The 121,073-nt window shown below is 50.0% G+C and overlaps 7 protein-coding genes, 1 long non-coding RNA gene and 2 other non-coding genes across 25 annotated transcripts in view; 7 read left to right on the top strand and 3 right to left on the bottom strand.

Annotated features, from left to right (window-relative positions):
- PLCB2 (phospholipase C beta 2) overlaps positions 1-1,941 on the bottom strand; it is a 19,280-nt gene extending 17,339 nt beyond the window's left edge. The window contains exons 1-2 of one of the 4 annotated variants that reach the window (XM_064485740.1): positions 1,598-1,931; positions 1-107 (exon numbers count right to left, since the gene is read on the bottom strand). The exon at positions 1-107 is cut by the window's left edge and continues 1,611 nt beyond it. Coding sequence is in view for 2 of the 4 variants with exons in the window: in XM_064485739.1 (XP_064341809.1) it covers positions 1,598-1,681 (84 nt within the window). In the remaining 2 variants the exon portion in view is untranslated. Of the gene's footprint in view, positions 108-1,597 lie in introns of all 4 variants that reach the window. The other 3 variants (XR_010380881.1, XM_064485739.1, XM_031453308.2) reach the window with 3 other exon arrangements.
- Positions 1,942-5,728: 3,787 nt separating this feature from the next.
- On the bottom strand, positions 5,729-5,802 carry TRNAI-UAU (transfer RNA isoleucine (anticodon UAU)). Its single transcript has one exon. It is a non-coding gene; the product is annotated as a tRNA-Ile (tRNA).
- A 2,723-nt stretch (positions 5,803-8,525) lies between these two features.
- Positions 8,526-8,598, top strand: TRNAF-AAA (transfer RNA phenylalanine (anticodon AAA)). The gene has a single exon. It is a non-coding gene; the product is annotated as a tRNA-Phe (tRNA).
- A 5,935-nt stretch (positions 8,599-14,533) lies between these two features.
- On the top strand, positions 14,534-17,770 carry INAFM2 (InaF motif containing 2). Its single transcript, XM_064485738.1, has 2 exons — positions 14,534-16,023; positions 17,471-17,770. The coding sequence occupies exon 1, from the start codon at positions 15,113-15,115 to the stop codon at positions 15,575-15,577; it is 465 nt and encodes a 154-aa protein (XP_064341808.1). The 5' UTR covers positions 14,534-15,112; the 3' UTR covers positions 15,578-16,023; positions 17,471-17,770.
- A 4,723-nt stretch (positions 17,771-22,493) lies between these two features.
- CCDC9B (coiled-coil domain containing 9B) lies at positions 22,494-56,563 on the bottom strand. Of its 5 annotated transcripts, none has more exons than XM_064485735.1 (11): positions 56,484-56,563; positions 30,457-30,570; positions 30,077-30,184; positions 29,329-29,484; positions 29,112-29,237; positions 28,252-28,451; positions 27,896-27,957; positions 27,262-27,315; positions 27,063-27,162; positions 26,352-26,394; positions 22,494-26,269 (listed from the first exon to the last, which is right to left on the bottom strand). In XM_064485735.1, exons 2-11 carry the CDS (start codon positions 30,544-30,546, stop codon positions 25,724-25,726), a joined length of 1,485 nt encoding a protein of 494 aa, XP_064341805.1. In that variant the 5' UTR covers positions 30,547-30,570; positions 56,484-56,563; the 3' UTR covers positions 22,494-25,723. The 5 variants fall into 5 exon arrangements, with proteins under 5 accessions (XP_064341805.1, XP_064341804.1, XP_010987628.3 ...); XM_064485734.1 differs by having other exon boundaries at positions 56,433-56,510; XM_010989326.3 differs by lacking the exon at positions 56,484-56,563 and adding an exon at positions 31,386-31,505.
- LOC105096909 (pre-mRNA 3' end processing protein WDR33) lies at positions 45,070-45,465 on the top strand (the record flags this gene model as incomplete). Its single annotated transcript, XM_031453306.2, is given in 3 exon segments — positions 45,070-45,138; positions 45,140-45,392; positions 45,395-45,465. Coding segments are annotated over 3 exon segments (393 nt in total), but the record flags the coding sequence as incomplete, so codon positions are not given.
- DISP2 (dispatched RND transporter family member 2) lies at positions 47,080-61,661 on the top strand. The gene is made up of 8 exons (XM_031453305.2): positions 47,080-47,308; positions 52,233-52,562; positions 52,849-52,878; positions 53,028-53,151; positions 53,423-53,538; positions 53,721-53,848; positions 54,227-54,324; positions 55,605-61,661. Exons 1-8 carry the CDS (start codon positions 47,193-47,195, stop codon positions 58,869-58,871), a joined length of 4,209 nt encoding a protein of 1,402 aa, XP_031309165.2. The 5' UTR covers positions 47,080-47,192; the 3' UTR covers positions 58,872-61,661.
- Positions 61,662-66,142: 4,481 nt separating this feature from the next.
- On the top strand, positions 66,143-81,105 carry KNSTRN (kinetochore localized astrin (SPAG5) binding protein). Of its 9 annotated transcripts, none has more exons than XM_010989325.3 (9): positions 66,143-66,351; positions 66,544-66,638; positions 70,101-70,227; positions 71,027-71,074; positions 71,926-72,031; positions 72,244-72,337; positions 73,538-73,593; positions 74,348-74,422; positions 75,268-75,954. In XM_010989325.3, the coding sequence occupies exons 1-9, from the start codon at positions 66,143-66,145 to the stop codon at positions 75,397-75,399; spliced, it is 942 nt and encodes a 313-aa protein (XP_010987627.1). In that variant the 3' UTR covers positions 75,400-75,954. The 9 variants fall into 9 exon arrangements, with proteins under 9 accessions (XP_010987627.1, XP_064341799.1, XP_064341802.1 ...); XM_064485729.1 differs by having other exon boundaries at positions 74,348-74,470; XM_064485732.1 differs by lacking the exons at positions 73,538-73,593; positions 74,348-74,422; positions 75,268-75,954 and adding exons at positions 76,325-76,398; positions 80,746-81,105.
- A 13,653-nt stretch (positions 81,106-94,758) lies between these two features.
- IVD (isovaleryl-CoA dehydrogenase) lies at positions 94,759-103,890 on the top strand. The gene is made up of 12 exons (XM_064485728.1): positions 94,759-94,953; positions 96,164-96,253; positions 96,491-96,542; positions 97,106-97,275; positions 97,661-97,754; positions 97,947-98,083; positions 99,351-99,447; positions 100,855-100,948; positions 101,435-101,516; positions 102,014-102,118; positions 102,225-102,297; positions 102,933-103,890. Exons 1-12 carry the CDS (start codon positions 94,801-94,803, stop codon positions 103,064-103,066), a joined length of 1,281 nt encoding a protein of 426 aa, XP_064341798.1. The 5' UTR covers positions 94,759-94,800; the 3' UTR covers positions 103,067-103,890.
- A 160-nt stretch (positions 103,891-104,050) lies between these two features.
- LOC135321284 (uncharacterized) lies at positions 104,051-108,069 on the top strand. The gene is made up of 2 exons (XR_010380880.1): positions 104,051-105,357; positions 106,106-108,069. It is a non-coding gene; the product is annotated as an uncharacterized LOC135321284 (long non-coding RNA).
- The last annotated feature ends 13,004 nt before the right edge of the window (positions 108,070-121,073 follow it).

The raw sequence follows: 121,073 nt of genomic DNA, 5'->3' as shown, positions 1-121,073 counted from the left end.
GTCCCTAGACTTGTCTGTTCGCCAAGAGCAAACGGAATGTCTTGAGATGGCTGTTTCCTTCCATGGGTTGTAGGAGAGCTTCTTCCACAGAATACATTGTAAAGGGGCTGTGGGACACAAAATTAAGTAGGGAGTTGATTACTTCCTGTGCATTGTGCTTATCCAATACCTAGGTCATCTACCAACTAGGCTGAAGGCAGTCTGAGAGCAGAGCCCTGTCAGGCAGTTACACGTGACCCCTGACTGGACGATTCCTGCTCGTGGGAGGTAGGATCCAGGACCCTGCAGTGCCCTGCCTTGGGAAGGGCAGCGGGCCAGCCAGGTACACAGATGCTGGCTTGCAGAGAAGGCTACTTCGAACGTCCCCATCCCTAATGACCCTCTGCTCCATCAGGTCACACACATTTCCCAGAGGAACCGAGAGAGGCCACTTCACGTTTCATTCTGAGCTACTTCCCTCATTCTACAGGCTCCTGGGACATAGCTCCACCATGCCACAGTGACCACACCACTCCGGAGGAAGCAGAAAGCATCTCGCCATGGGGCCCCCTCCCCATAGTCATGGCAACCAAATTCCAAATTTCTCAGCCTAGCTGAACCCAGAAGGACTGAGAGCCTTAACTAACAGACCCAGAGCCCCGTCTTCCCCCCTGTAAGGAGGATGAATCAGCCCTAAGGGCCCTTCCTCCCCTATCAGGGCCTTCAGGTTCCCTTCCTGGGACCAGCCGGCTCTGACTCTCACACTGGGCCAGCCCAGCAGCCTCCCCTCCCTGAAGGAGGGGCCCTATATTGTTCTCATTGGTCCAGAAGAATCCCTGGCCTGTGGCAACACACACATTTTCAGGGTCTAGGAGGACCAGAGGCTGGGAAGCAGGCCCCGGTTTGGGAAGGAGCAGACACAGTAGAGATGGAAGTGCAGGGCAAAGCATGGCTTCTCCCTTCCTTGCATACAGGCCGGCATCAGGGAGCCAGGCTGAGAGCAGAGGGCTGAAGCAGAAGTCTATCCGTTCCCTCCCGGTCCCTGGGAGCAAAGCCTCCAGTTCTCACTTGGGGTCCAGGGGCCTTCTGTGGCTGCCCCACAGCAGCTGGGGGAGAGTCGAGCTTCCCTGGGACAGGGCCAGGGCCAAGTGGGAAGCGGTGAAGATTCCAGTTCGGGCATCTCGCTGGGGCAAGAGTGGGCTGTCTGTGCTGGGAGCAGGCACCTGGCTCACCTCTGCTTCTGGCCCTGCTTCAGCTCTGGGGCCACTTTCCTCCCACCACTGCTGAGACCAGGAGCAAGAAACTCTGCTCTTCTTGGGAGCTTTGGCGAAGGACAGACCCAGACCCAAAGAAACTTCCTCCCATGACCACCCAGACAGGCACCCTGTTCCCACATCCAGATACAGAGCCATAGCCCTGGCAGCCCCAGGACATGGGCTCAGGGCACGCACCCTCACCCCTAGCTTTGTTTATCTGGGCAGTTGTGTCAGCTGCCTGGCCAAGCCACCCAGGCACCTGAATCCTGGCAGACTTAAACCAACCTAGACCCCTGGCAAAGCCCCTAGCAGCCATCCCACCACCCCAGCACCCCACCAGCCCTCGGCCCGGCCCCACTCACATCGTCCCATTTGATGAAGCGCTCCCCTTGGCTCAGATAAGCCTTCACCTTTGGGGGCAGCAGGACAGGGTTGAGCAGAGACATGGTGCCAAGTGTCCCTCTTTGGAGAGGCTGGGCAGGCACAGCACCGCGGGCAGGGGGAGGGGCGGAAGGAGGGCGGGCAGGAGAGGAGCCTGACTGGGCTCACATGGCACCCGCCCCGGAGCTGGTCCGGAAGTCTGGGTGCTCTTATAGCCCCTAGGGCACAGTGGCAGGGCGCAGAGCTGAGTGCTTTGGCCAGAGGCCCATCTGCCTTTTAAATCAGCCTCCTCCCGCCCGCCTGCAGTAGGGGTCTGTGGTTGCTGCTCCTGCCCAGGGAGGCCGGGCTCCCCTCCTCAAATCCCCCGCCCCCACCCTGTTTCTCAGCACTTCCTGCTCAGGGCTTCCTTCTCTGTTCAGGACTGAGAGGCAGGTCATGAGGCCTGGTTGCCTTGGAGCGGGAGCCTCTCAGTCCCCGGGGTAGTCAGATGCAGCGATGGGTGGGGACCAGATGGGGTTACTCTTGCCCAAATGGACACTTAGAGGAGAGAGCAAGGAGTTCACCAGGGGAAGTGACCCTGACAGCAGTGGGGCCCAGAGCACAGGGGTCTCTCCCAGAGACAGAAGAGGCTGGGACCACCCTGGAGGTGGGAGCTGAGGGTGGGGCGGGTTCCAGCTGGGATTGTTTTGAATAAGCAAAGTTCACTGAACACTAGACTCCTCTTTCTCAATGCTTCCTCCCCATGAAAATGAGGTGCAAGTGAGGCAATCCCACCCCTCACCCACCACAAGTGACTCCCCCCTCTGCACCTGGCCAAGACCTGAAGCTCACTGGCCAGCCGCCACTCTACACACAACCCCACTCTACAGACAACCGCTTTAGCAACAAGTGCTTTGAGCAACCTTTGGCCACCAGCCCCCCCTGTGCTCTCCTGCCAGGCTCCCCCCTCTGCCCTGCGCTGTGGCCTGGGGGAGAACACTTGGGGACTGGAGGACTACCCGCTTGCTCGCTGGCTCAGAGAGGCCTCAGCTCAGGGTGTTGCCCAGGGTGCAGGGCCCTAATGCTGCCCTGTCCCAGGCCAGGCCCAGGGACTCAGTCACAGCCCAGCTCAGCCCAGCCCACTTCCTCTTGCCTAACCTGCTCTTATCACCCTTCTTAACCCAGCTGGGGGAGCTGGGAGCTCTGCCCAGGACTTCCTTCCCCTCTCAGGGCCTGGCTTTCTGCCCCAGGTCCCACCATGTGCCTTTGTTCCCGCCCCAACACAACAACGGGACCCTCACCCAGGCCCTAGAACTGCCTCTACTGGCCAGTCCCAGCCCAGGCAGGAGGATGGGGCCACTGGAAGCTGGAGCTGAGGGATTCCTAGCGCAAAAATAACACGCAGAAAGACAAGTCTAAGACCATGGGGCTGGAGCCTGAAGTAAGGCCTGACTGAGCCCCTGGAAAGAGTTTGGGAATCTTCCATGCTTCCAATTCTCTGCCCTCAGGACTCATCCTCTCCCCGCTCTCTAAGCCCTGCTGTCTCTCATCTCTCCTCCCCCAGCCCTCCAGCCTTGGGCCCCTCTGGGGGCCCCTCTGGTGTCTCCTGCTGTTCCAACTCCCTCCTTGGGATCAGGTTCCCTCTCTGTCTGTTTGAATGGATTTTGCAAGGGAAATCCCTGCCCCTTTCCAAAGCCCGTGCACCTGTCACCTGCAGCTGCCCCTGCTCCTGCACCCAAGTCGCTCCTTCTTGTCTGCCCTGCAGCCTTGTCTCTACTTTGGGTCTGGAAAGACAGTCCCCTCCCTCTCCTGCAGCATGGGGAGAGGAAGGTACAGGCTCTCCCATTTCACGGGACTGAAGGCACCACAGGGAGGCAGGGGTTTGAGGACTCTTCACTCTTGACTTTTTAATCTCTGAAGGTTGAGGCTCTGAATCCACAGACTAAAAACCTCACCCATCTTTACTAAACCAGAGATGGCACCGCCTGAATCCAGTTCTTGAGATCCCCAAACTGCAGCTTCAGCGGGGCCTGTCCTCTCCTGCCCACATCCTGCAAAGCAGCCCTTAGAATGCAGAACATCCATGCAGCGGGGGAAGACAGGAAAACCTTCATCAAAGAGGGCTTTTTTCCCTTTAAAAATACAGTTAGGTTTTTTAAAATACAGTTAGGTGAACTGACAAAAATACTGTGTAAATAATGGTAGAGTGAATATAGGGAAAATCAGGAGTGTCACACAACACCCAGTCTGGGAAATTGGCTCCTGGGCTGAGCTGAGTAGAGGGCACCTCAGACAGTCCGCCAATCTCACCTCCCCCCACCTCCAGGGGGAAGAGGGTGGAAGGGTGAGGATGCCCCCTGCTGGGCGTACTGGAAAGCACATGCCTCCTGGGGAAAGGCCGGGAATCCGGGGAAAGGCGGGGAATCCTGGGAAAGCAGATCCTCAGGGAAGCCACAGTGGGTCTGTCAGTTGTGAACTGTGGAGATGAGGATGCTGGAGAGTTTGGCACGTACGAGCTTTGGGTCACAGAAGGCAGTGAGAATTACACGCAACGCGGTGCTGGAGCCCCAGAGGCAGGTCTCGAAATCACTTGCTCACTTGGCAGCCTTTTGTGGGGACCTCATGCTTTTTGGTTTCTCAGACTGTTTGTCAGAGAAGTTTAGTGGTGGAAGGTGAACTCAGATCTTCAGGGGACTCAGTTACCAGCCAAGCAAGAGTCAGATTAGGTAGGTTTCTTACCTGATGCCAAGACGTGTCTGATGAAGCAGTGGGGTTCAGGAGTCTGGAGGCCTGTTGTGCATCTTCAGCTAATGGCTAGTTTACTTTTAGAATGAAGAAGGCTCAGATGTTGCATCCTCAAGGTTCTGTTTCCTAGTCTGGCACAGGGAGCCAGACTGGGCTCACTGCTCTATAAGCCCAGACGCTTACTAGCTGGTTTATCTGGTGATGCTTAACTTTCCTGTGCCTCAACTTTCTCACCTATAAAATGGGGATAATTATGCCTCATAGGACATTATAAGAAATAATATAATGGAGGTAAAGTACTCAATACATTATAGTAACTTATGGTGAAAAAGAATATGAAAATGAATATATGTTCATGTATGACTGAAGCATTATGCTGTACACCAGAAACTGACACTTTGTAAACTGACTACACTTAAGTAAAAAAATATATATATAATATATATACAGTACTTAATACAGTGCTTGCATGTGAGCTCAATAGTGTTGTTATTGTTGTTGTTGTTATTATCATTATTACTTGTTAGCAGACACTGAAAGGAGAAATGCAGTTTCTTATTACTTCTTCCTCAGTATATATTGCAATTTTTTCCACAAGAATCTTCACTGACTTGCTCTTTGGATTTTTTTTTTAGCAGTTTGTGTGGATCAGGGGCTGGACCCACCTTCCCAAGGGAGGCTGAGTTAGGGGTGCTCCTGGTTGTAGACTTGAAGCAGGCTGAACTCATGAAGTCATGAGCACAAGGGCTCACATCATGGACAAACACCTCCCACCACCTTCACACCATTACAGCCCCCGCAGCTGATGAGGCGGGTGTGAGAGTGAGGACCAGGAGCTGTCCATGAGTCTGGCTGTATGTCTAGCTGTGGCTCTGGATGCAGCCACCCTCTGCACACTGAGAGCTAAGTGTGAATGGAGGCAGGGACAAGGCTGGTGGCAGGTGCTGAGGTTCTAACTCCTTAGGTTGGAAGGACAGGCAATCAGGAGTTCTCTGCAGAAGCCCAGGAGGAAATCCGTTGCCTGTTCTCCCATGTCAGCCCCTCCTAGAATCACAGAAGGAACCATCTGGGACTTAGAAACAGAAAAGAATCAGTCCCATGTGTGTTTCCCTTTGAAGTGTCATTTTGTATTAAACTTACCTGTAGGCGAAGCTGCGAGAACACTGGATCCCTTCTCAAGAGGCCCAGATTTTCACTTGTATTGTTTGTTTTATGAGGGGGAGGTAATTAGGTTTCTTCATTGACTTCTGCTTGAGGAGGTGCTGGGGATTGAACCCCTGACCTCTTGTATACTGAGCACGCGCTCTACCACTTGAACTATATCCTTCCCCCAGAATTTTTTTTGGTGGCAGAGGTAATTAGGTTTATTTATTTAATTATATTTTTAATGGAGGTACTGGGAATTGAACCTAGGACCTCGTGCATATAAAGCATGTGCTCTACCACTTGAGCTATACCCTCCCCTAAGAAGCCCAGATTTTAGTCTCAACCGGAGCAAAGGTTTGCTATGAGAGCTTGGCAAGTTACCTGAGCTCTCTGATCTGTTAAGCTTTTGATCATTTCCAAGATTCCTTCTGGCTCTAAAAATCTCTTTCCAATCAGAAAGGCCAAACTTGTCACTTTCCTCTGAAAGGTGACAAACCTAAAGATGAGCGTTGAAGATGGCAGGAAAAGGATTGGCTCCTTCCCCTACAGGATGTCCTTGGGTACATTACTCCTTCCATTTTTCTGTCTATGAAACGGACCTGTTTTCATAAGTGTGATGGAAATAAGTTAGGTGATGTCCTTCTCCAGGTGGGCATGGAGCATTGCACATGAGGAATGCCCTCAGAACTGATTGATTGCTTCCATCCTTCTTGCTATCCTGGTCCACCTTTTCACCAGGACCTGGGCAAAGACACAATGAACAAGCCCCTCAACTTCTTGAATCCAGTGAGGACAGGGAATGTATTGGGAAATACAGGTTCCCAAAACATGCTAACCTGCTAACGCAACAGCCTGAACCTCACAAGGTAAAATGAACAGGGCTTAACTGAGATCCGGGCTTGGCTCCAAGTCACCGACTGTACAAGGACAGAGTGGGGAAGTAGCGGCTTAGCAGAAGCATGTGTGAATAAAACTGAGGGGTTTTGCTGACAGCCAGCTCCATATGAGTCAAACGAAAAGGCTGCCAAAAAAGCGGACAGACTCTTAGGCTGCTGAATTAAAGTCGAGTACTGAGCCCAGTGATTCTCCATCTTGATGTCAATCAGAATTGCCTGAGAAGCTCTAGTAACACTGCACATTCCTTGTTGCACCTGGACCCTCTGAATCAGGACCTGGGATGGGTGGGTGGGGAGAGGGGAAGAAGTGAGGAGTTCGGATTTCTAAAGAGCTTCAACCTTGGTTCCAATGTGCAGCCATAGCTCTAGAACCAAGGAAGACTTAGTCCGATTCTCATTCTTGACATGTCAGACCACATCTAATGTACTCAGGGACTTCAGTCTAGTGGGCTTTATTGTGGAGAAATGCACAAGCTGGAGGACATTTGGTTGAGGGTGGCCAGGATGTAGTATACACCTGACACTCTGTGAGGACTGGTACAGGGAACCCCAGCATAGAAGACAGAGGTGGCTGGGAGGTCCACCTTCAAATAGATGAGACTTCACCTGGTTCCCAAAGGTTGGAATCTTAGGTGACTTAGATGACTGTCTTGGGTCAAGTTTCTCATGAAACATTATGAAACTTGCTTGCAGAAAGTTTATCGGAAAGTGCTTTCAGAAACAATACAACCCATCTGAGAGAGTGAAAGAATCAAGACTGAGTAGAAGAAGAAATTAATCAAGGATGCAGTCACAACAAAGGACGCCTCCATGGGGAGCCCGAGGGGATTGTGGTGATCCTTCAGAGCTGGCCCCAACTGAGGCAAGAGGGCTGGACCTTTGAATCCCCCTCATTGACCAGGCAGATTATCCCTCATAAAGTTAGGCAAGACAGCTCCCTTTCGCAGCTGAAGGCAATGCCCAGGGAGAGACTCAGCTGTGAGCCATCAGCAGCCAATGCTCCTGGTAACGTGAGGATAAGCTTCTTGGTCCCAGAGGCAGGATATGGGTAGTACCTCTCCCCACCGCTTTGCTTGGAACTGTTTGCATCATATGGTAAGCACACTCTGCCTGGGAATAGCTCCTCCAGAATTCTGGTGATTGCTTTCTCTGGGAAAGTAAGTAGAATGAACTATAACCCCTACTACTGCAGCTTGCCTTGGTGTCACACTGATATTCAGCCCCACCCCCACCCCGCCACATTATCAGTTCTAAATTCTCTTTTCCTTCGGCTTGTACCTCTCCTAGACTGGGTGGCTTACCTGGTGGGGTGACTCAGGTCCTCATTCTCAAGGAATCTGAGCTCCTAACCTCCATGCTCTTCTGAAACCATGCTGCCAAATTTGTCCACTTATTATTAAAACTGTGCAAGGGAGTACCAAGAGACACCCTAGAGGATCACCTGGGTGCCAAACAAAATCTTCTCTGACCCCATTATGCAGCAGCAGCCCTATCCCTTTCCAAGGATCAGGTTCTGGTACCCCTGTCAGGAGGTGACTTCTTTTTTTTGCCTGCTGGTCTCTTGGCACAAGGAGTCCAAAAGGCTGGAAGCGGCCACACTTAAAGTTTATGGGATTCTTGTTCTGTGCCCTGGTAGAAGTGTTCCACCTCTGGGAGCCAGATTCTCTAAACCCAGAGATCCCAGAACTGTAGGAATAGGAGCCACAAATTCCCCCAAAAGAATCACTGGAAGTGATGGTAAGTGGGATTATTCCTACTTCATCCCTTTGTTTCCTGGGCCTCTGTATCCTACCTGCTGAGCCACAGCACTGCATTATAGTTATTGAATAGGGTACATACTTCATCCTGGAGCATGGTGTCCCATCATCTCTAAAATGGTGCTTCAGCAGCACCTTTGAAAGGCTGTTCTTAAACTCTGTCAGCGCTATTCACCATTGGGTAGCAAAGTATGTGACAGGCCCAGAATATTCTATAACCATGTGCCCAATCTTTTGCTGTAAAGTAGGACTCTTAGTCTGATATAATGTTATGTGAGGTCCCATGTCAGAGACTCAAACACTCTTTAAGCCCTCAGAGAGTGGTGCTGGTTGAGGCCTTTAGCAGGGAAGAGAAAGCCATATCCAGAATACATGCCGATTAGAGGGGAGGGTATAGCTCAGTGGTAAAGCATATGCTTAAAATGCACAAGGTCCTGGGTTCAATCCCCAGCACCTCCATAATAAGTAAATAAAAATAAATACCACCCCCCCAAAAAAGACCAATACATGTTTATTCAAGTCAAGATGAATCATCAGCCCTTCCAGATTAGAAGAGGTGCAGTGCAGTCAACTCATTACCAAGCAGCTTCATTGGCCATCGTTGCTGGCAATGTTGATTTGGCAGCAAGAATGACAAGTTCAGCCTTGGTGAGTAGGAGCCCATTCTACTGGGCCCACCCCTGCCACCATAAACAATATACCTATGTGTAGCTTCCATCTATGCCAAATGGCCGCTTTATTCATGCCTCCATCGTGCCAGCACACGTGTTTGATGATAGAGGCTGGCCAATGTCAGCTAGCCTAGTCATTCTATCTACTTGGTCATTTAGTCTCTCCTCCATGGTGGATGTTTTCTGGTGGGCATTAATATGCAATGTATAGATCTTTACACTTTGTGTCCACTCCCATAGATACATCCACATGCCTCTTCTTGTTCCCAATTTTTCATTATTTCTCTTCCTAGGACTCAAACCAAGTCATCAAGCCATTTGCTATAGGCTTATGGACTCACCTCTAGGCTCTTAGCTGTCATGTACTCAGAAATGTTGCTTCTTTTTTATTATCTCCTTAAGAACGCCATAAGCCTGTACATATTTTGATTTAGGGCCACTCTACGAGGCAGCCACGATGATGATTCAGGTCTCCAGATATCAATGTCAACTCAGACACTGCATGACCTTAAAATGTTTGGCTATTCCGCTTCCCCCACTGTACCATTACCCAAGTAAATGGTCCCTTTTGGGGAAGGAGTAGAAAAGTCATGACTGTATTGCCATAGTATTACAGCAACCTTCCTCCTGGGGACCCAACCTCTCCGTCAGTCAAAAGGTTCTGGATTGAGTGGGTCTGGAAACCAGACAAGGCATTATGAGATTTTATCAGAGCAACCGCCGTCAACCACCTGGTCTCTCATTCTTGATTCCTTTTCCTTGTACAGCTCAGCAATTCTGTGTGTGGTCTGCAGATCCCTGGGGGTCCCTGAGATCATTTCAGGTGTTTCACAAGGTCAGAATATTTTCATAATAATAGTAAGATGTTATTTATCTTTTTAACGGTGTTGATATTTGCACTGATTTTGCAAAAGCAATATTGGATAAAATTTTTGGCACTTTTACAAACCAAGGCAGTGGCAATAAACTGTTCTGGTAGTTCATTGTGAAAAAAAGAAAGGAGAAAGAGAGAAAGAGAAAGAAAGAAAGAAAGAAAGAAAGAAAGAAAGAAAGAAAGAAAGAAAGAAAGAAAGAAAGAAAGAAAGAAAGAAAGAAAGAAAGAAAGAAAGAAAGAAAGAAAGAAAGAAAGAAAGAAAGAAAGAAAGAAAGAAAGAAAGAAAGAGAGGGAGGGAGGAAGGGAGGGAGGGAGGGAGAAAGAGTTTCACTTAAGAATGTCCTTAATGAAGCAATGAAATTTGTTAATCTTTTTTAAATCATGATCCTTAAATACATGTCTTTTTAAATATTCTCTGTAATTAAATGGAAAGTACTGTACTACACACAGAAATATAATGGTTCTTTTGAGGAAAAACACTTACGTGATCAAATTATGAGCTAAACTAGCCACTTTTTTCATGGAACACCATATTCACTTGAAAAAATAACTGACAGATAAACTGTGGTTATTCAGACTTGGTTATCTGGCAGATCTTTTCTCAAATTCAAACCAGGTAAGCCTGTAACTCTGAGGAAAACAACTGATAGCTTTTGCTTCCAATGATACAATTTGAGCTTTCAAATGAAAATTAGAATTTAGGAAACTTGTATGCACTATCTATCATGAGCTTGACAGATTCCCAATACTTAAAAAACTTTTTCTAATGATACTAACAAATATGATTTTCAGTATTGTATAATGAATTATATCAATATTTGAAAGATCTATATAATTCAATGAACCAATATTTTCTAAATGACTGAAGGATGTTACAAAACCACGCATGGGAAGAAGAGTCATTCAGAAAGCAAAGTAGATCAACAGACTTTAATGTGATTGAGTACAAAAAGTTCACTGATGTAGTTTCATAGTCTACATTACAACTGCCATTTAAGAAAATATTGCTAGTTAAGTTTTGGTGTAATATTAAAGAAAAATACCTCAAATTAGCTGGAAAGGCTATTAAAATGCTCCTCTCTTTTCCAACTACATATCAGCATGAGGTCGGATTTTCTTCACATATTTTAACCAAAAACAACATATTGCCAACCAAAGCAGATGTGAGAATCCAGCTGTTGTCTATACAGACACATTTAAGAGACTGGCAAAAATGTAAAAAAGGTACTCTGTGCACTAACTTTTTAAATAAAGTCTAGTAAATTCTCATAATAATAAGCTATTTATATTAGCATACAATGGGATAATTATTTAAGTGAACAGATAAATATTTTACAAATTTCTCAGTCTTATTTCTAACATGGCTGAGACTAATAGATAAAACCCACAGAAACAAAAGCTCTCTGGAGGTATCAGTTTTCAAGGGTGTAAAGTGATCTTGAGAACCACTGATAGAGGCTGAGCAGCACCATTACTGGCTGCCCATCTCGCTTGCCCCAGGGATGCTACACTCGGATGCTACACAATATTACCATCTGCATAGTTCTACTTCAGGACACCCACTGCCACTCCAACTTGCTGCTTATTGCCATAGTTGTGCCAATCTCTAACTTCTATTTTTTCCCCAGTCCTATCATTCCCATTGCTATTAGGGAGCCAGTTCTGCTTTGGCCTCTTGCTGTCAGCCCTGGCCTACAGAGGACAGCCCAAACTGAGCTTCTCATCAATGGATTCCTCTTTGCTTTGACAACCAGAGTATCCTCTGGGCCTTCCTGCAGAACTTACGTGGGTTTCTGGCCTTCTGTAGAATATGCACTAGAGCGTGCCCATTTCTCTGAGCTTTTTGAACCCTCCTCCACCTTCTGCTGTGGTAGTTCTGGCATTTCCATTTCCTTGGTGAGCCATTGCCTTTCTCCTGTCTCCTAGGATCCTTGTCAAGATATTAAGTCCTGTTTCACAGGGAGTGCTCCCATATCAATAAACTCCCCCTCATTCAACTTAATATTCAGCTCCTCCTCGATCCAGCCTATACATCCTCCCTGGCTTCTGCCAGTATGTAACTGGCTACTTCTGCAGCTCCTTGGGGACAGAGCCCTCTTCCTTCCCTAGCGGGCCTTGGCACATCTGGCTGGGTTTTGTTGCAACTTGGCACTATTTATTGGTCATGTAGGCCAAGAGAGAGATGCAGCTTCCTTTGGTGCCTGAGGGCAATTCCCAGGGACAGTGGCAGCTGTGAGCCAACAGCAGCCAACACTCCCAGCAGCTAGAAGAATGTGTTCATCCTGAGGGTGATGTGGGTGGTACCCCAGCATCTGCTCCAGAGGCAAAGTTCAGCTCTGCCTATGAGGCTGAGTAGAGCAGGGATCAGAATCTGATGCCCTAGAGTCAGAAAGACTCAGGTTTGAATTCTATCTAGCTATGTGACCTTGGGCAAGTTCTTGAACTTTTTTTGAGGCAATTTCATCTCTAAAGTAAAGAGAAATAGTAACTACCTGGTAGATTGTTGTGAGACAAATGAGGCAAGAATGTAAGTGCTTAGTATGGTGCCTGGTGCATAATAAAGGTGTGGACGTTACTGCTGTTAGAATTGGTCAGAACTTTTCCAAAGCCTGAAAAGGCTGCCTTAGGGAGCAGACAGTAACACCAACATGGAGGGTCTTTTAGCTGACGCTGGAGAGTGTTCCATGAGGATGTTGTAGGGGAGGGTCTAAAGTCCATGAGGGTATTCACAAAAAGAATCTTTTGGGCCCATTCTGTCCCCAAGCTGCCTAGATTCTCTGTTCTGACTCTGAGTCCAGGAGAGGCACTTAGAGAAGCATATTCACTTTCAGGCCACTAGGGGGCCATTTAGTTGCCTGCAACAGGAATACACTAATGGTTTCTTAATGGCTCAGGCACCAGGGAGATCAGGCTCGATTATATCTGAAAGCATTTTGAGTTCCTAGGGTAAAAGACACTATATAAATACAGATAATAAATAAGTCTTATTGATGACAGGTTAAAAAATCTGGCACTGCTTAGTTTGGAGAAGAACAGGTTGAAAGGAATTGAATAAGGGCTTCAAGTATATATATTCTTTAGTACAAAAAAGAGTGGCATGTTTTCCTGCTCCACTGGGAACCAAGAAGGAAGAAATAAGTTTAATGTACAACAGAAGAAATTCAGAGTGCATTCAAGGAAGTGTTTGGAAGTAGGCTTTGGGCTGGTCTCGCCTGGAATCTTAAAGAATAATTCACCTTGGTATATAGCTGGTATGCTCGGTCCTGCCGGGAGGGCCAGAGAGCAAGGGAGAGAAGAGAGTCCAATATCCAGAGACACTTCAGGGATTTTGACTTAATAGGCCGCCCTGCTAGATGGGCTCTGGCCAATCTGGGATCAAGATGGGAAGAAGTTGTCGTCTTTTCCCTATCAGTCTGCAGAAGGCAAATAAGCACTCCAAACTTTCAATGTCTTTAAAATTTCTCAGAAAGTAAAACCGTGGTCTGTTCTGGAAGTAAGCATCCAGTTGGCCATTGCTAGTCATAGACTCACACCTGAGCCTCATGAATGAGAGTCAGGGGCTGGGTTCTGAGCTTGCAGATCCAGCAACTGATCAGCACACTCAGCTCTGGCAGCCACCTGGCTTCTGTGCAGCTGAGGTGGCAGGGCAGCAGTGTAGGGGTGGGGCTTCTTCATAGGTATGGTGTCTGGAAGCTAAGGGTCCCTGTGGAGAAGGAAGAGAAGTAGAAAAGGCAGAGAGGGTCCTGCCCCACAGAGTCTGAAGCCAAGAGTCAAGAGGTGGGATTTACCCACAGAACTCCATCAGATCCTAGTCCTCTCCCCACCCCCAACATTTGCAGGCACAGTCTCCCACATCCATTGAGATACCCGGGTGGTCCACACACTCAGCTCTGGGAACACAGGAAGTCGAACTCAAGGAGGAGGGAACCAGAAATTCTAGAAAGCCTTATAGAGAGGTAATGGGGAGGAGAGAAAACAGAAGAGAGGAGGGTGGAAGGAGGGAGAAATCATAGGGGAAAGCAGCTGCTCAGAGTCCGAGCTTGCGAGGGGTCATCAGCACCTAAACAAGGCAGGATAAGCCTCACATGGGAAGGGTCAGAGGGGAACAACCGTTCAGGCTCTGAAGCCGAGAGAGGATGGGAGAAGGGAAAAGCTCCTGGAGCCGCTCCACCGGTTCAATGCAGCCTCTTGAATCCGAATCAAGCCCAAACCCAGGAGTCTGAATCCCCCAAATCGGGACCTGGAACCTGTTGCCAACTTCAGGACTAAGGTGGGAGGCGAGTCTGGAGAACCTGCTCAGCACATGTACTGTCCTAAAAGCTCCGGAAGCACCTGGTCTGGGCAGCCTGACTCGGGGCTCTAAGGGGACAGGGAATCAGGAGAGCAGAGAAGCCTAGGCGGGGAGGCGGGGAGGCGGGGGGGGGGGGGGGGGGAGGTGCGGATGCGGTGAACGGTGGGGAAGGGGCACGACCAGCTGTGACTACAGTGCACGCTCCAGGCTCCTTGGCTGCATACGCCAGACAGACGTAAGCCAGGCTCGCTAGGTGTAAAGGGGTCTGGAAGACCCGCCCGGAGGGTACGTGGAGCGGGGCGCGAGCCGATTACACCAACACGAAATCATCCCTACTTCTGGGGGTAAACTGAGGCCTGGGAGCGGAAGCCGCTGCTGCTATACCACCTGTCACTTCGGACAGAGAGGGCATAGAGGGGAGGTGCTAGAGTTGACAGCTCCGCGCTCGGACCGCCCCTCCCCGTCCCCCTTCCAGTTCCGCACTCCGCCCCAAACGCCGCCGTTCCCCTTTTAAAGAAGCGCCCCGGGCTCCCACTCTAGCCGCGCCAGCCCGCGCGGGGCTGCGGCGACGTTGCCCTTTTAAGAGCCAGCCTCCGTTAACTCTCTCTTTACGGGGCGTCCCGGAGGGGCTTACGGCGCCAGCCCGCAGCCCGCCTCCTCCTCGCGCGGCACTTCCGGACCCCGGCGTCGCCCTTTTAAGAGGCAGCCCCCAGCAGCTCTCTCCCCCGCCCCTTGTTGCTGGCGCGCGAGGCGGGGGAGCCCGGCTGGAGCGGAGCGCGCTGTCCGCGAGGCCACAGGAGACCGAGCAGCCGGCGGCCGGGCAGGCGGCGGCGGCGGCGGCGGCGGATGGGGACGCGGAGCCGGGCGGCTGTGGCGGCTGTGGCTGTGGCGGCGGCGGGGAAGCAGCTGACGGGGCGGCGGCGGCGGCGGCGCTGGCGGCGGTGACTGGTCCAGGCCCCGGCGGCAGCTGCAGCGACGCGGTGGCGGGCTGCGGGCTGGCGGCGTGAGGAGCGGCGGCGGAGCGTGGAGCGGCGGGGAACCGAGGGCGCCGGGCCGCCCCTTGTTCTGTCCTCGCAGGCCGCCAGGCCCCCTCCAGCCGGGGCCGTGGAGCACCGGGGCAAAGGCCGGGGTCCCCCCATGAAGGAGCGCGACGCGGCCCCGGCCGAGCGGGGCAAGCCGGCCACCTACACCGGGGACAAGAAGGCGAAGATGGCGGCCAAGACCAACAAGAAGTGGGTCCGGCTCGCCACCGTGTTCGCCTACGTGCTCTCCGTGTCGCTGGCCGCCATCGTGCTCGCCGTCTACTACAGCCTCATCTGGCAGCCGGTGGGCGCCGGGACCTCGGGGGGAGCCGCGGGCCCGCCCCCCAGCGGCTCCAACGCCACTGGCCCGTCCGGGACTTCGGGGGCGGTGGCAGCGGCGGGACCCAACACTACGGGGTCGTCCCGCCGCGAGGCGCCGCGCGACGCGCCCCCACTGCAGGCGGCGCGGCCCGTGCTTCCGGAGCCCTCTGCCGACAGCCCCCTGGCCGGGCCGCTGGAGCAGCCGCAGGGGGCCGAGGAGGACGAGGAGGAAGCAGTGGCGGCGCCCAGGAGTCGTTGAACCCCTCCGAGCCACGGGCGGCCGGAAACCATCCTCCCCAAGCCCGGAGGCAGGACTTTGCAGCCGGACCAGGCGGGGAGCCCGCAGGAGTGACCCCCACGGGAGTGAAAGCCTCCCTTCCCTCGACGATCGCGGCTCGCCCCAGGGGCGAGGGGCCTGCAGCCCGATCTTCAGCCAACAGACCACGATTCTCCGGGGGCTGCTCTCGGGGTTTGGTCTTCCCAGGACCGTGCTGCACCAGGGCCCTGAGCCATAAGGGGGAGGGGGGAGGGGTGGGGAGATCCCAGCGCCGAACCCTTCTGCGCCGCTTGCTCTTCTGTATCCTGTGTGCAGGGGTGACTCGAACTTTCCCCCAAGACTCAGGAGGAGGGAGCTGTAGGGGCTCTTCTTTAATAAGCCGAAGAAGCTCTCGCAAGGAGGAGGGCACCAAAAGTAGTGGAGCTCAGGTATGTCAACCTAGTTGCAGTGGCCACAGATGCATTTAATTTATAGATCCCTGTATATAGTTGTTGACATATGCACTAGAAGCTATAATTACATAGAACTACATGTATCCTCCCACACGCTGGGTAGCTACTGACTGATGGGGGTCAAGCAGGGGCTATTTGCTGGCCCCCAAGTGCAACTAGCCAGAAGGACACAAACACGTTTTCATTACTCACTCTTTCCCCTTTTCCCCCTCCTATCTGAGAGAGATAGGTTTATGACACAAAAGAGTATAATTATTCCTAGACTTGTTGAAAGAACAATGGAAAATCTTTGGAGAAGTAGAAGCAGTTTAAGGAGGGTGGGAGATGTACTGATCGCCTCCTCTTCCCACCCTAGTGCCCCCACCTAAGAGGCTTCCTGTTGCAGCCTAAGTATCTGGATATGGGCCAGGGAAGAAGGAAGGGAAAGAGCAATGCCTCTTGCTTCAATCTTTGGCCTTCTCCTCAGAGTTTTTAGGAAGAGCAAACCTTTTGTAAGTACAGTGGCTCGCAAGTGTTTTATCTTTTTTTCAATATTTTTTTTTCTTCTCTTCAAGATCTTGTCCTGTCCCAGTAATCACCTTCACATTCCCTCTTCCCTGAGCCTATAGTGACAGCGTAGCCCTGTGATTAGGATGAAATCTGTTGTGAAACTAGAGCTTTGAGCACGTCCTCTGGTTTTGAGTTGTCGTAGAACCTGAAAGGCTGAAATGTAGGCTTCAAACTCAGGATTGTGTTTTGATAGACAGATAAGAGACCAGCCATGAGAAGGTTAAATCTTCTTGTCTTTACCTCTCCTAATAAACCTTACGTATATGCAGCCTATAACTTTATTGAGATGAGAAACGTCAAGAGAAATGACATGTGCATACCCAGCTCTGGGGCACCAAGAATTATACATCCTCAATTTGGATTCCATTTCCTTCCACCGCTTGCTTTTAGGCAGTTGAGTGTGGGTAGTGACAAGATATCAAAACCCTTAGTGTTTCCTTTTTGGGAAATGAGGCACTTTAAAAACAACAACAGAAACTTATCCACCTGAGTCCTGAAACAATTTGTCTCTCCAGTTTTCTGGCTTCCACTCTAGTTAACCCTGATCCAAGTTTACAGGACAACAGCCTTGCTTTAAGCCATGTCCTGTTGTGGGCAAGATAATAGCAGCTGAGCTGTCATAGCCTAGGGGCAGGCTGGTAGCACCCCCAAGGTGTCTTGGCTGGAGATTTCTAAGCAGCTGACTTGACTGGTTATTAGGAAGCCTCTGAGGCCTTTTAAAATTTTTGGTGAGGGCTTGGGAGAAGAAACATAAAATGCCACTTTATAACTTCAATAATAGCCTGTAATTTATATTTATTGTGTGGATTTTTAGTCCTATATTTTAATAATTTGTAAATTGATCTCTTATTTCAAGAATCCTTTGAACTTGCAGGAGAACATCTGGGAGTCCAGTCCCCTGTCCCCACCCTGACCCCTGCATTCTGGACTGTTTAATCCACTTTGAGATGGATCAAAGAGTCTAGAGAGACCACTCGTGGGTCCAGCTGCTGGCCTCCTGACTCTCTAAAGCCTTCACTGGAATTGGGACATTAGCTCCAGCTCTAGCTGTGAGCCTGACCAGAGACATTATTTATAATTCAGCCATTTAAGATATACCTGTACTCAAAAAGTCCTGTATATTTTTTAAAAGTTTTATTTTTCAGGTGAACAAAAATACATTCTAAGAACTCTGCGTCAGCCTGTGTAAGTTGATTACTTCTCTTTTCATGCTTCTTGGGGAAGGAGTAGAGGTTGGAAGAGGCAGTGGTCTGAGGTGTGGTGGATAGGTGGTGATGAATAGGTGTAGGAGGAGAAAGCGGTTGCTCTCGTGTTCCCTGTGCCTGGTGGTTTAACCAAATTGATTAGTGAAGGGTGGCAGGAATCCATCTTCGTCAGGAAGCAATCACGGGGTCGGAAGAACAGTGATATCTGGTTCGGCTACCTTTTGCCAACCTTAACAAGGTTGAAAAAATTCTGCTTTTAAAGGACTCTGAGCAGATGCCTGCCTTGCTGAGGAAGCCAAGGGACCCGTAAGCACGCATATTAAGAATTATTATAAACATCGAGCTGTCTGAGGGCTCAGCTGAGGTGAGGATCAGCGCCTGATAGCATCACTGTTCTCACCTTTAAACCGCTGGCCCCTAGAAAGCTCAAGAATACTGGGGGGAGACCAATGGATGCACCTGCAGTGGTCAGACTTGGTCTACAATGAAGGAGGCCAGAGAGCCACAGGGCTCAGAAAAGGTGTAGGTTGCTTTGAAGGTGAGGCTTTTTCTTCCTTAGAGCAAACAGTAAAAGACATGTGGGTGAAAAGCACAAATATAAGGGATTAGTTGTGCTGCAAAATACACGGCAAGCGATTGAGTTCAGCTCATTATTGGACAATGCTGCCCAGTGAGAAGCCAGTGTCGGTGGGGCCCCCTGAGGCCTGCACTTCTTCGGAGCTGATGGGGGGTGGCTGCTGTGCTTTTACATCACCTTGTAGTCTGCAGGGGAGCATGGAAAAAGTCCGCCCTTCTTTTATTTCCCTCTTGAGCCTGCACAATGGCTTTCTGTGAGAGGGCTTGGTAAGGCAGAGCAGAAGGGGAGTGAAAGAAGTTTCCAAGGTTTTTGGAGTCAGCCCCTCCTTTCCATAGACAGTGATATGTGGCTTGTGCAGTTGTACACGGCTTCACACGTTGGGCACATACAGCAGCCTGTGCAGTGGGAGCCTGCTGGCTGATGCAAGGGACGCTGTTCTAGCAGAACAGGGCCCTGTGGCGGGGAGCCGTGGTCAGAATAGCTTTATTTTCAAGGGTTAGAAATGAGCTGCAAAACTGTCCGTCAGGTTTTGAGCCAGGAAAGAGTGATCTGGGCAAAGGGGGATTACTTTCCTTGAAATGTTTTGCACGCGGGACTACCAGGATCATTTCTCAGTGCTTGCTTCTATTAAATGTGACTGTGTGTTTATCCCCCGACAGCCTGAGTTTGAAGAGATAATCCTCTTTTGAAAGTGAGGTTTTGGAGAGTGAGGGGTGAGGAGTTTGCTAAGCCTTTTTGACTGGACTTGTGTGGGTATCATTTCTTTTCCCCATTGTTCTGAGGTGCAAAGAAGTATTTCTCTGAAGTTTCCAACATGAGAAATATTTTTCTTCCTAACAGCTCTAGATTTCTCCACGGTATGAGACCACAGCTTTGGAATTTTTTCTGTCTACCTTGTTTTTCAGTTTTCATTAGGGAATCCTAAGATAATGTGTTCTTTCATTGAGTATTTATATCCTGTTTTGAAATGCTGAGTGGAGAGCATCTACTTGTTTCTACGTGTTTCTTTAAGGGGAACTGAAAGGTCAGGTCCTGAGCTTTAGGGCTGCCACAGCTATTTAAGAGGGGTAATCATTGTCGTCCCCTTCCTGTCCACAGAGAATGGAGGTATTTCTGGAATTGCAATGCGGTAACAAAAGGGCCACAGCTGTACTTCTTGTTGGTTTCCCTCAGTGGAGGGAGGGACCATGTGGCCTCCCTCATTTCCCAGGACCAGCACTAAGCTCAGTGCCTGGCACCCAGGAGCAGGTGCTCAAGCTTGCTGATCATCTGGTTGATCACTGTGTTGGATAGAATCGGCCTTAGTGTCATTGTTGTGTCACTGTCATGATCCGCTTGTGTACCCACATCCATAGCCCATCATCAGGTTCAGAGGAGTGGATTGCTAGATCACAGCTGCACTGGCCATTCTGGCCGCAGTTTCTTTACTATCAAGCTAAGGGACTTGGGCTTGACCTGCCTGTTCTTGCCGGGCGCCAGGAGTCCACAGCTGTATTCCATGTGGTGCTTAACGGAGGCAACACAGAATATGTGACCCATTCATTGTCTCCTTTGTCCTGGCCCTGTGGCCGAATGTCAAGCTATAAAAATATCTGACTTGTCGACAGTTTTTTGGTCACATGTGTTTTACTCGCTGACATAGCCTGCGGGGTTTCTGCTGCCAGAAAACCTGTGTTGTGCTCTTGGTTCCCTTCAGTAGCTAATTTAAAAAATACAAAAACAAAATCTTTTTTATAACCACACACCCAGACTCAACCAGGCTCTCCATCCTTAGTGCAGAAACAGCCATGACTCCCAGGAACACTCTATGCACGTGAGCCACCTGGTCAATTAGGAACACCTGAGCCAAACTAGCTTCCTTGTGCCCCATTCAATTCTATAAACATTTGTTAAGCTACTACTATGGGACAGAAAATTACCATAACATTCTTGCTTTTAAGGAATTTACAGCCGCACCGACAAGAATTTATCCTTGTTACTTCTCTGTTTCCCTAATTACAGTAATCTGTTTTTGCAATAGCTTGTCAGTTAATCAGCAATAAGATTCTAACTTTCCTTAGAATATTTTCCATAAAGCACCACCATTATTTCAAGAACTATTTATTTATTGCCTCCAATGTGCTAAGTTAGCCTCAGAAGTCCCCAAACCAACTCTTCCAAAAAAGCAGTTATGCTGGTTACCAAGGATTTCCTTTTAACTCTACCTTTCTCTGCTACCTCTGTTCAGAGGATGAGTTGGTCTCCTCCCACTCAGTCCTGGGGGCCACTTGTCCCTTCAGCTCCCTGCAAGTAATGTGGCCAGTGTTGAGTTGCAGCAGCCAGTCTCTGAGCTGTAGGCAGCTCACAGTATTACGAGGACCTGAGCTGGGGAGGCAGTGTGATCTCAGGACCCCTGAACTGGAAGACAAGCAGCCTACAAACCCAGTGATGGCCTTGGTTTATTGCCCTTGACCCATCAACTCTCTTTACTCCTAACCAAATAGGAATCCATTAGAGCAAATGGAGCTCATAGATGAGGTAGGGCTCAGAGATCTTAGGAATAGAAGTATAGTGTCTTCACATGAGGTTATTAATATATTTTTAGGAGAATGTCTGTCCCTTTGGGCAAAAATGATGCATGGAAAGAAATGTGAAGGGGCAAGTAGTAGACATGACATCAGTGCCCAGACCATCAGCGTCAGCATCACCTGGGAACTTGTTAGAAATGCCATGGCTTAGGCCCCATCCCGGACCAACTGAATGAGGAATTCAGGAGGGGGAGCTCCGCGTTGTGTTAACTAGGCTTCTAGGTGATTCTCTGCACTAGCCCAGCCTTTTTCTCTGATTCAGTAACTTGGGGTTAGGGTATTTCTGTTTGGACAGATGGTTATCCAAGGTGACTTTTGACCCTCTTTCTTGGTTGAAGCCAGCTGCCCTGCTGGGGGAAGAGGAAACACTGTGTCCCTAGAGTTTAAAAAGGGAAAAAGCCTTCATTGTTGGTTATTTTTGAAGGTTGTAGGAGAGCTTGTCGTGGAGAGCTTGTTAAGAAAGAGGCGGGCCTGAAAGGGTCCTCCCTCCCCCTCCCACAAAGGTACTGGTGTGTTTGCCTCACCTCCTGCCTTGGAGCCTGCTGCTCCTCGAGCCAGTCCTTAAAAGGAGCAGTGGGTGCCACATTTGTTCTTTCTGGTGCCAGGTCTGCGCTATTTCACTTCCCCGGCGTCAAGTGGATGCTTAATGAGAGGCCGTGACGTAGGCCGGCAGACTTGTTGAGAGAAAGCAGCCTCGCTCTGTGCTTTATGTGGGCTTCTCTCACTGCCTTCCCAGCCTCCCCCTCAGGGAGACTATGGTCACCCTGTGCCAGTCCTTCCTCAGAAGCCCTGGTAGCCCTCCCCCAGGAAGTGTTGCTTGTGGGGTCTGTAGACACTGATAAATGACTCAAGAGGCAGAAGTGAAGCGGTGCCTTTAGTTTCTCCTATTCCCTTGGGCGCCCTGCCCGGCTACTTAGTCCCCCAAATAAGAAGATATAGCCAAGTTGGGATTTTTGCCATTTCCTTTGTTCCTGAGATGGGGGTTGCAGTTCCATCTTTTCCTGTTATTCTTGTCCCTGAGGCTAGGGTTTGGGGCTGGAGCTGACTGCTGGATCGGATCTTCCAAACTTAGGCCTTGTCAGACAGCTGGGGATCCTCTGCTTCCAGGGACCCTCAATTACCTGTCCCTTGACCATAAGAAAATAGTCATGCTGCTCCCTTGAGTGATACAACTTTGGGAGGCATGGAGCAAACGCCACAAGGGAGTTTGTTTCTGGGGAGTGAGTTCATGAGATAGCTACTGATGTAAACAAAAAAAAGAGGAAATGCTCTGAGCTGCAAAAGCCAGTGTGCAAAGTCAGGGGGAAATGCTTAGGACATCCTTGTGATCCAGTGTGTGGAAGAGGTCAAAGAACATTCCCTGTAAGAGCAGGGTCACTTCGTGATGCTTTTAACTCAACTAGACTCCCCCAGGGGATTAAAAGCTGCTCACTGTCCTGGAAAGCTGGGTAACCTTTACAACCATCCCTTATTTCCCCGAGAGTGTATGGACCCCAGGGAAGATGAGACTAGAAGGCAATGGAAAAGAGAAAACAAAGTAGACAGAGATCACAAGAAATAGCTACTTCATTTATTCAACAGATATTTACTGAGTGCCTTCTGTGTGCCAGGCTACTGTTAATAGACTGCCTACTGTGTGCCAGGTATAGTTGCATACTCTTATCTTTAATTTTCTCAATAACCCTTCAACATAGGTATTACTAGCTCCATTCTGCAGACAAGAAAACTGAGCCTTTAAAGGTTAAAATTGACTAAAGTCACCCAGCTAACAGATGGCAGACCTAGGATTCAGATTCGGTCTGTTGGATTCTAAGGCCCATGTTTGTTCCACTTTACCACACTGCCTGTCATCCAAAAAATACCTCCCTCACGGTATGGTCTGCTGCTCCCCTCTGTAGGGTGATACAGGCCAGGACAGAGATATGTGCCGGCTCTCTGTGACCCTTTGCACTCTCCTTTGTCAGTTCCTCCAGCTTTGTGCCTGGGACCCTGAAGCCACTTCCCACGAAGAACTTCCCACCTTCGAGGAATAGTTTTCTGTTAGTTGGAGAGGGGAAGGGCATCCAGGAGGAAGGCTCCCAGCCAGGCCTTGAACCAGAGGAGCCAGGAAGAAATGGGCCCGCCTTCCATGGCCCCAAGCTTTGTGGAGGGACGTCTAGCTTCCCTCCTGCTCCTTAGCTGGCTCCATCCCAGAGCAGGAGGGGTGGCCACCATAGCTGCTGGTTTGCTTATCCTGAAATAGGGCTCTCCTCTTTTGAGAAAAGCTCAGTGGTACCTGCCTTGCACTGCAGGTGTCCTGTGCCAGTCTCCATTCTCTCCAGCCCCCACTGACTCACCCCCACATCCCTTTCTCCTAACGTCCCGAAGGGAAAGGAGCCCTATTTCTCCATAGCCCTTCTGCCCAGCTTTCTCTCCTGCTCAGGTCCTATTGTAAGGCCTGAACCAGAGCTCTCCCCAAATTCTACATCCCCAGCCATCGTCACACATGCCTTGGCACACACCCTTTAATGAAGGCACGTCTGTACAGTGGGCAGCATTGGAAGTTGGGGACAGTTTGTGAATCTCAGAATTCAAATTCTGGATCACAGTTACTTGGGAGACATCTGAATTCGAGGGCTGTGCCAGAGCCCACCCTAACCCAGCTCCATCCTTTGGGAGTCATGGGTTCCAGGGCTAATGCCGTGCTCTAAAGCTATATATATGTGACTGGAAGGCAAGAAAAAGGCTTGAGCTTGGAATCTTTCACCCTTGCCTTTTCATGTCTCACATGGGTCTTCTTCCCATAAGCACAGAATGTTTCCAAGCCTTTCAAAAGTCTCGATCCTCTGGTCAATCCCACACCAACCTCTTCCACCCACCTTCACCTCATCCCATTCCCAACCAGCTTTCTCACTCCCCACTACAGGAAGTTGGCACCACCCACTCTTAAGCATCTACTCAGTGCCTCAGCTTCCTACCCAGCTCTGAGGCCAGGAAGCCCCCACCGGGCAGGGGCAGCCTGCCTCCCTCCCCTGCAGAGCCAGCAACCCTTAGAGCCTAGAGCTCTTAGCCCTCCACATATTCTAGTCCAAACCTTTACTGTCAAAGTGTGTCAGGAACCAGCAGCATAGGTGTCACCTGGAGCCTTTAAAATGCAAATTCGAATTACCTCCCCAAAAATGCAAACTCCCAAGTCTACCCCAGACCCCCCCAGTTAGAATCTGCATTAGTCTGCACCTTAATGTGTGAGAAGCACTGCTCTAAACAATCTGATCTGCCCTAAAGACACCCTTTCCTCTTGCCTCCTGAATAGAAGGGTAGAGAGTGGAGCAAGAGCCAGTGAGGAAGCCCAGCCCTCACGCAGCTGAGCCATACTTTATGCCTGACTATGACAGCGGAGAAATCCTGGGAATGTTCTGGACACTTCCTAGAGAACCAGAGAGGCTAGTGAGGCCCAGGGCCCTCAGCAGAGAGGAACAACCACGGCAGGATCAGAGGGAAGCAGTAGGGCCATGTGGGGAGACCCAAGCAGAGGCTTGGGGACAAGGGGCACACTTGATGAGAAAGGGAGGCGCCCCTGCCTTGGTGAGCAGAGATGGGATGGTTCCCTTGGGCTCCTACCACCATCCCCAGCCCCTGTCGGGCACCTCTAGCCAAGAACAGCTCCTGCTGTGCAGCCTGAATCTGCCGGATGACTGGGTTTCTTCCCTCCCTCTTGCTGGCAAAGTCACCATCGCCCACCGGTTGCATTGCTGGTAGTGGGTGCTCAGGAAATGTTTGTTGAATTGAGAGGAAGCCACAGCTTGTGCGGAGTCTGGATAATTCACCAGACGTGGGCCTCAGGGGAGGGACGGGAACGGAGACTAAGTAGGAAAGACAAGTCCTGATGTACTTAGCTGGAGCCGCTGTTTCTGTCTATCAAGTCCCTGCCTGAGTCCTCCCTTTGGCTTGACACAGTGTGGGAGGTGGCGGGAAGAGGAAGTTAGAGATAGCAGGAAACGACCCTGGGCAGCAGGGCTCCCCTCTGCCCCCATTCAGGGTGCACTTGATGTCTGACCTGGGTGTTGGGGAGGAGGTCCCTGACGGTGAGCTCTCCCACCCTGCTGTGGGGAGAGGAAGCTCTCCCTCCCCACTCCACCCCATTTCAGAGAGCAGGCTTTCCAGAGACCCTTACTTTCATAGAGGAGACCTGTCCCCAGCTCTGTCCCTGCCAGCTGTGGCCTCCCTTTCTCTGGGCCTCAGCCTCCTCCTCCCGAAAGGCAGGAGGCTGCCAGCTGATGGTGAGATCCCTGGTTTGGCCATCCTGTGAGTCTGGGACTGTGAGTCACCTGGATGCAAGACAGGGGTGTAGGAAAGGGCCCAGGCCTAGGCTGGCCATGTCAGCTGCTAAGGCTGCCTGGACCTGAGGAGCCAGGAGCTGACAGCCAGAAAGGGAGTCCAGGCCCTGGGGGTGACAGGAGCCAGGCGAGCCAGGTGCTGAGTGCTTCTAAGGCTTGTCTTCTCGCCATAGTGGGGGAGCTTGTGGCCTGGACAGCAGTAGGCTCAAGACAGGGCTTGCCTACCGGGTATGGCGCAGGGATGCACCAAGGCCTATACCTGCAGGTGAGAGCACACATGTGCACAGGGAGGTACCCGTGAGGTGCAGGGGCCAGTTCCTTGCCTTCACAGTGTCATTCCGCCAAACTGCTCAAACGGGGCTGCCACAGCCACCAGCCACCACACCTATTGAACGAAGACTCTTGACAGCATCTTCCCTCCTCCTCCTCCCCAGCCTGGCCCCCTGCTCCCAGAAGCTTTGCTCAGCATCTTCCTGCATGGCCAGGACCCCCTGTCCTGCTCCTCACACCTCCTGTGCCCCTTGCCCTTTGGCTGGCTCCTCTGGGGGGCCTGCTTCGCAGTGCCAGCCCCTGCTGGGCCCCGGCCTTGCCAGACCTGTCTTCTCTGGGCTCCAGGGGCCCTGCTCCTCTTTGGGGCCCAGAGCAAGCCTGGGTTTCTGGCTTGGCCTGGGGCTCATTCCACCCCAGGGGCTGCTCGGGACCACCTGGCCAGGACACAGGGCTCTCCTGGGCCCCAGGCCTTGGACTGAGCACACACTCGCTCTCCCCGGGCCCAGGACTACTGGCGCCTCCTAGAGAGAGGTCGAGGGGAACCAAGTCAGTGTTTTGTGGAGAGTCAGGGACGGGACTGGCTGTCGAAGCTCCTGACTCCCCTTTTGGCCCCTCTGGTGATCCTGATGCTGGGGCCGAGCTGGTTGCCGGGGCACTTGTTGGTCTGCCTGGCTCCATCCTGCTCAGAGTCTGTGCATGTTCCTTCTCATTCAGAGTCTTTCTGGTGCTCTGGCTTCCCTGAAACAAGAGGTTGGCTCTGCTGGCTAGTGAGTTCAGGGCTTATGTCCCTAGCCCACCCCATCCTATCCCCAGTACCCACCTCCTGGCTCTCCAGCTCCGCCTTGCTTTCCTTCATTTCCCACCTGTAGAAACACAGCACAGACATGGCAGGCCCTACTCCCACCCACCCCACTTCACATTACCTGCTCCATAGCCAGCAGCCCATGTTCCCCGGACAGAAGCGAGAGCCCAAGGGTCTCAGAGGAACCTCAGAGCCAGAACGAGGCTCCAGGATGCTCCCCTCCCAGCCCAGCCTTGCTCCCCAAACCCAGCCATTTCCTCTTTCTTTTCTTTCTCTTTCTTCCTTTCTCTTTTCTTCCTCTCTCTCTCTCTCTCTCTCTCTTTCTTTCTCTCTCTCCCTTCCTCTTTCTTTCTACCGTAGCCCCATCCCAGGTCCCCAGCTGCTGTTTATGGCCAAACCTGCAGCACTTTGAGTTCTGTGGGGACTCCAGGCATGTCCCGGCCTGTGCTGCCTGAGAAAGGCTGCCTAACTTCCCAGGGGAAGGTAACTGCTGTAATTACCACCGGCCTCCCTGGGCACCAGGCTCTTGCTGCTGCTGCCTTTGCTAATGGCCTCTCCCCACATCTCATTAACCTGCCACCAGGCAGCAGTTAGCCAAGAGGCAGAGACCCCGGGGGCTAGCACAGGCACCTGGGCCAGTGCCAGTCCTGACCTCCCAGGGGCAAGGGAGGTCCAGGAAATCGGGGAACTCAGATGCCTCCCTTGATTTTGTTCCCTGTCACATGTTACCTGCGGGCCCTGCCAGTCAGCCTCTCTTTCCCCTGGGCTTTGCTGCGTGTGGCCGGCACCACCAAGGGTCTGCTGGGTTGTCCACCCCAAGTAGTACCACCTGCAAGAGATGGTCCACAATTCAAGAGAGAAGAGGTCCATAGCCCCCCAGCTCCTTTACCAGCTCATGGGACTTGCTCCTCCTTCTGTCCCAACTCACCTTTGCCATCAGGGGGCACTGGTGGGGGATGTAGCTTTCGGTGGCTCCTGGGACCTAAGTGGGGAAAGGAAATGGGGAAAGAGTGGGGTAACAGATCCAAAGCAGGAACATCAGTTCTTCCAGGACCAGGAAGTGGTCGGTCCTTCTCTTGGTCCAGTTGTGAGTGTTCTGGCTCCCAAAAAGAGTCTCGGCCTAAGAGTAGGAGAGCTGGGCCCCTATGCTGGCTTTGCCACTCCTGACTAGGTGACTGGAAGAGCCTCTCCAGCCCCAGCTTTCTCGTGTGTAAAATGATGACCAGCGATTCAGAGCTCTGTTTCCACAACAGGCCTGGGGCAGGGGAACTAGAGCTCCCACCCACAAGGGACCAACACCTTAAAAGGACCCCAGGCTGACTTCCTCTTGAGCCTCCTCCCAGACCTTCTAGGGCCAGAACCCAGGACAGGACCTGTGGGTTCAGAGGATGGGGAGGGAGGTCATGGTGCCCTCCTGTGATAGGGAGAGGAAGGAAGGTATTTTTCCATGCTTCCTTCCAGCTCTGAAAAGAAGTGGTAAACCAAGAGATGGAGAAAAGAAAGTACTGGGGTGAGGGGTCTTAAAAAAGCCAAGGGTGGGGAAGAAGTGGGTGTTGGCTCACCCCTTGTGCTGCCCACCCTGGCTGCTGGGCCCTCTTCCCGAGGCTTACTGGAGTCCTGTAGCCTGTGTAGCAGAGAGAGGGAGTCAGGCTGCTGGTGGCAGGGAGGACAGAGGCCGCAGCAAGACCCACACCAGCACCACCTGCCCCAACCCCAGCCCCAGAACTGAGGACAGCAGGGAGGTAGTGGGTCCAGTGCCCACAGAGAGGCCTGAGCCCAGAGCCTGACCAGAGGGCTAGGCAGACCCTCACCACCCTGAGGAGGGTCCGAGCAGCCCCCTAAGATGCACCCACAGTTAGCCCAACCTCCAGCCTCACAAGCATGTCAGCCCAGCAAGCTGCCCAGCCCTGCCACCCACGTGGACTTGGCCTTGTCCAGGTCCCACGGGCGGCGCCAGTCACCCTGTGCATCTCTGTGCCGTGCCAGGCGGGCCAGGTCAATCTGCTCCCGCTCCTGCTTCCACTGGGCATAGTCCCAGCCTGCCTCTGGGGCCCTCACCATGGGCGGGTGAGAAGCTGGACCTGGGACCAGGCCCGGACTCTGGGGCTCCCGGGCACCCTGCAAGGAGAAGACACTCAGCACTGTGGGGTCAAAGCAGAAAGAGTCCTGGGCTTGGAATGGAGATCCAGAGAGTGTACTAACCCCTTCCCCTCTCAAGATTTCAACGTCCCCACCCCAAAATTAGATCCATTCCATCTCTAATGGGCTGTTTGCCACGGACATGATTTCCATCCACATATTAGCTGTGTCTTTGGGCAAGTTTCTTTACCTCTCTGTGTATCATTTCCTCATCTGTAAAATGGGGATAATAATAGGACCTATCCCCCAGTTGCAGGGGTGTGTGGTCAGGCCCTGGGTGCAGAGGAACTCAGCAGCTGTGAGCAAGAGCCAGGACTAGGGGCTGCTGCCACCTAGAGGTCACATCTGGCACATGGCCAGTCTCCTACACACTCCTGACCTACCTCCGGAACCCCACCGGCTCGCCACTAGAGGTCCGGTGGGGTAAGGGGCTGGGTCTCATCTCTGGTTTACTCTGCCTCTCACTGCAAGGCCCACCCAACATGGAGACTGGCCAGAGAAAGGAAGAAGCAGTGAGAATCCTTGCAAATGCTGCCTGGGCCATGTTCCCGCAGATGGTGACATATGCGACTCAGCTTCTATGCCTCCCCGAGATGGGGACCACCACATTCATGTCTCTGTCCCCTCTTGAAGAAGTACCTTCCATGCAGAATCTGAGCTGATGGACATCTGTGTGGATGGGCTCCGGCCCAAGCCCCCTCCAGGTGGCCCTTCTGCCCCCTGGTTCCTTGCTCTGGTGGGCTTCTCACTTACAATCCGCTTGGCCTGAGGGAGGTGAGGATGGGCAGCATGGCAGAGCCAGGGAAGAAGAGGCTGGCTACCTGGCACCTGGGCTTCCCCCACCCACCCTGCTCACCTCGGCTTTGTTTTCCATGGTCACAGCCAGCTCTACTCGCTCCCCTAAGCAGAAGGTACCGATGTGGGCCTCTGCTTCGTCATCCTCAAGCATCTCACTGGCTGCTCCAGGTCCGAGGGTGCTCCTTGCCCAGTTCTGGCTGACCACCCGCTTTCCCTGCAGAATGAGGGGCCATGCCCTCAGGCCACATGGGCAGAGCTGGGCAGGAGCTGGGGGCTGGGTCCTTTGAGTGGTTCGGCTTCCCAGGCTGGGTTCCAGCCCTGGCCCTCCCTGGAATGCCCATAGAGGAGCTGACTCCGCGAGGCGTCCACATACCAGTGGCATTAGGTTATCCAGGCCTGGGGCCACCCAGGGGCCCAAGACGCCACAGTGGCCCATCGTCTCTGAGCTGAGAAATCCAAAGCGCTCAGACAATGAGGCTCTGTCCCTCAGACACTCTTCCTGGCATTCAGCCCCAGCTTCTCTGTGCCCCTGGGGTTTGGGGTTTAGGAGCAGCTTGTGCTTAGGGGCACAGGTGCAGAACTCTGTGGCTGGAAAAGGGCACGAGGAGGATTCTATTTGGTAGCCTTTCAGCTGTGACTCTGGGGATGGGGGCTGGCAGTGGCCTGGGCTGTATGAGGCTGGGAGCTGATAGGGACACTCCAGAATGTAAGTGGGAGAAGCAGAGGAACGGGGGCAGCTGTGCTCCCCTGGCACAAGCTGGGCTCCCACCTCCTTGCCACCCCTCCCTCTCCTGGGTGGGGCTTACTCCAGGAGCCTGGCTGATGGTGACGGTGAGGCCATCAGGCCGGAGGAGCTCCGGTGTGGTCACAGCCATGCCCCCCTGCTCCGCCTGCCGACGGTCTTCCTGGATCTCCTGTGGGACGGCCCGGGGTCAGCACAGGCCAGGGCCCCCCAGACGCACAGAGACACAGACGCCGAGAGGCCTACACAGAGAGACACCAGTGGGACACCAAGCGGCAGAGGCACTGCGTCACAGAGTCTCTGAGACCCTCACAGAGCCTCTGAGATGGAACACACCCACCCTAACCTTGAAACCTGCAGGGAGAGACCACCATGCAGGGGTGTGCAGGTCAGACAGGGAGTGCCAGCCCAGTCAGTTCTCCCAGCCCGACATGGCCCACTCACCTGGTACCTGCGCAGTAAGGCCTGGTTCTTCTTGCGAAGGGCAACTATCCTCCGGTCCAGCTCTGCGTCCTTCTCCTCCTGCCTGCTCATCGGGGACTCAGCCCCATGAGACCCCTGCAGAAGGCCAGGGGCCCAAGCTCCTGACTGCTGGGCCCATCCCTTACCAGTTCCCCAACTTTCATATTTGCTCACCCAACCATATTCTTACCACCGAAGAAACAGACCCAGACCCAGAGCTAGGGTTACATGGGGAGATGGCCCATGGAAGGCCCCACCCCGCTGTTCCAGTCTGCCCATCTCTCTGCCTCCAGCGGGGCGCAGGTCAGGGCCTCCTACCCAGGCCCAGTAGCTCCCAGCAGTGGCCACCCCTCCCCCCAGCTCTCCAGGGAGCTCCGCTGCTGAGCAGAGCCTGGAATGGGAGTTATAAATGGCTCTGGCAGAGGAACCTGCCGTGACTGGGAAGTTGCCAGGGGATTCGGGAGGTCGAAGAGGGAGCTGTTTGGCTCCTAGGCCCAGAACCACAGTGAAAAGAGAGGCCCCTGCTCTGTCCTGGGCTCCCAGGCTCTGGACCCCACTCCCCAGGCCTGTGCCCAGCCTGTGGGAAAGAGCCACTCCCATGGGCCCAAACTCTCTAGGCTGTAAGCTGCTGGCAGTCGGGGCAGGAAAGATCTAGCACCGTGGGCTGGCCTAGCCAGGGAGCCACCCTGGCCCCCTCAGTGCCTCTGCACCGAGATCCCTGGGTCCCTCCTTCTCTGGCTGTAGGGACTCAGTTGTGGCCAGTGCCCCTGCCCAGCCCCCCGCCCGCCTAGGCACAGCCCTCTTCCTCCCAGGCCCAGCTGTCCCCAGCTGCCCCCAGAGTGTGGCTGCCTGGTGTCCCAGCCCCCTCCCAGCCCCAAGAAGCCCCCCGCCAAAGGCAAGGTGCCACTCACAGCCGTGTGCATGGCAATAGCGGGCACAGAGAGAATTCCAGAGCAGCCCCGAGGGAGCCAGAGCAGGAGGGAAGCCGGAGCCACTGCGGAGCCGGGCCTCTGCCGGCCTCTCCCTGCCGGCTTCGCTGCTCAGCACACGAGATCATGTTGTGATTACAAAAGACTCCTCTGGGCTCCCAGCCAGGAACGCCGCGGCCACCGCCCCCACCCATCCAGTCTCAGAGGGCGAGGACCAGGGCACCGGCAGCCAGCTGGCCCTGCCCAGCACCTCTCCCTGCCCTGCCCCGGCGTCCCCAGACAGACTGACAGGGACTTATCCCTGGCATGTTGAGCCCACAGGGGGCCTGGCTACCCCAGGCCCTGTCTTCCCGCCGGGGCCCTGTGCCCCAGGAGGGCCCAGCCTGGGCCTGCCTGCAACCAAGTAGGCCTCCATTTCTCCGGTTAGTAGAGAAAAGCCTACAGCCCAGCCCATCTGGCTCCCTGGTCTGAGGGCCCCACCCCAAATGAGCCTCCCCTCACTCTTTAGCACTGGTTTAAGTAATTCTGAGGGATTAAGAAGCTCACCTATCGTAGGCCACGAGGTACTACCGCATGCCTAAAATAACATCCTTAGTCATTCATTCCTTTAGGTTCAACATTGTCTTGCCTATATTTTAAAGTTCAGCCACTCCTGGAAGGCTCAGCTGTCTGGGTCTCCCCTTGGTGTGGGGAGCTTCCCACAGGGCCCGCGCCAGCACAGCTCAGGGCTGGCCAACAGCCTTCCCCCTCAGCTCCTGACTCTGGGCCCTTCCTGGCCTTGCTCTCCAGTGCTGGTCCTTTCAGCTTCTCTGACCCAAAGAAAGGAAGCAGCCTTTCTTGGGAAAGCCTCTCCCCAAATCTTCCCAGTGCACCTGAGGCTGTCGTCTCTGCCCAAGGGAGCAGCTTCCCTGGTGATCCTGCCCCTTAGAGTCTCTGGGACCTGGGGCTTGGGGTGCTGGGAGGAAGGGTGGTCCCTCTGTATCAGGATCACAGGGGTCTGGTTCCACAGTAACAGGTCCCCGACCTCCAGGCCCTGAAGGGCAAGTCAGAAGTCCCTGCATTCCTCCTCCTCCCTGATTGGCCAGGCCTGTTTTCCTAACCCCATGCATGACTTGTCCTCTTCTGTCTCCAGAACAAAAAGCCCCACTGCCTTCTCTCTCCTTCCCAGACCAGCCCAGGCAGCCAGAGGTTCAACCTCTGCTCCCCTTGAACTATCTCTTCCTGTCCACCCTCCCCTCCCCACCACACTTAGCCTCTTCCAGGCCAGGCCTTGGATCAGCACCCCTGACCCCATAGCCCCGATCTCTGCCACCCCAGAGTTCCCATCCTGCTTAGAAATGCCACTGCACTCTCTCTTCCTTTCGTGCCGGATGTTCCCACTGAGTCAGACTCGTCTGTGTTCCCAGGAACAGTGACGCACCCCAGCTCCTCGCCCTGGGCCTCGCTCCCTCTCTCTCTCCCCACTCACACCTCTCTCTTTCACACACACACACACACACACACACACACACACGCGCGCGCGCGCGCACACACACACATGCGCGCGCTCCTTCTCCCTCCCTCTCCAAGTGCTGCCTACAGAGTTCCAGCCTAGCCTCTGAAGGCCAGGGGCAGGGCCCTGGGGCAGAGAGGTGGAAGTCAGGCTTCCCATCACGCGTCCCATGCCTGCGTAGTGGTTGGAGCTTGAAGGCCCTCAGAGCACCAGCCTGGGAGGGGGAGATGCAGGTGAGACCTAATGTTCTCTGTCGTCTTTGGAACCCAGGTCCCTAAACCAGATCTGGGGAGCAGGGGTGTAGGTAGAGGAGGCTGCAGGGGCCAGGCAAGGTCGGTTGTCCCACTCGCTCCTGTTCCCAGCCAGGGTGGAGACAGGACAGCAGCAGGCCCAGGTAGAAATCCAGCCATCCTGCATGGAGGGTGACCCATACCTTCTGGAAGGGCCTGCAGGGAAAGACTCCCCTAACCTAGTGGCCAAGGCCTCCCAACCCAGCAGGCTGGAGGCCCGTGTGCCCAACACAAATCAATAGTAAGAGAGGGCCCCACGGTGGCTGGGCATGTGCTTCCCAAGTGCTACTCACACAATATGTCATGCCTTGGAGCAGCCCCCACGTTCTCCTATTTTCTCCAGAGTCTGCAGTATGCCTGTATGCTCCCCACTGGCCAGAGGCTCTCTGAGGGCAAGAATGTTGTGCCAAGGGCCTCTGAATCCACGGGGCCTGCACAGTACCCTCCCTCAACACTCACAGAATGAACACAAGTGAGTAACCTGTGCTATCTTGTGCACGGCTGTGGCTGCCTTCCCCTCTACCCAGAGCACATGCAGCCCTGAGGGAGGTTGTGGGCGGGTGGTAAAGTCCCTAACAGTGAACCTCCTTTCCCTTTCTGGTGTTCCCCTTCCCAGCATGGTGTTCCCCTATGAGACCGTGTCTCTGTTACTCTGTCACCACTAGGGGGCAACAGGGTCACGAAAGCCTGGTTGGGGGCCCTCTTCCCGCTCCCTTCTGCTTCCCAGCTCCTCTCCCACAAGACTTCATAAACCCCACCTCGAAGCTCCACCAGACTAGAGAAGCCACACGTTGTAGAAGCCTTACTTTATTGATGAGGAGGCCCAGAGAGTTAGCACCCTCTGCCCAGGCTGCTCAGCCTGTTTTTGGCACTAAGGAGTCTTGAAGCCGGGCACCTGCCTCCTGCCCAGTGCTCTTTTCCTGGCTGCCCCAACAACACTGTTTCTGCTGATACTTCATTCTGCCCCCGCCCCCTCCACCCAGGGATGGGCCCATTGTCCCAGCACCACGACCACAGATCCAGGTCACATCTCTTCCATGGCTGGTCCCACACCCATCTTCTCAGGCAGTCGGCCAGCTGGGCCCACAGCACCCCCACCCCACCTCCAGCACCTCCCTGTCAAGAAACTGCTTTCTTGACTCCTATTGATGAGAGGTTTCGTGCAGGCCTCTCGGGCCAGGCTAGGCCTAGCCCTGGGTAGGGAGAACTCAGTGTATGAGGTAAGGCCGGAGGGAGGAGCCTTATGAGGCTCTCGCTGATAGGGACAGTCTGGGCCCTACACTCCCAAGAACACGCATGCCAGAGCAAGGTGGGGCCAATGCCTTTGAAGCATCAGGTGGCAGAAGGATAGTCTGGGGAGCCCCTCCTCCATTCGGCTCTCCAGGGCACTCCCTGGACCTGGGCCTCCTGAGATTTCCAGCTCCAGGCCCAGCAGTGGGATGTGAACCCTTGTGTGGAACTAAACCCCCGAGCTACTTCACCTGGCCAAGTCAATGAGGGAACAAAGAGTGAAGACCCAGCTCCACTGCAGAGACACTTGATACCAGGCCACTTCAGTCTGAGGCCAGGGTGGCATGGACTCAGATCAGCTGAGGAGTATTCCAGGAGTTAAGCAACCAGGGGATAAGCAAGACTCCACCAGGGGGTGGCAGTGAGACAGCGTCCTATGAATGCGGCGTGAGAGGCAGTGGTGGCTTCTTAGCAGTAAGAGAGCATTAGGTTAGGAAGGTGCAGACCAGAGCAGGGAGGTCACTGAAGGACTGACTAAGGGGGCAGAGGAGTCCAGAGGGTCTCGCTAAAGGTTTGACAGCAGGGCCGGAAGAGGCCATGCAGTGGTTTAGGAAGCCAGGGAGGAGGCTGAGTCCAGACTCTGGAGAGAGAGGTCTGCACCAGACAGGGCTAGGGGGTGGGGGTCCAGGGAAGAGTAAGTGTAAGCAGGAGAGCCTCAGGAGGCCTCAGAGCATTGGGAAGTCAGGGGCAGTGGGGTAGGGGGGATATGCGGGAGGGGCAGCCAAGACAGTATGGAGGACTCAGGCCTCGGGCCCTGGTGGATGTGGGAGTTGGCTGGGCTTGCCTACAGGTGCCCAGGGTCCTCCTTCCTCTGGGCAGGCAGGGAGGCTGGAAGGCTGACATGGGACAGACCACAGGGGCCTCTCATGGGGGTGAGGTGTGGGTGGGGCCACACCCTCCAGGGATAGGGCAAAGGTCTGGCACAGTTCTGAGGGTTGGAGAGGAGGACAGAAGCCCAACAGAAGGTCGAGGGATTGGTGAGAGCTGGCTCGTCCCACTGAAAAAAAAGGAAGGGCCTTTGGAATGGCAGAGTTAGGGGATGGTAGTCGTCCCCCCTCTCTGGGTGGTGTCAGTGGCCTAGAGGCTTCAAGGTGGGAGAAGGCAACCAGGGTGAGAACATGCTGAAATGCTTGGGACACCACTGTCACCGCAGGGAAGAGGAAGCAGCCTGGGGGTGGGAGGGAAGCAGTAGGACCAGTTGTCCAGGTTTGCCTGGCACTGACCCTGTCTTAGCACTGAAAGTCCTGTGTCCAGAACTCCCCTCCGCATTACACTAAGTGAAGTCAGACAGAGAAAGAAAAATACCACTCATATCACTTACATGTGGTATCTAAAAATACAACGAACTAGTGAATATAATCAAAAAAGAACTCATAGATGTAGAGAACAAACCAGTGGCTGGTTATCAGGAGGGAGAGTGGGAGGGACAATATGGGTGTAGGGGAGTGGGAGGCACAAACTATTGGGTGTAAGAGAAGCTACAAGGATGTATTGTACAGCACAGGGAATATAGCCAATATTTTGTAATAAGTGTAAATGGAATGTAACCTTTAAAAATTATATTAAAAATTTACAAATTTAAAATCAGAACTTCCCTCACTCCTAGGCAAACCTGGATGTTTGGTCACTTCATGGGGAAGGAGGCTGTGGCAAGATGCTTGGGCAGGGAAAGAGGGGCTCTCAGGAGCCTGCCTGCGAAATACTCTGAGCTATGCCAGGACCAAAGGTGGGGATGTGTCCGACAGGAAGATCCCAGTGTGAGCAAAGGAAGTTCCTTCCCTCATTCCGATGAGGCCAGGAAAAAAATAGGATATGAGTGCCAATACTGATAATCATACCAACAGCTTGCACTTACGTCTAACACGGCCAAAGCCCTCACACACCTGATGTCATTTGATCTTGTCAAGCTTTGAAATCTGTGAATTAGCCAAGGCTGGTGTTATCTGAGTCTCTTTGGAGATCAGGGTCAATGACCGATGTCCTGCCTTCTGGCCTTCACTGTCAGTCCACTTTCCCTGACATCCCCACCCCTGGCCTCTACCGTTTCTGGAGATGCTCTCAGCCTCTCCTCTCCCTGAGCCCAGCCCCTCACCCCAGAAGTGTCTCTTCTTGCTCCCAGAGCACCTTTCTTCTCCACCTGGTGGCTTTCTGGTATGGAAGGGCCACCTCTCTTCGCCAGGCAATAAATCCAAGCATTTGGTGGTGAGCACTTTCTCTTTGTAAGGCACAGTGCCAGAGAGTGGAGGGGACCCACAGGTCCTCAAGGCTCTGCTTGCCCCAGCATCTCAGGATTGAGTATGAAAGAATCCACAAACATCATACTATGCCATAAATTGACCCCAATGTGCCGACCACTGCTCCTCACCTCCTGAGGGCCTCTGCCCACCCAGACCACTCAGATTGTCCTAGCTTCTCTGTCCACCCCATCAAAATGGGTCCACCTCCTCTGCCCAAGACCTCTGTACCACCTGCCTGCCTCCCATGCCCCAGACCCTGACTCCAGAGATGGTGAGAACTGAGGTCCCAAACCTCGAGCCCTCCGCACGAGCACCCACTACCCTCCTCAGCCCTGTAGCCCCTTTGCCCCCTTGGAGGTCCATGAAGACATAGGGAAGACCTTTCAGCTTCCTGCCAAGGGATGGGGGTGGAGGTCATTAGGGTCCCAGAAGGGGAAAAGGATTCCTGAAGAGGGGGGATCTGAGGGCTGGTGAGGGCAGAGCGTGGGTGGCCACAGGCAGTGCCATTCAGGCAGCTCAGGCTGGAGGGTGTGATCACTACAGGCACCGCGCCTTTGTAAACCTGCTGCAGACCTTCGCCAGCCCTCCATGCCCTGGATCCCCGAAGTCTCACAGCAAATATGTGTATGATGGATTAATAACACCCCACCTAGTCATAAACCAAAGTCCTTTGCCTACAATGTTATCAAAGCAGGCTGGAATTTTTCAGAAGAACATTCCCGAAAGAGAGACAATGTAATGTGGAGAAGGGGCCTAGGCTCTAGACTCAGACCGTCCCCAGTTAGGACTAACTACACACTGGCTGGGTGACCTCAGGCAAGTTCCTTAACTTCTCTGAATCCTGGCTTTTTCTAATCTAAAGAAGAGGGGAAGATAATAACACCTATCTCCAAGAGCTGATATGTGATCATTGGTATTTTAAAAGAACCTGACAGAAACACTTTCCTGCCCACTGTGGAAATAAAGGAGAATCACTATTCTCCTCTCCATTTTCCAAATTGTTTTCTGATGTGGTTCTGTTACTTCCGTCTTTATAGCTCTGATTGAGGCCACAATGATATACCAGAAACTGCACAAATTATACAATTTGATGGGTTTGGTCATGTGTTTATTCCAGGAAACCATCATCACAATCAAGATAATGAACATATCCATCAAACCCAAAAGTTCCCTAATGTCTCCTTCTGGCGCCTCCCCCTTGCCACCGCGCTATCGCCCCGGGCAACCACTGATCTGCTGTCATTATCAATTAGTTTACCTTTTCTAGAACTTTATAGGCAATTATATGGTATGTATTTTTTGACTTATCCTATCTTTTCCCCTTCATTGTGTTTTTTGTTTTATTTTTATTTTGGGAGGAAGTAATTAGGTTGTTTTTTTTTAAACAGAGGTACTGGAGATTGAACTGGCTATGCGCACACGGGGCATGTACTCTGCCACTGAGCTATACCCTCCCCCTCCACACAGTATGTATTTTTTATGCCTTGCTTCCTTCACTCAACAGTTATTTTGACTTTCAGTCATGCTTTTGTGTGTATCAGTTGTTCATTCCTTTTTCCTGTTGACTGGTGTTCCATCGAATGCCTGCACCGTGGTTCCTTTATACGTTCGCTTGTTGACGGACATTTGAGAAGTTCCCCATGTTTAGCTATCCCAAACAAAGTTACTGTGAACCTTCAAGGATGAACCTTTGTGAGGCCCTGGATTTCCCCTTCTTTGAGGTAGGGTACTTTTTACAAATGAATTTAAGAAAGTTCAGGTGCATCTAGTTCAGCCAGGTTTTTCACAGGAGAACCTGGAAACAGCAGCTGTTTGAACTTCTCTGCTTCCGTCTGCGGGTGTTTGATCTCACATGGTCTTTGTTCTCCTTGATTGAAAAGGGGGCCAACTGGGCCCCCTCACCTAGCTGAGGGTGGCAGTCTCAGCTGGCCTGTTTCCCCCAGCACAGTGAGCCCAAGGGGTGGGACGCGTGAGCTCAGGTCAGCCAGGGGGCTGGGATCTTGGGAGAGATCCTCCTCCTTCTTTTTCCAGGAAAAAAATATTTTTTAACAATACGTAAAAGAGAGAGAAAAACATAAAATATAAACCACAGAGATGGAGACAAGTTATTACTCAACTGTAACTACACTCCAACCTTGCATTCATTCACCAGATTTTTATTAGGCATCTGCTAAGTGCCAAGACATCTCTTAAGGGCCAGTGCCTGGGAACACAAAGGTGAGAGCAGAGTCTTGTGGAGCAGGAGACATGAGAGGAAAGGATGCAGGGAGAGACGGGAGCTTGTAACAGAGGCACCTGGTGTGTCTGCAGGGGCCTAAGGGAGGCCAGCGTGACTGAAACACACAGAGCAAAGGGCTGTGACACAGAGCAGAGGTCAAGGGGTCAGCGGGGCCAGTCCACAGGGGCTTGCAGAGTACAGAGTGAGCTGGCCTGGACTGCAAAACCCTAGGGTCCCTTCCTGCTTGTGGACATTCTATCAGGAAACTCCTCTTTTTTTTTCTTTTTTCAATGTCCTGGAAATGTATTGATCTTATCTATTTTAAAACTCTTTTTTTTTTTGGATTGAAGTATAGTTGAATTACAATACTGTATTAGTTTCAGTTGTACAGCATAGTGATGCAGTATTTTTTGTTGATTATATTCTGTTAAAGTTTATTACAAGATAATGGCTATAATTCCCTGTGCCATACAGTACAGCCTTGTGGCTTAACTATTTTATATATAGTAGTTAATGTCTGTTAATCCCATACCTCTAATTTGTCCCTCCTCCCCTTGGTAACCACAGTTTGTTTGTTTGTTTTCTGACTCATTCAATTTCCACTCCCAGGCTAGCTTCCTGAGCTTGGGCAGCACATTTGAGAATTCAGGCCTGGAACTTGGCTGCTCAGGCAAAGATTTCACAGGCTCCTCCACTAGAGACACACACACACACACACACACACACACACACACACACACACACACACACACACACACACACACACACACACACACACACACACACACACCCTATTTCTGCCCAGTTAAATATTAGCCTTTCTCATTCCTCCACACCCTATGTACCTGGTCCATCCCAGCTCCTCCCTCCCCTTTACAAATACACTTGAGGACTGACAGAACCTCAGACTGCTTCCTGCCCCCTGCTCTGTCTGCACTCTCAGGTAAGGGTCTGGCTCTGCTGGCTGTGGGCAGGGGACAGAAGGGGCTCTGTGAGAGTGCGTTGTGGGTCGGTGTGATCAGGTCTCCCTGGATATGTGTGTATGTGTCTTGAACTGGAATCTGTGCTTCTGTGTCTCTTTGTGAGGGTGTCATGAATCTGTGGTTGGGTGTTGGTTTGTGTCTCATAAATGCTTTGTAGGTCCGTGTGCTGTGTGTCTGTCTGTCTGTGTGTCTGCCTATGTGCCTGCCCCCCGCCCTGCACCCACTCCTGGGCTGAGCCCTGCCTGCGCTGTCTCCTTGAGTTTACAGCCTTTGACGTGCCAGGGAGAGGGGTTTAGCTGAGGAATGAGGGGATTGCATTAGTTCCCTTCTGTAGCCACCAACTCCTGTCCCTCAAGCATCTTGGCCTGAACTAGGGAGAGACAGTCCAAGGTCTTTTTTTTTTTTAAATGAGGTATAATTAACATATAACATTAAATTAGTTTCAGGTGTACACGTTTGTGCCTTTTGACCTCATCACCCATTTCATCAAAGCCCCACCCTCTGCCTCTGGCAATTACCAGTCAGTTCTCTGTATCTATGAGCTTGAGAGGTTTTTATTTGTTTGGGGGATTTTTTTTTTAGATTCCACATATAAGTGAGGTTATATAGTACTTGTCTTTCTCTGTCTGACTTATTTCACTTAGCATAGTTCCTTCAAGGTCTATCCATGTTGTTGCAAATGGCAAGATTTCATTCTTTCTTATGGCTGAGTAATATTCATTGTGTATAATATATATTTTACTTATCCATTCAACTGTTGATGGATACTCAGGTTGTTTTCACATCTCGGCTGTTGTCAATAATGCTGCAGTGAACATGGCGGCACATATATCTTTTCAAATTAGTGTTTTTGTTTTCTTTGGATAAATACCCAGGAGTGGAATTACTGGATCATATGGTAGTCCTATTTTTAATTTTTTTAACCTCCATACCATTTCCCACAGGGGCTGAACCAATTTACATTCCCTTTTCTCCACATCGTCACCAACACACAGTTCTTATCTTTCGGATGACAGCCATTCTAACAGGTGTGAGGTGATATCTCGTTGTGGTTTTTATTTGCATTTCCCTGATGATTAGTGATGTTGAGCACCTTTTCATGTGCCTGCTGGCCATCTGGATGTCTTCTCTGGAGAACTGTCTATTCAGGTTATTTACCCATTTTTTAATGGGATTTTTTTTTCCAAGGCATATCTTTTCTCTGTCTTCCAAGCCAGATCCTGGCTGGCCCTAAGGTTTTCTTTACCACCCCCCCCCCCACCCAAGCCCAGTCTCATGGATCTCTTTCAGACTCATCACTAAGGGGAAGGAGGAGGGGGCAGGAAGGACCATGACATAGCTCAGAGGCTGACCTCAGCTGAACATTTGTGGCACAAGTAGAATCCAACAAAAATGGGTGCCTCAAAAGTGCCAAGGGCCGGTCCTGCAAGGGGCTGGGCTATAGTGTTACAGGGGTGTGTGTGTGTTTGTGTGTGAACTCATATGTGCTTGTATGTTTAGCAACCATATGAGTATCAGAGCACCCTGATGTCAAGTATTTGGTCCTTATGTCACATATATTGATTTGTGGGTCAGAAAAAAATGAACATACCGTCTTTGCACTGGGGCCATTTTGGAGTTGTCCATTGTGACCTATGCACCAGCCCCAAGCAAGACAAGCCTAGCCTTGGCAGCAGGGCACCCCAGAAGCTCCATCCTATGAGAGCACACTTGTTGGCAAATGACAAATTGGCTCAGACCTCAAGCCCCCTTCCAATTCTGGTGGGAGGAGAGAGGAACAAGCAGTTTGGACTGGGGAAGGTTTTCCATTCACTTGTACTGCAGGGGCAAAGGCCTTAGGGTCCCGGGATCCCCCAGAGGCCACTACCTACCAACCCCATCCTCCCTGCTCTAGGTGCACCGATCTCACCAAACCTCCCTCTACACCTTTATGCCAGGTGTTTACATGGACAAGAGTCTCTGGGGACTGGGTACCTGACACATGGTAGGCACTGCAAGAATAACCATGACTGAAATTGACCCAAGTAGAAATGAATTAATACATGACCGTGAGCCTGGGGGTGGATCTAAGAGGTCAAGTGTGAGGGTGCAGGGTTCAGGGGTGCATAATGGTCTCATGTCTCTGTCTACCCACCATGTGGTTGAAACCACTGGGTCCACTCAGCACTTATGCTGGTGCTCACTCAGTGCCCAGTTCCATACTGAGTACCAAGTTAAGCCAGAGGGAGCAGTTTTATCCCTTTCATCCCTTGAAGGGGCTATAAGGGTACATCCCTGGGAGGGAGACAGAGAGATTTAGATTATAGCAAACTAAACTTTACCTGTTGAATCACAGGTGTTCTTCTTGTCACTCCCTGCATTTGCCCCATAAAGATGGATCGAGGTAACTATTGTAGTGGGCAGCTGTAGGGTGGGAGAAGGGAGAAGGAATGAGGGTGGTGAAGGTGGGGGAAGTCAGTCAGTCATATCTACTGCAAGCCAAGAGTGTGTGTGTGTGTGTGTGTGTGTGTGTGTGACAGGGGCTCCTCCCATTATACACATGAGCTCTAGGGAAGTTAGAGGTCATTCTCAGGGTGAGGCTGGGTCTGGAGGTGTGGCTGGGTCTAGAGCCCAGAACCCAGCTCCTGGCAGCTGTGCCACTGGCTCCCCTCAAGAGGAACAAAAGATCATGCTAGCCCTCAAGAAATTTAAATGTCACTGAGTAGGTGACTCCCACCAGTGGAGTACTTCAGAAACACTCAGATTGGTTACTGCAGAAATGAGCCTGCTGGACCCGCAGCTGGGCAGTCGGAGCAGGCAGGATGGTCTAAAGTGGACCTCTTGCAGGAATGCAACATAGAGTCGAGCAAGAGAGATTTCCAAATGGCAGGAGACATGAGCAAAGGCTACTAAGAGCTGGGACCAGAAAGTCAGAAGCAGGAGCAAAGGAACAGCAGAGGATCTGAGCAGAGACTGGGCTGAAACAACTGGGGTCTCGGGGGAGGGGGCAGAGGGGGAAGCTGTGTTGGGCCCACCTGAGGTGGAGGTAAAAGAAACAGGGTTTGCCAATGCAGAGTGCCTCCCTGTGCGGAATGTCACAGAGTTTGGCTGAGGCTGGGAAGGCAGACAGCTGACAGAGTGGGGACAGGAACCCACACTTCCTAACTAGCCCCTCCCTACCCAAGGGGAACTCAGCCAGCTCTTGAGCAAACAGGGATGCACTACTGAACTTTGCATTGACTTTCAATATAGATCTGTTGTTGAGCGAATGAATGAAGGGATGATGGTCAGGCAAGTGGCCAAGTCTGAGGAGCCTTGTTGGGGAAGAGGAGTGGGAGGTGGGCACAGAATCAGCATCAGGAAGAAGACAGGAGTCTCACTGCAGAACCAAATAATCAAGGCTACTTTTTTTTTCCTCCCCATCTTCTCCTGCAGGTCCAAAGGTAGGAAAGTTCCTTCGCCTTCTCCTCTTTTTCCTCCTAGCTGCAATGTTCCCCTAGACCTCCAGCCTCCTTCCTAGACCCCAAGGGAGCAGCCACAACTACCCTCAAATGTAGAGCAGGGAGCAGTCTCAGGCCTCAGGCCCACGGTGGGTGGGGGGAAAGGGAGGGGGCGGAGCATCACTGCACAAGTCCACCGCCTGCTGGCTGCAGCCTTCTCCTCGGCTCCTCTCCTGTTTTCCCATCTGTCTGTCTCCTCTCCTCACCTCCCCTCCCTGCTCCAGCAGCCCATCCTGTCTCCTGCTGCTTCCCCTCCTGTTCCATGCTTCCCTGCTTTCCTAGCTACCTCCCTGGAGAGCTGGCTTCCTCCCAAATCCCAACCACACTGCAGGGCCCCATTGACCTGCCTCTGCCAGAGAAGGGGGCTGCCTGCCCTCATCCCTGTTTCCTCTTCCCCCAGCCCCCACCAATGGCTTCCACCAGCAGACCCCACTCCTAGGCCTGGAACTGGCCCCAGCACAAAAAGAGTCATAGAAGAAGAGACAAGTAGGGTGGGAAGTGTCAGCGTCCAGGCATCACTGAGCCTAGACAGCGCAGTGGCTTCTCTTCACATGGTCACAGGAAAGTCCCCTTGCCCTGGAGCCTCTCTCTGCCCGACCTGTTACAAGCTCCAATGAGGCCCTAGGAGGCAGCAGCAGACTGGGGAGTTATCCAACCCCTAGGCCCACCCCTGCTCCCTCAGGGCCCCAAGCCCCCAGTGCCCAGCACCAGAAGCAAGGTGGTGTCTTTCTCCTCTTCCCTGGGCCTGGGGCAAGAGGCAAAGAAACTCTTTGGCCTCGGGGCCTCAGGAGTGATTTCAGCCAAGACAGGAGGTTAAATCACTCTTTCCAGGCCTCTTCTGTCTCAGGAAATAAAACCTTGATTTTACCTCCTATTCTACCTGATTTCTTGAGTCTGGTACCTGCTTAGGGACAGTCATGGGCTCACACACTCCCACTGTCATGTACACACAACCAGGCACATGCACCCATATGCATGTATCTGTGTACACAGCAGGCATGTATATGCTCCCACCCATGCACATGTATACAGACATTGCTACTGGTATGTAAATGGAGCACAGACCTTTGTACCTGCACTCGTGCACTCACTACCTATCTAGAGAATAAGCACATCCTTACCTTGCCACCTCCTACCTTTGGTCTCCTCTCACCCTCCAGCTGCCTTCTCCTTCTCCTCCTTGGCTCCAGTATCTCCCTTACCCTGCCTCCTGTCTCCTCCTTGCCCCTGGCCCTCAGTGAGTTCCTCTGTAGCCTCCCCTCGCCCCACGTTCACTTCTAAATAGTCAGCATGGCAAAACCTCTAATCACTCTGCAAGCGTTCCTGGATGAGGGAAGGGAGAAGATGAGATAATTTGGCTTCTTGGTTACAGATAAAATAAACCTAGGTCCAGGGAGTGGGAGTCATATCGCAGCTTAAGGAAGGGAAACCAGTGAGTCTAGGTTCCTCTCCTGTGTCTGCTCTGCGCTGTGGCTTCATCAAGGCAAAAGGCCCAGGGCTAGGAGCAGTCACTTGCTGTCTCTGTCTCCCAGCCGTCCACCATGACCCCTGCTAGTGCTCAGGAATCCTGGGTCCTCTAGAGTAGGGGCTGGGGAGGGGAAAAGGGAAGAAAGAAGGGGAGTTGATCTCTGGTAAGACTGCAATGACTTCTGACTTTAACATTGTTCATCTGGCTTTCCACAGGGGCACTGTCATGGAGGTGGACCCCCGCCTGGCCCAGGGCACTGCCATGGAGGTGGGCCCCCGCCTGGCCCAGGGCACTGCCATGGAGGTGGGCCCCCGCCTGGCCCAGGGCACTGCCATGGAGGTGGGCCCCCGCCTGGCCCAGGGCACTGCCATGGAGGTGGGCCCCCGCCTGGCCCAGGGCACTGCCATGGAGGTGGGCCCCCGCCTGGCCCAGGGCACTGCCATGGTGGTCCCCCCCCAGGGCACCATGGACACCCCCATGGTCCACATCACTGAGGAAGCAGAAGAAAGAAGACACAAGACTGGGGAGACTGACTGGCATGGGGCCTGAACCAGAGTCTTCTCTTCCTAATAAATAGCCTCCTGGAGGCCATGTTCTACTCTTAAAAGAGCCTGTCTTCCTTTACATCCAACCTGACTTTCAGGGGGCCCAGTGGTCTCTGAATTCCCTAGTTGTGAAAATGGGCAGCCAGTCAGGCATTCTCAGCAGTTTGGGTCAGAGGTGTCCATAGCATATGGCTAAATAAGGTCACCTTTCCTTTTGTTTTCATTTCTGTCTCTCTCCTTCCCACCAGAGGACCTCAAAAATGGCCGTTATCTTCTCTACCCCATCATGTATACCCAGACCTGGTGTGCCTTCCAAGGTTCCATCTTGTATGCCTCACGCTACAGATCCGAAGCCTTCAATGGATCCCTACTGTCCAGATGTTATTTCTCACTATACCCTGAAAATATACAAAACTTTCCAGCCTCTTTAACTTTGCACAGTTTCCCCACCACCATCACCTCTGCCCCACCCTAGGTCAGGAATGCATTCCTTCCAAGCCAGCTAAAGCTCCACCATCAACATGAAGCCTTCCCTAATGCTCATTAGAATGAGAGAGGCCCTTTGTCTCTTTTCACACTGTCCCCTTCTCTGCAACTTATATCAACCATCACATGGGCCGGACCACACTCTACCCAGTTGGCACCAATTAATGGGTTGGCTTTTTATCTCTCCAACCAAACTAAGCTACTCAGGGGACAGACCACCACTTCTACACCTCTAGACTCTCCCACCCTTATCCCCTACTGGTCTATGTCTTGCATAGACTGGCATTTGCACACAGTTTAGGGATACCCATAGTCCAAACACTCCTGCATTCTGACTCTCCAGCCCCATTCTTCAGCTAAGGCACCTCCCACACATACAGACAGCCTGCTCTCTATGAAACCCTTCTGCCCATCCAAATCCCACATCTGGGATCCTCTCCACTCCCCAACTCCCAGGCTTCTCACATTGCCCATATCTGTTCTGGTGCTACCACAGCCTTCTAGCCAGGCCTGTCTACCGCCCAGCACACCTCCCCTCTCACAGCCATTCCCTGGCGGGGGAGGCACCAAGCACCCTGGAGGTGAGTGGCTATTGGGTATCTTCCAGGCTGAAGTGGGGTGGTTATAAGAAAAGGAGCTGGGGATTCTCTGTCTCTCTTCTCCCTCTCCCCCGCCATACTCCGCACTTTAATAACAGAGTAGGGGCTCCACGTCTGAGGGCCGCATACCCACGTCCAGACGAACATGAAGACTCAACCTAAGCAAGTGTTTAGCCCCACTGATGAGGAAAGAGGGGACACTGAGTGGAGCCAAGAGAAATGTGGGACTAAAAGAAGCCCAACCTCTCAAACCCTCGACGTCCTGAGCAGAGAAGTGCCGGCGTGGAGCTACTCCCTCTTTCGGGCAGGAAGAGTCTGCGTTACAAGTTATGAGGCTCTTTATACCGTGCCTGGGGTTGCGCTTCCTGGTCTCTTACAGGAAGACCGATGCCCCGCAGGAAAGGCCGGTGTGCGCACTACAGCCAGACGGCCAGACTCCTAACAGCAGCTCTCAGACTCGGGCTGGGTAGAGGGGCCCACAACACCAGCACCTGGGTCTTCAAGTCAGCTATCCTCCAGCGCAGGGCAGCGGCGCGGCGCGAAGCCCCGTCCCCGCCCCCCGGTGCCGCGCCCATTGGCTGGGATCCTCGTCGACCCCGCCCAGCGATCGGCCCTCCTGGCTATAACGCATGCGCATAAGCCTACCGCAGCCGCCGCCGCCGCTTCAGCACCAGAGCCCGGACAGCGGCGCCGCCCACGGGCATGGACGGTGGTAGCGGCAGCAGCAGCAGCAGCGATCCGGCTCCCGGCCCGGGTCCGGAAGAGGAGCAGCAGCCCGAGGGGGAGCCTTTGGCCCCAGATGGCAGCTCCCCGGACAGGTAGGGGCGGACTGCTCCGCATACCCAGCTCGAAGACCTTCCCAGAACCCCCGCCCCAGGTATCCCCCGTAGCCGCCATATGCCGCCCCATTCATTCCCCACCCCCTCCCAGAGCCCCTTCCTGCACCTCCAGACTCCCGGCCCCCTGGCCACGCCCTCATTCTGCCGGGTTAATTTTCTCTCTCCCTAATACCCTCTACTGTCAGCTCCCTTCGCTCTCACCACCCCCTGGACCAGCCCCACCCACTATTCCTACCTTACCTCTAAGGCTCCCTGTTACCCCGCCCCTCCGGCCTCCAGAGCCCCTCCCTCTAGGCCCTGCCCCCGCGTCTTCTCAGTTAGCCCCAAGCCTGCAGTGTCCTCAGTCCGGGTTCCAAAAGCGTGTCAATGTGCTCGAGAATGCGCGGGTATTGTAGACGGGAGGCTCGCCAAGGTATGTGTCCTGGGGAAGGCAGACACTTGGCTGCCACGCTGGGGTCTGTCTTTGTCCATCACTGTCAGTCTCCAGTCTGCCCGGCATGGCCGGCTGCGCACGTGTGGGCTCGAGTCCCCGCCTGTGGCAGCCACCTGCACTCATTGGAGGTTCTGGGTGGTCAGGCTCTGAGGCTCAGGCCACCGTCGCTACCGTCCCTGAAGGAGCACCAGGTTGGTGGGACAGGAGGAACATTTTCCCGCTGAGGGCCCAGATCTTGTTGCCTCTCCTGTCCCTTTCCACCATATGTGTGAGGGAACAGCCCAGCCAGGTAGCAATATGGCGCAATTTCCGTGCCCTGCCTGGTCTACCGACCCCAAAATCTCTTTCCTGACATGACACTGCCTCTCTTTCCAGCCTGGACTGAAATAAGAATTCTTTGGGAGCAAAAGCAGAGGTGGACACATAGTCTCCAAACTGCCCCAGTTAAAATGTACATTCTGTACCTCAGAGTGAAAAGGAGGCCCTACAAGCTAAGAGAAATGTTTTCTTCTCTCTATTGTTAACAGTTCAGCCTGGGTAGATTTAGCCACCTTTCAGTCTGAAAGGCACAGAACTTTCTTCAAGGGGATGAGACACAGGATTAATATGTTCCCTAGACCAGGGGGCTGCCTGGGACTATGGCCTGACCAAACAGCCAAGGAAGGACAAGGCAGGGACAGTGACAGGGGAGGGCAAGGGACAGGAGCTTCCCTAGAAGGGGCTGGAGAGTCATTTGCTGCCTTGGGCATTTTACCCAGGATCAGCCCTGTCCCGTCTGCTCACTTGCTCACTTCCCCTGCACATGGAGGTCATACTTGGGCACAGGAACAACTTGCTCTTTTCTAGCAACCCCCTGAGATCTCCGGCCCCTCTCTGCACTTCTGCAGAGACCCTGGACAAATCAGGCAAAGGGACTCAGTTCAGCTGAAGAAACACAAATACACTCCTGCTGAACTAAGTAGCAATCTGGGGAGTGAATAAGACAGCACACACACATGCAGTGTTTTACTAATGCATTGACTACAGGGCAATTCGAAATAGTTCATTCTTTGTGTTCTTAAAATTACTTTTTTTTGTGAAACTTTTTTTTAATTGAAGTATAGTTGGTTTACAATGTTGTGTTAATTTCTGGTGTACAGCATAGTGATTTAGTTATACACATATATTTATTCCTTTTCATATTCTTTTTCATTATGGGCTTAAAATTACCTCTTTATTTTTCTAGTGGCATGAACTCCCCCATCTGTCTTGGCCACTCTGCCAGATCATACGGATGTCCATATGGCTATGTATCTGTGGGCTTGCGGGCATGGTTAATACACATGTACGTTTGCCCTTTACGGGGCTCTCAAGTAAGGGTTCTGTGTCTGGGGTACTATTAGCCAGGCTCTGACTGCTGTGACTTTGGCCTTGGGTGAGGCCTGTGTCATCACTTTCCATTCCCCTACCTGCCTGCCCCAGTCACTTGGCTTATAGGCCAGTGGGTCCAGGGAGGCAGCCCAGGAAGTTGCTCATCCCATGGATCTGAGTGAGAATGAAAGCCCCCTGGGGAGGCAGGGCCTGGAGTGCTTGACTCATGTTATTACCAGGTCTCCAGAGAACAGGGCAGCAGAGGTTGCCAGGAAAAAGCTTTTATTCTGAGAAGAGTTTGGCTCTTCTCCTTGGGAGGGTTTAGACAAAGGCCCAGTTCTACAGCAGTCAGAATGAGGAGGGTTTCAAATTCTGCCACAATGACAATGATGAGCACAGTCAACAAGGGTGAGATCTGGGAGCAGCTGATCCTAGTCCCCTGGAGAGGGATAGAAGAGATTGAGAGGAAGGGGCTGGGGCCAGGGAGGCCCCAGTAGAAGGAAACCAATGGTGGAGGCTGGAATCTCCCTTGAATAGGAGCCAGCTAAGGAAAAGGGAGTTCCTTAAGATTACCAAAGGAGGTGGCTCATAAGACTACCAAATCCTATGAGACTTGGTAAACTGGTTAAGGGGGAGTGTTCTTGTTCTCTGGAGTGCTGGCTTCCCTTAATGAAAAAAAACTGACACTCCAACTGAGGGCCTGGCTCCTAGGACAAGCCCAATGCTCAATGAATGCTCTAAGGCCATGGGCCGCTGAAATAGGCACCATGGCTGCCCCTCTCTCCTGACTCTGGAAGGCAGGTCCTACTCTAAAGAGGGAGAACAAGACTAATGGAACACCTTCATGCCTTCAGGATCCAACCCAGACCCAGCACAGTGCCAAGTACATGGCAGGTGCTCAAAAGAAACCTGCAAAATGAAAATCTTATAGAAGTAGATGTCCACACTCATACACATAAACCCAGGTCATTTTCCAGGCTTCCCTTTGGCTCATGGTGATGGCCCCATAAGGTCTTTTATCTGCCAGGACACTATGTCATTAAATTTATGGGGTCATGTGAGGCCTTGCTTGAGAACAACTTTAGTCAAATTCCTATTTTTCTAAATGTTGAGTTAGTTTCCAAAAAAAATCAGTGATCTAAATCATGAGACAAATTCTGATGCAGTTTTTGGATAACAAAAATAAAAGTACTTATAATTATATATGTAGTGAGATTCTCAAGGTGTGAGAAGTTCCCAAATGGAGTAATCTGAGGTGACTAAAGAGGTCAAATTGTAAATATAAATATACTTCTTAAACTATACGCTCCCTGCAGCACTGTGGGAAGAAGCAGGAAAGCAAATGTCTTCCACATGCTCCACACCAGGCACCTCACAAATGTTAACATCAGTTAATTCCCATAGTAAACCTGAGGAGGCGGGCATTATCTTCATACCCTCCCTCAACAGACAAGGATACAAATGCTCCAAGAATTGTGTGTCTTTCCCAAGGCCCTGGAGCTAAAGGATGATGGAGCTAGGAGCCCACCTCCACTGCTCCCCCATTTTAGTCTCAGCATGAGGGTTACCCTCCAGCCCCTGACTGCTCGCCAGCCAGCCTTCCGGGACAAAAAAGTGGAACTTGCCTATTATTTCCAATTCTACTACTTGATCTCTGGGCAGAGCCCAGCCTCCATGGGCAATATCCACTTGCCACCATAGCCAGGGCTCTGGCCCACAGTCCCTTCAGCAGTGCAGCAAGCAAGACTGAAAGCCAGAGTTGGCTCGGCATAGAGCTGGCTCTCTCAGGGAAGCTATGCAAGTTCCAGCAGGCCAGGTGAGCCCGGCAGATGGGAGGAAGACTTCCTGGCCAACCCAGAACCCCTCAGGCAATCTATTCTTTGGCCATCTTCTGTCCTATGTCTGGCAATCCTGCCACTGGGGTGATACTCCATCTCCCCCTGCACCCAAGGAGTGGGGCTGGGACCATGCACACAGAGTGCTGTTCATGAGTAATTTGGAAAGAGGAATCTATTGCTGACTCCTCCCTGGCAAACTCCTCGGGGGTCCCAACTCCCTCTCCCAACTGTGTACACCCTTGCAAAGCAAACCGTCTGCCCCAAGGCCCAGGGTTGGTGGAAGGGCAGTAGTTGCCTCTGCCAAGCTTTCCCTGACTCCTCCTCCCCCAACAAGGTTGGACCCTCCTCTGGGCCCCTTCAGCCCTCTGTGACTTTCTCACTCACAGCACTCAACATGCTGAACCTTCCCCATCTCCCACCTACCATGAGTGCCTGGAGGACAAGGACTGGGCCTTATTCGTCCTAGCACCACTCTTAGCAGCCTGTCCAGCACTCAGCATTCATTCAACAAGCATCCCTGGGGCACATTCTGTGTATAAGGCACTGCTCAAGGCACTGAGGACACACAGATGAACAAATGCATCAGGCCCTGGTCTCCCAGAGCTCACATTCCATAGGAGAGACAGGCAGTAAACATGATAATATGTAATATAATGTCCAGTTGTGGCAAATGCTAGGAAGAACTATAAAGCAGGCAGGGGGATAGAGAGCTGGTGGGTGATTATTTAGAGAGAGTAGTCAGGAAGGGCTTCTCTAAGAAGGTAATAGTTGAACTGAGACCAGAATAAAGAGAGGGTGTGAGCCATGCAATTATCTGGGGAGGAGCATCCCAAGTAGAGGGAGGAGAAAGTTCAAAGGCTCCAAGGTGGGAACAAAAGTACAGCAGGTCTGACAAGAGGATGAAGAGACAACTACAGCAGAGAGAGCATAGGATTGCAAGTCAGAACTAGGTTCAAGGCCCAGCTCTCCACGTCTCACTGAACCTCAGTTTTCAAATCTATAGAAGAACAGAAGTACTTCCCCTGGAGAGTTTTTAAAGGAGTAAGTAAGATCATATAACGTGTTTTTGGTGCATGGACAGATGAGTGAATGAGACAATTAACCCCAAAAGGTAGGCTAGGGATGTAGACCCAGAGCCCCCACCCTCCTCACCTCTCCCCAGGACTAGTAACAGAACAACCTGAGCCCCGTCTCCTCGTCGCAGCTTCCTGAGCAATGCTGGGGGGTGGTGTGGACCACCACTGTCCCCCACCCTCATTTTCCCTGTCTCCTCTCTCCCCAGGTCCCAGAGCAAGGCTGTGGCCCCCGAGGCCAGCCCAGAGAAAAGCTGCTCCCTCCACAGCTGCCCCCTTGAGGACCCTTCCATTTCCTCGGGACCCCCACCAGCAACTTCCACCCTCCAGCCTGTGGGCCCGTCCAGCCCCTTGGCCCCCTCCCACTTCACCTATCCCCGGCCACCACAGGAATACCGGGGGGGCAGCTCCCTGCCAGGGCTTGGGGACCGGGCAGCACTGTGTTCCCATGGCTCCAGCCTCAGCCCTTCCCCAGCCCCCTCACAGCGTGATGGGGCCTGGAAGCCGCCGTCTGTGCAGCACCATGTGGTCAGCGTCAGGTAAGGAGGGATCCAGTAGCCTGCCAGCTGCCCTGGAAGGTGGGGCAGGGCTTAAAAGTGGGGCTGACCCCCTGGGCTCCGGACTCCTTTACTAGGAGGCAGCCCAGGATGTCTCCTGCTTCTGCTGGAGGAGGCAGCCTGGATGGAAGAGGAAGGAAGGGTTGGAGCTTGGGAGCAGGAAGGCCTAAAAGGATTAATGCCATCTTCCTCTGTCCCCCACTCCACCCCGACCTCCCACCCTACAAGAGGACTCTGACAAGCAAGTGTCTTTTCTTCTCTTCCACAGACAGGAACGGGCCTTCCAGATTCCAAAGAGGTAAGCCTGGGTTTTCTCTGGATTCCCAGCGGTGACCAGCCTGGTGCCCAGTTTAATGCCACCATCCTTTCTTGGTGGCTTCTAAGCTCACCCACTCCCTGCTACCGCACCCAACACCAGTTCACATGGGATCTCTTCCTCTTTCCCAGCTATTCCCAGCTGATTGCTGAGTGGCCAGTGGCCGTGCTGCTGCTGTGTCTGGCTGTCATCCTCCTCTGCACTCTGGCCGGACTCTTGTGGGGCCAGCTACCCGACTTCTCCAAGCCCTTGATGGTGAGGGGCCAAGGGGAGGGAGAAGGCCCCCTAGCCTTGCCGCTTCAGCTCAGTCTGGGGCAGAAAGGTGGAGTGGCCCAGCTGGGAGTGGAGTGGCAGTGGTGGGCTCTCCAGAGAGACCTGGGGAGCTGGTATAGAGGTGATACTCGTGTCCAACAATCCAGGCAGGCAGGCTGGCCCTCCCTGCTTCAGGGACCTAGAGGGGCAGAGCTGAGAAAGGAGGAGAATTCTCCATCTGCCTCCCTGATCGTTTCTGCCTTCCTCCCTGCAGGGCTTTGAGCCTCGGGACACGGACATCGGGCGCAAGCTAGTGGTCTGGAGAGCGCTGCAGGCCCTCACAGGTCCCAGGAAGCTGCTTTCCCTTTCTCCAGACCATGAGCTGAACAGGTAATGGGGTCCCAACTTTCCACTGTTTGGGAGTGGGGGATGGGGGAAAGGAACAAGGTCTCCAGAGAGAAGCTAAAGGTAGGTCAGAGGGCCTTGCTGGGGCCCCTGCACAGTGATGTCTGGCTTTCTCTGAGCACCCTGCCCCTTGATGGCACCTGGCATAGATCTTCTCTCTACCTCAGCTCAAGCCCCCTCACCACTCGGAGCCCTGCACCCTGGAGCAGTGCCCAGGAGGGCATGGTCCGGCCTCAGAGGATGGTGGAACCCCTGGAGGACAGAGGGCAGGAGAGTTTCTTCTGCGGCCCTCCTGGTAAGCTGCAGCCTGGCCAGTTCCTGGCTTTAATGGTGTTTCCCGCCACTGCCCCCCTCTCCAACTACTAAAACAGGAGGGCCCAGGAGAACAAATGTGGGCAGACAGAAGGGGAAGGAGACCAGCTGGTCACATTCAAGCCAAAGAAGTTGGGTTACAGCTGGGAGGACAAGGAAGGTCTCAGGTGTCCTAGCCTGTTAGGGTCAAGCTGGATGGGGGTGGGGCACAGAGGAGAGAGGCAGGCCCAGGATCAGGCCCAAGTTTCAGGCTCCTGAGATTCTGAACTTCATATGGCCCTGGGTAAGCATCTTCCCTTTGGTGGGCCGGGGACCTGGGGCCAAAGGGCTGAGCTCCGGGGGGGGCGGGGGTGTGTTGCAGAGAAGAGCTATGCACAGCTGGTGTTCATGTCCACCTCAGCGGGCAGCCTGTGGAACCTGCACGCCATTCATTCCATGTGTCGCATGGAACAGGACCAGGTGAGCTGGCTGGGGAGGTGCCAGGGGATGGGGGGGTATCTAGGGGCACAAGGGACCTGATCATAAGGAAACATAGCTGAGCCAGGACTTTCAGGCCAGACTGGGGAAGAGCATTCCCTGCTTAGAAAATTACTGCAACTCTGCTGAGAGGCTCCGGGTTAGGGTGGGGAGAGAAGAGTCAGCTGTTTGCAGAAAAGCCAAGACACAGGTGCTGGAAGACAGACCATGTAGAGCCTGGGGACTTTCAAAAGGTCCTGAAAAGAAGCCTCAGGAGCTGTTGAGGAGCCCCTGGTCCAAGGCCCCCAGCTCCCATCGACCCAAGCAGTGCCAATCCAACCATGCTAGCTGGAGAACCATGTACCATAATATCTGGATAAAGGTTTGCTACTGAAAACAGTGTGAACATCACTGAGTAGCCCAAGCCACTCACCCCACTCAAGGGTATCTGAAGGACAAAAAGACACTGGTTGAGAACATGTGCTCTGAAGTCAGATGCCTGAATTCATGGCCAGCTCTAATATTCCTTAGCTGTGTGACTTCAGGCATGTTTCTTAACCTCTCAGTGCCTCAGTCTTTGTATATATAAAATGGGAATAATAATGGTATGGCCCTCATAGGGATGTTGTGACAATGAAACAAGATAGAATTTGTAAAAATACAGCATAATGACTGGCAATAATAATCACTCAGTAAATGTTACTATTGTCACCAAGATCTCAGGCCCAATGCCACATAGCCGGGACAGGGTCTCTAATTCCCAGGCTGGCACTCTCTGTTACTACACGAGATGTTGTGAAGGGTGGGAGAGAAAAACGGGCATGAGTTCTGGAAAGGAAACAGCTCTGTCCTTCAGAAGGTTTAAGCAGACCAGTGGACAGAGGTAGGGGCTAGGGTTTGGCAGTGACCTTTATCCTGGAATGTTTTGGCCTCCACTTTTCTCACCATTTGTTTCCAGTTCCCTGGGCTTTTGGCCCTGTTCCATCTGAGGCTGTCGCTTCCACTCCTACTCCTGGCTCAGGCAGTGCCAAGTTGGGGCATATGACCTGCAGGGGCCCTAAGGGCAAGATCTCTCAGGGCAGCACTCCTGACACTCCTTTGATGTAGTCAAGATGTAGCTGCTGGAACCTGGGCCTGATCAACCAGGTTTTGCTGAGCTGTCAAGATACCTCTCTGTATCTGTCCTGCAGACTGTAAGGAGGTGAGAGGGCCTCAGGCAGCGCTGGGGAAACCTGGGCCCCCACACTGCCCCTGAGCTCTCTCCTGCTGTGTGTGCCCTGCAGATCCGCTCCCATACCCGCTTTGGGGCTCTGTGCCGCCGTACGGCAGCCAACGAGTGCTGCCCCAGCTGGTCCCTGGGCAACTATGTGGCCGTACTCTCCAACCGCTCCTCCTGCCTGGACACTACTCAAGCTGACACAGCCCGCACGCTGGCCCTGCTGCGGGCCTGTGCCCTCTACTACCACCGCGGTGCCCTGGTGCCCTCTTGTCTGGGACCCGGGAAGGACAAGCCCCCACACTGTGCCCAGGTTCCCACCAAGTGCTCCCGGAGCAGTGCTGTCTACCAACTCCTGCACTTTCTGCTGGACAGGGACTTTCTGAGTCCCCAGACTGCTGACTACCAGGTGCCCTCCCTCAAGTACAGCCTGCTCTTCCTGCCCACCCCAAAGGGTGCCTCCATGATGGGCATCTACCTGGATCGCCTGGTTGCTCCCTGGGGGCTCTCTGACAACTACACATCCATCACTGGCATGGACCTGGGCCTTAAGCAGGAGCTGCTGAGGCACTACCTGGCCCAGGATACGGTATACCCCTTGCTGGCCCTGGCTGCCATCTTCCTCAGCATCGCCCTCTACCTGCGCTCCCTCTTCCTCACACTCATGGTGCTGCTCGGGGTGCTGGGCTCCCTGCTGGTTGCCTTTTTTCTTTATCGAGTGGCCTTCCGGATGGCCTACTTCCCCTTTGTCAATCTGGCGGCCCTCGTCCTGCTGAGCAGCGTCTGTGCCAACCACACCCTCATCTTCTTCGACCTGTGGCGCCTCAGCAAGAGCCAGCTGCCCTCCGGGGGGCTGGCGCAGCGAGTGGGCCGCACCATGCACCACTTCGGCTACCTGCTGCTGGTCTCGGGCCTCACCACCGGCGCCGCCTTCTACGCCAGCTACCTGAGCCGCCTCCCGGTCTTGCGCTGCTTCGCCCTCTACATGGGCACGGCTGTGCTGGCGCACCTGGCGCTCACGCTGGCTTGGCTGCCCTCCTCGGCCGTGCTCCACGAGCGCTACCTGGCGCGCGGCTGTGCGTCGGGGGCGCGGGGCCCGTGGGGCGGCAGTGCGCCCCGCCGATTGGCGCTGGCGCTGCACCGGCGGCTCCGCGGCCTGCGGAGGGCGGCCGCCAGCACCTCGCGCCTGCTCTTCCAGCGCCTCCTGCCCTGTGGCGTCATCAAGTTCCGCTACATCTGGATCTGCTGGTTCGCCGCGCTGGCGGCAGGGGGCGCCTACATCGCCGGCGTCAGCCCGCGCCTGCGGCTGCCCACTCTGCCGCCGCCCGGCGGCCAGGTCTTCCGGCCCAGCCACCCCTTCGAGCGCTTCGACGCCGAGTACCGCCAGCAGTTCTTGTTCCAGCAGCTGCCTCAGGGCGAGGGTGGCCACATGCCCGTAGTTTTGGTGTGGGGCATCCTGCCCGTGGACACCGGTGACCCCCTGGACCCTCGCAGCAACAGCTCAATGGTGAGTGACCCGGCCTTCTCGGCCAGCGGTCCTGAGGCCCAGCGCTGGCTGCTGGCACTCTGCCACGGAGCACGGAATCAGAGCTTCTTTGGGGCCCAGCCGGAGGGCTGGTCCACGTTGTGCTTCGTGGAGGCCCTCCAGCACTGGATGGAGAGCCCTAGGTGTGCCCGCATGGGGCCTGGCCTCTGCTGTGGCCACTCAGGCTTCCCCTGGGCCCCCCAGCTTTTCCTACACTGCCTCAAGATGATGGCTCTGGAGCAAGACCCCGAGAGCACCCGTGACCTGGGACTCCGCTTCAACACCCAGGGCAATCTGGCCGCCTTGGTCCTGCAGTTCCAGACCAACTTCCAGTATAGTCCCGACTACACCCAGGCCCACCACTTCTACACTGAGGTCAGCCACTGGCTGGCAGCAGAGCTGGGCAGGGCACCTCCTGGCCTCCGCCGGGGCTGGTTCACGAGCCATCTGGAGCTGTACAGCCTGCAGCACAGCCTGAGCACCGAGCCTGCTGTGGTGCTGGGCCTGGCTCTGGCGCTGGCCTTTGCCACACTGCTGCTGGGCACCTGGAATGTTCCTCTTAGCCTGTTCTCCGTGGCAGCTGTGGCAGGCACCGTGCTGCTCACTGTGGGGCTCCTGGTTCTGCTCGAGTGGCAGCTCAACACTGCCGAGGCCCTCTTTCTTTCTGCTTCTGTGGGCCTCTCGGTAGACTTCACTGTCAACTACTGCATCTCCTATCACCTGTGCCCACACCCTGACCGCCTGAGCCGCGTGGCCTTCTCACTGCGCCAGACCAGCTGTGCCACGGCAGTGGGGGCTGCAGCTCTGTTCGCAGCCGGTGTGCTCATGCTCCCTGCCACGGTGCTGCTCTATCGCAAGCTGGGCATCGTCCTCATGATGGTCAAGTGTGTCAGCTGCGGCTTTGCCAGCTTCTTCTTTCAATCTCTGTGCTGTTTCTTTGGACCAGAGAAAAACTGTGGGCAGATCCTCTGGCCTTGTGCCCACCTGCCGTGGGACGCTGGAAGTGGGGAACCTGGTCCGGAGAAGGCAGGCCGCCCACGACCAGGGCCAGTGGGAGGGGCACCCGGGTCCTGCTCAGAGCAGTATGAGTTACAGCCCCTGGCACAGCGCCGGAGCCCCAGCTTTGACACCAGTACAGCCACCAGCAAGCTATCCCACCGGCCTTCAGTGCTCTCTGAGGATCTACAGCTGCATGATGGCCCCTGCTGCTCCAGGCCTCCACTGGCCCCTGCCTCCCCACGGGAGCTGTTCCTGGACCACCAGGCAGTCTTCAGGCAGTGCCCAGCCCTGCAGACCTCCTCACCCTATAAGCAGGTTGGCCCCAGCCCCAAAACCCGGACCAGGCAGGACTCCCAAGGGCAGAAGGCTGAGCCAGTGCAGCCCTTACCAGAAGCCCCAACCCACTCCCCCAAGCCCCAGCCCCAGGTTGTGGAGCCTCCAGATTGTCTCTGCTCCTCAGCCAGCACCCTGGAGGGGCTCAGCGTCTCTGACGAGACCTGCCTAAGCACCTCTGAGCCAAGTGCCCGCGTGCAGGATTCCGTGGGTGCCTCCCCAGAGGATGCGGACGAAACTGAGCCAACAGTACCTGAGCGAGGCCACCTGAATGAGAAGCGGGACACCCTGTGGCTGGCACTGCGGGAGACTGTGTATGATCCATCACTGCCTGCCTCCCACCAGAGCAGCTCGTCCTGGAAGGGCCGTGGGGGGCCAGGGGATGGCAGCCCTGTGGTGCTGCCTAACAGCCAGCCAGATCTGCCAGACGTTTGGCTGCGCAGGCCCAGTACCTACACTTCAGGCTACAGTAGCTGAGGGAGGCCCTGGGAGGCTGGACTGGAGCACAGAGCCTGTCAGGGATGACACTGCAGGGGCAGCACCAGGCTGGAGCCTGCTGGTGTTTCTCCACATCAGCATGAAGAAGGCTCACCCTCCAGCTGTGGATTTCCAGCCTGCCAGATGATCCAGCCTTGGCCTGGGCTGCTGCTTACTCCCCACATCTGGAGGATTCAGTGGGGAAGGTCTTTGGAATGAAAAGCCAAGCTCTCCTCATGATCTGCTGAGGGCTCATCTGCCCCCACAGTGCCAACCAGGACCCACACTGTGGAAGGGGGAAAACCAGATGTGTACCTCTATGTATTAGGCAAGGCTGACCCAACCCCCATGCCAAGTGGCAAGTTCAGTGAGACTAAGGGACCCAGTCCTTGGGACCCTGCAGGGACACCTCACCAACCAAAAGAGCCCTGGGAAATCTCAGCACCCCCCTGGGCCTCACGCCTTCCAGGGGTTCTTTATCAGGATACTTCTTTCTCTTTGGGGAGCTTCTCTGGGCCAGAATTGGGCTAAGGCCTCTGGCCTGAACTGCCCTGCCCCCCTCACATTCCCCAATCTGACCAGAAATTTGTCAAGGCCAGACAGAAATGGCTGCTGGGAATGAAGCTGGAGGAGGACGGTCAGCCTCAGAGCATCCCTAAATTGCTGGATGGTCCCTCACAGGAAGCTGCTCTGGCACGGAAGAGTCCTCTCCCCTATTAACAAATAGGAATCCTTTATGCCCTGCATCTTTTCTTTAACAGAAAACTCTTCCACACCCATTGTTTCCTGGGAATATCACCATTTCAGTATGGGGTAGCCTGCAGTTGGCCCAGTCCTTTTGCCCCCGATTTATAGGTAAAGGTGTTGAGACTAGTAAGGTTAAGTAATTTACACAAAGCCACATAGCTAGTAAATGGCTGAGCAGGTTTCCTGACTCACTCCACCACAGCTGCACTCTCCTCCTGGCTGCCTGCCCCAGGGACATTGGCCTGTGCCTGTCTTGATCTTTCACCTGTGACATTCTCTAGCAACCTGCCTTGCACGTGTTGCTGAGTAAACTCCCCTCCCTCCTCCCTTTGGGCCTCCATCTCCAGAAAGAGCCCCAGTCTGAGCATGCCTGGATTTCCTCCCCAATTCCCCTTTGCTTCCCTCCAGCTCCAGCTGAGATGCCTACTATCCGGGAGGCATTCAGGCTGATCTGATTCCCAGGGTCAGAGTCGGGACATATCCCTTCCAATGGCCACTGTGTGTGGAAAGCCCCTGCCAGGAGAGGCATTGAGGGCAGCAGAGGTTGAGCAGAGTTCAGTAAAGGCAGGAGCTCAGGCCTGCCCTCTTTGGGAGTAAGTCTGAAGCTATTCCCTAGGTCAGGATCCCAGCTTCTAAGGACAGATCTCTCTGGGGGCACTCCACAGACCAAAGGCTGGCTCCCTCTCCCCAAAGTAAAGTGTCTCTCTGGAAGGTTTTATCCCGCATGAGAGCTCATGACGCCTGGAGCATCAGCAGTTTCACTGAACACCAACTCTGCAGACAGCACTGCAAGGGGACAGAGCTGCGGAAGGAAAGTTGAACATCTGCCCTTAAGGAGCTCACCATCTAGCTGAGGAAACAGCTCACACATACATGCAGGCTTCAGTGGGTCACTGACGGCACCAGGCCGTGCTGAGGGCCATATGCCTGTCACCATGAGTACTGCTGGAGCTCAGGTACCCAGAACTGGTAACCAGGAAGGCTTCCTAGAGGAGGAATAACTTGAGCTGGGCATCAGAAGTCCAAGTATCTCAGACTGGAAGGGACCTTAACAATCATTTATTTCAGCAGTTTTCAAACTTTGAAGCCCTAGGACCTTTCTTCAAAGAATCCTTATGTGGACACACAGGATATAAAGCAGATAAAAAGCAGCCACTCTGGTGGGCACTGGTGGGGGCAGTACAGAGCCAAGTCAGCCTCACTTTCTACTGCGCCTTTCATGGGGCCCTGGGGACACTTCAGGCTCCTGGCAGCTCCACAGAATGTGGTATGAAAAACACTGATCCAGGTCATTTTATGGTTGAGCATCACAGAGGGGAAGGGGTTTTTCTAGGATCAGTCTGTGGCAGAGCTGGAGGCAAATCGGGGGGTGTTTTTGTTTTGTTTTGTTTTGTTTTGTTTTTCCAATATTGTTGAGACCTACCTCCAACTCCAAGGAGCCCGTGAGAAGTGGAGCAGAAAGCCCAGTGACATGGGAGTTGTGGAAGAGACAGAAGACCACGGGCAGGAGTGACAGTTACGTCAACTCCTTTGCACGATAAGTAAATGAAACCCATCTGACTCCTGATACCAGGAAGGAGAGGCAGTGACTAGCACCTAACCTGGACCATCTCCCTGGAGGTCTGCTGGGACCTCCTTCTCTTCATGTCCGAGTAAAAGTCAGCCTCTCTGTCCTGGCTTCTCTACATCATGGACTGGATCCTTCTGTATTCTCACAGCCAGACTGAGAGAGCGCTAGTCTCAACTGGGACCATCAGCCAGGAGGACAAGGGAGCTCTTCCTCCTGAGCATGAGCAGAAGTCGGGCCTTGACTCAAGACAGTCCAGCATCTTAGTTGCCTCTCAGTGATTCACCATGGCTCTTCTGCCCCATGTTGTGGGAGGGCAGCAGGGCCCTGGACCAAAAGAACCTGCTCCCCTACACTCTCTTTCATTTCTTGCAGGGAGAGACACTGATGTCTGGGACTGAAGCTTCAAAAACTTGGCCCAAACACAACCACTGAAATGTTTGAGAGTATATGAAGGGGTGGGTGGGGTGGGCATCAAGGATCTGGGTACAACCGAGGGCCCTCCTTGGGGATTTCTGGGCTCCATCCGTGCAGGCCATGGCCACACAACCCTTCAGGAAGGCAGATGAGCCAGAGCAGCTGAGGTACCGACTGGATTTGTTCTTTACACAGCCAGGCCCAAAGGACTGGAAGAACCCAGTGGTAATCTAAACCATCACCTCATACCTAGAGTGGCCCAAGCCGACAGCAGGCATCCCACCCACACCAGTGGATCATCTAGCCCTCCTCTCTAGCCCCAAGTTTGGAAAGCAGGATGTGAAGCATTTTCCATTTCCTTTGAGTTTTAGCAGATCTATTTATTATCATTATGGGTGGTTACAGTGAGTGTATGGCCCTCAACACACATATGGGGAGAGGCTTGGACAGATGCTATGAGGCAGGCAGGGGAAACCAGCCAAAACATTCATGCTTGCTCTGGAGCATTCAAGAAATGGCTTCTTAACACTGAGACCCTCCTTTAACACTCTTTTGGGACTTGAGGTCATTTCTCCTATCTGTGCCACAGATTCATGAACTCACACCCAGAGATGAGTGTGTGTGCTGTATGTTTTAAAAATGTAACTTGGTGTAGTTTGTTACTACAGGAAAACTCATCCTTCCATGGCTGTGGCACTTTGGGGACAAGGTTAGAGACTAATTTGACTGGCAACATCTTAGATTTTACTGGCAGATGGCCTATCCCATACCATGATATGAGGCAATATCTCAGCTTGAGCCTGATTCTGAAACAGACATCTCACAAGAGATTTATAAGCCAAACATCCTCAGCCCCCTCCAACTCATTCCATCCTCTCCCGGTGCATGACAAGACAGGGAGGCAGGGGAAGGGTATCAGGAAAGAGGACACACTGGGGAGTTTCTGATCTTTTCTTCCATGGTGGGCTTATCTCAGCTTTTGATAATACACGTGGTCAATGACAAGCTCTCTGGCCCCCACGCCATGCATCAAGATCCCCTTTGCTTGGGGGTAGAAACAACAGACATCCCTCACCCTTGTTCACAGGGACGACAGTAACTGAAGGTGTTGGAGGTGTTTACGCTTAAGAGGAGAAATTGTAACTCAAATCACTGGGAAGATGAGAAACAAAAGCCACTGTGTGATATGTAAATGACTGGCTGTCCCAAGCCACCCTGTGCTGAAGAGCCCTGGAAGGACCTTGATAAACTTATCATTATCATCAGGCCTCTGTGTGATTATTCACCTTATACCTCAACATAGGGAAAAGGTCAGCATTTTAATCAAATTCACAAACATCAAACAAGAGTTTCAGGATTGCTAAAGAAAACCACTCAGCTGGGCAGACTGATGTAGATTGGAATTCATGACCACCAGTCTCAACCAGAGCCTCATCCCTGTCTAGCTCGTCTCCATTCTAGTTAATGGTTTCCATTCTTTGCAATGATCATTTCATACTTTCTCTATCTGCCTCAAACATCAGATGCCCTTCACCACCCCATGCCCTCACTTTCAGTAGACGAAAAACTCATTCTTTAAAAAGAAAACTGGAGGCATCAGGTTGAAATTACTTCACCTTCAAGGCATCAAGTCCCCAACTTACCTATCCTGCTCCTGCTGGCTTCTCTCCCCCTCCCTTCTATTACAAAGAAGGAAGCAGTAATGGCCCCATCAATGGCTCCACACACTTTGTATCAGAGGTCTTCAACTAGGGCTTGCATTCCCATAAGGACGTGAACACTTTCTAGAAGGTAGGTGGCTATAGATAGTTTTAAGGGAATCAATTTCAAGAGTTTCCTTCATATGTTCACTCTCCACATACTGATCAGCCTAAGAAGGAACCTAAGGTCAGCCAGTTCTCCTTCCCAACTTGCACTTTCCCGGTTGACTCTTCCTTCATTCTGCTTCTACTCTGGCACCTCTCTCTGCAGTATAAAAAAACAAATAAAAGGACACCTCCTTGGCTTGAGGAAGTCCTGGAGAGAGCAAAGCCAAGAACATCAAAATACTATTATAAGTGTATTCCATATGTTCACACATATATTCATATGTGTTCCATCCATCCACATTATAATTGCATTCCATATGCTAAGTAGAGACTTGGAAAGTATATATATATATATATATATATGTTTTAAATACCCAAATTGAACCTGTAGAGATGAAAACTAAAATTTCTGTGATTAAAAAAAAAGTCATTGGATGGAATCAACAGTTTCAACATTTAAGAACAACAGATTAGTGAACTCAAAGACAAAACAATAGAAATTATCCAAAATGACACACCAAGAGAAAAAAGTTTAGAAATGAATAAAGAGCATATACAACAGTCAGGAAATGTGTCCTTTATACCTATTTAAAATAATGAAATAACTTAGGCATCAACTAAAAATGAAGTGGGTATATTTGAAAAATATATATTTTGTGGGGGTACAGGAACAAGAATTTGAAGATGCTACTCTAGGTACCACCTTCCTTACCCCTTTCTCTATGACTTTGCTCATTTGGTCATCCCATCTTCCTCCTGAAGCATCCTCTTCTTCCTCTCAGCTGGCTCATTCCATCAGCACATGTATCCACTATTATCTACAGTTACAAAAATCCCTTCCTTGACCCCCACAACCCACCTCCAGTTGCTGCCCAGTTGCCTACTCCATTCACAAACTCTCTTCTGCACCTGCCATCTCTACTACTCCCACATCTCTCGTGTACTCTTCAGCCTGTTCCAACGTGGTTTCATTTCAGTCTCTCCACCAGAATTCCTCACCAATGACTTCTTTGTTGCTAAAATAAATGGATCCTTTTTAGTTCTTATCTTGCTTGCCCTTTCAGTTATTTTCGATAGTTTACCACTCCATTCTTCAGCAGTTTACCATTTCCTCCTTCTCAGTTTCTAGGACACCACCCTTTTATTTTGTTTTCTTCTCACCTCTCTGGCACCTCTTTATCAGGTTTCCTGGCTGGCACCTTCTTATCACTGCACCTTCTAAGTACTGCTTGTCCCTACCATTGGTCTTAAGGCTCTCTGTACACTTCTTCCCGGGGTGATCTCATCCAATAACATAGCTTTAAATACATACATATACCCATGACTCCTAAGAGGAAATCTCCAACCCAGACTTTCCCCTGGGTTCAAAGCTTGCATTTTCACCTGCCTACTTGACAGCGCCACTTCAATGTCTCAAAGACATTTCAGATTTACTGTGTTCAAAACTGAACTCTCAATCTCTTCCCAATACAAAATGATGACTCTAGCCACACAATTATTCAAGCTTGGGAGTCATCCTTAAGCTCTCCCTCCCCGTTATCCCTCCTTGCCCCACATCCAATCTAGAACTGAGTCCTGAGATTCTACTTCCAAAATCTGTCTTAAATATGTCTGCCTCTCTCCAGCTCTACTACCACCACCACCATCATGGTCAAGCCACCATCATCTATCACTTGAATGATTACAGTAGCCTTCCAACTGTCTCTTTAATTCCACTCTTGTTCCCCTTCAATCCATTCTCCATGGATTAGCCAGAATGAGCTTTTTAAAACATAAATTGAATGACACTCTCCTGCTCTAATACTTTAATGACTTCTAATTACTGTTAAGGAAAAAGTCTCTTTACCTTTGGCCTATAAAGACTGTCATTCAACTTCTTATCTCACCAGCGTTATGGGTACCATTCTCCTCTCCTCTTTTAGTCCCTCTAGGAAAAGCCCATTCCTGCCTTGGGACTTTGCATTTCTCCTAGCTCCCCGATTCTTCATCTGATTACCTCCCACTCATCCTTTATTAGTCAAACATCATCTCAGATGTCTTCCCTGACTCTGCACTTTAAACTAGATTTCCCTGCTTTTCTCTCTCACAGCACATTGTACTTTTCCCTCATAGTTTTACTACAGTTAGTAAATATTTTTTCCCCAGCTTAACTGATATATAATTGACGAGTTTGTGTGATTATTTGCTCTTTCCTAGATTGTAAACTCCAGGAGGGCAGAGCCCAGGTCAGTCTTGGTATTTGCTGCTCCCATCTCATCTGCCCACTGAGTAGTGGTCTGGCACAGAGCAGGTGCTCAATACATATTTACTGGGTGAAATGAATTAGTGCATTTTAAGTGGTGGAGAACTCTGCCCTGTTCGCTAGGAGTAGCTTTGAATCTCAGCTTAAGTTCTGGATTTCAGGTATTTCAGCTCACAGGCACTCTCCAAACTTAAGCTGCCACTCTCCACCCTGTAACGTGTAGTTTTCCGCCCATCCATCCCTGTGCTCCTGGCAATCGGGCATCATGCAATATCCCTCACAATCACAGACCAGATAGAGAAGGATTGTGACATGGACTCTAAACGTGACGGCGTTTGCGTCCCAAGGGCGGAATATGACGCCAGTGGCTCATAGCTCCATTGAGGCTGGCAAAGTGCACCACTCCTCTCCCCCGCCCAGACCTGGGGGGCGCCCACACGGATTGCCAGGAAGCTTAAGCTCGCTCCTCGGCTCGGACCTTCCGTACAGCATGGCAGCCCCCAAAGGCGTCGCCCAAGGCAGTGACTTCCGTACAACATGGCCGCCTACAGAGAGCGCGCCGCACCCGCTCCCGCCCGGCCACCGGAAGTTTCCATTTGAAACCCTGGCGGCAGACGCGGTCGGCGGTACGGCAGTTGCTGCCGAGCATTTTTTGAACCAGAGTGACGAGGCCTGGGGGCCGCAGCGGCAGGCGCCTGGGTTCGGTTCTCCTGCGGGCGTGGGGACTGTGCTGGATGTGGGAGGCCGATGGGGTGGGCTGGGAAGGGAGGATTTTCTCTCCCTCAAGGCCTCCCCCGAGCCGGGGCAGGTCGCGTCGCGCTCTCCTGGGGCCCTTTGCCTGCTCGGGCCCCCTGGCCCAGTCCTGGGTAACGTTCATCTTGTACCTTCCAGAGCCCGACCGTGCCGCCTCGTTACTATGACCAGCGTAGTTAAGACAGTGTACACCCTGCAGCCCCCCTCTGTGCTGAGCAGCGGCCTGCCGCCAGGTGGGTATCCACCCCGCCCCCGCCCCAGGGCACTAGGGACAGGCCGGGGTGGTCAGGCGGGGAGTATGGGGAATCAAACTGGTGGCTGGGAATGGGGGGCGCGGAGAGGGGGGGCATTCCGTCGGCTCTGACAACCTTCCAACTCCCCCTAGAACCGAGCTGTCTAGGCTCATGATGGGAGTTAGGGGACAGGCCATACGGTAGGATTTTAGACCTGCCTTGCACCCCCTACTCCCCCAAACCTAACGGTGCCGGTGCATTCACCAATTAGGTTTAAGTTGCTGATTGTTATACAATATTCCCATTAAGCTAAATATCCCTTTCTAAACATTCACCTGTTTTATTTCCAGACTTGGGCTATCTGGGGGGGACTGGGTTTGCTGTCAGGGAGGAGAGAAGAGTCATTTGAAAAGCAGGATAGTTAGGGAGAAGCACTAGGGCTCACCCCGTGTCTGGTTCACATTTGTAACTGCACAGTGTCTCTTCTATAGTACATTCTCAATAAGCATTTATTGAGTTGAAGTGAGAGAGGGGTCAGGCCTAGCTAGTATGGAGAACCTTAGGAGAAGAGACATGATTAAAAGCAGTGTTTGATTGCTTTGCCATCTTGCTTGGCGTTACTTGGCTTGTGGTTGAAGGTCATCTCATAGAGGCTCAGTTGTGGAGCTGCCTAACCTAGAGATGATAGCATAAATAGGCTTCAAACATCGGAACCTGTTGTGGGAGATTTTGAAGCAGCTGTTTAAGATTCCTTCCTGGGTGACTCCATGCAGTTGATTGCTGAGCAGGACTGATTTATGAAGTAAATAGGCTTTTCTCTAAAGGCTTAAAGGATTCTATTTGTCTTACGTTGCTTCAGAACACGTGAATGGCAGTCCTGGCATCAGCAAAGCCTAGGAGTTGCTGGAGGAACTGGAGCCAGGTCTTCCACTGCCTTTCCCCTGGAGAGCAGTGCCTCTTGTTCAGTGGGGAGTGACTGGCTCTCCCCAGCCAAGTTGGAAGTTGGCCATCTCTTTGCTTGCTCTCCCTGTCCTGGCTTTATGATCATGTGTAACCTCAATAGTGTAACGTTTTTCAGCTGCCTCCCAGGTTCTTTTAATTTTGATTTTGGGCATGGGTTAGTTGGTTTTTAGTTTTTTGAATAGATAACATATGCACATGTAAAAAAAAATTCAAAGTTAGGGCATGATATACAATGAAGCTTAAGTCTTCCCCTCCTTAACACTAGCCATCCGGTTTCCTCCTTAGAGTCTCTCATTTTAAGCAGTCTTTGTTAAATCCTGCTAAATTTTTCCTATGATGCAGTCCTTAAGTTTTAACAAATATGGGTTATTGGAACCAATTCCAGTCAATGAAGAGTGTTAATTTTGATCAATTTGCTATTGACATCTTTTTACATGAGATAGATTTCTTAGTGTATAAGTTATTAATACTTGAGAAAGGAGAAGGTAAATTCATTCACCCAAGGTTACTTTTTACTTCTGACAGAGACCTCAGAAAGAATGTTTTTAATACTTGCTTTGTGGGTAAGAGTATGGAAAATAGTGTGTAAATGTCCATTGAGTGTACCTATAAATGAAATAATTTCTAAGCCTAAGAAAGCAGGTTTATTCCAAACTATTGTGCAACTAGAATCATCAAAATAAATCTTTTTTTTAATATTTCTTATTTTATTGAAGTATTATTGATTTACAATGTTTCAGGTGTACAGCAAAGTGATTCAGTTATACATATATATATATTCTTTTTCAGATTCTTTTCCATTATAGGTTATTACAAGATATTGAACGTAGTTCCCTGTGCTATACAGTAGGTTCTTGTTGTTTACCTATATTATATATAGTAGTGTGTATCTGTCAATCCAGAATTCTTAATTTATTCCTGCCCGCCTCTTCCCTTTTGGTAACTATAAGTTTGTTTTTATGTCTGTGAGTCTATTTCTGTTTTGTTAAAAAGTCCATTTGTATCATTTTTTTAAGAGTCCACATATAAGTGATATTATGATATTTGTCTTTCTCTGACTTACTTCACTTAGTATGATAATCTCTAGGTCCATCCATGTTGGTGCAAATGGCACTATTTCATTCTCTTTTATGGCTTAGTAGTTTCCGGTGTGTGTGTGTGCGTGCGCGCGCGCGTGCGTACCACAGCTTTTTTTTATCCAGTTTGATGGACATTTAGGTTACTTCCATGTCTTGGCTATTATAAATAGAGCTGTGAACGTTGGGGTGCATGTATCTTTTTGAATTAAGGGTTTTTGTCTTTTCTGGATATATGCCTGGGATTGCTGGATCATTTGGTAACTCTTTTTTTAGTTTTTTAAGGAATCTCCATTCTGTTCTCCATAGTGGCTGCACCAATTTACATTCCCACCAACAGTGTAGGAGGATTCCTTTTGCTTCACATCCTCTCCAGCATTTATTATTTGTAGACTTTTTGATGATGGCAGAATAAATCTTTATCAAACACAAATGCAAAATTTCCTGATCCCTGTAATCCAGTGCTTTGTACCTCATTTCTTCAACTTGATTTAATTGTTATGGCTCTTAGTTTAAGTCAAGCTTAAAGGAGCCATTTTATGATGAACAAAGTGGAATTTAGCATAAGCTAAAAGAACCTCTGCGTGTGTTTGGCGGGGAGGTGTACCTAACTCTAGAACAAATTACTTGAATTTGCTATGGAATATAAGTGGTAGGATGCTTGTGAGGTGGAGGGCTGGCATAAAGGCTTGGAGGCAAACGCTCGCCTCTGGGGAAGAAGAGTGTCACATCAGGGCCACTTCTCTGGCTACCTGGCAATAGCCTAGCACGATCAGAACAGAATGCCAAATAGGAAACCTCTGAAGTTAACGATGGATAAACAAATGAAAAGGGCTGGTGGTAAAGGCAGTCAGCATGGAAGAGGGGAAGGCACACAGAGGAGCTAGCTTAGGGATGGCCTGTGAAACAACCCCTGACACTGTGACGTGTTCCCTTTATTCAATGAGCAGGTTTTGAACTTGTTAGTGTGCCAGACACTGCTTTCCTAGGTTCTGGGGACATAAACACATCTTTTAGAGTAGTAGTTAGGGAGACAGTCAGGTCACAACAACTAAGCAACAGCTGAAACTCAAAGCAGCTTGAGTGTAGCCTCAGGAGGGCGGGCAGAGTGCTCAGGAGCGTAAAAAAATACGTTCCATTCAGCTGGTGTTTGATGACGACTTCAGCTGTGTTTTGCCTTGCCGACTGCCATGCTGCCTCTCTGACTCTTTGCTTCTATGAATCTCCACTTTCAAATCTATGCCTTCTGGCCATTCAGTTAGATGTATCGTCAAGCTTTCGGCCCTCAAACACACTGCACCGTCATATTTAAAGAGTTTTGGTTTGTGTCCCCAATTAGTCTAGAAGTCTTACTCTTCTGAATTACAGTCGTGGCTGTTGGGTCATGATGCTTGAGGTTTCACCCTCTTGTTTTCCTTTTCAGATGCACAAACTCGAGCGACTTCTAAGAGCCTATTACCTGTTAAGTCCAAAGAAGTTGATGTTTCCAGACTTCATTCAGGAGGTTCAGAGAATGATACAAAAATCATCAAACCAAGACGAGAGAATGGGTGAGAGTCAGAGCATTGGTATCCAATTAGATCATCTTGCTGGAAATTGCTCAGAACCATGAATTAGGAAAGAGGGCTTTTGTGAGCACAAGGTACCTGAAGGATTGGCCTGTAGTCAGTGGGCCCAGCGCTGTGCAGCATTGCTGAGCTGTTTGTTCAGGACCCTCTGCGCTGATCAGTTCTGAAGAGGCACAGCCAGGGTTATGAGAAGAGGTATTCTTTCCTCTCTCAGCACTTGCTCTGAGTGTACAAACAGCAGCCCTGAGGTCAAACACCAGCTCTAAGTGGTCATCATGGCGGATGTGGGCTAGTTGTTAGCCTCTGTTGCTAATCTGAGCACAGTCCAGCTTGGTGTAGGGTGTATATGTGTCCCTTCACCCAGTGCTCAGTTCCCGTGTGAGTGAGGTGGACACTAGGTAGCCACACCATTTGGAGCAGGAGCAGTCTGTCAGGTTGTTGAGGTGGTCAGGAGGGGCGCCCATCCTCTATTCATGAGCCCTTTTCAATAGTCTGAGCTGAAACAAAAGTGCTGGGGCCCTCAGAGCTTCTCAAGCTTGTGCTGTTTGCATTGGATGTAGTCTCTCGTTCTTGCCTTAGGCTCTTTGTTGTGCCTTGTTCACAACATACATAACAGTACCATGATTTTCTGACTGATTTCTTTGTTGTTTTAATTGAGGTATAGTTGACATACAACATTTTATTAGTTTCAGGTATACAACATAATGACTTGATATTTGTATATATTGCAAAATGATCACTGCAGTAAGTCTAGTTAACATCTGATTTCTTTGTTCTCTAGGCAGGTGAAAGCTGCAGAGCCTGCCACCAGGAGGAACATCAGAAAGAGGTGAGCATCAGGGTAAATGAAACTTGGTAACCATTGTAGGGTAGTGGACCTCAGTCCTGGTTGCACATCAGAATTACATATGGGACTTGTTTAATGTATTAGAGTCTGGTGTCACCCCACAAATCTGAATGGAATTTTCAGGGGTGAGGCACAGCCAGATTTGAAAACCACTATCAGGGCAAGAAGCAGTAATGCTCCCATCTTAGGTACCAGACAAGAGCTTCCTGGGCTCCATGTCAGGACCACTGCTCAAACCTAACTATGGCCCCTCAGCAGGAGTGTGAAGCCCTCAGGATAGGAGAGGCTGCATGCGTGTGGTTAGTGATTTCGAGATGAGGGTTGTGCTGCTGCTGCTGGTGGCAGCGGTGGTGAAATCCTGGAAAAGGATCCATCTTTCTCTGTTTGAGGCTCGCTTGGACATTTTGCAGTCCTGAAAGCAGAAATAATATAAGCTGAAAAGTTTGTGGAAATAGGTTTTAATTCCAGATCTATTATTTGGGCACATCTTAAACATTCTGAAGACAAAATACTATCAAGAAGGACTTTGAGAACTTTGAAAAGATTTAATATTGATGATAATAATGGGTAATATTTATGAAATGTTTACTGTGTGTCAGTAGCTGTGCTAAGAATTGTATATGTATTCTCTCTTAACCCTTCACAATAATAATCAAATGTGGGTATTAATTCTAGAAATGAGGAAACAGCCTCAGAGAAGTTACACAACTTCCTGAAGGTCATATACCACCATGTGGTGACGCCAGAATTCAAACCAGCTTGTGTCTGTGTGACTCCATAGCCCGTACTCTTAACCCTTCCACCTCTTCACATAAGTACAATTATCATTGCAGCTACAAACCCCTGAGTAAACAGAAATCAGAGGAAGAGCTCAAGGATAAGAACCAGCTCTTAGAGGCCGTCAACAAGCAGTTGCACCAGAAGTTGACTGAAACTCAGGTGAGAGACCCACCAGGCCTCTGCCATCAGCTACACTGGGCGGAAGCCTGAGGGGCGGCCGGTTGGGCAGGAGCAGGCTTGTCGTGCCATGGAGCCCGAGGACAGAAAGGGAAGACACCAGGGTTATGCTGTGGCTGCCCAAGAGCGAGGGCAGGAAAGAGCACACCCAAGGAATGGAACAGGCCTCACCTGTCTGCCTGGCATCCCAACAGGGAGAGCTGAAGGACCTGACTCAAAAAGTGGAGCTGCTAGAGAAGTTCCAGAACAACTGTTTGGCAATCTTGGAGAGCAAGGGCCTCAACCCAGGTAAGAGACAGCACACAGCTGCATTCAAAGCAGTCAGTTTTGGTGCCCTTTCCTGGGTGATTCTGGACTGTGTCAGGAGTCCAGCATGGCATCTGCTGACCCATTCAGTGCAGGGGTTACCTAGCAAAGCCCTAAAGATTTGGGGGAGCTCCTCTTTGTTCTCTAGTGATGCTGACTTTGACCAACAGAATTTCAGATGGTTCTTATTTGAACACTTTATGCCATTTGTTTGGTGCCAACAGGTATGATCTTGCAAATAGATCAGAGATATTTTATTTCTTTCAAGGGATATAGCATACAGGTAACTTACTCAGGTGGAGAGAGAAAGAGGGATGAAAGTGTTGAAAGGGTTCCTAAAGCTGGCTAATCAGTGGAATCACGGGGATTAAAATATGATTTCTTGTTTGAGCCTGTCCCCAGACAGCAGAGTCGGTAGCAAAGAGGAGAGCAGAAGAAGGAATTATCCAAAGACCGAAGGAGAGCCTCACCTGACTTGAGGAGCCTGAGAATGCTCAGGAAGGGGCCCATACTTCTTTGAATTAAGGAATGCTGACTTTTTTAATGTGTGTGTGTGTGTGTGTGTCTATACATAACATATCTTTATTGAAGTATAGTCAGTTTACAATGTTGTGTCAGTTTCTGGTGTACAGCATAATGTACATACATGTACATACATAAATTCATTGTCATATTCTTTTTCACCATATGTTACTACAAGATATTGAATATAGTTCCCTGTGCTATATATAGTATAGGAATGCTGACTTTGCTACCATAGTAACCTGTGCATTTTAGGATATATTCTTTATAGTCACCATATACGTCTTTGTATGATTTTAACTTAACTATGTGTATGCACTCTTTTTACCAAAAATAAATTTTTTAAAGGCCTGAAAAGCTTTTAAAAATAGTTTTGTATGTTGTAAACAAAACCAAAAAAAATCCAACCTATACATTTCTTTTGGACAAATTTCCTGTAGAGCTGAGGAGAAAGCAGAATGAATTTTTGGCATATCCAAACCTAGAGAGGAAGGGGAGGTGTGGATGACTCTGCCAAGGTGAAAACTCAGGAGAGAGAGTCAGGGACCAGACGCTAAGAGAATTTTCCCTCATGAGTACTCCTATGGAGGGGATTTTATTTTCTTTTGTTTAAGTTGCAGTTCCCTAAACGAGGCTCTTTGTTGTATGTACTTGTTTCAGGCAGTGAGACCCTCACATCACAGCAGATCTCCACCACGGATCACATGGACTCTATGGTGAGGGCACGAGTATGAGTGGGCCCAGTGACCATGGGGCCCTGCAGATCTGAGCGGGTCTCTGCCATTTGCTCGGCAAAGCCCAGGAAGCAGCCTTTGCTCATCCAGGATAGTGGAAGAAAGTGGTGGATGTGTAAATGGCATATTTTACTTGGAAGGCGATTTTGTGCTTACAAATATGAATGAGTCTAAGTTGAAAATGTATTACTTTAAAACACATAGTAGGATGGACCTGTATAGACAGCTTTCTGGTTTCTCTATTCTACACTTTACCATATTTCCCCTCTTATTCCTTTGCTGAGTACTGTATCTTACCAAGGTCCAGCCTGTATTAAATGTGTCTTCTCTTTGGTTCCTTCCCTGAAGTAGAAGGTAATTGTTTAGGATTAAAGTCTTTTGAGCTTCTATGATCCCGTCCCCAGGAAGATCAGTTGTAGTCTTAGAATGGAAGAATCCTAAGTATGAAAGCCTTCCTCAGCTCCCCCAGGCCATTAGTCACCCCTTCAGTGGCTCTTGCATTTTGTTCATATTGCCTGTGCAGCACAGAGCATGTGGTGGTGGGCTTCTCTGTCCGGCGGACTGAGTTCCTCCAGGGTGCCCACTAGACAGCCCAGTGCATGGGTGGACATTCAGTAAATGAATAAAAGGGATGTTAGCAATCATCTGATTCAACTCATATGAAGAGATTAGTTTATATGAAGAAAGTTTTCACATTTCAATAAAAATTTGTTACCACATTGTACTTTCCTCTTAGTTGCTGTTAGAAACTTTGCAAGATGAGCTGAAGCTTTTTAATGAAACAGCCAAGAAGCAGATGGAGGAGTTACAGGTGAGAGGCAGACATCACCCAGAGGCCAAATTACCACTTCCTACCATAGTAGGTGGATCTATGAAGGACTTTTTCTTACTTACCTGCCTACTCATTTAAAAAACTTTTTTTCTTTTTCAGGGGAGATAATTATGTTTTTATTTATTTTTTAACGGAAGTACTGGGGATTAAACCCAGAACCTTGTGCATGCTAAGCATGTACTTTACCACAATAAACTATTTTATAATCATTTTAGATTATAGAAAAGTTGCAAAAAGATTGCATAATACAGAAAATTCAACTCCCCTAATATTAACATCTTATATTATCATGGCTTATTTGTCAAACCTAAGAAACCAATTTTGATGCATTACTATTAACTAAATTCCAAGACTTTGATTTCACTATTTTTTTCAACTAATTTTCTTTTTCTATCCTGAAGACTCTTAGGAACATTCATACCTACAGGGCATGAGGCATTGTGCAACACGCTAGGTTGCTCCAGGTTAAGGTCTGAAATCCATGCTGTAGAAATTTGATATCTCAAGGAGACCTGTAATAGGAAACCTAGATTCTTGGGTCTGGACTGCTCTGGATTGCTTGGATGAACCATGGGATACTACACTGAATCCTAGAGGATTTCATTGCTCCAGTTTAGATAACAGATTCTGTAGCAGAGAGGGACAGTTCCTAAAACTGGAACAGATAAGCAAATCTAAGATAGAAAATAACAGTGTCTGTCGGTGTTCCAGTGGTCTTCCTCAGTGGAATAGAAGCGTAGTGTTCTAGTCATGGTGTTGTCTTTCCTGTGAGTCAAAGTCGGTGGTGGTTTGTTTTTTGTCTTTTTTAATGTCTTTCCATGCAGGCCCTAAAGGTAAAGTTGAAGATGAAAGAAGAAGAGAGGGCCCAGTTCCTAGAACAACAGACGTTATATAACAGTCAAGTAAACAATTTTACAACAGCCCTTGATGAAATGGAGCAGCTATTAGAAATGTGATAAAAAGCAGGTGGCCAGACGGCTCCCTCTTAGGGACAGACTCTCAGAGGAAGCTGCTTTTAGGACATGTGCTTCTTGGCCATGATCTAGGACTTAACCACCCCCAGAATGAAAACAGTTTCTGCGGTAGGATTAAGGACAGTCTCTGCTGGAATGCCGGTTCCTCCTTTAAGCAAGCGTTCCCAACCTTCAGATTGGTCAGCTCTCCTGAACCTCACAGTACATAATTGAGGCCTGCAAGAGAGGGGACCTGGAAGCTTGGATCAACCTCCCAGGCAACAAAGCGGCACAGCATTAGAATCAGGAGACTAAACCAGCCACAGCCAGAGGATCCAAAAGGTCGCATTGAAATGTGCGGGAAGAAACAGTGGAGCACAGGCGCCCCACAGGAGACATCGCTCTCCTAACTTGGAGTACATTCTGTCCCATCCTGGTTGGGCTCTGTAACCTCACTGTAAATTTATGAACTTGAAGTTACTTGAAATGGCTTAGTAAATGGGGTGAAGGTATAGATAGCAGTAACACCTATGAAATAATACACTTGGAGCTTTTAATTTAAATCTCTTCTGTTTTTGGTTTTTTTTTTGTAAAGTACTACTTTTAAAATAAATATTTCTGTAACTATTCAGACTGCAACACTGACAAATGAAAATAGCCTTTTAACTTAAATATGTCCACCGAATACTAGTGAACTAATCTAGTTAACAAGTCAAGGCTCCTGATTGAACCCAGAATATTTCTCTTCCACTCATTAAGTGCTCTGTGGCAAGTCCCCGACCCCCACCGTCTTCCAGGAGCATTAGCAAGTCTTCTGTGGGTGTTCCCTGTTTGTAGCTGTGGGTGCCAGACTCTGTGTACCAGGTTTGTGTCACTAGCTGCATGTATTCCTAAGCTTGGTTATATGTCTGCCATTTGCTTTCCACAGCCAATCCTGGACCAGGCACCATGAATCCTTAGTCATCTGAAGTCCATGGCAGGCCTCCCCCTGATTTACCAAAGGTACAGCCATGTTCCATTTCTTAGTCAAACTAGGCAGATGTGGCTTTGGCCATTTCCCTTTTTTCCTGTACCTCTGCCAATTTCTTCACCAACCCCCCTACTCCTCAGCATTGTTGAGGCTGTCCCGAGCCACCCAGTGAAGCCAAAGCAATGCCCCACCCTAATTTACAGGGCTAAAATTCTTTGCCTTCTTGCGTAAACATTCACACAGTTGGTTATGTCCCAAATATTTTGAGAGGGAAACCCAGTTAAGTAATTCTCACCAGTGAGAAGGCCTAATATTTTCTTCTGTCCATTTTCAGGATGTTTCTAACTTAAAAGATTGTTTACCCAAGTGAATTTGTAATCAGCATTTCTGCCCCCCCCCAAATGTTCTACTTCCTTCTTGGAAGGAGAGGGTGGGAAGCTCAGCTGTTAAGATCTTCGCTTCCTTGTCATCTCTCCCTAGTTAACTCCTAGGAATGGAACTATCTCAGTTTTTACCATGACTCATCTTTCCTTGTGTAGCGACCCCTGTTCACTCGAAGTCCTGCCTCCCAAGGGGCCTTCTCATCAGTTTTGCACCACCATTTGAGCACTTTTGCCTTTTCTCTTGTTCCCTCTGACTTCTCCATCTGCCTTTTGTAGACATGGAGGTGTTCTGGGTGCTTACTCTGATCTGGATTCTGAATAAATTCATATATTACGTGAATTCAGTGTGATCTGCACTCTCCATTTTGCTGGATGCTGTAGGGAACTTCAGCATGACATTCTTAGCCTCAAAGATACTTACAGTCTATCTGGTAAAACAGAACACACAGGTGTTAAACTATACAATTTCAATAACAAACACAATCATCTTTTAAGCAGTGGGTTGTGCAATATAGCTGTGTACAATAATAGCTAACTGTGGGCTAGTTTGCTTGGGAAAGGCTTGATGGAGGAGGTAGACTGAGGACTGAAGGAAGAGTAGTATTTGGAGAGGCTAGCTAGAAGGTTGAGGACCTTCCAGGTTGGTGAACACGTGGAGATTTGGGGAGAATAGCACACTCAGGGCATGGAAGCTTCATGCCCTTCCCCTACACCTTGCCCCGTGCATCGCTTCCGTCTGGTTGTTCTTGAGTTACATCCTTTTATAATAAACCAGTAATCTAGTAAATAAAATGTTTCTCTGAGTCTGTGAGCCACTCTAGCAAATCAGTCAAACCCAAGGAGTGGATCATTGGAACTTCCAAGGAGAAAATAAAATTATGAGACTGAAAAAAAAAAGTTGAAGGGATATCCAGGTGAGTCTTGGGGAACTGAGTAAGAACACTGATTGGACATGTTCAGAGTGTTCAAGTTGAGATTTAACCGAGCACTTGCAATATGCTGCAGGTGAGGTTTAGGTACATCCCTCCTTACATACACTGATGGAATCCCCATTAGTCACACAAGGTAAGCACTATTACACCTTTTTATAGCTGGTGAAATAGGCTCAGAGGAACTAAGCTGATCTGCCAAAAGTCAAACAAGCAAGTATTGGTGAAAGACTGGAGTGAAGGAACAATGGAGGTGAAAAGTACATGGTGTTACTAAAAGTTTTGAAGAAACTTGAATGGCAAGCTAGGAGGTATAGATTTTTTTCATCTTAGGCCAAAGGTTTCCAAACTCAGTTCACAATAGTCCCAGTGTCTCAAGTTATGACGTACCAAAAGAAATGCCAAAAATTTCTATTTTTAAGTAGTTAGATCCAAACAAGTAATTATATCCTAACAACTTAGTAGGTATTTGAAAACAAGAAATAACATAAATCTAAAAATATTTTTATTTTAATTTTAAATAACTACAGTTATTTACTAATGGGATGTTGGGCATTGCTTAACTTCTCAAACCTTGGAAACAATTTGGACACTACCTTGTTCCTTCTCTGTTTGACACTGAAAAGAACACAGTGTGATCTAATTGAAACTGACCTACTCCGAGCTAGTAGTTCACATGTAGCCTAACATGTCAGTGTCACTGTGATTCCCCCTAAAATTCTGGAATATCCCTTGGCACCCCTGTGAGCTTGCTGCCCAGGGGTACCTTGGCTCACAATCTGGGAACCATGAATCTAGGAAGTAAGGAATCACACATTTTGAGCAGGCAATCACCATAATGAATGTTTTAGAAAAATGAATCTAGCATTGTGTGAAAAATGGATGGCAGGATTAAGAGAATGGAGTCAAAGACAGGAAAACACAGGAATCAAATGTGTTAAGGAGCATGACAACACAAGTATAAAGATTTGAAACACAAGAAAACTACATATACTCATTGATGGCATAAGGGTGTGAAGGAGAGGAATCTACAAATGTAGAGGTTTTGAGCAAGGGTGACAATAAGAATTGGTTATAAAATTAGGCTGTTAAAACTTCAGCTTGCAGCCGAATCCCAGCCTACCCACTAAAAACTGGTCTTTGGCAAATTACTTCTCTCAGTCTAATTTCTTACCTGTAAAATGCCTGTCTTGCTGGGTTATTGTAAGAGAGGATTATGCCTGGCAACTAACCCAGTGTCTGGCCCAGTTACTCAAAATTCAGAATGTCTCTTGGTAAATGATCGTCTTAATCTTGCCATTTGTGCTGTAGGGTTTGTTCTCTTCTGTCTCTTCCTGTCCTCTGCCTCTGCCTATGTCCTTAGTGCCCTGTTTTTACTGTTGCTTGCAGTGGCAAGCTTCCCATACTCAACTTCCCTCTTTGGGAAAACTCTCAAATTACAACCACCTTAAAAAACAAAGCACACACTTTCATCCCCTCTAGCTACCATTCACCTTCTGTATACAGTCAAAATTCTCAAGAAGCCTTTTTTTTTCTCACTGTTCTCTTCCCCTACCAATCTGGCTTAAAAAGAAAAACAATGAATATAAGGTACCTAGAGTAGGCAAATTCAGAAAGAGTAAAAATTACCATGGACAAGGAGGAGGAAGGAAGGGGGAGTTATTATTTAACATGTACAGAGTTTCCGTTTGGTGTGATGAAAAGGTTCTGGAAATAGTAGTGATGGGTCACAACATTGTGAATGCACTTAATGCCACTGCATTGTACACTTAAATATGGTTAAAATGGCAAAATTTATGTATATTTTATTAGAATTTTAAAATAAAATGTCTTGGGGCATAATGAAGTGTACTAACCTTAAGTGTACAGGTCAATAAACTACTGCTCTTCCCTCCAGGGATGGGCATCATTCTGACAGAAAATCACCATCTATGGGTATTTTATCTTTTTTTTTTTTTTTTCACTTTTTAGACGCCTTTATTATGGTATGATTCCTGTGCAGTAAACCCCACGTATTTCAGATGTACAATTTGATGAATTTTGATTGATGTAGACACAGATGAAACTACCACCAGAGTACTGTCTTTTCTTGAACTTCATATAAATTGTCCGTCTCATCATTGTCAAGTGGATTAGCATGAGTTGCTCAAAATATCCTCTTACTATCTTTTTTTTAATCTATAGGATCTGAAAATTGCCCTCTTTTTCACTCTTGATGCCAGTAATTTGCAGTTTCTCTTTTCTTGATCAGTCTTGTTAGTGGTTTATCAGTTTTATGTTGATTTTCCCTGTTATACATCTCCCCCCATTTCATAATTTCTATTATTTTTCATTTCCATCTATACTTGGGGTTTTAATTCACTGTTCTTTTTCTAATTTCTTAAAATAGAAGAGTAGATCATTTCATTTCATTTCAAATTCTCTTTCCTAGTACACACATTGACAACTATAAATTTCCCTCTAAGGGTCACGTAGCTGCATTCCACAAGTTTTGCTATGTCCTATTTTCATTATTTGCCCTTCTCTTCAAAATATGTTCTAATTTCCATTGTGATTTCTTCTTTCACCTATAGTCTTCTTGTCTCATTATTGCCTCATCATTCTACAGTTTTTGATGAAGTTGTGTGAAATAAAATTCACATTTTATAAAGGTAAGACAAGAAAAATTTAAACATAAAAAGTTCTTTTCTTCCCTTTGGTCTCCTCTCTCCCCACTGGGCATGGTGTGTCTGCATTATGCATCTACCAAACCTCCCCCATTGGTAGAAATATCTGCTCAACCATAAAGAGCAACATTCTCCCAGCATCAACGAGATAACTCCTTAAAGATAACAATCCTTCTTGATCTTGTAAGGGGCCATGATGACCTATCACTTTGTACTTGCAGGTCTGGAATGTGTATACTGTCAGTAACATGTCATCTAATGTACAGCTCTCTGTCTCAAAAAACTTATAACTGTGTTTTGACTTCTAACAGGTGGAACAGTTCTTAGAGCTTTCTGAGGGGCTGTTCCTGGGCTATAATCCACAAATTCGGCTTGAATAAAATTTTCCATTTCTTTCATAGATTGACTACTGATTAATTTTCATTGACATATGCTTGGCATAGTCAACAGGATATCAGAGACACCCGCCAGAGGACACCTGGAAGATGCCTCAACCAGCACTCAATACCAACAGAAGGCTCTTTGAGCCTCACTGGCTTCTCAGAATCCTTCAGGTGTTCCAGTGAGTTCTCCTGATATCTGGATCTTACTGTTTGGATAATCCTGAAAATTTTATTTGAGCTGGTTTTTACTTAAGACTTGGGGTCTTAAGGGGCACTGGTGCATTTCCTGGGCAGGGTTCTAGGGGGATCTGGACAGGAAGTCCAGGGAAAGCATAGATGGCTGGGTTTTGTTAAACTTGGCTTAACTTAAGGGGAAAAAAAGGGTAAACAAATATGGTCTGAACAAAATTTCTGTTAGTGAAATGAGAAACTGGTTATTCAGCTCCAATGAATAAAGGGACATTTTGCTCCTTCTGGCCACAAGGCATCCTCAGGCAACTGAGGACCTAGCAGAAGTGTCTAAGGACCAATCCTCATGATGTGTAGCAGTCCTACAGGGGAACCCCAGTAATGACCATTAAGTAAATACTGCTCGCCTCAGGGGGTGCAACCTATGGTGGTTTTAGACTGTTGCAGGGAGAAACTAAGACACATAACAGGGTCAAACTGACTCAAGGGTAACTCTTTGGGGAGCTAGACTCAGAAGCAGCACACGTGCAATCAACCACACTGTCCTCAGAAAACTGAGATCATATTTCATACCTTAATCAGACTACCAAATTAATAATGAGAAATGGTGTCTCAAGGGCCAAGCAGCTCCCAGATGGACAGTCACCCATAGGAACCCCAGCTGGATTTATGTATAAATGTAAAGTTTCCTAAGAAACTGATAGGAAGGTCTGACCAAAGACAGTTTGTCCCTGAAATGGCCAGAAAAGGGCACTTTCAATTTACCTAAGTTGGTTTATTTATACACTACATTAGAAAAAGCCAGCTATAAGATCTAACAGCTAGAATGGGAGACACATTTTGATTGGTACCTGGAAGCCTCAAAATGAGGTTTCTTCCCAAAGAAAATAAATTGGGCAAAAATCTGTCATTGCAAACAAAGGCCAGGAGAGACTATTTTTGATGATTTTGAAAGGTTGAAAAGGTATTCAAGCACCACTCTGGCATGGATCTGGAGAGTTTCCTAAACTATCAATGTGATTCAATATTAAATTCTATTTTCCTAGAAGGAATTGATGAAGAATTGGCACAACTGGTTAAAAGACACGAACCTGACTGGGCCACTATGCACATTAGAACACTTGCCACTATTACTGACAAGCTTCCTAAACCTTACAGAAAAGAGAAAAAGAAAGGGCCGCCAAGATTATAAATGTGCAGCTACAACGGCTCAGTGGCCCACCAAGACCACCTGGCCCAAGTCTTAGTAAGTCTTGAAACAACCGTACCTGCTTTTATTGCAGAAAACCTGGGCATTTTAAGAGACTGCCATGAGTTTAAACGAAATTTAGGACACGGCAAGGTCAACAAGGACTAGGGATCCTCTGAGAATTATGAGAGGACATTCTCTCTCCTCCTCACTAATACCTTAGGGGAAATTGAGATAACGATAGAAAAGGAAGCATCTAAGACCCTCGTTGACAAGGTGTTGCCAAAACACGGCCTCTGTACCCTGCTGGTCGAATTGAGACTCGAGGACAGACTTTTGGATGGAGTAGAAAAGGCAGCTTTATTTCTTTGCCAGGCAAAGGAGGTCACAGTGGGCTAATGCCTCTAAGACTGTGAGCCTGCTGGGGAGAGAAGGCAGGGGATTTTATAGTAAAAGTTCAAGAGTTCAAGGGTTGGAGCTAGTTTCCATAGAGATTGCATATAGGGCAACAAATTGTTGCAAGTTGTTCTTGTTTTTGCAGATGCAGAGGTCCCCTTCTGTCTACTGGGTATGAAGTTCACCTCTGGCTTTGGGACTCTCTTAAGATCCTTGTACCTAGAACAAAGGATGCATAGGAAGGTGCTCCATGGAAAAGAGCTCTAGCAAAAAGCTTGTACATTTTAAAGTCAGGTTGATAAATGCTTTTAGCCTTTTAAGCAGTCTGAGGCCTGGGATGTCCTGCTGCAGGCTGAGGCCTGCAGCTTGAACAACAGGATACAAGGAAACAACAGAGGGTCAAGAGGAGGGCCCTGGGGGCAAGGGCAGGCACCAAGCATGATCCCTGCACACAGCACCACAAGGAGGTTGGGTGGACCACCCAAGCCTCCCTCCTCTGCAGCCCAACCCTGGTCAGCAAGAGCATGAGAAAAACCCTTTAAACCATTATACAGCTAAGCAGGTGCAAACACCACTACAGATATCAGTTGGTCACCAGTGATGACAATAGAGTCCTGCTCGGTTACAAAGGGACTACCTTATTTGTTTCTAACCCTATCCCCATTGCATTTCCCTCTCCCTTGGAGTAAACAGTCCATTCAAATGGTATGGATTTCTAATTTACCTCTGTGAGTTTTAAATTTCCAACCAACAACCTTTCAGCCAAGAACTATCATAGGGAGACATGTGTTCCTTTTGGTGAAGTATGCTCCAATTCATCTGATGGGACGAGATCTTTTAGAGACATACAATGCCCATTATTGCCTTTCCACCTAAAGGTGAAATAATTTTAGATTTGGAGAATTTAGATGCAGACCAGAGCTTAATTACCAAGAAACTGATGGTTGTGAAAAAACAAGAGTTCAGACAGATCTAGGGGAGGTTAACAGTCTGCTGTTGCAAATGTCTGAGGAATTATGGTCATCCTCCTCCTCAGACATTGGGAAAATCAAGTCAGCTACTCCCATAAAAGTAATTTGATAATTCCAAGCCTCTACCCAATATTCAACAATATCCACTTAGTCCAGAAGCATTAAATGAAGTAAGACCTATTATACGGGGATTCATTGATAAGGGACTTATAATCCCTTGTACTAGCCTTTGTAACACCCTGATTTTGCCAGTAAAAAAGCCAAATGTAAAAGACTGGAGGTTTGTTCATGACCTAAGAGCTATAAATACTACCGTGCTCCCTCACCACCCTGTGGTTCCTAATCCTCAGCCATTCCAGCAGACACCTGTTACTTCTCAGCAATAGACCTATGTAGTGCATTCTTTAACAATCCAGAAGAGGAAGAAAGCCAGCACCTCTTTTTTTTTTTTTTTTTAATGTGGGAAGATCGTCAGTATACCTAGACAATTATGCCACAAGGCTATACTGAAAGCCCCACTTATTTTTCTGTAATACTTAAAGCTTACTTGGTTGATGTTCACTTTCCTAATGGCTGTGTCCTAATCCAGTATGTAGGAGATTTACTTTTGTGCTCTAGAAGAGAATAGGACTCTCAAAAAGACACTACCCCTCTGTTACAACAATTAGCTTCCAGGGGGCATAAGGTGTCCAAGAACAAGCACCAATTCTGTTTACCAATTGTGAAATATTTGGGACAGTTGGTATCTAAGGAAGGATTGTTAATTAGTTCTGAAAGAATTAAGGCAATCCTGGCTTCCTCAAAACAAAAAAACAGCTGAGAGGTCTTCTAGGTCTGACTCATTATTATTGGAATTGGTTACCTAATTTTTCCCTTATTGCCTAATGCATCTATATGTTACATCTTACCAACCAGACCCAACTGAATGTACAATGGAAGGAGAAAAGATTGTAGACACCTTAAAATCTTCATTGACTCAGGCATTAGGCCATCCTAATTATAAATTCCCATTTTTCTCTTTGTGCATGAAGATAAAGGAAACCCTAGGCCTGTTAACCCAGAGGCACGAAAACCAGCATCCACCTGTGGGATATTACAGCCAGCAGCTAGATTCTGCTGTATGAGAGGAGTTTCAGCAACAGCTCTCTTGTGCAAAGCTACTGAAGAGCTCGGAATGGGATCTCCTTGGACTGTCTATGTTCCCCACTCAGTCAAATCTCTCTAATATTCTCATCCTCAGCACTTTTCTGTAAGCTGACTCACCTCTTATGAGATATTACTGTTCTCTTTGCCTAATATTACTTTGGCTAGATGCAACGATCTTTGCCCTGCAACTCTCCTTGCAGCACCACGGGAAGAAAACAACTACGACTGCATTCTACTATCTGATTATCTTCTTACTTCTGGGAGTTATTTACAAGAGACCCTTATTGATAATGCTGATTTAATTTGGTTTACAGATGGATCTTACTTAGAGGATGAACGGGGACATTATTTAGCTGGATGTGCAGTTACATCCACTGTGGATATAATTGAGAGTTCTTATTTACCAGAAGCAAAGTTCACACAACAAGCTGAACAACTGGTTCTAATCAGGGCTTGCCAGCTAGTCAAAGGTAACATAGCAAATATTTATACCAATAGCTGCTGTGATTTTGGAGTGGCTCATGACTTTGGAATGCTCTGAGGCAAAGAGGATTTCTTACATCCTTGGGTCAACCCATAAAGAATGGGAAACTAGTCTCAGATCTATTACTTTACACAGTTTCCTAAGCAATTGACCATTATCAAAATACCTGGACATTCCAAGTCTGGTTCAATAGAGGCCAAAGGGAATCAGTTCGCCTACTCAGCAGCAAAACAAGCTGCTTTAAGCCCTGTTCCTGCCCAGCTCTGAGAATGTCACCACTTAAACCTAAGCCTAGTGGAACTCCTAAGAAATTTCTCCCACAGGCTCAAGAATCAGCCCCAGAAGATGAAAAACAAAAATGAAAGAAGAAAAGATGATTCTTTGATCCTACTGCTCATGTCTGGTTTAGACCAAATAAGAGACCATAGTGCCTGTAGGGGCTCAATTACCCTTACTTCAGCAGGTACGTTCCATGACCCATTGGCTTCTGAGAAAATGATTTTATGACAAAAACAGTATATTTGGAAGCCTTCCCCTAGGGTAGCCCACCAGGCATATGCTCAAGGAACTATTTGTCCTAAATACGTCTGAAAAAACCACTCCATGGGTCACAGAGTCATTCTCTCCTCTTTAAGGAACCCTTGGACTCTTCATCCAAATGCTAGCACCTCACAGTTATAAATATATCTTGGTAATGGTGTGTATGTTCTCACATTGGGTTGAAGCCTTTCCCAGCAGAAGAGCAATGGCTTTAACAGTAGGTAAACTGTTACTGGAAAGAATAATTCTAGTTTGGGGAATCCCTCCCGAGTAGCATAGTGACCGAGGGACTTACTTTACAGGACAAATCATTAAATCCATTTGTGATATTTGGCCAATAATGCAGCATTTCCACTGTGCTTACCATCCCCAATCTTCAAGATTGGTAGACAGAAACACATGGTACTATTAAAACCCATTTGGCAGTTTCCTCTTTTGCCAAAATTGCAAAGAAAGTAGCCTGGGTCAACATCGAGAAGTACTAAGTTCACCAGGGCAACGACTTCCACACCAACAAGCACGTGTGCGTGGAGATGGCCATTCTTCCCAGCAAGAAGCTCCACAAGAAGACAGCAAGTTATGTCAATTCTGATGAAGCAGATTCAGAGAGGCCAGGTGAGAGGTATGTCCTTCAAACTGCAGGAGGAAGAGAGATAATTATGTTCCTGAGGTCTCAGCCCTGGATCAGGAGACCATTGAAAGTAGATCCTGACACTAAGGAAGTGCTGAAGGTCTTGGACTTTGGCTGTCTGTCCAACCCACAGGTCCTCAGCCTTCAGTTGGGATGAATTTCAAAACACCACTTGGAGCCCTTTGAATCTTTCTGCTGTGCTGTAATATTTTCAGTAATGCTCAGACAACAATAACAAAAAAATAACCCAATTGGCAAAACTCTCAGAGTCTTTTGATCTTACATGGCCAAAAGCTCTCCCACTGGTGCTTCTAAACCTTAGGTCTATTCCTTTTGGTAAATATCAACCATCTCATAAATAAATAAACAACTCTCCTTTTAAAATAATCACTGGGTGACGTCTGTGCTTAGAAGCAGCACATATGTGAGAACACACTGTCCCCAGAAGGTTTTTCAGATCTTATCTCTCAGATCTGAATTAGACTATAAAATTAATATTAGGAAATGATGCCTCAAAAGCCAAACAGAGCCTATGCAAACAGCCACCTATGGGAATATCAGCTGGATTTATATATGCTTGCAAGTATTTGACTGGGAACTAAAGGAAACTTGGCCCTGAAATGGCCAAGATGGGGTTCTTTTGGTGCTCCAAAACTGAATTTTGAGGGAGGTAGAGATTAAAAAAAAACTAAACAAAACCAAAAACCTGACATTTGAATGCACAGTTAAAGCTGGCAGTCTTCTGTGCCTGCAGGGTACTGGAAACAACAGTGGTGTTTTTCTCTTTTCTAAAACTAGATTAGCAGGGAAAATATGTATAGGGCTAGCTCTGTGAATCCTTCAAGTTGGAGAAACATCTAAATTGTTGAAATTTTAGAGATCTCTAAAACTATGCACCTATCTTAATTGGTATGCGGAAGTCCCCAAAGTCTTCAAAATTCCAAAATAGCCTCATTGAAAGATTTGTTGTAGAAGGCTAATGAAAGATAAATGATCTAAAAGGTAACTAAAACTTGATTGCTCCTATTTATCCTCGTTGAGTACCTATTCTAGTTATCTTCTGTCTGAATTTCCTTTCCACTCTGAAGACACTATTAAAGACTACCTTTAGAAATGGGAACACCTGAAGCTCTAGGCGAGCCTCTTCAGATCAAAGATCAAACCGTAGTAAAAGAATTCCTTAAACCCAGGGAGAATCCTCAAAAGTGTTTGGAAATGGATTATCAACCTGAGAGGCCAATGACAGTCTGACTGAACTGACCATAGCTGATATTCAGAGCCTGACAAGAATGCTTTGGGGGGGCCTCCTCCCCTAGGCTAAATAAAGGAAAGTAAAACATTCCAACATAGGTGAATGAGTATGTCAGTCCTTTGATATCTTTGAGGCAGCCACCCAATTCTTTGAGGTAAAACAACTGTCCTTGTTTTACAAATCTAGGTTTCTTGTCTTAAGAGATTTGTAAGTACAGAGGAAAAAAAATTTTTTCTGGCCTTAAAGGAACAAAGTTCCTAGAAGGAACTTGACTTTCTCCTCCTATGTCTTTGAGATGCAATTGTTCTACCTAACCTTCTCCTGGAAACCTTATCTCTGCCATAGTTTTAAAATGCAAATTTCAGAAAAGGGGTTAGGTAATTTGGAGCTTGATTGGTCAAGGACAAATAGAATTCCTAACTGTCTTCTCCAAAATATTAGTAAAAAGAGTTTAACCATCTAGACTGGTAACCTTGATTTCTGGCATCTGCCAGAAACCCAATTTGAATCCAACCTCTTTTGTAGCAGCTGCCAGAAACCCAGTTTGAATCCAACCTCTTTTGTAACTGATGGGCTCTATATCATTGCATCTGATTCCTGGCTGAAATTTTGGAATGGGAACTATGAGGTCCCTGTGTGTTTGTGCCTATCTATGTGTGTTGTAGATGTGTGGTATTGCCAAAATTAATTTGTAAAAGAGTTCTACTTAACTGGCTTAAGGGAAATTAAGCACTTACATAAATACACAGAAATATAAAAGAAACTGGCCAGAATGAATTTTGGGTTCATGTGATCTAGGAAATATTCAGTATTGAATTAATATATGGTACTAAAATTAGCTTAAGTTTGGTGGTTTGATTAATACAGACATGTCTTCAGAGTCATCAACGTTAAGTAAAATACTTCTATTGTACCTAGGTTTACTAGAAATCAAATAAGACCTTATTATCCCTGCTACAAAGTTTGTCAGCAAGAAAAATGATGAAAATTTGAGTAACTAAAATAGAGATAAATAAGATAAGAGATTTTTAGGTAAACTCTTTAGGAATAATTATGTCTTAGGAATGTCTACTTAAGAATAGTCTTTCCAGACTTTCTTGCTGAGTCAAGTCAAATGATGGGATTTTGTTGACTATCCCAGGTCGTTTAAAATAGGATAAAATATTGGAACATTAATTGCTGGGTGGGTCTAATTTTACCTACCTTTTCCTTCTTCAGAGAGGAAGACTAAAGCATAAGTTTTCCAATCAGGAAGTGCTGGTATGGCAAGTAGTTCACAACCACTTATGTCTTGGTTTTTGCTGGAGATTAAGGTATTAACATTAAAAATTGTGATATATGTAATTAAAGCTACTATTTTAAAATATAATAAGGGAAACATTTCAGTATGCAAGGAAAGTGGGAGGCACATTTTCAGTGGAAAAGGGTATAAGAAATAGAAATGCATTTTGTTAAAGGAAAAAAGGTGGCTTTGTCCTAGAGCTGGTTGTTTCTGAATGGAAAAGAAAACAAGAGACAGATTAACATGGATACAGAAAGTTGTGGAAGGTTTGGGGAGGAGAAACACTGAGAGAGTTTTGTGTATGGTCAGGGTTGGCTAAGATTGAATTTAATTAAGAAAATAAATTTCAAAGGTAAAGTGATACAAAAACTTGAATTTAGTTTTTCTAAGAGGACAAAGTTTTCTTAAAATATTGAACTGCTTTTGGTAATAGATTGTGTGAGTTTCTCTTTATGTTTAATGATTTATTATAATCTTTGAGATCTTTTATTATCATTTTGGTTAAGTGAATGGGTATAATTTCACAGTAATCTGTGATTCTATTTGACCAGGTGTTCTGAAACTTTTTTGATATTTTGACAAACTTCCTGAACATCAAACTCTAAATAAAGTTTGTTTGACTTCTGGCTAACTTTGAGGTTTTCCAAAGGGTCCCTGGAACACTTCAAAATATTTTCTTTCTCTCCACCTCAGAGATCAACATTCACCTAATTAGGCTTAACTGATATATAAAATTACATGGGAAGCATTGTTTAAATGAGTGATGATAGAACTTCTAGGGTTGTATCATATGGAAAAATGTTATTAATATTCTAAATTATATGGAATTCCAAAAAAAAAAAATCTGGTATGTCCTGGTAAAATGTTATCAGTCATAATTTTAGTAATTATCTTAAATTGTTGTATGTTGCAGCAGTAACCAAATTTCTTTTCAATTGCATTGTAATCAGATCTTTAACTTTGCGTTTTAAAGTCTTTTTTACATTTTAGACAGTTATTGTCATATTCTGATGCTTTTGCAAAAATGCTTCCACTTCAAGAAGATTCATAGAAAGGACTTTTTGACAAGTCCAAGTTTCTGACAACTTTCAGATCATACCACTGAACTGGGTAAGAAATTAAAGAATTCTAATGAAAAACCTGAAGGCTTCATAAAACTGTTAACAGAAGATTAAGATCAAGGATTAGTCATAGGACTAATAGGACATAGAACTGAGTGAACTTATGAATATGGTAATAATTTTTGGTTTTTGCCTGAAATGTTACTGGTTTTTCATCTGTGTTTTCCAGATAAAGAGAAACCTGTCCACTCAAGCTATGACTTACAGCAGTTTGGTAAATTACACTTCTAAGTAGAATTGAAACATTTATCTTTTCCCTTTACCTGATCCCTCCAGAATTTGGAAAGTCTTAGGTTCCCAGAAGCTTTCTCAAGTATCTGTGGAAGGCTACCCCCTAACAGGTGCAGAGATTTCAAGGTATTTTGGTGACCTTAAGAGCAGAGGAATTCAACCACATCTATAGATATCACAGGTGGAATCTGTGATATGTCCTTGGCATGGCTTTCCTGGCCTTGAGGTTTTTAAAAATTCAATCTGACATTCCTTATGAAAAGTTCCAGCACAGCCAATTTAAAATAGTCTATGTGTCAGTTAACCAGACTTATTTTGCAAACAAATTAGTCTTAATTTGGCTATATTTGGTAGAAATAAAGGTAATTTTAGAGAGATAAAGATTATGTTTCAGTGACTGTTAATTTCTAGTTTTGTTAATTGAGATCCATATTTACTATGTAAGACTCACTTTCCAGATAGCTCCTTATAATGTTTAGCCATTAAAAGGACATTAAGTTTGTTAAATTTATAACCATAATCTAACTCTGGGTGAGGATCGGATTTGCCAAGATCCACAACAAGGCGATTATGCATACTGGAAAAGACGTCAGATAGAGGACACTTTACGGCCACGTTAGAAAGGACCATATCAGACATCTTCTGAAAGAATTGCAATTTCTGTTTCTGACACTCAACTTCAACTAAGACTGGCACTACCAGACCAGGATGAGAAGAAAACATCTGAAGTAGACAGATGACTAAAGATGCTGGACCACGCCTGTGTATGGATTACTTTGACAGTTACTCACACTTTTACTTATCAACCAAATGAGCTCAATCATTTGGAAGTTTCAAAAATCAATCCAATTCCTGAGCTTGTGGCCAATTACCTATGTCCAATACTCCCAGATTTCCTTGGTGGTTTTCTCCTCCCCAAGATTCTAGTTGGATGACCCTTAGAAATTTTTATTTTAAAAGAAAGAAACTCAAGTACCATGTAAGCTATTGTTATTACCACTATCACAGAGTGAGACTCATTTACCTGGCCAATTAATGATGCCTGTTCTGAACCTGGCCATAATGGTCCTTTTCATTAGAGGTTAAATATTGGGCAGCTCCTGAAAGGACCCAGTGAATTATGGAACCAGTTTATAACCTTGGCTCTCCCCAGGTTGGTTAGGGAGATGCACAATTGGTTTGGCCCAAGTTCACTTACAGGCAGTCTTGGAAACAGCCCCTGCCAACCTGTCAATCTACCTTTAATGCATGCACTCTGGTTTCTATCAGTTTTCCAATGGTATGACCATTTGGCCATGATATTTGTTAACTCATGACCCATGAAGAGTCAAATTCCTGCTTTGAACAATCCTCTTCCCAGTTTAGGGGAAATACTAGAAAAATGGTTTGGTTCAGGGGGATCTTGGCTTAAGTATTTGTTAATGACATTGTTGCTCCTACCAGAATTTAAATTACAGTTTGTGGAACTTATAAGCTGAAAGTTTCTTGCCTTTCATGCTGTGTGTCATTTATTTATACTAAGATAATAGTTGTGGGGCACACAACATGGCCCGTTGGTGAGCTAGTGACACACGGGCTGGTAAAAGAATTTACCAGAGATAAAGTATGGGAACAGAAAGGAGTGTATTAGGGTACACCGTCATTGACCACAGCAAGCCAAACAGGCAAGGGGTGCCTGTGTGAGCACTGAGGGCTGGTTGTTGTGGTATTTTATAAGGTAGGGTCACAAGATGGCTTGTCGGCTCGTGCACAAGTCTCTGATTGGTTGTAGGTGAGGTAAGAGGTTTAGGGTCCATGAAGGGCAACGGAGTTTGATTCTGATAAGGTAGGCATTACCTGGGGCTATTAGTTTGTTAGGGGAAACACGCTCAGTAAAGAATGTCAGACATCTGAGAGCCTAGGAATGGAGGTCATTGGACTTTGAAGGACATCAGTTGGCCCAACAATAATGACATCTGAATGACTTGAATCTAGATCATGTCTATAGTTCTCTATAAAATAATGGACATATATAATGCACATGCAAGGAAAATAGGCTTAAGTCTTCCTGGGCAACTTGGAGTTGACTGTAGGTCCTTGCCAAATATCCTGCTAATATAACCCCCAAAAAGTGAGAACTGGGCTATTAGGACCAGGCCTCAAGGGACATAATAGATGTCAGGGCAGGCAAGCAACCACCCTGGCATCCAGGGACAAAATATTTGATCACCTAATGCCATCTATCAAAAGATTAATGCTCAAAAGAGGGAAATTGTGAAATAAAATAAACATTTTATGGCAAGATAAGAAATATTTAAACATAAAAAATTTTCTCTGCCCTTTGGCCTCCTCTCTCCCCACTGTGCATTGTGTATCTGCATTATGCATCAACCAAACCTCTTCCATTGGCAGAAATGCCTGCTCAACCATTAAGAGCAATGTTTTTCTAACATCAACAAGATATGTCCTTAAAAGATGACATTTCTTCTTGATCTTGTAAGAGGCCACAATGACACTTAGATCTGGATTGTGTAAGCTGTCAATATGTCATTTAATGTACAGCCCTCTGTCTCAAAAGAAAACTTATATAACTGTGCCTTGACTTTTAATGGGCAAAACAGTTCCCAGTGCTTTCTGAGATACTGTTCTCAAGTTATAATCTTCAAATTTGGCTTGAATAAAATTTTCCACTTCTTTCCTAGATTGACTGATTAATTTTTCAACAACCTGAATCCCCAGTGGCTTCCAGGAAAGGGTTCTTAAAGGCAACATTTGGGGTAAGGGCTGCAAGGTGCATGACTTTCTTTTGATTGGTGTGTAGTGAAGTAACAGAGTGATGTTTCAGTAATTTTAATCATCTAGGGTCTAGTGTTTGTGATCACTAACCTCCACCTGGGTGTGGGATGTCTTAGTTTCTGCATAATAACTCAGATATATGACAGATAGGTTCATATATCCCTTGAGGAGGAACTAGGACTCTGTTTTATTGCTGCACTATTGTTTCTTGACTGCTTTTCCTTTGTTTCTTCATTCCCTTGCTTCCCTAGTTAGTAACTGCTCGAGTCTGTTCTTTGGAACTCAGGGAAGGCCTAGGAGACTAAAGTCTTTTTCTACAAACAAGAAACAGGGACACAGAGGGGCTTTTGTACCTGTGAGGGCCCCACAAGTTCCAGCTCAGTTTCGAGGTCACCAACGACTTGCCTGTAGGTAAATCCAGTGGACTTTTTTAGTCTTCATTTTGGCCTTTAAGCAGCTAGGGGCACTACCACCCTCCTTGAAGTTTGGGCTCTTGGTTCTCACCGTGTTGAGCTCTCCTAGGGGTAGTACAGAGTCTTGGAGAAAAACATTCTACCCCAATGGCCCTTGAAAATAGGGTAATGTGGGAGTTAAAACCGTGCTTGGGGTCTAGGAGAACCTCTATTTGCAGTTTACAGGGGAACCCTCTTCTCCAACTAGGGGACGCTTGATATGAAGAAGAAAGTATTTTGGTCTGGACAAGCTGACAGAGCCCGACTTTCGTCTTAGGTCTATTTGAGACCTTGGACTAATGGGGCACTGTAAGAAGGAATAAAAATCTTTGTCATTGGGAGGATATTGCTCAGCGGTAGAATGCTGTGCTTAGCATGCATGAGGTCCTGGGTTAAATCCCCAGTACCTCCATTAAAAATAATAAATAAACCTAGTTATCTCCCTCACTCCCCCACCAAAAAAAAAGCTTTGTCATCAAATATGTAAATCTCCTTTACTCCTCCTAACAGCCTTGCAATGGTTGGTGGTGTTTTCATTTTATAGGTATTTTACAGATGATGAATTAGTCTGAAAAGATCCAAGAAACTTGTCCAAAGCCCCACAGCTAGGTGGCAGGACTGCAAGGCTGTTCCCACACTCAGGGCCTGATCTACCTGAGACTAATTGTTCAAGGGCACTGACCCGTTCCCCGCCCCTACTCCCACAGGGGAGGAAAACAGCAAGGGCGGAGGAAGACAGAGGCTGAACTTCACCAGCTCTACTCTTTCCCCTCACACAACTCTTCCTTTCCTGTCTCCCCATCCACCCAACCCCGTTAAAAGTAAGTCCTGACTGCCGTTTTTCTGTGCATCAAATAATTTGGAAGACAGCAACTCCTTAGCAACCCCCTTCCCACAAAACTCGAATCAAAACCAAAAACCCTTTTGCATAACAAAGCAAATTTTACTGAGTTATAGTCACCGTGCACACTAGAGCGAGCGCTCCTTTCTGAGTTTTAGCTATCCCAGATTTGTTTTAACAATGTATTGCCAAGCATGGGACAATCAGTGGGCTTTTCCGTTTGCTATTGTAACACTTGCTTTCCCACAGAAATAGACACCTGCGGTTAGGGATTACTATTTCGTCGTAGGGGAGATACTATATCATCTTTTCAAAAAGAAGACACTTTTCTTGCTCCTCAACTTAAAAAAGACCCAACTGGGGATGACGCCAACAGGTCCCACACCGGAGCAAGCACAGCGGCCCCTTGTCTGTCCGCGGACGGTCACCGCTGAGAGTAGCGCGGAAGGTGATTGGCTGCTGGATACCCACCCCTCCTCGCCGATTGGGTGGCGGCAGCGAAGCCGGTTATTGGTGGAACGAGCAGGGCTGGCTTGCAGCTGCTACTGCTCCCGCTCTCAGCACAAAGAAGAGATGGCGACTGCAGCTTGGTTACTGGGGCGGCGCGTGGCGAACTGGAGGCTGCAGCCGCTACTGCAGCCGCTCGCCGGCTTGATTACCCAGCGGGCCAACTCTCTGTTGCCTGTGGACGACGCGATCAATGGGTTAAGCGAGGAGCAGAAGCTGGTAGGGAGCCTGACCCCTTTCCCGGCCCCATCTCCCTGCCCGTGGTCGCACTCCTGCCTGGCGTTCATCCAGCCGCGGCGTGTGATCGGGCGGGGACTGTAGGAGCTCCAGCGCTGGGTGGCTGCGAGCCTCAGCCTCTACTGTGTGAAGGCAGCAAGGCCCGGCTGCTGGAGTTAGACTAGAAATAGTCAAGGACAGAAACATTCCCGGAAGACAGGGTGTTTTGGTGGAGGACTGGCAGAGCTACTCGCGTGTGGAGAAAGGGCCCTCTGGCTGGCTGAACTCTTCTTACATCTCAACACTGTCTAAGGCCATGGTTCTCAAACCTGGTTAATAACCACCACTGGGATCTTTTTCGAATACACACCTCGGGGTCGGGGGTGGGGGGGTTGAAATTCACAGTGTAGTCTACTATCATTCTTCAGCCTATCCGATCAAAGCACAAAGTTGAACAGACACTTGAAAGATGTCCTTACTAATGAGACTAAACCAGAGCCTTTCGTGGAGGAAGGAGACTGTTCACTTGGATGCTGACTTGAAGTTCCCGGGTGATTCTCCTTTGGCTCTAAGCAAGTGCCTGAGCTTGCCCAGAACTCCAGTCACCATCTGCATCTGCAGACAGAACTTTGAATCACGTCAGGCAGAAAGTGTTCAATTCTAGTTTTCAGGCTTTCCTGATAAGAGGAGTTTTTAGGAGTGGGTGGCTGGGTGGGTGTAGCTCAATGGTAGAGTGCATTCTTAGCTTGCAGAAGGTCCGAGGTCCTGGGTTCAATCCCCAGTATCTCCATTAAAAAGAGAGAGAGTTTCTAATCTCTTTAGTAAAGGTTCAGGGGCAGAAAAGAGCCTGACACTGCAGAGTATGTGGCTGGAGCACAGTGAATGGGGAGGAAGGTACTGGGGAAGGGCCTAATGGAGTCGCCTTACCCAGGGCCTTCCAGTCCTGGATAAGGAGTTTGTCTTTTAAGTACAATGGAAAGCCGTGGAAGATTTATGCAGGGGAGTGACATTTTAGAAATAATCTTCAGAAAGGGAGGTGAAGATCACCTCTGAGGAAGCATAAACTGGTGGGACCTCTAAGTTTCAGTTTGATGCTGTTTGCTGAGGTTACTTGTGGCCTGTTTTCCTGAAGGTGTGCTCAGTAGTGGAGACGCTGTCCTCAAGGGCAATAATGTACTGTTTCAGTGGCGTCCGTCCCCCTCTCTCCCTCTAGCTTCGTCAGACCATTTCTAAGTTTCTTCAGGAGCACCTAGCCCCCCAGGCCCAGGAGATTGATCGAAGCAATGAATTCAAGAACCTGCGAGTGAGTCATGAGGCCCACACTGAGCGGGGAGGGGGACAGTCTGGGAGCTGGGCTGGGGGAGGCTGGGACTTGCACTGCTGCTTGGAAGGACTCACACAGTCTTCTGGTAAATGACAGCTCCCTAACAATGCGGCCCCTTTCTGTGAGGTGCTTGGGTCTCGTTGTCCCAGGTGTGCCAGGCACCTGTGACTGGCTGCCTTCTCACAACCCACTGCACTCACTCCATTCTGTTGGCAGGAGTTTTGGAAGCAGCTGGGGAACCTTGGAGTCTTGGGCATCACAGCCCCTGGTGAGTCTAGTTTCTTTCCCTACGGAGAACTTCTCCTGCATGTCCTTTAACACCATTCTCAAAAGAAGCAGGAAAGTTGGGGAAAGAGTATACTCAAAGAAATCCAGAACCTTCTCCCTCTTGGACCTGAGAAACGCCCATTAACTGTCAGCCCAGAGAAGATTAAGCTCTTCCCTTTCTTAAGCAGTGATATCAAGAAGACAACAGGATTAGGTCAGTGTGGTTCACTTGGATCACCTTAAACTCCCCATGTTTCATAAGTTCCTAGGTGATTTGGGGAGTTTGGAAAACTCCAGATCAAGCAGTGGTCTTAGCACTGACTGTCTTGTGAACCACACCTCAGCTGACCTGAGGCAGTAGGCAAAATCAGTTCTGTGAGTTAATAAGCTGGCTCCATAGCATTGGCCTGTTAACGTTGGTAACCTTACTAGAGGGAACTTAGAATAAATATGTACTGCCGGGGTGTTTCTCTGCCACAAGTAAATGTAAGATTCCTATCAGCGTCCTGACTTTCCCTGGGCTGCCTTTTCCATTCCCACCTGCCCCTCCCCCCCCCCCCCCAGTTCAGTATGGCGGCTCCGGCCTGGGCTACCTGGAGCACGTGCTGGTGATGGAGGAGGTGTCCCGAGCCTCTGGAGCAGTGGGCCTCAGTTATGGTGCCCACTCCAACCTCTGCCTCAACCAGATTGTGCGTAACGGGAATGAGGCCCAGAAGGAGAAGTACCTCCCCAAGGTGAGGAAGTGCACACGCTGATCTCATGTTGCACGCGGCTCCTTTCCCACTGGGGAGACTTGCTGTCTGTCACATGCCACCCTGAACCTGCGAGGGTTAGGAAGAGGTCAGGGACTTGCTTTAAAATACTTCAGTCAAAAAAATTTAAATTAGGGCCAGAACACCTGGGTTGGTCACTGGACAATATCTGCAGAGCATTTTGAGAAACAGAAGATGGGACCAGCTTCCCTCGCAAGGGGAATGGGAAAAGAAGAGAGACCTTACCTATACCTGGTCTGAGAGAAGTTTGAAGGGGTGTCATGTGAACAGGCAAGAAGCAGTATTGGTGAGCCCCTACAGGGTACTTCTGAAGTCATAACTAGGCCCTTTGGGGTTTTCCTTGCAGCTAATCAGCGGTGAATACATCGGAGCCCTGGCCATGAGTGAGCCCAATGCTGGCTCTGATGTTGTCTCCATGAAGCTAAAAGCAGAAAAGAAAGGTGAGGCTTCTCTTGATGTGGGAGCTGAAATGAGTAGACCTTCGGGGTGAGGGAGCAGTGATTGGGGATGGCCTCTGCTGGGTTTCCAGAAGTGTTTCCCAGCTGGGCAGCTTGCTCAGCGGGAGGTCTGTGGACCGGCTGGCTCAGACCGGCCAGCACAGTTTGCACAAGTAGCCAACTCCCTGTTCTTAGGAGATCACTACATCTTGAATGGCAACAAATTCTGGGTCACCAATGGCCCCGATGCTGACGTCTTTGTTATCTACGCCAAGACAGATCTGGCTGTTGTGCCAGCTTCTCAGGGCATCACAGCCTTCATTGTGGAGAAGGTGAGTGTAGGGGAGTGTATAGTGGGAGGCTTCTGTTTCCTGAAAGTGGCACCAAAGATGAGCTCCTTGTAGTGATAGCAAAGACAGTGCTGCATGCTCTGCCGAGGCTCCCTCCTGGGGTGGGCTGAGGTAGGAGAGGAGACTGAAAGGAGAATGACCAAAAAGTGGAGTCCAGGGAGGATAGATCAAGTCTGAAGACAGTGAAGCCATCCACGGAGCCAGGCCATATGGAGGTCCAGGAAGATGAGAACTAAAAGGAGGCCACCAGCTTTAACAATGAGGGTGTCACTGGTGGACTTGGATGTGGTAGCTGTGGGAGACCAAGGTGTGAGTGAGGATGCCGGTGGAGACTGAAGACTTCCAAATCTTGTTAGTAAAAGCAAGAGGGAGGCAGAGCAGGAGTTAGAATGGAATGTTGGGAGTTTGAGTTTGCTTTTAAGAATGGGAGTGAACTGAGCAAATTTTTTGGTAAGGAGAAAGGAAAATTGGAGAGGGAGAAAGTGAGCTGTGTAGGAGCTAGTGAGCAAAGCACAATGATGAGTTAAGGGAGAAGAGGCAAAGGTGATGGTGAAGGAACCATCTGCCTGGTGACCGAGGGGGAGAGGGAGGGCGGGGGAGTTGGTAGAGAGGTTCCTGAATGAGTGCATGAAGGTTTGCAGTGCCCTCTGCAGGGACCTGGGGAGAGTAGCTGACTTGGACTGGAGGACAAGAAAAGTGAGTAACCTAAAGGGTGTGGCTGAAATGGAAACTCTCTAGGTTGAGTCGGGTGCTCTTATCTTCTGGAGGAAGGAAGCAACACCCGGTGGCACTCTGCTGGGCACCTGCCAACACATACTGCGTCCCATTAGTACAGGCCAAAGCATCAGGTGCTTGATTTGATCCCGAGCGGGACTCAGGTACAGGTGGCAGAGGAACAAGGTGGCAAAGGAACTAAGTGGGCTGGTGAGAGTGTCTTGAAAGTGATTTCCCCTGAGGAAAGGAAACAAAGCCAGGAAGTGTCAGGAGGGCCTCGGGGATCTGGCATTTCATTGGGAAAGAACTGGTCCGGTGATAACTGGGGGGAACAGAAACAGCAGCGGGGGAGGCTGCGGTCGGGTACGGGTGCTAGGGCTGGTGCTTCTGGAGTAGGGGCATGGGGAGTAGAACGCAGGTGTGCCAGGCAAGGACGGGGACTTGATGGAAAGATGGGTACTTCCCAGGGGTCTTCCCTCTCCTTGGCCCCTTGGGAGGTGCTCTGTAACGAGGGCCACCTTTTGTTCCCGTAAAGGGGATGCCTGGCTTCAGCACCTCCAAGAAGCTGGACAAGCTGGGGATGAGAGGCTCTAACACCTGTGAGCTAATCTTCGAGGACTGCAAGGTTCCTGGTGAGTCCCTGAGAATGTCCTGACCCTGTCACAGGTTGAGAAAGCCCATCTCTGGGTTGGAGAGCCTCACCATTGTTCGCTCACCAATGGCATGTGGCCAGATGGTGGGCCTGCCACTGGGTGCTGGCCCACTGGCCTGTAGGTTTAGGACTTGGGCTGGACAGCTGTCCTTCCTGGCCTGAGCCACTGCAGCTGTATGCCCGCCTGTGGCTGCAGGAAAGGGTGGTGTTTCCTATGTGAATAACATACTGGGCCTGGGGCTGGTTTTCTGGTATCCAGATTAGAAAGGTAAGATCTGCCCTTACCCACCCGTGTCCATCAGGCTTCCTTGTATGTACATTTGCCTGTACAGCCTGTGTGAGGTATTCATTAATGATGCTAAAAACCATCTCAATAAACTGATGGAAGTCAGAATTGGTGAAGGGAATGCAGTTCAGTTTGAGTATTTTCTGAAGTGTAATCAAAAGTGCTCCAGATCATGAGAGCCAGCATTCCCACAGTGTGCTACCAAGACTGAGGGCACAGATCAGATCACCAGTTAGGTTTGCTGTGTGCCTCAGCCATAGACTATCCGTCTCCCCCACAGTCTGCCACCCAGGAAAAGTTTGCTGTGGTTACAAGGAGTATCTAGGGAGGGGCGGTCGGTGCAGAGCCTTCTTGATCAGCAGGAAAAACTCTGCCAGCACTGACTCTGCCAGCATGTCAGTGGTGCCAGCTTTTTACACTCAGCTTCCTGCCCACACCTCCCCAGGCCATCCAGTGTCCTGGCTTCTGGGATGGGGAGATACCCAGCAATGTCTGTCACCAGCACTAAATGGCCCATCTCCTGGACAGACTCTTCCATGGACCACCTTGGGGAGGGTGGTGGGTGATATTGACCAGAGCAGACTCAACCTAGGGGATAGAGTAATTCTCTGGTTCCTTTATGAGCACAGGTGTAAAAACAAAAACAAAAACGCTAGGGAGAGGTTGGATGACTTCTAGACAAAACTAGCTTTTCTTTGTTCCTATCCAAGGCAGCTCAAGAAGAGAAGGGGAGGGGGAGGGTATAGCTCAGTGGCAGAGTATGTGTTTAGCATGCACGAGGTCCTGGGTTCAATCCCTGGTACCTCCACTAAAAATAAATAAGCCTAATTACCTAGAGAGAGAGAGAGAAGGGGAAGATCTAAAGATTGGGCCTTTGTGTCTGGTCTTGTGGCAGGGGGCGGGTGTCCCCTCTAGCAAGCTCCATTTCTGATGGGAAGTGGTAAACTTTTCTTCCTTTTCCTCACCTGGAACTCTAGTTGAAGGTCAGGTGACATATTTCCATGCCTTGGAAGAGAGCCATGTTACCAAACCGAGTAGCTTGCATAAAAGTGAGGCAGCTGTGATAGCCCTCTTCCCTCTGACCAGCACTTTTCCCGGCAGCTGCCAACATCCTGGGTCATCCAAATAAGGGCGTCTACGTGCTGATGAGTGGGCTGGACCTGGAGCGGCTGGTGCTGGCTGGTGGGCCCCTTGGGTGAGTGCGAGGCTGCGGGGGGTGGTTGGGGCTGGGCTTTTGCAGCCTCCTTGGCAAGTGGTACCTTCCACTTGGGGGCTGATGGGAGCCACCTCCCTACCGATAAGCATTCTCTCCTGGAGACAAAAAAGAACCTTTCCTCTCATGTTTACTTTCTTTGCACTGAAGGCAAATATCATTCAGCGGTGGACAGTAGGCCTGAGGAACCATTCTGTTCAGTTACTCAGAACATGAAGCAGGGTGCCTGGGCTCTAACCTTCTACGCAGGGGTCCCGCCACTCCACCTGGTCTCAGGAAGGAGCAGTCAGTGCAGTGACTGAGCAGGGGTGACGAGTCCTCATGCTCCTTTTCTTCTCACTGGGTCACCAGCTCCACGCCTCCCCTTGCCTTGCTGTCCCTCAGGCCTCTCTGCCCTAGCATTTTGCCACCCCAGCCGGCAGTGGGCGACAGTGAGGCCCGTTCCCAGCGTTTCCCGCCTTAACACAGGCTCATGCAGGCCGTCCTCGACCACACCATTCCCTACCTGCACATGAGGGAGGCCTTTGGCCAGAAGATCGGCCACTTCCAGGTGAGTGGGATGTTTTGGCTGCGATGCACTATTCGCTGGGTTCAGGTTTTCTCTAACAGACAAGCCAGTAGGGCATGTGCTGTGGGCATTTACTGTCCTTCACCTGCAAGGCCTTCATAATGCCACCTGGCTTTGTAAGTTGTCGGGAATTTCATCTCCTGTCACCGCCCTTCCTGTTTGAGATGAATAAACAGGACGCTGGAAGCTGCAGGCAGCAGCATTTCTAGTCCTGCTTCCTGGGCGAGGCCACTGCGGAACAGTAGTAAGGGTGGTGTGGGTGGGGGGCTGGTTCAGGGCACGGTGTCCACAGGGCCACGGCATTTTGACTCCAGACCTGCTACCATCTCTGTCATCCTAGGCAAGTCCCATCTCTCTGTGCCCTGGGGTCCCCATCCCCAGCTGTCAGACTGCTACTGCTGACCTGCTTTTGGTAACCAGGGAGTGAGCATGAGAGGACCGTGTCTCCACACTGACCTGTGACCTCCCTTTGTGCACAGCTGATGCAGGGGAAGATGGCAGACATGTACACCCGCCTCATGGCCTGTCGGCAGTACGTCTACAATGTCGCCAAGGCCTGTGATGAGGGCCACTGCACCGCCAAGGTCAGGGCCGGACCCAGGAGAGGGCAGGCCAGGGCCAGGGTGGCTGCTGGGCCCCTTCTGTGTGACCCCGGCCGGCTCCTCCCTGATCCAGAGCCTCCTCCCGCAGGACTGCGCCGGTGTGATTCTTTATTCAGCCGAGTGCGCCACACAGGTGGCCCTGGACGGCATTCAGTGTTTGGGTGAGTGGCCCCCACTGCCCACTGCTGGAGCCTGTGGCTGCCTCCAAGGAGAGGCTCCACTTCTCACCCTGGGCTGCGGCTGAGCTGCACCTTCAGGCTTCTCCTGCCCCACTTACTGGGAGGGCATAGAAAAGCAAATGGGGAAAGTGCCAGAGGCTGCACGTTGCTACTGCCTTCCCCAGTGCCCCCCTCACCCTCCCTACCTGGTCCTGTGGATGCTGGGAAGTAGGGAACAGCCTCGTTTCAATGCTGCACCATGGTTAAGAGCACTGACTCAAGCCAGACAGCCTGGGTTCGAGTCACGACCCTACTGCTTTGTGACCTGTGCAAATTGCTTCACCTCTCTGGGCCTGGCAGTTCTGTGCAGTATAGCTGCTTATCCCCTTCTCCATGTCTACTGATGATTCTCCCCACCTTCGCCTGGTATCCTCAGCACTTCCAGCCCCTTGTCCACCTTCCCCCAGCTAGGCATTTCCCACACTCTCCCTCTCACCACCTTTTGCTTCTTCTCTTCTATCAGTCTCTCCTCCTGGCCCATTTCTATACACTTGGCCTTCTGTTTACATGACTTGCTTTGCTCACTGCCCATTACTTTTGCCGTTGTTCTTCCTTCTCTGCCCCAACCCTGGCTGCAGGTGGCAATGGCTACATCAATGACTTTCCCATGGGCCGCTTTCTGCGAGACGCCAAGCTATATGAGATTGGGGCTGGGACCAGTGAGGTGAGGCGGCTAATCATCGGCAGAGCCTTCAACGCAGACTTCCACTAACCCCAAGACCTTTCGCCCCACTTCCCAGCACCTAGAGGCCTTTCTCTGGAAGGAGAGATCCGGCCGCTCTCCTCCAGGCAGGCCCCGCTGCTCGACGGCCGCCGAGCGCCATGGGCCTCAGATCGGGGCCAGTCCACCAGCCCAGGAAAAGCAGGCAGTGGCTTAAAATGGACTCGCTGGGAAGCATGCTGGCTCTTCTGGGGCTCTCTGGGAGGGCTTTGGTGACTCTCTGCCCTTGCTGTCTAACTTCTGAGCCCTCTGACACCCCTCCACCTCCCAGGATAGGCACCTTTCTCTTGGTTGAGGCTCTGCCAGGAAACCCTCTCCTCAAGGACACCAGAAGCATTGCCCCTCTCCATTTATTTGAACTTGTAGCCTCTTTTCTTTCTGGGGAAAAGTACTCCTAAACCTAGACTTTGCTTCCGCCAATTTCTAGAGGCCTCGGCTCCCGGCAGCTTGTGAGTAGGCGCTTGCTCTGCAGCAGGCCCTCGATCCCTTTCTTCAGGGCTGAAACCCTACCACACTGGGGTGGAGCTCTGGGGATGGGCATCTCAGAACACCTGTGCCACCCAGAATCCACGGTGGGGCAGAGGTCAGCATGCTTATGAAGGACGGGCTCAATGCCTCCAGCACTGGGCGGCCACTGCCACCATCCAGTCCTGGCCATGTGACAGCCCACAGCTGACTGGGCAGTAGTCCTGGGTTGGCTGGCTCAACTCCAACCGAGGCCGCCTGCGTACATTTCTCTGGATACCCTGTGGCTAATTTCGTTACAACTGCACAGTGGCTGCTGCCATTTCAAATTAAACATATTATGAAGCAAACCCATCTGCTTCTAAACTGGTGTTGGGGAGAAGCAATCTACTTGCTACTGCCTTCTGTCTGGCTCAGCCCTGTGTCCTTGGAGAGTGGCTGGTCCAGGTCCTGCTCCTGCCCTCCAGCCTGCTCACTGGTGATGGGGGACACAGAGGTGCAATCAGCCCTTAGGATAGAGGAGTTCTCAACCTTTCTCTCCCATATCTAGAGATTTTTAAAGAAAAGAGGGAGCCCAGTGGGGTAAGAGTCTCAGAGCTAGAAGGAAGCTTGTAAATTTCTGGAGCCCATCCCCATGTTTTATAAACAATCAAGACGATTTGATTTTCCCAAGGTCAGAACTGGAGCGAGACTCCAAATCAGCAGAAACAGGGTTCTGAGAATACCTGCCTGGGGCCCCACTACATAGCTGCCTAGAGTGGAACAGGTTTGGGTTGTCCCATCCCATCTAAGTCCCTAAAAGAGAACTGGTTTCCTTGGCTCTCAACCCAGTGGCACCTGTTCTGACTTTTAGTCCTGGCCTATAGCCAAGTACTGTTCCCACCCTAATGCTTGGGACAGATGGGGTTCGCGCCTTACCTACCCCAGCCCAGTCCTATCCTGAGGGCCTTATGGCCCTGTCCCTTCACTTGCCCACCCTGCTCCCTACTATGTTGGATGAATGTGGCTAAAATGGTGGTTTTGCTGGGTTCAGAGTGTAGCTGGAATGACCAGACCAGAGACGTTCAAAATATGACAGAATAGGATATTGCATCCAGTCGGTGTGGATCACGGAGCCCTGCCACCAACGTAGGGAGAATGAAATGTTTAAAGCCAAGAAAAACTGTAGCCTAAGTCATGAATGATGAAAGAGCAGGGCTTACGTGGTCCTATAGGAGTTTGGGGTGATTGTCAGGCATTGTGCAGCTCTACAGCTGCCAACACCACTCCTTCCTGGGGCTGCCTCATTCCACTCCAACTTTATGCAGATCTCTTATCAGCCCAGCCCTCCTGTTGACTACCATCCCACTCTTTTATTTCCTTCTGTTTGCCCCTTAGGATGGCAAAAGACGCAAAGGGAATGGTTTTCCAAGTGTGGTTTGGGTACACCCTTTATCAGAATTTGGCAACCTATAAAAAATGCAGATTCCTGGATGGGTCCCAGACCTAATCACAACTCCAGGGGTAATTCTGAAGCACAGGCAACGTTTTAGCACAGCACAGCTGATCTGGGGCCTAGAGGATACTTGCTCAGAAGCCTGAGTCCTAATTCTAAACCTATATAACCTGGTAATGATAATCCCTTACCGATGTAGACCTCTCAAACCTCGTTTTGACGTATTAGCTCCTTGACTGCAGCAACCCGATGCAGGAGACACGGTTGCGCAGGGTCCCCTTCCAGAAGACCGGTGAGTTGCCCACGGTACCTACCGAACACACGGCAGGTAAACCAGCCACACCCAGACGCCTGGTGGAGCCAGAACTGGTGTCAACTAGAGGTAGGGGCCGGTGGGGGGGGGGCGTCCTTTTCTTGATTTGGGGGCGGGCGCCCAGCCCATGCCCCACCCGGAAGAGCCGGGACCCAGGCCCCTTAGCCGCCACTCCCGGCCTAAGGCAGGTCCAGGGTGCTCCGTCTGCCCGGCTCCCCGAGGCGCGAGGCGCCGCGCGCTACTGAGCGCGGCTCAGGCTCGCGGGCTCGGGCTCGGGCGCGGGCGCGGCTTGGCGGCCCTGCGTGGAGCTCGCCTGACCCCTGCTGGCCACCTGCGGCAAAGGCAGGATGCTCTGGACTGGCGGCTCCCAGACCGGAATTTCTGCATGCACAGGGTTCCACGACACCGTTTTGTTTTGCCAAATGAAGACATTAAGGGGGGAAGGGGGTAGCTGGCTGTCCTCTGTCTTCTATCATTTCATACAAGAAAGACCGCTTTTAGCAATTAAAAGTAGGACAAATTCGCAACAAAGGCCAGTTTGGGGTGGGGGGGTTGTATGTTTTATGTGCATGGGGTTTAAACTATGAGAGTTTAAAGTCTTGTTTTAAAAAAAAAACACTAACCCTCCCCTGCCCACCCCCACCATGGCCCCCGTTCCAAGATGAAACCCCTTTTGAATCTTTAAGGACTTCTGTTGGTAATTCACTTCATGCCTTTCAGTGGTACGCCTACTTATTGATTTAATTGCAGATAGATAGTTCCTTAAAGTGCATACATTTGATTTATAAGGAGCTCATTACATGCCTCATTTCCTCAGGCCAGTCCTGTCCACAGGCCACCATTTGGGGGCCCTGGGATCAGAGGATACAGAGCCCCATCCACGTTCCTGTCTCTGTCTACACTCCTCACACCCAGAGCCAAGAGCCACACCAGTTCCAGGTGGAAGCCCTGTGTGTTGCACTGGTCACTCCGGCAGGGAGCTGTTTGTGAAGCTGGCCTCTCCTCCACCCATCACCCACCCACTCTCAGACAGAACTAGCCTGTTGAAATAGTTCTTGGATCCACAAAAACCTGACAACTTGCCTGCCTTCTTCCATTGCACACTCCTCAGCCCTTCCTCTATATTGAGTCAGAGTAAGCTATGGAGTTCCCCTAAATCCTTCAGTGGCACCCAGCACTATAATTTCTAAGGTTTCCCAAGGCAAATATGACTCTGATCTGTCTCGGCCTTCCCCGCCGGCTGCTCCTCTCCCCATCCCCACTGAGAACTTGTGTACCAGCTGTAAACAGTCCTCAAGACACAGTTTCTGATCCCTGTGCCTTTGGCCCAGCTGGTCCCTCTGTGGAGGATGTCCTAGCCCTTCACCTTTGCTCTTGCTTCCTCATCCCAAAGTCCTCAGTTCTGGGGCTGTCTCTTTCAGGAAGGCCACCCTTCTTCAACCCTTCCCACTCCTCTGTCCTCAATTCACCCCCTCTTAGCAGGCCCCTTCCTGCTCCTCCCTGGGCATATCCATATCAGTGGGCTTTCTCCACTCTTGTATTTATCTCATTTGTGTCTGTTTCCCAGGCATTAGGTTAAGAATTTAAGGATCAGGATTGTGATTGATCTGCCTTTATACACTCACTGTCCAGCACAGTTCCTGGCACATAATAGGTGCTCAGCAAATGTTTACTGAAAGCGTAGATGGGTAGTCATGTGACCCTTAGCTCACAACTTGCTGGTACCAGAGTTATTTGTATATGTGATTACCTCTGTGTACTGTACAGCTCTTTGAGGTCAAAGACCATTTCTCACTTATCTGAACCCTCCCAACAGCACCCAGTGCTCACAGTAAGCACTCAATGGTTATGTTCATGCTGAATGAGTGAAACAACAGGTGGGCCAGAGCCCTGGCCTAATCCCCAGAGTTGGCAGAAACAGCAGAGCCAGCCGGCCTGGCCTGGCGCTGCTTCCCCCCGGCCTTCCCGCTCCCGAGTAGCAGAGCCCAGCTGCAGAGGGGAGGCCCTCACCTCCCATAGTCCTACGACCCACTCAAAAACAGAAAGAAACTGTGATGAGGGACCCTGGTCTCCCTTCTGCCAGCTGAGAACAACAAGGGGATTGGAAAGAAAGAGGGCAGAGTCAGGACACACACCGTCCCTTTTTTTAACTTGTGTAAAACATATTGTATATACAGAAGAGTCTGTAACATGCATATATGTAGTGTGAAAAGCAATAATAAACTCCTTTGTACCCAGCACCCAGGCCAATGAAGAGAACACTTCAAGTAACTTTGAAGCCTGTGTGCCCCTCTCTGACACGTTCTCCCTAGAGGAACCATTCTCCCTAGAGGATCCTGAATTTAGCAACAATCCTCTTCTCACTTTTCTTTACGGTTTCCTACCTATCTGTGTGCCCGTAAACAATATTTCGATTGCCTGTTTTTAAGCTTTGGAACATGAGACTCATACTAAATATATTCTTCTATGTCTTGCTCCTTTGGCTCAGTATAGTTTTCAAAGATCCCTTCACATTAATGAGTGGAACTTTAAGTTGGTCATTTGGTCTTCATTTTTCTTACATACATTTCTTGTATAGTATTCCATTGTGTGAAAATACTACAGTTTAATTATTCATCCTAGTGTTGATGGACATTTGTATTGTTTCCAGTTTGGGGCTACCTAAAGCATTCTGTGTCTTCTGGTTTCTGTGTGCAAGAGTCTCCCAGGAATTGAGTTTCTGTGCTGTAGGATATACATGATCAACTTTACTAAGTAATTAATTCCAGTTGTTTTCCAAAATTGTTGTGTGCCTCTGTTTTTTTAGAGGGATCACCAGAGGTGACCCAAGATAGAGGTGGCCCACCAGCCCTAGGGCCAACTCCATGAGCTTATTTTCAGCAAAGGAGGAAAAGTCAGATAACAAAGGAGTGTGCATCACCACTTCCCTGTCCAGGCCCACAAACCACACAGTCAACAAACCTTTGTAGACAAGCAGAGAACCATGCAGTAGGCCAGGGGCTGGGAGACAGCACCGAGTTAGCACAGGCAGACTCAGGGAGGGATAGTTAAATTTCCACTTACTCTGCCAGGCAGTCCAACACAGCTTTGCCCTGGAAGACACAGGAGAGTAAGGGCAGGATAGTTAAGTGGGAGTTTTCTTAAAGACAGGAACGATATACCGGGTCCAGGGACATCTCAGTACAGGCGGTATCTTCCCTCCGCAGAGGAGGATGGGGATGAGTGAAGGAAGTACAGAGGGCTGCCCTTGCCAGCAGCAGACAGAGGGAAGAAAGAAAACTACGACTATGCCCAGAACCACAGAGACAGGCTCGCCTCCGTCCAAACACATCTGTGCCCATCAGGCAAACACGGGTGCACACACACAGACACACACACCAAGAAACAGGCTGTTAGACACGCCGCAAGAGCAGAGGCACGGAGCGTGAGCTCACAGCTGCCCAAGGGAGATAAGCCCAGCACTGGGGGCCACCTGCCTGGCCTGCCTTGAGAGTCCCCTTGGCGCATCCGCCTGGGCTTCCACAGGCAGCCTCTGTGAAGCTGAGTTACTTTCAGGACAACCTGGGACCCACCCTAAATGCTTGTTTTACTTATGGGAACAGGGTAGCAAAGTCTCTTAGTACCTGAGCCCTGCCTGATGCTGTCAGGTTGGACAAGGTTGGGTGTACGGGAGGTGCCTTTACTTGCTGAAGTAAAATTGCTTAGTTAAATTTATTATAAGATGAATTAAGATTTAAAATGGAGGGGGAGAAGGAATCTGAACTAAGAAGAGACTAAGGAGGTGAGACTCGGTGTCTTCACACTGGCCTGCAGCCTACCCAGACCTTCCTTTCTTTCCAGAACCCTGCCGTTGGCCCAGAGCGGAAGGGTGGGGTCAGGGCCACTGCAAGGCAGTCAATTAAGACTGGAGGTATGTGGATTTTGTACAACTGTGGTTGCCTAGGAGAGCGGGGACCTATCCCTTGATGCTGAGACTACTTCCAGTGCCCAGAGCTGGCAATAGTTCAGGCTAAAGAAAATTCAGATATTCAGACCCAGCAAGTGCCAGCCCTTCTTACTACCTCTCTCCCTGCTCCCACCTTCCAGGTGCCCCTGGGCAGAGTACGCCTGGTGGTAGGTCCTGCAAGGCTGAGAAGAGTGGGGAATGGGAAGCAAGTTGGCCATTGGTGTCTCCATCTCCCTCAGGTACCCTCCTTTCCTGGGAGGTTGTCTGGCTCCAGAGTGAAGGAAGGTCCTCACCTGCAGGCAAATGGGGCCCTCCTTTGTCATCTGGTGTGGGATGCCCGGGTGCTTAGAACCCTGCCGCACACACATCCCTAATCCCCATTCACTGACCTGAGCCTTTGAGAGAGATTCATGCTGCTGTCTTTCTGCTCTCCCTACCTGATCACCCAAACCTCCAGGTAGGCTGGAGCCTCAAGTCTTGGATTCCGGAGCCCTGGAGAGGCCGTAGGGGTGAGACAGAGCCCTGGAAGTGCCTCAGAGTAAAAAGCCTGCTGTCTATAGGCAACAGGACATCTGTAACTGAGGCTGTTAGCTATCCCCAAAGAAGGCTCAGAGAAACACAGGCTCCCCAGTGTTAGCTCTGAGGCATTCCCCTCACTAATGGGTACACTTCCCTACTTCCCCTTCCTATATTCTGCATATTCCACATTCCCCACTGCCCCAGGATGGGAGCCCCAGGTGGCCCCACTCCTGTGGGCTCAGCCACCTTATGCTTCCCTACAAAGTTCTCTGATCTGCCCCTTCCCTCCACTCCCCCCAATCCCAGCCACCCAACTCATTTCCCTGCTGCCTCATGGAAACCATCACTCTGTCTATACCTTAGAGAGTCTACAAGGGTCTCCTGGGGCCCACCACCCAGTCCCACCAACAGTCCCTAGATGGACCTGCTTATCCAGCCTCTGGCCCCCAAGCCAGGGCACCCCAGGCTCAGCCCACTTGAGTGATCCGCACCTCCATCCCTCCCAGTTCGGTAAAGAACAACCAGCATGTACAGAGTAGCCACTCTGTGCCAGGCCTCAAAGGTGAGGAACAGTTATGGGGTCAGAGGAGATTACAGTTTAGTTGGGGAGATAGACGTGAAACAGTGATAGACATTTCATTCACACCAATCTGTTCCAGTGTTATCCATTCTTTATGACCCTGCATGAGCACCGATTGCCCAGATCCTACCTGTCTTAGGTTTGCTGCTGTATCCCCAGCAGTAAGCCTGGTTCAAAGGAGGTACCCCCATTAAATACCCGCATAATGAATGCCTGTGCTGGGGGCTGCAGTAGGGGACCACCTCTCTTGCTGTTACCCTCCACCAAGTTTATTTCAATGAAATCAGATATAACTAAAATACCAAGGGCAGATTTGCAGGGAGAGGGGCAGAAGAGGGCAGAGGGAAATCCTGAGGCTTTGCCTTGAACTAAATTCTCTGATCGTTTTAGTAGCAGCTACAAAGAGCAGGGTTCTGGGGCCACAGACTCTGGCTTCTTGGAGAATCCATCTGGACTGCCAAAGCCAGCACCGTAAGTTTTATGTCTCCAGATTTCAGAGTCTGCCCTGTCCAACTCATGACTATTGTAATCCAGTCACTGAATTAATCAAGTCAGAAAATTTTATGGTTAAAATATACACAAATCACAAAACCCACACACATTGCAGACTCAGAGGCCAAGGTAACATCACAATTACTCCTGAAAACAGGCAAACTGGGCTGGGAGGAGTGAGTCTAAAGGCAGGAGGCAGGGCCGGGCATGCAGTGTGGCTACAGGAGGTGGTTTTCTAAGCTGATATGAAAGTCCATCGCTGTGACCCCCTGGCAAAGGAGTGAGACTGCAGAGCCGCTGCGGCACAGGCAAAGGCTTGCTTTCTCCACTGGTCATTCACTTATTCATTCATCATTCAGTAACTGCTATTGAGAACTACCATGTGAGGTACCCGGCCAAGCTGCGGGGAAACAGTAGGACCCAGTGCAGACCAGTCCTCACTCTGGTCTCTGGAGACAGGTCTTACCCTTGCTGGGCTGGGAGGGAGGGAGCAATGCTGGTTCAGGTATGTGATTGGAAGGGAGATGAGGGTAAGGATCAGGGAGCCTCCCAGCTGGGGCAGCCTCAGTTTTCGGTTCCAGATTCAGATTTTTATCCTGACAGCCAGACATAGAAGGATTTAAGCAAGAGAGGAGTACCATGCGATCTGTTTTGGAAAGAGCCCTCTGCCTGCTTCATAGAAAACAGGCTGAGGGGTTGGGGTGGGGCAAAGCAGACTTGGGAGGTCAGGGCTGCCAGATGCTGGGGTGGGGAGAAGGTGCCAGGAGTGAAAGTAAGTACCATTGGGCTGTGGTGATGGATTAGATGTGGGTGGTGGCTGGGGAAGGAGAGGGAGGTAAGGATGCCTTGCAGGTCCTTGGCTTTGGATACTGGGTGGGAGGTGGTGCCTTTACCCCAAAATCGAAACACTGGGAGAGCACTGGTTTTGCCTGTAGTTGGAAGTTGGCTGAAGTGTATCTGATGTCCCTAAAAGACCACATTGTTCTTTCAGTGTCAAAATGAGTGCAGAGGGCAAGGAAAGGGTATTTTGGATGAGGCTTTGCTAAAGGAATATTCTTTTTATAAAGAAATAGGATAATACACTCACAACATTTTGCCCCCAATCTAATAGTAAGATGCATTCTGCTCACAGCAACTTCATGTGTAAAATCCAAATGAGTAGCTAACAGACATTTGGAAAACACACAAGAACAGAGAATTGTTTGGGGAAGCTCATTTAGAAACAAATGATGGAGGAACAATGAAAAGTGGCAAGTCTGGTATCCAAACCATGGCTCTGCTATTTATTAGCTGTGTGACTCTGGGCAAGTTGTCAAACCTCTCTATGCCTTGGTTTCCTCATCAGTAAAATGGGAATAATAACAGTACCTATTTCACAAGATGAGAAAGAAGATGAGAAGAGAACGTATAAAGAACTTAACTAGTGCCTAGCTCATGGAGTCGCTCCAGGAATGTTACCTATCACTACAGAATACACTCCAACAGAGAGAAACAAATGAAAAAGGCAACTGCTGACTTCCTCATATGCATTTCAGTAAAGAAGAGTTGCCCACACAACCAATCATGATTTTTGCAAATCCTCTTACAAGATTTATTTTTAATTAGAATATTCACAAATCAGAGGGAAGTTTGTCAGACCTCATGCCTGAGTCTTGGCATCACCTGCCCAGCTATTTATCATCTGGCTCAGTCTTGCTTGGGTCATATACTCTTGGCTTTGTTCTTCAGTTTCAGAGGGTCTCTCTTCTGCTGGGCGGAGTGGAGGCTGTCCAAGGCAGACAGGGGTAATAGGCATCACCTTCCTGGTCTCACTGGTGCCTGAACAGTGCGAGTGCTGCTGTGGTTGGTGAGCATACCACCTGGGGCCCAGACTTTAGCTTGGGGACCTCTCCAGGGGGTGTCTCTGCTGGGAAGGGCTGATCCTGGCTCTTGTGGGTTCATTGAGGTTGCAGAAAGATGGCAAAAGAGCCACAGGTGACTCTGCCTCTGCTCTTGGTTTCAGAAGACTAGGGAGGTCCGTGGACGTAGCTAGGAGCCTGTAGGAGATGGAGCCACTACACCTTGGGGAATGTGATTAGATGTCTCTGAAAATCTTTCCAAATACAGAGGAAGATGGCTGGGGTCATGGAGACTGCCCTAGTGTTGGGAGGGTGACATGGGAAAGCCATGGTGAGAGAGGCTGGCCCCTCCTTCAGACACAGCAAAGAGAGGCATCCAGCCTGACTGAGGCCAGAGTGGGACATACTGCAGTTAGGTGGACAGAATACAGCCATGGGCACCACATGGTAGGGGCTCCTGATGGGAGACAGGGGTGCAAACGGGAGTTGCCTGACTGGATTCCAATACTAATATGGAGACAGGGCAGACTGCAGGCATGGCCGGGTGGGGGAATGATGGAGTAGATTCATAATTACTAATGCTTTGGGGGCATTAGCTATGAGCTAGTCACTGTTCTAAGCACTTTGCATGTTTTAAGAAGTTGTAGAGCCAGGACTCCCACTCAGGCTAAAGAGTTTGTATTCTTTAACTACTATAGTATGTGAAATGTGAAAAAAAGAGTGTAATGGTTTTAGACCTACAAAGGGTTAGACCTTGGTTAACCCTTTATGCTAAGTGCCATTAAAAAAAAAAAAAAGTTAGGAACCACACCAAGCCTGTGTGATCTTGAGCAGTTACTTACACTCTCCAGGTCTCGGTGTCCTTATTCATTTGTAAATTTGTGACTAATATTTACTTAAAAGGGTTACTGAGTGCCTGTCCATGCCTTCTATAAGACCCCTGGCTTTGGAAGACACTGTCCATTCCAGATCTGGGTTTCCTCATTGTCCTAGGAGTCTGCAGGTCTGGGTTCAAAGAATCACAGTGGGTGCACTCCTGGATTTCCAGTCCACAGCCTCCTGGGGTCCTCAAACATACTCAAACATACATAAGGGGTTACCCCTTAACATACTCCCATTTGATATCTGAGCAGACAAGTGTCCAGTAGCAGTGACCCCCAACGAAGCTGATGTCTCAAGCAACCCACATCCAGACCATCGCAGATGTGTCATGCTTCTTGGAACCATCCTCCCCTCTCCATTAATGTATTTATTCAGTTGCTCTTTACAAATCATTTACTCTTCAGCATTATTGGGCACCTACTGTTTGCAAAACATTATGCCATGTTCTTGGGAGTAGTCACCCTGAGGAGCCCACACACTCTGGGTCACATTTAATTTCCCTTTTAGGGGGTGAGGGTATAGCTCAGTGGTAGAGTGCATGCTTAGCATGCACAAGGTCCTGGGTTCAATCCCCAGTGCCTCCATTGAAAAGAAAATTAATAAATAAGTCTGATTACCCCCCAAAAAAAGTTAAAATTAATTTCCCTTTTCATCTCCAGTCTGGGTCCATGGATCTTGGAGTGTGGTCAGTAAAGGGCTATGAGAAATAGGCTGTGAGAACATAATGAGGCTCTACAGGTAGGGCCAAGGGAGGCAGACACTCCAAAGGCCTGGACCACGACACCCATCCGTGTCTCTGTGGCCACAGTGCAACAATCACAAACCTGAAGACCTTTATGGGTCAGGCAGGCATAAATGCCCAAAGAGGGCAAGGTGGCACCATGACACACCGGAGCATGCCTGCCCCATGTAAAGATGGCATTTGCTACTCGGCACCAGCCTACTGTTGCAAGTGGAAATATGGGCCAAAGGTAGCCAGATCTGATTTTTCAAGAGAAACTGGAAATCTAGATTTTTATTTTAAATCTCCAGACATTTCAGCATTGGCTCCTAATTTTAATGTTTTTGAAAGCCCAGCAAGAAAAAAAAACTTGTCAAATGGAACTTGTTTGCCTGCTGAATTCTGCTCAAAGTTTGCCAGGTTGGGACCCCTGAGTGGATCTGTGGAAGGGAAGAGGTAAAAGGCTGCGTGTCCTGGGGCCAGGTTCTGAGGGACCTAGAATGCTCTTTCCTTGTGCTAGACACATAGGAAACCATAAAGAGGAAGTTGAAGCCATAGTCCTGCCTTCCAGGGGCTTATAGTCTCATCACAGAGACCTAGGCAAAGCAGTAGATGATCAGGAAGGCATAGCAGGAGACAAGCGTAGAGCCCCTGGGAATCCAGGGTATCAGAGAGCAAGATGGACCTGAGGTTTGGGAGACCTTCATTTGAGCTTTGGGAATCCTTTGCAGGAAATCAGGCTTGAGAGTGTGAGGATTGAGGATTTCAGAGGCAGAGAACCCAGGGAGCTCCAGGAACAAACATGAATGGGTAAGACCTATGCTAGAGACCTCAAAGCAAAGACCTGGAGAGTTTGCTTCCAGATGTCATGGGAAAGGGCTCACTGCAAACAGCAGGGCTATAGTATGAAGCTTTGCTGATACCCTCCCACCCTGTACTCTACCTGGCAATCCCGGCAGTGGTTGTGGTCAGAAGGGGCACACAGTGGGGCATGTCCAGAAAGAAGTGCTGCAGGCTAGGGCCAGGGGATCCAACCCTGACTTGAAAGTCAGGCAAGCCAGGATCTAAGTCTCACCTGTGTGATTTGAGGCAGGCATTAATTGCTCTAAGCCTCAGGTTCCTAATCTGTGAAATGGCCACAGGGATCGTGCCTGCCTCCTGGGACTGGGATGAGGACAAACCCAGCTCTGCACGGTTTTTATCATCAAAGTCCACTGCCTGAGAATTCTAGTCCCAGGTGGGGCAGGGAAAGAGCACCTGGAGGGCAAAGCTGGTCCCCATGTTTGCCAGCTTATTTCCTATCCTTGCTCCAGGAAATGGCAGGAGTGCTCAGAAGGGGCAAATGAGGATTTGGAAGCATTGGACCCTCCCAACCCCTTCCCGGGAGAGAGAAGGCGGAGTCCCTGTTTGGCAGTGGGAGTCACGCTGAGGAAGGACTCTCCCAAGGATGGACCCTTGCTGCCCAACCTACGAGAAGGGAGGGCTGAGACCCCAGGTGAAACATCCCTCTGAGAAGCCAGCGCTGGGTGGAAACCGAGGAGCAACATTCCCTGGCATGAGCCACACCCCACTGCTCCCCCAACCCGCCTCCCCAGATTTCTTGTCAGACACAGATCTGACAAGACCTTTCTTCCCTTAAAATCCGCTGGTACCCGACGCCTTGGGATGAAGCTCCTCGGCAGGGCTTACTCACCCAGTCACTTCTCCAGCCTCAACTCCCGCCTCACCCCCTCTTTCAAAGCTCGATGCCTTTGCTAAAGCCAGGACCCCTGCCTGGGGCGTCCTCAGCTTTGCCCCTACCGATGGCAGGTCTGCGTGAATACCTGCTCCTTCATGAAGACTGCTCACAGCTCAGCCCTTCTCGAACATTCTCGCACTTCAACCCAGCTCCACACCAGGGGCAGAACCTGGCACCCTTCCTTTGGCTTCCTCAGTAGCTACTGCGTGTTCCTATCAAGAAGTTATGTTTATCACGCTGTTTTCTGTATACTTGTCGCTCTACTCCGACCACATCCCAGCCCCCGACTGGAAGCTTCTTGAGAGCAAGAAAACTGGTTCCTCGTGGTAACCCATGTGTTGGCCCTTTTGCCGGGGCATTCTGTCCTCTCCAGAATCCCTCGAGAGATGGACAGTTGGGCGGGGTCAAGGGCGAATGGGCGGCTGTGGATGGAAGAACTAGAGCGGCGGATGGGGCCAATTTTTTAGAGCCAGCGGGGGTGGGGGTGGGGTGGGGTGAGGTTAGCCCGTCACCCTATGCAGTCAGCTCCCGCCGAACCCAGCCCACCCCATCCCACTCCGGCTCCCGCACCAGGGGCCGGTGCCCACCGGGCCAGGTGATCTCGAACCTTCTCCCTCTCACACCCCAACAACAAACAACCCTCGCGCTCTCCCTCCGGAGAAAGGAGGTGGAGCCTGACCTCAGCCGGAGGCTGCAGCAGCTGCGGGAGGTGCGGGGGGAGGGCTCGCAGCTCCGGTCCTGGGGTGGGGGGGGCCTCTCCTCCAGGGAGTGGCAGGGGTGGGGGCCTTGGCGAGTTCCCAAGCGCCCGGGAAGCCCTCCGGCGGCAGCCTCGACCCTCCACGGGCGAAGGGAGGAGGGGCAGAAGGGGTGGCTTCAGTGAGAGCCTGCTTCCGACTCTCCTCTGTCTGGAGTGCCCTCGGACCCCCCTTCCCCACTCCACACCCACTATCCTCGAACCCTGCGGCTCTAAGGGCAGGGTGGGACTAGGTGCCGAGTAAGCTGGAGGGAGAGGATGCAGCTTTGCTGGGCTCCCGGGAGCCGAGGTGGCCCATCCCCCAACCCCCTGGCTGGGAGCGGGGTGGATGGCGCAGAGGGGGTGAGACGGACCCCAGGAACTCGCCGACCAGGGCAGGAGAGAGCCTGAAATGGGGTGTAGCGTGCAGTTGTTGGGGCTTTGGTGGAGGCAACGTGGATAAGGGGGAGAGAGAGGGCACCCCAGGGGGAAGGCCTGGGGCCCTTAAAGAGGGTAGTAGTCCGGAGTTGAGAGAAGGGAGGAGAATGCAAAAACAGCTTTTTCGTTGGGGTGGGGGGGAAGGGGCGGGGGGAGGGAGGCAGCCTGCAGAGACTTCCCCTGGCCAGCAATCTGGAGGCTAGCGCTGGACAGATGGGGGTTTTGGATACTGTGCCGTGGACATGTGTTCCCCAAGGTCTGAGTGCATGTAGCACCCCCCATCCTTGTTCCTTCTTATGCAGAGACTGGGCCCACATAGGCCCCTGCCTCACCTTTACTCCTCAGCCTGTGGCAGCGAGTGCCTTTAGAGGAGGAAGAGGTCCTGTTCTTTGCTGGGCACTCAACAGCTGGCTCCTTGGTGGCTGGAGGGGGCCTTGCCCTCCAGCTTAGAGTCACAGGGAGAGCACTTCTGCCTTCTCCATCCCTAGGGAAAGGGACCCCAGCAGGTAAAGACCAAACAGACGTCTGTACTTGGATTTGCCTGGGGGCAAATAATTTCTGGAGATCCCTTTAAGGAGGGGGGTTTCGATCCCTTTAAGAGGGAGTGGGTCAGATAAAAGGACTATAAAAGTCCGGCTTTCTTTACACCCCCACCCCACCCCAGCTTCCTATAATGGGGGGAGGGGGCAAGTGCTGCAGCCGCATTTAGTTGGTGTCCTGGTATCCCTGCCCCAAGGCACTGTGACCACCAGTTTGTCCAGTGGGGCTGAGGGTCCAGGTAGTCCATAAGTGATGCTGACACCTAGAGTTCGGGCACTCTTTGGTGGGGGGGTGGCGAGGGAAGAGCTGCCTAGTCCCAGGAAAGATGGGACCAGGGCGTGGAATGGAGGAAGGGGAAAGTGGTTACTGCCACCACTGCAAGGACTGCGGTGCCCCGCTGGGGTGCCCTGCCCGGTGCCAGGTGGCTGGAACCGAGGGCACGCGGTCCGCAGGGACTGCGGCGGGCAGTGGGGGAGGTGCCTGGCGGCTGGACTGGAGATGACGGAGCAGCCAGTCTGTCCCGGCTGTCAGTCTGGTCGTACATGGTGGGGGAGGGGTGTGCGGCGTGTTTTCTCTCAGCCCTGGATGTTTTCCTCTCCGCATCTCCCTCTCTTTGCTCTCCTGCTCTGAGGCAGTTAACCCTTCCTGATGGCTCTGGAGGCGCCTGGGTAGAGGGGAGCCCCCAGCCTCCAGGCAAGGAAGGAGGGGTTCTGGAGACCTAATGAATCCATTCTTCTCTCCAGATGAAGCAGCAACTCCTTTTCAGAGGGGAACCTCTGGGCTGCTGGGTGTGCCAGGGTGAGGAAAGGTGATGGGCCCCAGGCGTTGGCACAGCTGCCTTGGTGGAGTGGGGTGGGGGCAGCACTCACTCAGGAAAGGTTCAAGTTGCTGAAGGAAGAAGTGGAGCCCTTTCTAGGTGTGGAAGGGCTCTGGAGTGGAAAGGAAGAAAGCCCAGGTGAAGAGGTCCCTGGAAGTAGGGTGAAAGAGAAGAGAGACCAAAAGGACCCTTGGGGGACAGGCGGGGTATGCAGCCCCTGGCCTCGTCTTCGCTGGCTTGTTGATCAGTTTTAACAAAGGGGGCGGGGAACAGGAGGAGATCAGTGGGCTGGCATCGGAGGAACATCAAGTGCCTTTAGCCAGCCTGTGTCTCCAAACCTTAGCCCACTCAGCCTCCTGAGGCATAGGAGACAGCCAACCACATGGGGGAGGCTCTGAGAGTAGAATTCTTCCAGCTGCTGGGCAGGCTGGACAGGCTGGGTAGCCTGGAATGGGCTCTCATGACCATTCTGCCTCCTCTCCAATCAATGTTCCTTTTTTTCCCCTCCAACCAGGGTCCCAGGTAAAGACAACTCTTCCCCTACTCTTCCATCCCAGAGCCATTGGACCCTCACTCCTAGATGCTGGGGAAAGTCCAGCTCTCCAACCTCACCCTGCAACCACTTCCTAGGGCAAGCACAGGCTTCCTGCCACTTGGGTCTCCTTCCCTGGAACTAGGTACGTTTTTTTTCTGACCCTCTTGACCTCAGTCCCTGCCCATTAGTGGGCATGAAGCCAAGGTCACTATAGTCTGAGCTACTGACAGGAACCCTGTCCCCTGTTCTGCCTTGGCTCTAGGCTGCCAGAATGGCCTGGCTCAGCTCCAACGGCCACTTCTGCTGTTCCCTCTACCACCAGTCTCTGATGAGGGGTGGGGGACATCAGCCCATGGGGCAGACTGGGCAGGGAGAGTACAGGGTACTTTGTGAGGTGTGGTTTAGCAGTGGCCTAATGGTGGTGGGGGACTGCTAGGAATCTGTCCTTGGTGGCTCAGGGAGGGGAGAAATCCTTTAACGTCCTTTTTTTTTTTTTTTTAATAGGTTCGGGGATTTTGCTTTCCCTAAGGATGGGAGGTGGGAGAAGTAAGGGCAGTTGTCTTAGGAGAACTTGGCCCTTTGAGAAATTTCCATGCCACAGTCCTAGCTTTCAGCTTCCATTCACACCCTGCTGGATGGCCCCATTCTTTAAACGTGTCCCCCAGCACAGCTAAGGCTGTCTGGGCCCCACTGTCAGCTCTAGAGGCAGATGGGGAACCATCTTTTAGGGTTATATTTCCCAGCCATAGGGGCTTGTAGCCCTGATTGTCTGAAAGGCTGCCCAAGGCTGCCTGCTTGTGAGTGCTTGAGTTTCAAGGTCTACGTAAGGCTAGGCAGTGTGTGTGGTGCAGGAGGAGCCCCTCAGCCACACTCCAAGGCTGAATTTCTCCTCTTGCCTAGGCAGCCCCAGCACTGGGGGTGCTTCTCTTTGCCAGAGGTGTTCCTCCACCCAGCCCCTCTCTGGGCTGCTCCCAGGCTCTGGTGATGACTTAACACTACCTTTCTTACTGCTCCTCCTTTTACCTCCCAAAACTCCCCTCCCCCGCCTGAATTGGGAATGAGGCTTTGTTCTAGGGTGGACTCAGCATTTCTCAAGAACCTACTATGTGCACATCCAGTTCTTATTGAAGTGAAGCCCTTTGCCGATTCTGGCGAGATGATGTGCTGAAGACACAGCTCCTTCCCGCATCTCAAAGGGACCTCCCACACCTCCGTGTGACCTCAGCCTGCTGTGCCCACCCACCCCGCTGACCCCGCGAGCGTGCTTGGGCTTGGAAAGGCACGTCTGTGGATGTGAGACGGAGCCATAGCATTCGGTGACTAGGGGCAAACCAGGTAAGAGACCACATTTGGTCCCATCCTGGCTTGGGGACGCGAGGGAGGGAGTCCAGCCTGGGCTGTCAAGCTGCCCGCCCCTTCCCCCCTCCCCCAGAGAGCTCTGATGTTGCCCGCGGTGGTGGAAGAGGGTGTGTGGGTGTCAAGGACTCACAGACCAGGCTCTGCTGTAAGCTGGAAATGGATGAGGGTTCCACACTCTGCTTCTGAGAAGGGTGAATTAGGAGCTGGAGTGGGGGGCGGTAGGTGAAGGGGAGAAAGAGGAAAAAGAGATGCGGGTGAGGGGTTACCGAGCCAGGACCGACCTTGCTTGAAAGGAAAGGAGACGTGGCAGGCAGGGAAGTCGGAAAGATGAGGCAAGGGCGGGAGGGGCTTCTCAGCAGTCGGGGCCCTTTCGTTGGAGTCTGGGGCCCTTTCTGCAGGAAAGGGGGGTTGTCCTCGCTTGATTTTCGGCTGGTCTTCCCGAAGCTTTGCTCTGGGGGCAGCAGCCGCTGGCGAGCGTGGGGGTGTTCCTTGGCTCGCAGTTTTCTCCAGTAGGTGCTGGAGAGGAGAAAGGGACGAGGGATGTAGAAGGGTGACGGGCAGGACGAGGGTGAGATTAGATTTGTGGGGGGCGGGGGGGTAGCAGCTGGAGGACTGGGGCTCCAGGGTCGGGTCACCATGGGATACGG

This window comes from Camelus dromedarius, chromosome 5 (assembly GCF_036321535.1).
Source record: "Camelus dromedarius isolate mCamDro1 chromosome 5, mCamDro1.pat, whole genome shotgun sequence".
NCBI classification, from domain to species: Eukaryota; Metazoa; Chordata; class Mammalia; order Artiodactyla; family Camelidae; genus Camelus; species Camelus dromedarius.
This window is presented reverse-complemented; position numbering and strand designations above follow the sequence as displayed.

Coding starts and splice junctions, on each gene's coding strand:
- INAFM2 (XM_064485738.1), top strand. CDS start 15,113: ATGAAGGAGCGCGACGCGGCCCCGGCCGAGCGGGGCAAGCCGGCCACC.
- CCDC9B (XM_010989326.3), bottom strand. Junction 29,485..30,076: donor CCATCAGCCAGGCTCCTGGA/GTAAGCCCCACC, acceptor CTCATTCTGCAG/GGAAAGCGGGTGGTCAGCCA. Junction 26,270..26,351: donor CGGAGCTGGAGAGCCAGGAG/GTGGGTACTGGG, acceptor CTCTTGTTTCAG/GGAAGCCAGAGCACCAGAAA.
- DISP2 (XM_031453305.2), top strand. CDS start 47,193: ATGGACGGTGGTAGCGGCAGCAGCAGCAGCAGCGATCCGGCTCCCGGC. Junction 47,309..52,232: donor GATGGCAGCTCCCCGGACAG/GTAGGGGCGGAC, acceptor CTCTCTCCCCAG/GTCCCAGAGCAAGGCTGTGG. Junction 52,563..52,848: donor CACCATGTGGTCAGCGTCAG/GTAAGGAGGGAT, acceptor TCTCTTCCACAG/ACAGGAACGGGCCTTCCAGA.
- KNSTRN (XM_064485729.1), top strand. CDS start 66,143: ATGGCAGCCCCCAAAGGCGTCGCCCAAGGCAGTGACTTCCGTACAACA. Junction 70,228..71,026: donor AAACCAAGACGAGAGAATGG/GTGAGAGTCAGA, acceptor TTTGTTCTCTAG/GCAGGTGAAAGCTGCAGAGC. Junction 74,471..75,267: donor AATTACCACTTCCTACCATA/GTAGGTGGATCT, acceptor CTTTCCATGCAG/GCCCTAAAGGTAAAGTTGAA.
- IVD (XM_064485728.1), top strand. CDS start 94,801: ATGGCGACTGCAGCTTGGTTACTGGGGCGGCGCGTGGCGAACTGGAGG. Junction 94,954..96,163: donor TAAGCGAGGAGCAGAAGCTG/GTAGGGAGCCTG, acceptor CTCTCCCTCTAG/CTTCGTCAGACCATTTCTAA. Junction 102,298..102,932: donor GGACGGCATTCAGTGTTTGG/GTGAGTGGCCCC, acceptor CCCTGGCTGCAG/GTGGCAATGGCTACATCAAT.